Source organism: Symphalangus syndactylus, chromosome 13 (assembly GCF_028878055.3).
Source record: "Symphalangus syndactylus isolate Jambi chromosome 13, NHGRI_mSymSyn1-v2.1_pri, whole genome shotgun sequence".
In the NCBI taxonomy this organism is placed as follows: Eukaryota; Metazoa; Chordata; class Mammalia; order Primates; family Hylobatidae; genus Symphalangus; species Symphalangus syndactylus.
In genome coordinates this window covers 45,397,566-45,536,247 of record NC_072435.2, presented here as the reverse complement: position 1 = coordinate 45,536,247, position 138,682 = coordinate 45,397,566, and the positions used below count along the sequence as shown (strand labels likewise).

The following is a 138,682-nucleotide window of genomic DNA, read 5'->3' as shown; positions in this document are numbered from 1 at the left end:
CCATCGTCTGTGTTATGGGGCAGTTAGAGAACACAGAAGAGGAAAACCAGCCACCCCAATCCTACCCTCAGAACATGTCGGGTTTTGGTCCATTTTCCGCTGTCTCTCAGGACTGAGACCTGGTGGACCCTTACTCCAGGCCACAGCCAGCAACCCGTGGGACCCAGGTGTCCACTGCCATCAAGGCACATGCTGGTCCTAGGTGGGGGTCACTCTTCATAGGGGGAAGTCGGGAAGAGGGGAGCTGTTGTCCCACAGGGGGCCAGCACAGGCCCCGCTCGACGTAGGTGATGCTGTGTAAGAGGCCAGAAATGCTGCTGATGACAGGTGGTGGATGGGCCACGGTCCCCGGCTCTTCTTGGGAAATGAGATCATCAAGAGAGGGACCAATCTATGTAGCTCAAGCCCTGCCCAGACCCTGGTTCCCAGTGGGGCTGGGCAAGAGGTGGAGTGAGCCCAGGAAGCAGAGACCCCACCTGCACAGATCCCCTCCTGGCACACACCCAGGAGGCCCAGAGGATCTTCTGAATCAAGCACAGATGCTCTGAGACGCAGCAAGGTGGGGGATGTTTGTTTCAGGGCCACAGGAGGCGCGTGTTTTTGGGGTTAGGGGGGTTGGGGTTGCATCCTGGCTCCATCACTCCTGGGTGGGCCATGAAAAAGAGGCTTTCGGCCTCGGGGTGAGGACTCCTTAGGGTACATGGCCTTGGGAACTTTGACGCGGAACCAAACCAGTAATAGCAACCACTTGTGGAGAGTGAGACGGAGATGGAGATGGCAGGATGGCAGGGCCACGAGGAGGGTCCTGGCCCTGGTGCAGAGTGAGCCAGGGTCCTGGGAGCGAGGTGAGGAGGTGGAGCAGTGGGTGCTGGGTCGGCCCTTCCCTCCCAAGCATGCTGTCTGCACGTCAGGGCTCCTGTGCATCTCTGAGGACAGTGGCGGGGGTGGCAGCACCTACAGGCCTGTGGGGTGCCGTGGAGGGGAACCCTGTCCAACAGTCAGGGTGCACAAGGACTCCCCGGTGACCTTGCCCGAGTGGCAGACACAGCAGCCTCTGCTCCCTGACACCGCTCCTCAGGGCCCTTCCTGGCACCACCGGGAAAAAGGTGTCCACAGCCTCCATTTCCTGTGAGGAGGTTGAAGCTGAGGTGGGGACACGATGGTCCAGGCCTGGGCTGGGGCGCTCCGTGAGGATGTGGCACCAGCCTTCTTCCAGGGCCTGGCAGGGCCCCCGTATGAGGCCAGGAGCCTGGGGTGCTGCTTCACCCTCCCCGGCCCAGCAGGACCAAGAGTCCTCCTCTGCCCAAAGAGCACCTGGGAGATGGCCCAGCTCCACCACTCCCCATGGAAGCCCTGAACCCAGGATGGCTCTGAGTCGTCAGCTGACACTTGAGCCAATCCAGCCTTGGGGGTGGGTGCCGCAAAAGCTCCCACTCAGGCATGAAAATGGTGTCCCTGGACACATCGCACCTGTCCCTCACGTCTGCCCTTGGGGTCAGCTTAGGAAGCCCCTGGCCCCATAGCTGTCCCTTATCCAGACAAACAGTGCATCACTGCCAAGGCTGGCATGGGCTGACTACTGTGCATCGCCTCTGGGGCTGCAGCTTTGCATAGCTGACCTAGCGCGACTGCTGTCCTCATCACAGACCACGCCCGACTCCTTACTCAGAAGTGTGGCCCGCCCCGAGCAGCAAGGAGGGCCGGCACCTTACCCGCAGGGCTGTGGTGAACTGGGCTTCCGCGTTGTCCATGCAGTTGACAGAAACACAGTACAGGCCCTGGAAGAAAGTGGTGTTGTCATCAGGGCCGGCCCCTGGGGAAGGGGCTGAGATCAGACACATGCGGTGCGCCCGGGGCCTACACAGCTGCCCTGGAGGAGTATGACAATGGCTCTACCAAGCCAGCTGCAAGGCAGGTAATATGCTCACTGTCCCCACCTTTCAGACCCAAGCCAATGTGGGGTGGGACAAGATGCTCACTGGAAGCATTCCGGATCTTGCCTGGGAAGGTTATATGATTACCTATGGGAACATTCCGGATACTGATTAGGGTGCCGTCAGGGGGTTCTTCACTGGGAATGTTTTGGATCTGGTTAGGTACTTACTTACTGAGAACATTCTGGATTCTCCTGGGGTGCTGTCACAGGGTTACTCACCAGCAATGTATGCAACTGTGCTGCGTGGTTGGAGAAGAGCCGGGGGGACTGCTGGCACAGCTGGCAGACCTGGGAGATCTGCCGGGAAAGAGTATACCGCCATCACAGGACTGCAACCTGGGACCTGGCGTCTGAGCAGCAATGGAGAGACTCCATAGCTGGTGGGTGAGCCCATGTCCTGTCTGCCCAAACTGGGGTACAAAGCCCCAGCAGACACGTCCACCATGAGGGCAAACGGCAGCCCAGATCCCATCGTGGACAGGGACCCTTGTCTGTTACTCGCCTCTTCCACCCTGTCCAACAGGTGTCTCGGTCCTAAAGGACCTCTAGCCTACTGAGGGCCCCCATGCCCTCTCAGGAGGGTGAGTACTGGGGGTAGAGTGTTCCTAATGGCAGGGTGGGGTATAACAATCACCGTCAAGGGACCCCCCCAAATCCCCAGAGACCATGTGTGCTATCCCCTTGGTGTGCATGCTTTTGGGCCACGGCCCATTAGTTTTTTGGGGGTTTTTTTTTGAGATGGAGTCTTACTCTGTTGCCCAGGTTGGAGTGCAGTAGTGCGATCTCGGCTCACTGCAACCTCTGCCTCCCGGGTTCAAGTGATTCTCCTGCCTCAGCCTCTCAAGTAACTGGGATTACAGGTGTCTGCCACCATGCCTGGCTAATTTTTGTATTTTTAGTAGAGGCGGGGTTTTGCCATGTTGGCCAGGCTGGTCTCAAACTCCTAGCCTCAAGTGATCCACCTGCCTCGGCCTCCCAAAGTGCTGGGATGACAGGCGTGAGCCACTGTGCCCGGCCTCCACTGGTTTTTGTATGAGATTCTCTGATCAGTGGTGCCCATGCAGGGCTGTAAAACGCTGGCCGACAGCGAGACAGCAGGATGGGCTGGCCTGCCAGTATGCACTTGGCGAATTCAGTCTCTTGTCTGACACTGCTGAGACCCAACAAACTCCTGGGCCTTCCGGCCCCTCCTGTTTCCAGCCTTACCTCCTGCAGCGCCGTGGCCTTGTGACCCGTGACGAGGCGGCACATGATGATGTGCTCCAGCAGGATCACTTGGAAGGATGACAGGATGGGGCTGCAGTCCAGCACTATGAGTGAGAGTCAGGGGTAAGCATGCAGGGGAGGCCAGAGGAGGCGCCACCCCCAGCCCACCGTGCCCCCTCCTCGTTCCTGTCTCCTGCCACACTGGCCAGGCACCCACCCCGTCATCTCCTCCAGTCCCTACTGCGCCCTCTGAGTGAAGGAGTGTGTCTTGCTGTCCAGGTGGGGAGATGGAGCTGGAGCCAGAGGTTGGTTCCCACAGTGCTCCAAGAGGGGTTAGCTCTCACCCTCATCCTCACCCTGCGTGCTCAAGAGCTTGTGGACATGGCAGGTTCTAGAAATGTGGAAATGTGGAAACCACCTTGGATCATGAGACCATGCAGCAGAGCCTCAGGCAGTCGGGTAGGAGGACCTGGGCTGGGCCCCACCTCCCAACAGCCCGAAGCAGCCATCCTCACATAGGAACAAGAGAAGCACAGGGCCTGTCTGGCTTTGGGCTGCCTTGGCTCTGATGCCTTCTCCCCCAGCAGCACTCACGACGGAGCAGACAGACAGACTAATGGGCACACTGCACCAGCCAGGGACATCTGCTCTGGGTTTGTGCTAGTCAAAGGTCCCTGGATGGATTAGACACTTGAGCATCTGGAAAGAACTCATAACCTCCAAAGGACATGCTGGTGGTCAGTGAGGGCTGAGTTCTGATCCTGGCCTCATCCCAAGTGTCCCTGTCACAACACTGATAATAATTGGGAAAAGCAGCTACCACCTGTTTCAACTGAGCACGATTGGGCACAAGGGACCTGACCAGTCAGGGAGGTACCCCCGACCCCAGGCCGGTCTGCCCTGCTCTGACGTTGGTCACCAGCATTTACCAACTAGGGGTGACAAGACCCACCAAGCAGGGCGGCTGGGCGCTGCGGTCACACAGGGTCACTGGGCCCTGGTACAGCCAGCATCTGGCCAGGCCGTCCGCCAGGGGGCGCTGTGGCCATGTGGCCAGCCGAGCTCCTGACTTACTCTTGAGCTTCTCCAGCTGCATGAGGGCCTTGTCCGTGTACTTCTGCGCCTTCTCCAGGTAGCCAGCCTGCATGGAGTGCATCACAGTCACCTAGCGACAAGACCAGACAGCAGGGGTTACCAGGGTCCTCTCCCTCTCCCTGCCCCCGCCCCCAGCCCTGGCCTGGGACCTGGTGGGGACGCACCAGGTAGACAAGCACACACATGTGCTCCTTGGGCAGCCAGTGGAAGAGGTCAGCGGGGTTGCTGGGCAGGATCTCATCATCGTGCAGTGTGGAGATGGTCTGGATGCACTGCTGCAGTTGCTTCAGACACGGCTTCACGCTCTTCACCTGTGCAGCATCCACACCTGAGCACCCACCTGAGCCTGGCCTCTCAGGAAGCCACGCCCAGCCCAGCCACCCCTGCTCCTTCCTCTAGGGAGCACCTGCCTTCCCCTTCTGACAGGGCCACCTCCTGCAAGATGGACCCGCCCCTGCCGCACTCCCATGAATCAGCCAGGCTATTGGGGCATGGGGCACAGCCAGGCGGGCAGCTGTGGGACTGAGGCTTGTCCACTGCCCAGTGTTGGGTCCAACACCAAGGCCCAGGAGAGGCCTATCCAGACCCTGCTGAAGCTGCACTTGGTCTTCCTGCAGCCAGACCTGAGAGAGCAGGGGGAGGCTGTGCTCTGCAGGGGTGGGAGGTGGCTTCCTGGCCCAGGAATCGGGCAGGCGCCGTGGTCCATCTCGCCCTGAGGCCCCGAGGGATGTCTCTGCGGCCCTTGCACCCTGAGGGAAGTGTGGCTGCAGTCTGCTCTGTGTCTCTATGCGCCGAGTGCAGTGCTTCATCCAATGGGCAACGATGGGTATGGATGGATGAACTGGGCAACCCTCTTACCAAGCCCTGTGGAGACTCGCCTGTGGCCCACTGCGACAGGGGTGGGTCTGAGGGGCACAGGGCAGTCCCCAGCCCCTGAAGGGCCGAGACTGTCATACAAGCACAGAGAAAAAGAGCTCAAACACCGCCATTCCCCACTCACGGCAGGGTCATGAGTCCAGTCTCGGACACGGCTGAGCACATCAGTCCCTACTCAACCCCACAGCAGGGGGGCCAGACAGACACCACCTGGGCATCTGCTGTGTGCAGGCGCTGCCCCAGCACCTCTGTGGTTTATTCTCATGATTCCCTGAACTGCCGTTGGAATCTCTGAGCGTCCACACACTGAGCGAGTGTATGCAATGTCACACATAGTACTCCCAAAGGGAGGTGGAGTGGCCAGGACAGACCCTGCTCCCAGGTGCCAGCACTCGTGGCAGAGCAGGACAGGAGTGTGTGTATCCGGGACTCGAATGACAGCCCTGCTGTGTGGCAAGGTAAGGTGACGACACAGCTGACCTCACAGCCCAAGACCCATTGGTCTGGGTGCCACCCTTACCCACCGGTCACATCCAACAGCCCACCTGAGAGGCACCACAAACCTGCCCGGCATCCAGATAGTGGGTGACCTGGAGCACCAGGAAGAAGACACGCAGCGACTCCTTCTGGATGGGGTTCCCCTGCCAGTTCTCCACGATCTGCCCGCAGAGGGTCAGCAGCGGGTGCACCTCCTGCAGCTTTCGCTCCATCAGCAGCAGCTGGGGAGGGAGAGGCGCATGTGTAGTGTACAGGGCTTGCAGGGGCCCTCCCGGGACCAGGAGCACAGGGTCACCTGCCCACCTGCCCTGGGACTGCTGCCACCAACCCAGAGGGCAAGGCCAGCCTGAAACACCAGCCCAGGCAGCTCCTAACCAGGCTCTTGCCTCAGCATGAATCCCATAGGGTGGAGCCTGAGTTTCCCTCCTGAACCCAGCAGGGCCCGGGCCTCACATTCCAGGCTGCTCACTGTGCCTAAGGGTCTGGGCACCTAAGGGGCCATGCCATGGAGAGTGGGTGGGGTCTGAGCAGACTCTGTGGGGGCCCTGCCTCACCTCCACAACACCAGTTGCATCCAGCCATGCCCAGCCTCAACTTACCATCCCCTTGCTGAGGAGGAACAGCGCCCTGCAAAACGAGAGGCAGGGGTCAGGTCCCAGCAGGCCCAGGAGCCTCCTGGGATGACTGTGACTACCCCAAGGCTCACAGGACCTAATATGCCACCTCACGGGACAGTTCAGTGGACAACAGAGAACAGTCCCCATATAAGACTGCTCTGTTTTATCCTATTGTGTCTGTGTTTATTTTTATTTTTATTTATTTGTTTTGAAACGGAGTCTCACTCTGTCGCCTAGGCTGGAGTGCAGTGGTGCGGTCTCGGCTCACTGCAAACTGAGCCTCCCAGGTTCACGCCATTCTCCTGCCTCAGCCTCCCGAGTAGCTGGGACTACAGGCGCCTGCCACCACGCCCAGCTAATTTTTTGTATTTTTAGTAGAGACGGGGTTTCACCATTCATAGGATGGTCTCGATCTCCTGACCTTGTGATCTGCCCACCTTGGCCTCCCAAAGTGCTGGGATTACAGGTGTGAGCCACCGTGCCCGGCCATGCCCGGCTAATTTTTGTATTTTTAGTAGAGACGGGGTTTCACCATGTTGGCCAGGCTGGTCTCAAACTCCTGACCTCAAGTGATCCACCTGCCTCAGCCTCCCAAAGTGCTGGGATTACAGGCGTGAGCCACTGTGCCTGGCCTGTATTTATTTTTCTTACATGGCTTAGATGCACTCATGTGAAAAGCCCAGAAGGTGGCCGGGTGCAATGGCTCATGACTATAATCCCAGCATTTTGGGAGACCAAGGTGGGCAGATCACTTGAGGTCAGAAATTTGAGACCAGCCTAGGCAACATGTAGAGACCCTATCTCTACAAAAAAAAAAAAAACGCAGCAGTGGACACACAGCGTGGGGGCCAGTGGGCAGGCTTGGGTGCCTGAACTTCAGGCTCAAACCTGCGCCTCATGGTGACTAATTTTCTTTTTTTTTTTTTTTTGAGATGGAGTCTCACTCTGTCACCAGGCTGGAGTACAGTGGCACGATCTTGGCTCACTGCAACCTCTGCCCCCCTGGGTTCAAGCTATTCTCCTGCCTCAGCCTCCCAAGTACCTGGGATTACAGGCACCCACCACCATGCCCAGCTAATTTTTGTATTTTTAGTAGAAACAGGTTTTACCATGTTGGCCAGGATGGGCTCAATCTCTCGACCTCATCATCCTCCCACTTTAGCCTCTCAAAGTGCTGGGATTACAGGCGTGAGCCACTGCACCCGGACCCAATTTTTGTATTTTTTGTGAAGATGGGGTTTCACTATGTTCCCCAGGCTGGTCTTGAACTCCTGGGCTCAAATGATCCTCCCACCTTGGCCTTCCAAAGTGCTGGGAATATACTGTGAGCTACCATACTTGGTCTGAAATGCCATTTCTGTTATTTGTCCTGGACCAAGATGGCCAAGCCCGTTCTGTTAACAGAGCGGGAGGGAAGGAGGGGAGTGGGTGCCTACCGTGTGTACTCAGATCCCACCACCCGGGCGTACTCGGCCCCCACACCCAGGAGATCACAGGCCGACACCAGGTCCTTCTCAAGCGTGTGCAGTTGCTAAAAAGGAGAGAGAGCAGTGACCTTTGCTGCCAAACCCATCAGTTTTACGGTACCTGGTCTTTGTGCTTTGTTAGCAAACTCAACCAAACCTCCCCACGTCAATGAAACTGCCTGTGTCAGTTTTGAGCTAAATTAACCAAATTATCTCATCAACGCTAATTGCTTTGGGTACAGAGCTCCAGTTGGCCTGTGGTATATATGTCATCTAAACTGAATGGTGCCTGCAGTGGACACTGTCTAAACTTAATGGAGCATAGAACCAGCAGCCAAGGCTCACGGCACAGATCCCCAAGGCTGTGTGAGCACCTAAGGCTGTTCTGAGTGCTTTGTGGGGTCTGTCTTTAGTGGGGTGTCCCTAGTGTGTTCCAGGGCCGACAAGGAGGGACTCCCTCAGAGGCAAGTGTCAAAGCCTGAACAGGCTGAAAGGGAGGCACATGCCTGGCTTGACCCTGCAAGGAAATACCAGTGGGGCCGTGGTGGAGAGCTCGGCCCTTGGGTGTGCGTGCACATGGTGCCTGCCAACTCTGTGGCCCGGGGGAGGTGACTCACGGCCTGGCCTGCTCCTTTGTCTGCTAATGGGCACAAGTGTGTGTGGGGAGATGGAAGGACACATCGTGTGTATGCGGCTTCTCATCAGGCCTGGGTGAGGAGGGCCTCAGGAACTCCTGGCTGCTGGGGGAGCTCTTCCCTGTGGGTGCTTTTCTCAGCCAGACCCTCCTGGGGTGAGGGACTCAGCTGGAGGAACTCCCAACCCAGGGTCCACATACTGCGTGGGTGTCATGGGAGGTGGCTAAGTGGTGGCCCAGAGGGCAGGCTGGGTCATGGAAGAGAGAGGCTAGGGGCCGGCCACCCGCCTGAGGGTCCCCAGTGCAGAAGTGTGGGTGGAGCCCAGGACAGGAGAGGTGCCCCACATGGTGGAGCCTGCCGGCCCCTCCACTGCAGCCGGGAAGGCCGAGTTCAGAGTCCCCCAACAACCGAGCACTGTGGAGCTCAGAGACCAGGGCATCACCTATATCTTGGGGGGCCAACGGGAGCATGAGGAGGAATTGTGCGGATCCCAGGATGAGAGTCCCCATGTGGGAAACAACACTTGACATGGACATTTGTGGCCTGATAGGCAGCCCCTTGGAGTCTCAGTGTAGCTCCTAAAAAAAAACCCACAGCGGGTCTCTGGTAGGAAATGTTCCTGGGATTTTAATGAGTGCAGGCCAAAGATGAGATGAGAATGGCTGAGAGAGAGGGGAACCCAAAGACACCCAACAAGCAGCAGGCCCGCTGTCAGTGTCGGCCCCAGGGAAGCCCCGCACTCCCACCACTCACCCCTGGGCGTTGCTGTCAAGGACGGAGGCTGGAAGGGGCTTGTGCACAGGTTAAGGAAATGTTCCCATGTCCCCACCCACTCTGTGGGCCAGCCCGAGAGGGTCTGCACATCGTAGACTCTGCTGTTCTTTGCACACGGGGCAGGTGTGACCCAGGGTCATGGTCCCTGCCAGGCACCTTTGTGCCCAGGCTGCAGTACTCACAGCGAGCTGGAAGAGCAGGCGGCAGTGCCAATATGGGGTCTGCTGTGAGATCTGGATCGCCTTCCGCAGCAGCGGCTTTGCTGCATCGACGGAATTCTGAAAGGAAATAGTCACGTTTGGGAATGTAAGAAAGAAAAAAAAAAACAAGGCGGCAATCAAGCTGGATTCCTTAGCAGCAGCTGTGGTGCCAGAAGGCAGTTCCTGTTCATGCTTACCAAAGGATTTTTTGGGGTTGCCAATTTACTTTATTAAAAGCAAAAAAAGATATTTTATTAGACTCACTGGCTGGGAAGTTTCTGCATCACTCTTAAAATAACTTCTCATTCAACTGGACTGAAAGTAGTTTCAGTTCAAAATTCTAAACAGTCAAATCAGATGCCAGTTCCCATCTTTCATGTTCTCAGACCAGAGAGAGGCATCGGGGTGTGAAGCACACACATTCCCTGCCACCAAGGCCACCTTACCTGTCATCATTCTGAGGTGGGAGGAAGGCAAATTTCAGCTACAACTGAAATTAGGAACCAGATTAAGAAGAGAAACTGTACAGACTTGTCAGGTGAGGAACAGGCTGATGTTTCCAACAGTCTTATGTAGAAAAGGAAGCTGCTGGCCCTCCTTAGCAGGTGGCTACCCACCAAAGCCCTGGGGCTGGGGCATAAGAGGCAGGAAAGTAATCTGAGTGTTAAAAGCCACCGGGCTGGGCACAGTGGTTCCTGTGTATAATTTTGGCACTTTGGGAAGTCGAGGCAGGATTGCTTGAGGCCAGGAGCTTGAGACCAGCCCGGGCGAGACCATCTCTACAACAAATAACAAAATCAGCCAGGCATGGTGGTGCACGCCTATAGTCCCAGCTGCTCGGGAGGCTGAGGTGGGAGGATCACTTGAGCTCAGGAGTTTCAGGCTGCGGTGAGCCGTGACTGTGCCATGCACTCCAGCCTGGGTGACAGAGTGAGACCCTGTCCTCCCACCCCGACCAAAAAACCAAAAAAAGCCAGAGGGATTCCAACTCCCGGAGCCCCAATTTACCAATGTGCCGTCATGTCTTAGCGACATGGAGAGACACTTTGCTTTCAGAAACCTTAATATGTTCTTACCTCTTGACAGTACAATTCAGACAACAGACTTGCTGCTTCAAATTTAACATCTTCGAACTGCGGGATCTAGTGACGTCCAGTTAAGGAAGTACAGACACTGCGAAAAAGGTCGGTTTGAAAGGGCCACAGCTTGGGGCTCCTACTCTGCCAAGGTCTGCAGGGCACACACGTCCCTGCCTGCCCTGAAATTCCAAGTTTTCCTGTTCCTCCAGTGAACCTTGGGCTTGCTGCAGGGCAGGGCTTGGAGCTGGATGCGAGGTACGAAGAGAAGCACAAAGAGGAGCACAGTGCCTAAGGGCAGCAGAAGGCCAGGTGGGGGACGCTCCAGGTGCTCTGTGGGCAGAGCCTCAACTCACAGGGCATGTCGGGAGGTGGGATTCAAGCTTTGACACATTCTTTTTATTTAAGTGGAGAATTCCTTAAAGGGAACCATACCAACACGGAAAGGATACTTGCTGTGATATCAACCACTGAAAGAGAAAGAAAACAAAGATTAATTCTCAGGCAAACACCTGGCATCTGGTTACTGGCTCGCTTCGGGGTTTCCATAGGTTGTCCTGAGAACAGAGGCTGCCAGGTATCCAGGTAACAAGGCGACCTGCTTGGCCTGAGAGCGTGGGCTTACTCCCCTCCAATCCAGCCAGGGGAATGGAAGCTATAGAGCCCCAGTGGGTGGCTAGGCAGGAGGGGACATGCCCTTCTGACATCAGAGGAGGGGCTGGCGCTTGGAGTCAGACCCCACAGGCCCCTGGGTAGAAGCTGCTTCAGAAAGGAACAGAGCTCAGAGGTGACCTGGCCCCAGCAAGGCCCCCATGTGTCACACGGAAGTAGGACTGGCAGTCAGAGGTCAGGCAGAGAGGAAGGACATTCAGCAAAGCATAACACGAGAAATCAGTTTCAACTGGAGAATGGGTCTTGGGGGGTAAGGTCAGTCCTTCTGAGCAAGAGGCATTTGAAAGATGCTTGGCTATAAACAAAGTCAGTCTCTCAGAGGGGAGGGAGGGGGCTCCAGGAAGGGCCGACACAGGCAGAACTGCGGGATGGCACTGAAGACGCACACCAGGAAGGCAGTTCAGACAACAGGCTCCAACTCAAGGACCGCTGTGCCCTAAAGTTCCATGTTCCAACAGGTTCCCAGGCTAGTCCAGGCCACTGACCACAGCCCATCAGACCACCCAGGGTCCCAAGCACACAAGCCTAATGCTGTCCCCGGTGACCCGCATGTGCCATACACATTCAGAGCAACCTGCGCCTAACAAGAGCCTTGGTGGTTGCTGGAAGGTGGAACTGGAGCACAGCAGGAGACCCTCACTCATCGCACTCTGTGGGAGGACCGCATGGGGCAGAGCAGCATGTGTGCCAAAATATGGGAAGTGAGGGGCCAGTTCTCCAGGAAAAGGGTGAGCAGGAGGTGCTCCAGGCACTGAAGAGCCCATAAAAAAGGCACAGAGGGCAAGGGAGGTGAGGCTGAAGCCCAATGGTCTCTGCCACTCATGCGGCAACAGCGGCCACTCCTAGCTGAGGGTCAGAATGCCCTGGTGTCACCCCCGGAGGCTGACTCAGTCAGGGGTGGAAAATGAAAGCACCTGCCCAGATGGGAGTTTTCAGACCATCCTGGATGCAGCAGAGAGTATTCACGAAGGGAGCGCGGAGGAGCCAGTGAGGCCTGGAGATCCATGGCTGGGGGCAGCCTTGGGTCTGGAGATCTCTAGGGCAAGGGTGAGCAGCAGCTGGGAATGTCACAGGCACTGGGAGAGCACAGAGCTGCATCGAGAGCAGCTACTGCCAAGACACAGGGGGCCAGGAGGACAGCTGTGGGAGACAGCCCAAGCCTCTCACACACACGCACCCACACGCAGGAGCCCAGACCACAGGCCCTCTGCCAGCCCAAGCGTCTGCCTCCTGTGGTCCCCTCTTGTGGCAGGGACAGGAGAGGCTCGGGGTCCTCAGAGTGGCGGGGCCAGCACCTGCCGTCAGAAGTGTGGCCCCAGAGGCGAGGCTCCTCAGCCAGAAGCTGTGTGTGGGGACAGTGGGAACGTGTGTGATGTAACAGAGGAGCAGAAGTTAGGGGCTTTTTTCCACAGAAGCTGCTGCATCCCACTGAGAAGCCGGGTCCAACACGAGAAGCTCTGGAAGGCCACCAACTGGAAGGGATGCCCAATCACACAGGAGAGAGGGGACTGTGACAGAGGAGCCATACTAGAGCTGGGCTGAGGTATCCTCGAACCCTGAGATTTGGTGGTTCTGATTTGGGCACCATGGGGCTGGCAAGGGGGAGCTCTTCAGACATAGTCCAGGGTGGACAGAGAGCACCACCACGCACAAGCAGCAGCCCTAGCCTGGGCGAGCAAGGTGCAAACCTGGCACCTGCAGCTAAGCCTGGCACCTGTGACAAAGCTGGCCCCACTTCTGTCACTGCATCCCAGCAGAGGTAAGCAAGGCGACCAGTCAACAGGTGAATTCCCCCACCTCCCTTTAGGCGGAGAAGCTTTCCTTTCCAGTCTGTGGCCATGGGATGCTCTCCCTAGAGCTGACGACAGCCCACACGTGCACGTCTGTGGCAGGCGGACTTCAAGAGGACATGTCCAGTCACTTCATGCCTCAAGAATTACACCCCCTTCTACAAAGCTTTGGCCTATGCCACCGAGCTTAGGCCTGTGTGGGTCCAACAATGTCTCCTCATAGCAACAGCTTTTTTTTTTTTGAGACAGTCTCACTGTGTTGTCCAGGCTGGAGTGCAGCAGTACGATCAGAGCTCACTGCAGCCTTGACCTCCTGGGCTCAAGTGATCCTCCCACCTCAGCCTCCTGAGTAGATGGGACTACTGGTGTGCACCACCACGTCTGGCTAATTTTTTTTATTTTTTGTAGAGATGGGGTCTGGCTACACTGCCCAGACTGGTCTCGAGTTCCTAGGCTTGAGTGATTCTCCTGTCTTGGCCTTCAAAGGTGCTAGGATTACAGGCATTGGACATCGTGCTTGGCCAGCAACAGCTTTGTGTCCGTTCTCCATTTGGGGCCATGATGTGGCTAACATCAATCTATTCAGCACACAGTTGGACTGGACCTCATTTCTCCTGACCCCATGGACATCTCTTGTCCTTTTTTTTTTTTTGAGATGGAGTTTCGCTCTTGTTGCCCAGGCTGGAGTGCAATGGGATGATCTCAGCTTACCGCAACCTCCACTTCGCAGGTTCAAGTGATTCTCCTGCCTTAGCCTCCCGAGTAGCTGGGATTACAGGCATGCGCCACCATGCCTGGCTAATTTTTGTATTTTCAGTAGAGACGGGGTTTCTCCATGTTGGTCAGGCTGGTCTCAAACTCCTGACCTCAGGTGATCTGCTCACCTTGGCCTCCCAACGTGCTGGGATTGCAGGTGTGAGCCGCAGCGGCTGGCCAAGACATCTCTTCTTTACAAGCCAGATATGCCTGCTGCTAACGGGCTCGCCTCTCTGCCGGCTCTGTCTATCCACGGGTGGGCTAGACAGAGAGGATCCCATCTCCCCTGAGGAAGGGGAGGCTCTCAGTGAGCACTGGTGAGCTGGGAAGTAATGTGCCCAAAGGCTCCAAATACAAGCCTTCTCTTGTGGAAGGCCTTGTCCACTAGCGTCAGTGGGTGTCAGGAGCACTGACTGGGAGCCAGAGGATTGGGTTCAAGGCGTGGATCCACTGTGAGTTAGCAACGCTCTAAGGCACTGGAGAAATTACATCCTAGTGCTTTTTAACATCCATTTCCCATGTATCTTTATCGCCCACTTTAAATACATACAAACAGAGGACATTAGATAAAGCCCCTCTTTTTGTGACCGGCCTGGGCAACATAGCGAGACCCTGTCTCTCTAAAAAAAAAAAAAAAAAAATCAGCCAGGCATGGTGGTGCATGCTGTAATGCCAGTTACTTGGGAGGCTGAGGCGGGAGGATCACTTGAGCCCAGGAGTTTGGGGCTGCAATGAGCTATGATCGTGCTGTTGCACTCCAGCCTGGGCAACAGGGCAAGACCCTGACTCTTAGGAAAAAAAGCCCCATGATGTTTGACCTTAAAGTTGTGGCTGCAATGCCTGCAGCAGGTTGACATCCAGTAGGTGCTCGGGAAACATCTGCTGAACGAACGATGGCTTTTATCCACTGGACAATGAGTAGAATTCATTAGAGGAAAGTGAGGGCTTCTGTGTAAGTGCAAATGGCCACAGAACAGAGGCGTATGCCTTTTAGACACAAAGCCCTAAATGGCATGGGATTTCTCCCTGTCTTTAAATGCCACTGCTTCTTCACTAGGACATCAATGACACCTGGATTTCTCTGTATGAGGACATACATTCTTGAAGGGCAGGATGGGCCTGGTGTCAGGGTGAGCCAGTCAATTCCCCAGGGCTATCAATCTGACACCTACTAAATGACTTGACTTTTGTATCTTTGTTAGACTTTTTTTTTTTTTTTTTTTTTGTAGAGACAGGGAAGGTCTTGCTATGCTGTACAGGCTGGTCTTGAACTCCTGGGCTCAAGTGATCATCCCATCTCAGCCTTCCAAAGCACTGGGATTACAGTTGTGAGCCACCTCACCCAGTCCTCTGTATGACTTTTAGCATATATTTGGAAATCAGAAAAATATATCCATCTCACAAATAAAGGATGTAGAATGCCTTACCCAAGGTTGCTACCTCATCTACGTGATTATTATTATTATTTTTTAAGACGGAGTCTTGCTCTGTCGCCCAGACTGGAGTGCAGTGGCGCAATCCCGGCTCACTGCAAGCTCCACCTCCCAGGTTCACGCCATTCTCCTGCCTCAGCCTCCTGAGTAGCTGGGACTACAGGCGCCCGCCACCACGCCTGGCTAATTTTTTTTGTATTTTCAGTAGAGATGGGGTTTCACCATTTTAGCCAGGATGGTCTTGGTCTCCTGACCTTGTGATCCACCCGCCTCAGCCTCCCAAAGTGCTGGGATTACAGGCGTGAGCCACTGTGCCCAGGTGTTTTTTTTTTTTTTTTTTAACTTTGTAATGCTAAAAAGTAGCTTTTATGTTTCATTCCTTAGGATGGCAAAGCAGCCAAAGTGAGAGGCTGCAGGGAGCAGGGCAAGGAGGTGACTGTCTCCATCAGCAGCCCCTGGGGTCACCTTAGGGTTCTCAGGGAAAGCAAGAGAGAGTTGCTACAGGGCCAACAGGTTTCAAATGGGGTGGAAGGGTCCAGACCAGCACAGCTCTGGTGCCTGGAGGATTCAGTCCAGGGCTGAGTGTTTCAAGGCTTCTTATTCCTTAAAACCAAAGTAACTTTAAAAAAAAAGGTTTTTTTTGGTAGTAGTTTTTAGACAAGGTCTCCCTCTGTCACCCATGGGGAGTGCAGTGGTCCTCACTGTAACCTCAAACTCCTGGGCTCAAGAGATCCTCCTGGCTCAGTCTCCCAAGTAGCTGGGACTACAGGTGCATCTCACCAGGTCCTACTAATTTTTTTTTTTTGAGATGGATTTTCGCTCTTGCTGCCCAGGCTGGAGTGTAATGGCGCGATCTTGGCTCACGGCAACCTCCGGCTCCTGGGTTGAAGCGATTCCCCTGCCTCAGCCTCCCAAGTAGCTGGGATTACAGGCATGCGCCATCACGCCTGGCTAATTTTGTATTTTCAGTAGAGATGGGGTTTCTCTATGTTGGTCTTGAACTCCTGACCTCAGGTGATGCACCCGCCTTGGCCTCCCAAAGTGCTGGGATTACAAGCATGAGCCACGGCGCTCGGCAGGCCCAACTATTGTTTTACTTTTTTGTAGAGATGGGGGTCTCGCTATCTTGTCCAGGCTGATCTCAAACTCCTGGGCTCAGGAGATACTACCGCCTCAGCCTCCCAAAGTGCTGGGATTACAGGCGTGAGCCACCATGCCTGGCCTGTTGTTGTTTTGTTTTTATAAGAGACAGGGTTGGCTGGGAGCAGTGGCTCACACCTGTAATCCTGGCACTTTGGGAGGCCAAGACAGGTGGACTGCTTGAGCTCAGGAGTTTGAGACCAACCTGGGCAACATGGCAAAACCCCATCTCTAGAAAATATACAAAAATTAGCTGGGCATGGTGGTGTGTGCCTGTCACATCAGCTACTCCGGAAGCTGAGGCAAAAGAACCACATGAGCACAGGAGGCGGAAGTGGCAGGGAGCTGAGATCGCGCCACTGCACTCCAGCCTGGGTGACAGAGTGAGACTTTATCTCAAAAAAATAAATAAATAAATAAATAAATAAGAAATAAAAAATACAGGGTTTTTGTCACCCAGGCTGGAATGCGGTGGTGCAATGGCTCACTGTAACCTTGAACTCTCAGGCTCAAGCACTCTTCCTGCTTCAGCCTCCCAAGTAGCTGGGACTATAGGCATGTGTGACTAATTTTTTTGTTGTTGTTGTTGAGACGGAGTCTCGCTCTGTCGCCCAGGCTGGAGTGCAGTGGCGCGATCTCGGCTCACTGCAAGCTCCGCGTCTCGGGTTCCCGCCATTCTCCTGCCTCAGCCTCTCCGAGTAGCTGGGACTACAGGCGCCCGCCACAATGCCCGGCTAATTTTTTTGTATTTTTAGTAGAGACGGGGTTTCACCGTGGTCTCGATCTGCTGACCTCGTGATCCGCCCACCTCCGCCTCCCAAAGTGCTGGGATTACAAGTGTGAGCCACCGCACCCAGCCATGTGTGGCTAATTTTTTATTTATTTATTTTTTTAAGAGACAGGGTCTTGCTATGTTGCCCAGGCTGGTCTCAAACTCCTGGGATCAAGTGATCCTCCTGCCTTAGCCTCCCAAAGTGCTAGGATAACAGGCATGAGCCACCATGCCTGGCCCAAAATCATTTTTTTTAAAACTACCCTATTGCTTGCAATACCTCTGGGATGGAAGCACAGCATTTAGCATCTTCCCTGGCCTCTTGCTGCTGTGTGACTGTGGCTAAGCACATTCTCCTGCAGTGGCTGGGTGTCATCACAGGTGAGTCTGAGGTGGGCGTTACCCTGTTAATTTGTTGAAGATCCAGGGAGACCTTGCTCTGTGAAGCACCAATGCAGGGCCTGGCATGTAGAAGGTGCCAATGATGCTACAATAACTGGCAATCAGGAAGTAGAAGAACTGGGGTGGGAGAGGAAGGGACCAGCTGGCACAGACCCCCAAGGAAGGGACCAGCTGGCACAGAACTGTGAGGTGATGGTTCCTAAACAGATTTCACATCCTGAAGTCAGAGGTGACTCAGAGTGAGAGGGAAGGAAATAGAAACAAAAACAGGAGGAAGCACAGATCACTTCGTGAAACTGCATAACGGCCAGCTCTGTACAAGTCTCTGCTCCCTGCAGATGGGACATGGAATTTAGCAGGACACTGTTGTGATCCTGAAGAATGAAAGAACTGCTCACGCTGGGCCTGATGAGGAGAGGCTCAGAACCGAGCCCTGTTGGGTCTTAAGAGAAAAGGAAGCATTTAATCACTTGCTGAGAAAGTGAACCATAGATGCTCAGCCTAAACCTGGATGCAGAATTAAGTATCTGACCAGCACAGTCTGGAGCTGCTTTCTAAGTCAGATGAGCAAAACCACCATTAAAAAGCAGCCCTGTTCCAACCAGAGAAAGCACGCATGGCACTGACACAGAGAACGCATGCATGGCATACGCAGTCAGAAAACACCACTGTTCAAAGAATGACTGCCTGGATTACAGAAAATAGTAAGTTCTTCCAGAGAGGCGGCATTTAGTCCTGGGTGGCTTTCAAATCAGGAAAACTTAAGAATGATGGTGCACTTCCCAGGCCAAGGGATAAAAGGGACTGTGATCAAAAGTAAGAAAGTTAAAGGGGAGGCTGGGCGCAGTGGCTTACGCCTGTAATCCCAGCACTTTGGGAGGCCGAGGCGGGCGGATCACGAGGTCAGCAGATCGAGACCACGGTGAAACCCCGTCTCTACTAAAAATACAAAAACTTAGCCGGGCGTGGTGGCAGGCGCCTGTAGTCCCACCTACTCGGAGAGGCTGAGGCAGGAGAATGGCGTGAACCCGGGAGGCGGAGCTTGCAGTGAGCCGAGATTGCGCCACTGCACTCCAGCCTGGGCGACAGAGCGAGCCTCCGCCTCAAAAAAAAAAAAAAAAAAAAAAAAAAGAATTGTCTTGGCTTAGCCTCCTGAGTAGCTGAGACCAGAGTCATGTGCCACCATGCCTGGTTAATTTTTGTATATATATATATTTTTTTCTGGTAGAGACAGGGTTTTGCTATGTTGCCCAGGCTGGTCTTGAAACTCCGTTAAGCAATCTGCCCACTTTGGCCTCACAAAGTCTTGGGATTGCAGGTGTGAGCCACCACACCTGGCTTGATGGGGACATTTAATGGATGATTCTTTCAAAGTTAGTTGACTTGATGAAGCAGATGAGTAAGTATGTTATATATCTTTCTAGACGACTTAAAATGCAGTTGAGGGCCAGGCGTGGTGACACACACCTATAGTCCCAGCTACTCAGGAGGCTGAGGTGGGAGGATCGCTTAAACCCGGAGGGCAGAGGTTACAATGATTTGAGATTGCGCCATTGCACTCCAGCCTGGGCAACAAAGTGAGACTCTGTCTCAAAAAAAAAAAAAAAAAAAATGCATTTGAGGAGACCATTAGAAACTGACATAAGCAGATAAAAGAGAAATAACCTTAAATAAAAATGTGATGACCAAGGAGGCTGGGGTCTCTTAGAGAGAAAGCAAAAGACAGTGAAAACAATAGGAAAGCTGGATGTAGCACTGAGTTCAGGGGCCAATAATAGGTTTTACCTAAGCACTATGTTAGAGAAAATTAGTTCAGTCAAGAAGAGCAGAGAGATGCCGGGTGTGGTGGCATGCCTGTAAGCCCGGCACTTTGGGAGGCCAAAGAGGGTGGATCACTTCAGGTCACTTTGAGACCAGCCTGGCCAACATGGTGAAACCCTGTCTCTACTGAAAATCCAAAAAATTAGCTGGCCATGGTGGCTCATGCCTGTAATCCCAGCTACTTCAGAGGCTGAGGCACAAGAATCGCTTGAACCTGGGTGGTGGAGGTTGCAGTGAGCGGAGGCTGCACCAACTATACTCTAGCCTGGGTGACAGAGCGAGACTCTGTCTCAAAAAAATAAAAATAAGGCTGGGCGCAGTGGCTCATGCCTGTAATCCCAGCACTTTGGGAGGCTGAGGTGGGCAGATCACCTGAGGTCAGGAGTTCAAGACCAGCCTGACTAACATGATGAAACCTTGCCTCTGCTAAAAATACAAAATTAGCCGGGCATGGTGGCGCATGCCTGTAATCCTAGCTACTCAGGAGGTTGTGGTAGGAGAATCGTTTGAACCCAGGAGGTGGAGTATGCAGTGAGGCAAAATCGCACCACTGCACTCCAGCCTAGGTAATAGGAGTGAAACTTCATCTCAAAAAAATAAAAAATAAAATAGGCTGGGCATGGTGGCTCACACCTGTAATCCCAGCACTTTGGGAGGCCAAGGCAGGTGGATCACCTGATGTCAGGAGTTCGAGGCCAGCCTGACCAACATGGTGAAACCCTGTCTTTACTAAAAATACAAAAATTAGCTGGGTGTGTTGGTGGGCGCCTGTAATCCCAGCTGCTTGGGAGGCTGAGGGAGGAGACTCGCTTGAATCCGGGAGGCAGTGGTTGCAGTGAGCCAAGATTGTGCCACTGCATTCCAGAGACTGGGCGGCGGAGCAAGACTACATCTCAAAAAATAAATAAATAAAATAAAAGTAACAATAAAAATAAAAAGAACAGCAGAGAGAATGAGCAAGGAGAAAAGTCACAAAATATTGCAAAATACTGTTATACTGGGTTGGCTCTCCGAGAAGATGCTGGAATCTCTTCAGCCATTTGCTTTTCAGAACTAGAAACCAGCAAACCACTTCTAGGCAGAGAACGTATGATTCTTTATTAAGTAGCTCTGGGGAAGGAAAGAATAAAAGTTGATAGCTCCCTGATTGGGAAAAAATGCACAATTAATAAAGAATGAAGATGAAAGAAAGCACGCTTACGTTGTAACACAAAAAGAATTCACAAACGTTGGTGGAAGGAAAACAGTATAGAAAACATCACTTTAACTAAAAGCTGGAAAAATGTTCAGCTGGGATGCGACTGACAAAAAGAACGGGATTTCCAGGCATAAAGTTGGTGTGAGCTACAGAGGGCATCATGTGGCTCAGCGGAAGACCCTTCAAGATTCAAAGTTCCATTTACAGATCAAAGGCACTTCACAAGGAGAAGGGTTTAAATTATGGGTCCAAAAGCCAAGCGGTAAAGCGAGCAATTTGCAGCATGACTGCTTCTCCTAGACAGGGCTGAGTGGGCGAAATACGACGGTACACACAGTGACTATTAGCCACTGCCAGAAACAAGCGGAACAGCCCTGGGAGACAAGGGAAGGCAGGTGGTGGGAGTTGTTCATGGAGAGAAAGGAGAGTTTCAGAACCAGGACGTCCACTGGAGATGCTGGGCCACCAGACCCCTCCCAGTCAATAAAGTCTGGTGCCTCATTTCATCTCAGCCTCATCATGACCCTGGAGAGACCCTGATACCATCTGCCAGTCTCCGACAGCTTAGGCACTCCTTGCCTTCAACCTGACCCCCTGAGTGGTTCTCCAGGCTCCCTGCCCCACCCATTCAGGCCTCTGCTCAAATGTCACTCCCATAAATAGAGACTCTCTCACTATCTCTGCCAAAAATAGCTCCAAGTCAACTCCATCCCTTCTCCCTGGTCCAGTTCTCAAGGTTCTTCCATCACTGCCTAACCTCTTACTATATGCTTATCATTTGTCTTCCTCACGAAAACCTAGGCTTATGTGGGCAGAAACTGTTTTAGCCATTGCTGATCCCCCAGCACCAAAAATAGGGCTTGGCATCCTGCATGAGCTGAACAAATATCTGTTGAATGAATCAAAGAAAAAAAAAACTTCAAAACAATAATGATGTATCATCTTGGCATGTAACCTGGTTATCACTGAGCTGGAGTTTGAGTCCAGTTTCGTCAATAACTTGTTGTGCAGCCTTGGGCAAATCACTTTACCTCTCTGGGCCCATAATGCCTCCCTTTTGAAACAAGGCAGTTGATCAAGTGAGGACTAAAGTCGCCTTCCACGCTTGGCACAATGGCTCAAGCCTGTAGTTCCAGCACTTTGGGAGGCTGAGGCAGGTGGATGGCTTGAGCTCAGGAGTTCAAGACCTTGTCTTTACAAAAAAACACAAAAATTAGCTGGGTGTGGTGGTGCGTACCTGTGGTCCCAACTACTCAGGAGGCTGAGATGGGAGGACTGCTTGAGCCCAGGAGGTCAAGGCTGCAGTGAGCTGAGATCATGCCAGTGCACCCCAGCCTGGGTGATGAAGCGAAACTCTGTCTCAAAATAAATAAATAAATAAATAAATAAATAAAAAAAACTGGCCAGATGTGGTGACTCACACCTGTAATCCTAGCACTTTGGGAGGACAAGATGGGCGGCTCACTTGAGGTCAGGAGTCCAAAACCAGCCTGACCAAATGGTGAAACCCTGTCTCTACTAAAAATACAAAAATTAGCCAGATGAGGTGGTGCACGCCTGTAATCCCAGCTACTCGGGAGGCTGAGGCAAGAGAATTGCTTGAACCCATGAGACGGAAGTTGCAGTGAGCCAAGACCACGCCACTGCACTCCAGCCTGGTGACAGAGCGAGACTCCGTCTCAAAAAAAAAAGAAAAAAAAATTATCTGGGGTTAGGGCAGTGGCTCACGCCTGTAATCTCAGCACTTTGGGAGGCCGAGGGGAGTGGATCACAAGGTCAGGAGTTCAAGACCAGCCTGGCCAATATTGTGAAACCCTGTCTCTACTAAAAATACAAAAATTAGCTGGGTGTGGTGGTGCACACCTGTAGTCCCAGCTACTCGGGAGGCTGAGGCAGAAGAATCACTTGAAACCGGGAGACAGAGGTTGCAGTGGGCTGAGATCCTGCCATTGCACTACAGCCCGGGCAACAAGAGTGAAACTCCCTCTCAAAATAAACAAATAAATAAAATAAAATAAAGTCTCCTTCCAACTTTTCAGTCTGCGAAACAAAGATTTGATCTATTCCTCAAGGCAACTTGTTAATAGCTGAGGGTGGGCTTGGATTTACCTCAGATTAATGAGTTTTTAAAATCTGAGTTGATTCTTCTCAATAATTCTCTATTCCAGCAGGACAGAGCTGGGTAAAAGGCAAAAGGGAGGCAGGGGTCTGACGGGATCACAGCGCTGCTGTGAGAAAAAAAAAACGACTCCACAGCCTGAAATTTTATTGTTTTTTCCTTACTACTATCTTTTTTTTCTGAGACAGGGTTTCACTGTCACTCGGGCTGGGAGTGAAGTGGCGTGAACACTGCTCACTGCAGCCATGACCTCTCCCTGGGCTTAGCTGATCCTCCCACCTCAGCCTCTGGAGTAGATGGGACTACAGGCCCGCGTCACCATGCCCAGCTAGTTTTTGTATTTTTTGTAGAGACGGGGTCTCACTGTGTTGCCCAGGCTGGTCTCAAACTCCTGGGGTCTAGTGATCTGCCCGCCTCCGCCTCCCAAAATGCTGGGATTACAGGCATAAGCCACTGAGCCTGGCCCTAGAAAGTTTATTAAAGGGGCCAGGCACGGTGGCTCAAGCCTGTAATCCCAGCACTTTGGGAGGCCGAGGTGGGCAGATCACGAGGTCAGGAGATGGAGACCATCCTGGCTAACACGGTGAAACCCTATCTCTACTAAAAAATACAAAAAATTAGGCGGGCGTGGTGGCGGGCACCTGTAGTCTCAGCTACTCGGGAGGCTGAGGCAGAAGAATGGCGTAAACCCGGGAGGCGGAACTTGCAGTGAGCCGAGATCGCACGACTGCACTCTAGCCTGGGGACAGAGCAAGACTCCATCTCAAAAAAAAAAAAAAAAGAAAGTTTATTAAAGGGCAGAATGACAGCCAGTCTCCCGCATTCTTTGAGGCACCAAGATGACACAAGTCAAGTTGGGTCAGGGGAGGGACTCACTCGGAAGAGGATGGACTAATGGATGGTAGAAGTCACCAGTGGATGGAGAAAAAGCAGGAGCTGCGAAATTCCCTAATACTGAAACTGAACAGCGGGGCCTGGCATCCAGAACCCGTTTCTCCTCCTCATAGGCCTCAAATGACCAGCTCCAGACTCTGGGTATCAGCTTCCCTCGTACGACACCAGGCATTATTGATGGGGGCACAAGACCCTCCAGAAACCACGAGTACCAAACTTCCGTGTCCAAGGAGAAGCATGCCCTTCCAGGTTCCTGAGAGACCAGACTTCAGACTCCCGGGGGGAATGCCAGGGGTCTCGCCTCCGCCAACCCCTACCCCAAGTCACTTTAGGTGGAAGCGTTTGGGGCTGATGCTCCCGAAGCTGAACCAGGAGGATCTAGTAGCTTCACGACCCTGTGATGTCCCCATCGCCACCAACAGGTGGGATCCTCCTGAAAACCAGACGATTTGCGGATCCTGTTGCTCCCAAGAACAGGCAACTTTCAGAGTACGGTGACGGGGCTCCTGGAGCCCTGTCACCAGAGACGGGAAATAAGGCGTGGGGGGCGAGGCCTTCGTGTCCCCTCAGAGGCTGGTGGCTTTGGGGTCCGGCAGAGGCGGGCGGGGGGGTCCAGCGGCTTTGACGGAGGTCGCGCCCCCAGGTCGCCGAGGAGCGGCCCCCGCCCGCCGCGGTCGCGACCCGTCAGCCCAGGTCTTGCAAGGAGCCCGCGACTCCTCCCTCGCGGCCCGGCCCGCGCTCACCGCCTTCTCCAGGTGGCTGCGCGCCTGCTCGCTGTTCTTGGTGTGGTGATAGAGAACGGAGCCCAGCTGCAGGTGTGTACGGGCCTCGATGCGCTGCGGCGGCTTGAAGGGGAACACGGCCTGCAGGCAGTGCACGCACAGGCGGATTTTGGGTGGGCTGGAAGTGCGGAAGTGCTCAGCGAAGCCCAGAAGCGCCAGGTACCACGAGTCAGCCGCCTCGGCCTGCGCAGCCTGCGCCGCCGCCGCCTGGGCCGCTGCCGCCGCCTGAGCCGCCATTTTGGCCTCCACAACAACAAGCCGCCGCCACAGGGAGGCGGAAGCAGGCGCGCGAGACGGGGCCGGGCTCTCCTCGCGTCTTCCGCGAGATCTGCCGCCCAAAGCATCCTGGAACATGTAGTTTGTATTTGGGATTACCGCCGCTCCGGGAAGGTGTAGAAAGGGCAACGCCGTCTGGTTATCGTGACTGGGACTTAGGCATCGCCGATAGGCTGAGGCTTTCGTTTCTGGAGGTGAAAAAAAACCCAGTCGTTCACGCAGTAATAGGGCGAGTCTGACCGACGCGGACTACATCTCCCATCAGGCGATGCACACTATAACAGGGCCCCTTAAGTGGCGCCGGAGCATTGTGGGATTGGATGAGTCTCAAGATGGACAACCGGGATGTTGCAGGTAACAGCCCCCGCCTCCCCTCAGGCGCCCGTCTGGGTCGCTGGGGCTAGGTGTCTCCCCTTACTCCTCGGGTCAGTCTTGCTGCGACCCGTGGATCCCTCGCTTCAGCCCAGGGGCAGCCCACAGCGTCGGCTTCTGCACCTCTTGGTTTCTCGAGACCCCAGACCCAGGTTGCTGGCCGCCCCCGCCTGGTTTGCTGAGGACGCACGGATCTCCGTAGAGGCCGCCACCCGGCTCGGCCCTGCGTCCCATTTCCGAAACAACCGCCTTCAGGGCTGCTCCAACCTCCGTTCCCCAATACAGCGGCAACCTTGGGCTGTCCCTGCACCCCTCTTTTCGTAGCAGCTGCCCTCTGGCCTGTGTCCCGCTTTTTGGAAAAGCTGCTTTTCCGAAGTGCTTTGAGGCTCCCTTGACACACTTTCCCGCGTCTTTTGATCCTCACTTTGCTGCAAGCCTTGGCCTTTCTACTTCCCCAGAATAGAATGCATTTGCCCATCAGCAAATACTTAGAGCGTGCTCACTGTGTGCCAGGCACTGTGCTAGGCGCTACGCATGCAGCGGTGACCGAAACAGGGCCCTGCCTTCCTGGAGGTTGCTTTCTACTGGGGTGTCAGTGCATTAATGAGAAAATATTTACAAAGACTTATGTATGAAGTGAGGTGGAGAGTGGAGGCTGCTGATACTGGGTAGTCAGGAAAGACCTTTTCTTTTCTTTTTTTTTTTTTTTGAGACAAGGTCTCACTTTGTCGCCCAGGCTGTAGTGCAGTGACACAATCACGGCTCACTGTGGCTCACTGGGTTCAGGTGATCCTCCCACCTCAGCCTCCCAAGTAGCTGGGACCACAGGTGAGCGCCACCACACAGCGAATTTGTGTATTTTTTGTGTTGCCACGTTTCCCATGCAGGTCTGGAACTCCTAGGCGCAAGGGATCCTCCCATCTCAGCCTCTTTTTGTTGTTGTTGTTGTTGTTGTTTTATTGAGACAGAGTCTCGCTCTGTCGCCCAGGCTGGAGCCCTGTGGCGCGATCTTGGCTCACTGCAAGCTCCGCCTCCCGGGTTCACGCTATTCTCCTGCCTCAGCCGCCTGAGTAGCTGGAACTACAGGCGCCTGCCACCACGCCCGGCTAAATTTTTGTATTTTTAGTAGAGACGGAGTTTCACCGTGTTAGCCAGGATGGTCTCGATCTCCTGACCTCGTGATCCGCCCGCCTCGGCCTCCCAAAGTGCTGGGATTACAGGCGTGAGCCACCGCGCCCAGCCCCATCTCAGCCTCTTAAAGTGCTGGGACTACGTAAAGGTGTGAGCCACCACACCTGGCCCGAGGAAATGCCTTTTTAAGCAGAAGACATTTGAGTTAAGACAATGAATGCCAGCTATGGGAATCCGTGGAGGGTGGAGCCTTCCACACAGAGCGGAGCCAGTAAATGCAGAGGCCGTGGTAGGATGGGCTTGTCCTTTTGAAGAATGTCAAGGATGAAGCAGAAGGGAGGGGAACCATCTGGCAGGGCCTTGAAAATGGCCTTTTAGAATTCTTTTTTTCGTTTTGTTGAAGCGGAGTTAGGCTCTGTCGCCCAGGCTGGAGTGCAGTGGCGCGATGTCGGCTCATTGCAACCTCTACCTCCCGGGTTCAAGCCATTCTTCTGCCTCAGCCTCTTGAGTAGCTGGGATTACAGGCGCCGGCCACTGCACCTGGCCAGTTTTTTTTTGTATTTTTAGTAGAGGCGAAGTTTCACCATGTTGGCCAGGCTGGTCTCGAACTCCTGACCTCAAGTGATCTGCCTGCTTCAGCCTCCCAAAGTGCTGGGATTACAGGTGTGAGTCACTATGCCCGGCTCAGACTTTTAAAATTTGGATTTTATTCTGAGTCCCATGGGGAACCTCTGAGGTGTCTTCCCTGTCTCCATGCTATCACTCTAGTCTGAAGACATCGTTTTCTGTTGCTTGGAGCCAGTGAGCCTCCCTGATCTTGTTGCCTATGGATTCTCCGGCCAGAATGATTACCTAGTAGCCAGGATGAAAATAAAAAGACCCTGTGGATATTGGCCAGGTGTGGTGATCCATGCCTAAAATCTCAGCACTTTGGGAGGCTTAAATTGGAGGCTCCCTTGAGGACAAGAGTTGAAGATTAGCCTGGGCAACATAGCAAGAACCTGTCTCTACAAAAAATGAAAGAAAATAGCTATGCCTGGTGGAGTGTGCCTGTAGTCTATCCACTCAGGTGGCTGAGGTGAGAGAATCTCTAGAGCCCAGGAGTTTGAGGGTGCAGTGAGCTATGATCATGCAACTGCACTCTGGCCTGGGCAACTCAGCGAGACCCTGTCTCAAACAAACAAACAAAAAAAAAGCGGCTGGGCGCGGTGGCTCACGCCTGTAATCCTAGCACTTTGGGAGGCCGAGTTGGGTGGATCACTTGAGGTCAGGAATTCGAGACCAGCCTGGCCAACATGGTGAAGCCCCATCTCTAGTAAAAATACGAAAAAATTAGCCAGGCGTGGGGGCAGATGCCCATAGTCCCAGCTACTCGGGAGGCTGAGGCTGGAGAATCGCTGGCACTCTGGAGGTGGAGGTTGCAGTGAGCCAAGATCGTGCCATTGCACTCCAGCCTGGGGGAAAAGAGCAATACTTCATCTCAAAAAAAAAAAAAAAAAAGGCTGGGTTCGGTGGCTCATGCCTGTAATCCCAGCATTTTGAGAGGCTTAAATGGGAGGCTCCCTTGAGGACAGGAGTTCGAGACCAGCCTGGACAACATGGCGAAACCCTAACTCTACTAAAAATATAAAAATTAGCCAGGTGTGGTGGCTCACGCCTGTAATCCCAGCTACTCAGGAGGCTGAGGCAGGAGAATCGCTTGAACCTGGGAGGTGGAGGTTGCAGTGAGCCGAGATGGTGCCACTGCATTCCATCTTGGCTGACAGAGTAAGAGTCTGCCTCAAAAAAAAAAAAAAAAAAAAAAGCCAGTGGGGCATGGTGGCTCATGCCTATAAATCCCAGTACTTTGGGAGGCCAAGGTGGAAAGAATGTTTGAGACCAGCCTGGGCACTATAGCAAGACCTCATCTCTATGAAAAAATTTAAAAATTAGCCAAGTGAGGTGGTGCATGCCTGTAATCCCGGCTATTCAGGAGGCTGAGGTGGGAGGATCGCTTGAGCTGGGGTGGCGGAGGCTGCAGTGAGCTGAGATCACACCACTGCACTCCAGCCTGGGAAACAGAGCCAGACCCTGTCTCAAAAAAAAAAAAAGACCCAATGGATCTTGTCATTCTTCATCTTAGCGCTTCTCCATCACTCCCCAAAGCCCTTATAATAAAGCACAGATGCTCTGACATGCCCCACCTCTGCCTTTCCCTGGAGCAGGCCCCTCTGACCATGCTGGGCACTTGCTGCTCCTTGGATGTACCAGGCTTCTTCCTGCCTTGAGCTTTCACACCTGCTCCTTCCTCTGCCCAGATCATCTCCCATTTGGCTTTTCATGACGCTGGCTTCTTATTTGATTTTTCTGGTTTAAATGTCTCCTCTAGTGTTTATTTTCTGGCTGCCCTACCTGTATATGTACTCTCCTGTTACTATTTTTCACCCTTTTTGGGTTTTCAGCAGAGCTCTTACCACATTGTGCAGTTACTTTTTTTTTTTGAGACAGAGTCTTGCTCTGTTGCCAGGCTGGAGTGCAGTGGCACCCTGGTTCAAGCAATTCTCCTGCCTCGGCCTCCCTAGTAGCTGGGGTTACAGGCACATGCCACCATGCCCAGCTAATTTTTGTATTTTTAGTAGAGATGGGGTTTCACCATGTTGGCCAGGCTGGTCTCAATCTCATGACCTCAGGTGATCTGCCTGCCCCTGCCTCCCAAAGTGCTGGGATTGCAGGCACAAGCCTCCACATCGGCCCAAAAGTTACTTTTTTATTATGGGTCTATTGTTTTCCCAGCCCGAAGCGAGTCCCACATGGGTAGAGACCTGCGCTGTCTTGCATAGCACCTAGTAAGTACAGGGTATAGTATGCAGCAGGCACTCTGTAAGTGTTGGATGCTGAATAAATGAACTAATAGACATATAAATTAATCTGAACAGCAGTTGCTCTCTGGCCTGTCACAGCTTCTTGGGGTGTTTGTGGAATGAAGGTGATTTCTGACGTACTCCTTTTCCCTCCCCAGGAAAGGCTAACCGGTGGTTTGGGGTTGCTCCCCCTAAATCTGGAAAAATGAACATGAACATCCTTCACCAGGAAGAGCTCATCGCTCAGAAGAAACGGGAAATTGAAGCCAAAATGGAACAGAAAGCCAAGCAGAATCAGGTGGCCAGCCCTCAGCCCCCACATCCTGGCGAGTAAGTGCCTGCTGGGGCCTGGATGGGAGTCTTTGAGGGTCACCAGCACAGGGTTTGGCTTGTGAAGGCAGTCAGCATGTGCTTGCACCCAGCCATAGCCTGATGATCCAAGGAATGACCCAGATGCCCTTGGGAGGCTCACTGTGGCAAGAGAGAAATGAGGGGTATGTGGGAGCCCAGAGGACAGCCTGCCAACTCATCCACTCAGCAGTTATTTACTGCCAGACAGCTGTGGTGCAGAGGGAAGGGGTATAACAGTAAAAATCTCTGCCTTGAGTCCAGGTGTGCTGCCTCACACCTGTAATCTCAGCACTTTGGGAGGCTGAGGCAGAGAATCACTAGAGGCCGGGAGTTTGAGACCAGCTTTGCCAACGTAGTGAAACCCCATGTCTACTAAAAAATACAAAAAATTAGCTGGGCATTGTGGCACGTGCCTGTAGTCCCAGCTGCTCAGGAGGCTGAGGCACGAGAATCTCGGATCTGGGAGGCAAAGGTTGCAGTGAGTTGAGATCATGCCACTGTACACCACCTTGGGCCATAGAGTGAGACTCTGTCCCAAAAAAAAAAAAAAAAAAAAACCTCTGCTCTTATGGGGTCACAAACTACTAGCAAAGGGATGCAGGTGCCGCCTCAGAGCTCCTGGAAGATAACACGAGGCAGTGTGTTCCCAGGCCCCGTGGCCACAGTAAGGCCACAGAGAAGCTTTGCATCCTGAAAGCCCAGATGGAACCGGCCCACTGAGGAAGCAGAGAAAGGCCTGCCCAGCAGAGGGCAGGAAGGGGAGAGAGCCCATATGTGGAGGGCCAGCCTAAGCTGCTGTACCAAAGGGGCTGTCCCTTAGTGAGTGGCAGGTGGATGATAGCTTAGCAAGGGTTTCCACTTGCCTGTCCTGAGAAACACTGAGGGCACCAAGGGTTTTGATCAAGGGGTGATGTGATGAGGGTGACCAGATCCAAGCTTTTCAGGCTGAAGGTTGATAATCTGAGAGGCAGGCCCCTTCGTCTGGGGTCTGGAGTGTAGAGTGTGTTAACCTTCCCCAAGGCCTTGTCCCAGCTCCAGCTTTTCCTTTTTTTTTTTTTTCTTTGAGACTGGGTTTTGCTCTGTCACCCAGGCCGGAGTGCAGTGGTGGGATCATGGCTCACTAAAGCCTTGAGCTCTTGGGCTTTAGCAGTTCTCCTGCCTCAGCCTCCCAAGTAGCTGGGACCACAGGCATGTGCCACCATGCCTGGCTAATTTTTTTCTATTTTTAGTAGAGATGAGGTCTTGTTATGTTGCCCAGGTTGGTCCCAAATTCCTAGACTCAAGTGATCCTCCCACCTTGGCCTCCCAAAGGGATTACAGGTGTGAGCCACTGCACCCAGCAGCTCTTGCCTTTTCTTTTTTCTTTTTCTTTTTTTTTTTGAGACAGAGTCTCACTCTGTCGCCCAGGCTGGAGTGCAGTGGCGCAGTCTCGGCTCACTGCAAGCTCCGCCTCCCAGGTTCACGCCATTCTCCTGCCTCAGCCTCTCCGAGTAGCTGGGACCACAGGCGCCCGCCACCACGCCCGGCTAATTTTTTGTATTCTTAGTAGAGACGGGGTTTCACCGTGGTCTTGATCTCCTGACCTCGTGATCCGCCCGCCTTGGCCTCCCAAAGTGCTGGGATTACAAGCGTGAGCCACCGCGCCTGGCCCTTCTTTTTCTTTTTCTTTTTTTTTTTTGTTGCCCAGGCTAGAGTGCAGTGGCGCGATCTCAGCTCACCACAACCTCTGCCTCCCAGGTTCAAACGATTCTCCTGCCTCAGCCTCCCGAGTAGCTGGGATTACAGGCATGCGCCACCACGCCTAGTCAATTTTGTATTTTTAGTAGAGACAGGGTTTCTCCTTGTTCATCAGGCCGGTCTCAAACTCCTGACCTCAGGTGATCCGCCCCTCTCGGTCTCCCAAAGTGCTGGGATTACAGGTGTGAGCCACTGCACTCGGCCAAGAACCAGCATTTTTATCTCCCAGCATTTGTTACCAGTGATTTTCAGGTGGGAGCCGTTTGCTGTACTCTGCAGCCCAAATGTGATTTCTTGTCTTTCCTTGTCCCTACGTCTTACTGATCCCTCCTGAGTGAAGTGCTCAGGATGTGAGTATGGGGGCAGGCCCGGGAACTGAGGGGTGCCGAGAATGTCCTGGTTGTTTGTGTCAACATTGAACCTTCTCTTTCATATCAAATTACTTCTACTCCTTCTTTTTTAAAACTTTAAAGGTAATTCGTGTACATGGTAGGAAATCCAGGAAGTAGAAGAGAGGTAAACAAAAAACCAAAGTCACTCATAACTCTGCAACTCAGAGACAAGCACTGGTTGAGTGTTGAGGTGTTTTTCTATTTTATTTAATTAATTAAGTTATTTATTTATTTATTTTTGAGACAAGTCTTGCTCTGTCACACAGGCTGGAGTGTAGTGGTGCCATCTGGGCTCACTACAACCTCTGCCTGTTGGGTTCAAGCAATTCTCCTGCTCAGCCTCTCGAGTAGCTGAGATTACCAGTGTGCACCACCATGCCCGGCTATTTATTTATTTATTTATTTAATTTTTTGAGACAGAGTCTCACTCAGCCGCCCAGGCTGGAGTGCAGTGGTGTGATCTCGGCTCACTGCGACCTCCGCCTCTTGGGCTCAAGCGATTCTCCTGCTCAGCCTCCCGAGTAGCTGGGATTACAGGAACCCACCATCGTGCCCGGCTAATTTTTGTATTTTAGTAGAGATGGGTTTTCACCATGTTGGCCAGGCTGGTCTTGAACTCCTGGCCTCAGGTTGATCCTCCCACCTCAGCCTCCCAAAGTGCTAGGATTACAGGCATAAGCCTCTGAGCCCAGCCATTTTTTTGTATTTTAGTAGAGACGGGGTTTCACTATGTTGACCAGACTGGTCTTGAACTCCTGGCCACAGGTGATCTACCCGCCTCTGCCTCCCAAAGTGCTGGGATTACAGCCTTGAGCCACCGCCCTGGGCCTGTTTTATTTCAGAGGCAGGATCTCACTCTGTCACCCAGGCTGCAGTGCAGTGGCACTATCATAGCTCACTGCAGCCTGGAATTCCTAGACTCAAGCTGTCCTCCCACCTCAGCCCCTTGAGTAGCTGGGACTACAGGTGTCCACTGCCATGCCCAGCTAATTTTTAAATTTTGTGTAGAGATGGGGTCTCACTATGTTGCCCAGGCTGGTTTCAAACTTCTGGGTTCAAGTGATCCTCCTACCTTGGCCTCCCAAAGCATTAGGATTACAGGTGTGAGCCACTGCTCCTGGCCCGATGTGTTTGTCTGACAGTTTTTTTTTTTTATATTTGAGATGAAGTCTAACTCTGTTGTCCAGGCTAGAGTGCAATGGCGTGATCTTGGCCCATGGCAACATTCGCTTCCTGGGTTCAAGTGATTATCCTGTCTCAGCCTTCCAAGTGACTGGGATTACAGGTGCCCACTACCACGCCTGGCTAATTTTTTGTATTTTTAGTAGAGACGGGGGTTTCATCATGTTGGCCAGGCTGGTCTTGAACTCCTGACCTCAGGTGATCCACCTGCTTTGGCCTACCGAAGTGCTGGGATTACAGGTGTGAGGTACCACGCCCGGCCTTTGTAACAAATTTTTTTTTTTTTTTTTTTTTTTTTTGAGAAGGAGTCTCTGTCACCCAGGCTGGAGTGCAGTGGTGCGATCTTGGCTCACTGCAAGCTCCGCCTCCTGGGTTCACGCCATTCTCCTGCCTCAGCCTCCTGAGTAGCTGGGACTACAGGCGCCCGCCACCACACCCGGCTAATTTTTTTTTGTATTTTTTAGTAGAGACGGGATTTCACCATGTTAGCCAGGATGGTCTCGATCTCCTGACTTCGTGATCCGCCCGCCTCGGCCTCCCAAAGTGCTGAGATTACAGGCATGAGCCACTGCGCCAGGCCTTTTTTTTTTTTTTTTTTTTTTTTTGAGACGGAGTCTCGCTCTGTTGCCCAGGCTGGAGTGCAGTGGCGCTATCTCAGCTCACTGCAAGCTCTGCCTCCCAGGCTCACGCCATTCTCCTGCCTCAGCCTCCCGAGTAGCTGGGACTACAGGTGCCCACCACCACACCCGGCTAATTTTTTTGTATTTTTAGTAGAGATGGGGTTTCACCGTGTTAGCCAGGATGGTCTCCATTTCCTGACCTCGTGATCCGCCCACCTCGGCCTCCCAAAGTGCTGGGATTACAGGCGTGAGCCACTGCGCCTGGCCAACAATTTTTTAATTCAAATGTATTTTGATGTAAGTAGAACCACACTGTAGATGCTGTTTTATATCCTGCCCTTTTGTTTTTCCTTTATTTATTTATTTTGAGACAGAGTCTCGCCCTTTCGCCCAGGCTGGAGTGCAGTGGCGTGATCTAGGCTCACTGCAGGCTCTGCCTCCTGGGTTCACACCATTCTCCTGCCTCAGCCTCCTGAGTAGCTGGGACTACAGGCGCCCCCCACCACGCCCGGCTAATTTTTTTTTTAATTTTTAGTAGAAACGGGGTTTCACTGTGTTAGCCAGGATGGTCTCGATCTCTTGACCTCGTGATCCACCCGCCTCGGCCTCCCAAAGTGCTGGGATTACAGGCGTGAGCCACCGCGCCCGGCCTTCCTTTTCCTTTAACATTGTATTTGATTGCTTGTCTAAAATTTCAACTTTTCAGGGCTGCCCCATCTTCACTGTGGATGGCCCATAATTTATTTAACCAGTGCCCCTTGTTGATGTATTTAGGTTATTTTAGTTCTGATGAACTAAAAATTATTCCTTTTTCCTATTTAAAGGAAAAAGGCTAGCCCTGTGGACTCCGTGAGCCTTTAGCACCATTGGGTACATCCATATGGTGGAACGTCATGCGGATTTAAAAAGCAGTGTATGTGAGGAATTTGAGATTGGAGCAGGATGGTGTGCTATAGTAGGAAATGGAAGAAGTAGAGTGTGTGCTGTGATCACAGCCTTATTTCCTCTGACTTCTAATTTAGAGAGCAAAATAAAGATATATACCAGTGTTAATAGTGGCTGTTGCAAAGTAGGGAGACATTGTTGGGTTTTCCCATTCCTTTCTGTTTCAGTTTTTCTTTTCTTTTTATTTTTTTTTTTAAATGATCTTACTCTGTCACCCAGGCTAAAGTGCAGTGGCATGATTGCGGCCCACTTCTGCCTTGACCTCCTGGGCTCCGGTGATCCTCTGGAATGCTGGGATTACAGGCACACGCCACCACACCCAGCTAATTTTTTGTTCTGTTCATAGAGATGGGGTTTTCTCCATATTGCCTAGGTTTATTTCAGTTTTTCTACATTTCCATTTGTTCCATAATGAGCCTCTATTCCTTTTTTTTTTTTTTTTTAAAGAAACATGATCTCACCCTGTTGCCGAGGCCGAAGTGCAGTGGCATAATCATATGTCACCGCAGCCTCAAACTCCTGGGCTCAAGTGATTCTCCTACCTCAGTCTCCCAAGTAGCTGGGTTTACAGGGATGAGCCACCATGCTTAGCCAAAGCCTGTGTTTCTTTACCCATGTGGGCCTGCAGTTCAGAGCTGGGGTCTGCAAGCATTTCTTTGGGCATCATACATTTCTTTTTTTTTTTTTTTGAGACAGAGTCTCGCTCTGTCGCCCAGGCTGGAGTGCAGTGGCGCAATCTCAGCTCACTGCAAGCTCTGCCTCCCAGGTTCATGCCATTCTCCTGCCTCAGCCTCCTGAGTAGCTGGGACTACAGGCGCCTGCTACCATGCCAGGCTAATTTTTTGTATTTTTAGTAGAGACGGGGTTTCACTGTGTTAGCCAGGATGGTCTCGATCTCCTGACCTCATGATCCGCCCACCTCGGCCTCCCAAAGTGCTGGGATTACAGGCATGAGCCACCACGTCCGGCCTGGGCATCAGTTCTAAGAAAACAGCCAAAGCAATCTTGCTGGAAGAATCATAGGGCATTTTATATTTTATCTTCACTCTCTCCCCCTTTTTTTTTTTTTTTTTGCAAAGTATATGTTTTACTGTGTAAAAAATATGTTTTTAACAAGTTAACACAAAGGCAAACCCAGGGGCCTAAATATATTTAAATCACAGTTGGGCACAGCTGATATACTGTTGTCAGAGCTGCCCTTCATGCCTGTCAAAAAAATGGCATTGGCCAGGAACAGTGTCACATGCCTTTAGTCCTAGCGACGTGGGAGGCTGAGGTGGGACCATTGCTTGAGGACAGGAGTTCAAGACTAGCCTGGGCAACATAGTGAGATCTTACCTCTACCAAAAAAAAAAAAAAATTTAAAAATTAGCCAGGCAGGGTGGCACATGCCTGTAGTCCCTGTTATCACACCATTGCACTCTGCACTTTAGCCAGGGCAGCAGAGCAAGACCCTGTCTCTTAAAAATAAATAAATAGGTCAGGCGTGGTGGCTCACACCTGTAATCCCAGCACTTTGGGAGGACGAGGTGGGAGGATGGCTTGAGGTTAGAAGTTTGAGACCAGCCCAGCCAACATAGCAAAACCCCGTCTCTACTAAAAATACAAAAATTAGCCAGATGTGGTGGCACATGCTTGTAATCCTAGCTGCTCAGGAGGCTGAGGCATGACAATCTCTTGAGCCTGGGTGGAGGAGGTTGCAGTGAGCCAAGATTGCCCCACTGCACTCAAGCCTGGGAGACAGAGTGAAACTCCGTTTCGTATAAATAGATAGAGAGACAGAGAGAGAGAGAGACATGTAGGCCCTGCCTTGGAGAACTCCAAGGTCTAGCAGGAGGACAGACATGAGTCAGTAACAACCCAGATAATTAACTAGCAAGGGAGGACAGGTGCTGTGCAGAGAGAGCAGGAGCCATCTTGTTGGAGAGCCATTTGGACCTGGAGGGTTAATATTCAGGCAGAGATAATACATGGAGTATTGCTTTTATCAGAACAAGATTGTTCCCAGCTTACCATACTGAAGCCTGCTGTGCGCACTTCGCAGTAGTCTCCCGAAATCTCTGGGGGCCAGTTTGGGGTCCCAGTAGGTGAGAGTGCTGGGGTGAGTTAGGGGCCGTGATGAGCGAGGTGATGGCCTCGTCCTCATCCTCATCCTCGTCCTCTGGTGCCCTCACTGCTTCTCTAGCCACCTCACCCTCTCTGTCCTCTGTGTTGGTTCTAGAATCACAAATGCACACAACTCTTCCTGCGTTTCCAACAAGTTTGCCAACGATGGTAGCTTCTTGCAGCAGTTTCTGAAGTTGCAGAAGGCACAGACCAGCACAGGTGAGTGTAGGCCTCCCCTTTCCTGGTGCTGTCCTTGCATCTCCCCCTGGGGTTGCTGGGCACGTGGGAAGTGACGGGTCCCACCTCAGACTCCTTCTGCTCACCCGTAATCATAGATCGCCCTCATTCCACCCATGCATGCACCAAAGGCATAAATAAATAAATAATACATAAATAATTTTTTTTTTTTTTTTGAGACGGAGTCTTGATCTGTCGCCCAGGCTGGAGTGCAGTGGTGCGATCTCGGCTCACTGCAACCTCCGCCTCCCGGGTTCACGCCATTCTCCTGCCTCAGCCTCCTGAGTACCTGGGACTACAGATGCCCGCCACCACACCCAGCTAATTTTTAAAATATTTTTAGTAGAGACGGGGCTTCACTGTGTTAGCCAGGATGGTCTTGATCTCCCGACCTTGTGATTTGCCCGCCTCAGCCTCCCGAAGTGCTGGGATTACAAGCATGAGCCACTGCGCCCAGCCTTTTGTATCTTTTTAGTAGGGATGGGGTTTCACTGTGTTACGAGAATGATCTTCTGACCTCGTGATCTGCCTGCCCATCCAAAGTGCTGGGGTAATAGGTGTGAGCCACTCCGCCCAGCCAGTAATTTTTGTTTTTTTGAGACAGGGCCTCACTCTTGCTCAGGCTAGAATGCAGTAGTGCAATCATAGTGCACTGCAGCCTCAACCTCTGGGTCTCAAGCAAACCTTCCACCTCAGCCTCCCTGTAGCTGGGGCTACAGCGGCATGCCACCACACCTGGCTAATTTTTGTATTTTTTGTAGAGTTGTGATTTCGCTATGTTGGTCACGCTGGTCTTGGACTCCTAACCTCAAGCAATCCACCTGTCTCAGCCTCCCAAAGTGTTGAGATTACAGGCGGGAGCCACTGTACCCAGCCCAAGTAATAAATATGTAAATTAATACCAAGGGGGCAGGCTGGGCGCAGTGGCTCACACCTGTAATCCCAGCACTTTGGGAGGCCAAGACAGGTGGATCACCTGAGGTCAGGAGTTCAAGATCAGCCTGACTAACATGGTGAAACCCTGTATCTACTAAAAATACAAAAATTAGCCGGGCTTGGTGGCAGACGCCTGTAATCCCAGCTACTCGGGAGGCTGAGGCAGGAGAATCGGTTGAACCCAGGAGGTGGAGGTTGCGGTGAGCCGAGATCGTGCCATTGCACTCCAGCCTGGCTCGTCTCAAAAAAACAAAATTACCAAGGGAGCAAATGTATACCCTGCACTCAATGTGCTTACTCTGTAGGAGCAGAGACAGATAGGTCAGATTTCAGTCTGAGGCAGGTGGAGCCATGATGAAGCCCTCCTCACACTTGTGGGACCACTTTGGGAGATGGGAGGCATTCCCAGGCTGGGTCAGCTTGAACCCACCTGCAGGGGTGAGCAGGTCTTCTGCAGACAGGGTTTTCAGGGATACCGGGCTGGCCTGAGACACCTGAGCTGCATCAGACAACAGCACGTTCTGGGGCCTGCTGCGGCTGAGGTGCTGGGTGGGCAGGCAGCTGGGGGCACCCAACAATGACCACCGGGGCACTGGTGTTCATTGGGTACCACCCCGTGTGCCAGGGAATGTGGACTCAGTGCCTGCCATGTCCCTTGCTCCGTGCAGGCAGACCATGCCTGTGCTATCACTGAATCCTCTGGAGGGACACCTCTCTCTACCTCTGTTTCCCTTTGGTAGACGTCTGATAACACACTTCGTATTCTCTTCACTCAGAAATAGATGTCAGCCGGGTGTGGTGGCTCATGCCTGTAATCCCAGCACTTTGGGAGGCCGAAGGGGACAGGATCGCTTGAGCTCGGGAATTCAAGACCAGCTTGGGCAACATGGCTAAATCTCCTCTCTACAAAAAAAATACAAATAATTAGCCAGGCATGGTGGTGCATGTCTTTAGCCCCAGCTAATGGGGAGGCTAAGATGGGTGGATCACTTTTGGGCCTGGGAGGCGGAGGTAGCAGTGAGTCGAGATTGTGTCACTGTACTCTAGCCTGGGCGACAGAGCAAGACTCCATCTCAAAAAAGAAAACAAAGCCGGGCGCGGTGGCTCACGCCTGTAATCCCAGCACTTTGGGAGGCTGAGGCGGGTGGATCACGAGGTCAGGAGATCGAGACCACGGTGAAACCCCGTCTCTACTAAAAATACAAAAAAATTAGCCGGGCGTGGTGGCGGGCGCCTGTAGTCCCAGCTACTCGGAGAGGCTGAGGCAGGAGAATGGCGTGAACCCGGGAGGCGGAGCTTGCAGTGAGCCGAGATTGCGCCACTGCACTCCAGCCTGGGTGACAGAGCAAGACTCCGTCTCAAAAAAAAAAAAAAAAAAAAAAAAAAAAGAAAACAAAAAAGAATTCATAGATGTAACATTTTGCCTTTGATACTTCTGATCTTTTTTAATCATGAAAAATACTCACTGGGCACAGTGGCTCACGCCTGTAATTCTAGCACTTTGGGAGGCCGAGGCGGGTGGATCTCCTGAACTTAGGAGTTCGAGACCAGCCTGGCCAACGTGGTAAAACGCCGTCTCTTCTAAAAATACAAAAATCAGCCGGGCTTGGTGGCACACCCCTGTAATCCCAGCTACTTGGGAGGCTGAGGTGGGAGAATTGCATGAACCTGGGAGGCAACCAGCTCGCCTCACGTGAGCCGAGCTCACGCCACTGCACTCCAGCCTGGGCAACAGAGCGAGACTAAGTCTCAAAAAGAAAAAGAAAAAAAGAAAAATACCAGAAGTTGAAGTCCTCCCATGCCCCTTTCTTATAGGAAGTAACTGTCGAGAAATTGTGTGTCTGACAACTCCTGTTGTCCTCTCAGTCAAGCAGTGTGTGCCGTAGTTTCAGATGTTTGATCCTTTACACAGATGACAACATAGTGTGCGTTTTGTTCCAAGCTTTTTTCTCTTACTTGACGTTATTTTTTTTAGGTCTAGATGGTCCGTCTAAATCTCACTGGGTTCTGTAAGCAGCTGGTTGCCTCCATTTCCACACTTTCCATTTAGGAAGCTAAGGCTTAAAAAGATGAAGCCCCTGCCAGGCATGGTGGCTCGTGTCTGTAATCCCTTTGAGAGGCTGAGGGGGGAGGATCGCTTGAATCTAAGAGTGTGAGACCAGCCTGGACAGCCTAGCAAGAACCCATCTCTGCAAAAAATAAAAATAAAATTAGCCAGACATGGTGGCGTGCACCTGTAGTCCCAGCTGCTCTGGAGGCTGAGCCGGGAGGATTGCTTGAGCCCAGGAGTTCAGGAGGTCGAGGCTGCAGTGAACCATGATTGCACCACTGCACTTCAGCCTGGGTGACAGAGCAAGATCCTGCCACTAAAAAAAAAGATGAGGCCCCCCAAGTACAGAGCCAGCCTCTTTCATGATCTGGGGGCCCTAGTCCTGCTCTCAGGGTGGTGAGCTGGCCAATTTTATGATGCTGCTCCCCACCAGACTCACGGCTCTTCCTGAAGCTGTCACACACCAGCCTTGCCCCATCCCCTGCCTTGCTGTGGGTGCTTCTGTACTGTAGGTCCTCTGGACACCAAGGTGTGGGCTAGAATAGCTGGTCTCCAGGTCTTCACCCGGCCCCCTTGTCAGCCCCCCAGGGGATTCCCAGCCTTCCCCAGTGGGCAGCAATGCCTGTGCAAAGAATGGGACCCCTGTCTGTAGGTTGGTCGCCTACAGGTGTGCAGTGTGACATGCCAGGTGGGTAAGTCGTCACCCACGGAGCTTCTGCCCATGTCTCTGATTTTGGGGTTTACCGACCAGAGCCCGTTGTTGCTAGTGATACAGCTGGTCTTCGACCCCTGTCAGGTTTCCTAGGGAACAGCTAAGAAAAGTTAACCCAAGGCCAAATTCATCCTAGAATGAGGAAGGCTGGTTTGAGTCCCTTCTCCATCAGGTCTCAGGCTGAGAACACCCAGTAGGCTGGCCCCGGCCAGTCAGCCTGGCCACAGACCTCCAAGGGAATGGTTATAAACTGGGATTCAGCGACTCTGGTCTTACCCAGCAGAACTGACGTTCTGTCCCCAGAACTGTCCCGTCTGTGGGTGTAGCGCGACTGAGATGCCTCCAGCCAGAGCGGCCCCCTGCAGAGCCCCAGGCTTCTTCTCTTCTGGCTGGGGGACCACAACGAGTCTTTTTGCTCTCTGCCTCACTGTCCCCATCTGTAAAATCAGGGTGGCTTTCTCTGAGCCTCTGAGTTCTGGAAGTCAAGGACCCAGCTCCCCCGGGGCCCACAGCACCTTGGTTAGGTCAGAAGCCGGGAGAGGTGCCCTGCAGATCCCGAATGCACATATCCTTCCTTCTATACCAGACGCCCCAACCAGTGCGCCCAGCGCCCCTCCCAGCACACCCACCCCCAGCGCCGGGAAGAGGTCCCTGCTCATCAGCAGGCGGACAGGCCTGGGGCTGGCCAGCCTGCCGGGCCCCGTGAAGAGCTACTCCCATGCCAAGCAGCTGCCCGTGGCACACCGCCCAAGTGTCTTCCAGTCCCCTGACGAGGACGAGGAGGAGGACTATGAGCAGTGGCTGGAGATCAAAGGTAAGTTGTGGGAGCTGCTGCTCCCCCACCACCAGTGCCCGTGCTCTAGCAGGTGGGATCTGTGGTGGGCAGGGCAAGTGCTACCAGGGGCGTGGGTGCTTTGGGCTGAGTTGCAGCCACCAGACCTCCGAGCTGAGCCTCGGGTCCTCTGGGGTGAGGAGAGCAAAGGAGGGTGAGGGGCGGGGCTGGGGTGTAGCTGGGCATCAGCGCGTGGGCTTCATCTTGGGAGCAGTGGGATCCATCTTCCACTCATGCAGTGGCTCATCCCAGCCAGGGCAGGGGCGCATGCCGTTCTCGCATTTGCTCCAAAAGGGCATCTTCACATGCCTTCTAGGAGGAGCTTCTAAGGCTCTTCAGCTGAGCCCTTGAGGCCCCAAAGCACTGCCCCTCACCATGGGTTACCTGTCCCCTGAGTTTAGGCCAGATGTATGAGCCACAGGTTGGTGGGTGCTCTCTCAACCCTGGGAAAGGACGGTCACTGGTCATGGGTGAGCTTGTCCAGACCCCTCAGTGTAGGAGGGCAAAGGGGGGTGGCTGTGGTGACAGCATTGCCAGCAAGTCCCGCCCCGTCCACATTCAGGACGAGTCCCTGTGACACCTGAACTGTGTGGAGGGCTGGCCGGTGAGGTCACATCACCCTGACAGCACAGACTGAAGTGACTGTGGAGTTGTGCCATGACAGCTTTGAGATCCCTTGCTTCTGGCTGTGTGTCCAAGCGGATCAGAGGCCAGCCTGGCCCCCGGGCCATTAGAATGGAGCTGGCGTGTGTCCTTTCCTTAGAGGGGTGCCCCAGCAGCTCCAAGGGTACCCTGTTGGGAACTGCTGCATTTCAAGGGGTATTGAGTGTCTCGGGGCCCTCGAAGCCCATTATGACCCACTGTCTGCATGGCCTCAGAAACGCACCTGTTCCCGTAAACAGCGACCAGGTCAGGATTGTTGCTGGGCCCGTGGCAGGAGGGCGACCTAGGGTGAAAGATGGTCACGGAATGCTCTCGGGACCTCACAGGGGCCCTCGTTGGGTCACACACTCCCCACCTCTCCCCCATTCCCAGCAGCCCAAGCAACAAGGGGAATAAGATTAGCCACAGGTCTGGCATGTTGCCCAGTTGCCAGGCACTTGCTGGCAGCGAGAAATTTCTCTTGTGCATCTCCTACAAGGGCTGCAATCTGTGTAGTAGCTGACAAACTCACAGCCTCAGAAACAGGCCAGGGGAAAAATGCAAAAGCAAGTTCCACATGGCTCAGTGGGGAGGCTAATCCATATATAAAAATGTATCTTTATAGCTCTGTTCACTGAAAAGGCCCCGAAATAATGATTAAGCCCGTGGCATTGAGCATCCCTAGCGCCCAGATGCTGGTCTGGAGATGCAGTTTCTCATGGAAACCGACTTCTTGGAGAAGTGGCTGGCTCTGGGTCTGGGCAGGAAGTGTATGAGATGATCTTGGAGCGCCCTGTCCCGGCAGATGGCAAGGAGGCCATCAGAGACTCCTGGGGCCATGTCCAGAGCCCTCAGGAGCCAGCTTGAAGAGGCTCCACCGGCCGCAGAGCTTCTATGATGACACTAATTGCCATGGATCGAAACCCACCCAGTGTGTTTAAATCAGAGCTCATAATGGTATTTTTAAAAAAAGAATGTGTCATCTTTGAAGGATGAAAGGGAACCGATGTATTATGCTGAAAACTGGTAAAGAAAGAAAAGAATTAAGCATTTCCCCCCCAAAACCAGGGGAAGCTGGATATATTTTCTGCTAGCTTCCAGCCTGAAGCTCACCACAGCCTCACACACTTCTCTCCCACCCAGTGTGTCTCACCAAGACAGTGAGACCAACTCCCCCCTCGTCATGGTGTTTTGTGCCTGGACTCGGGACGCCCGACAGCCTCCTGCATCTCACACTCTTCTCCCCCCACCCCCTCTGTCGTTGTGGTCCATAGAGAGAGTGTGCCTATTGACTGTGGGGTGTGTGAGTTGAACCCCAGTACTGACAGCCTCCTTAAAGTTTCACCCCCAGAGGGAGCCGAGACTCGGAAAGTGATAGAGAAATTGGCCCGCTTTGTGGCAGAAGGAGGCCCCGAGTTAGAAAAAGTAGCTATGGAGGACTACAAGGATAACCCAGCATTTGCGTGAGTATCTCTGGGGAAGGGAAGGCTGTGCTGTTGAATGCGTTTGCTGCACAGTCGCATGTGCGGGGCTGGGTGCTTGCTAATGCGGGCCGGATGCTGTTCCAAGCATTTTCTGATTCTCACCAACAGTGACAAGTGGTTCCCATGTGGCACAGAGACTTGCTCTCGGGTCCCTGCTTGCCAGCCTGCCTTTTTTTGCACGATAGAAGCTGCAGGGATATGCCTGTCACAGATACTCATTTTCCCTTCTCTTCTGCAAACTTCCTCCTCTCCAGATTTTTGCACGATAAGAATAGCAGGGAATTCCTCTACTACAGGAAGAAAGTGGCTGAGATAAGAAAGGAAGCACAGAAGTCGCAGGCAGCATCTCAGAAAGGTAGGTGGACGGAGCGGGTGGGAGATTCTGGGGAGGCCTGTGGACGTTCCCCAGTGCGGAATCAGGGTTCTTGGAGGTGCTGGAGTAGCACTGTGTGGCACCAGTGGTTGAGGCCTGTATTCTCCCAGGCATCTGGGGTCACTCTGGAAATGGGTCTGACACCACCTTCCCCCTCAGTGCTCCAAGGACCTGGTGAAGCCTGAGCATCAAGCCACATTGTGGGATAGACAGAAGCTCATGGAGGTCGAGGTCGCTCCTGGGAGATCGGTTCAGGGCAGTACCCTAGGTAGAGGGGGCTTTTGCTTGTTGGTTCTTTGTTACGTTAACAAGTGTTAATGAGCCCCAGCTTCCTCCTGGGCACTGAGGACAGGGCAAGGCAAGTGTAGTGTAGGGCTGAAGTCCTGGGGGACAGACACTGTCAGCTGGTGCAATTCTGATGGGATGAATTTCAGGGGAAGGGGAAATACTGGCTGGTCTTCGACTGCAATGACATAAAATCCCAGCCAAGTGCTGATGGGTTAGAGGGGTGGAATTGATGTTCAGACCAAGCACAGGCTGCAGAGGTTTGTTCCTTGTGTTCCCTGTGGCCCTGTGCCCTGAGCCTCTCCCCAAGAGAGGAGGCCCAACAGCACCCCCCAACCATGTTACCTGGGGCGCTCCCATCTGCCTTCCTGCCCCATCCAGACCTGCAGTCACATTTGGATCCTTTGTCCTGGCTCATGTCCCAGGCCCTCTTGACCTCCCTTGTGGGACGGGGCGGGGGTCGGGGCGGGGGCTTGAGGTGTGTTGTGTATTCTGGCATCTGGTCCCAGTGTAGTAATCTGATTCCCATTTGCCTGTTTCTCTTTGCATCATTTCTAAAACAAACCCCACTCGTTGCCCTTGGGGTTCTTAGCAGAAATTAGGCTGTTGGGTGTGGTGAGTTGAGCCCAGTACTGACAGCCTGCTTAAAGTTTCACCCCCAGAGGACGAAGAGGTCAAGAACCTTGCAGAAAAGTTGGCCAGGTTCATAGCGGACGGGGGTCCCGAGGTGGAAACCATTGCCCTCCAGAACAACCGTGAGAACCAGGCATTCAGGTAAGGGGGGCCCTGCCAGGGAGGTGACCGTCACCCTGGCCACAGCCCCCCCTGCAGGGGAGGACACTGGATCAGCATAGTCCAGACACCTGCTGGGGTCCCACTGTGAGAAGCTGGCGGGTCCAAGAGTCTCTGACCCCAGAGCCCAGCTCTGCCACCCCACAGGCATGTCCCACACACACACCAGCACCCCTGGGTGGTCTCTGAGGCAGGTGCACGGGGCCTTTGGGGCCTTTGTGTCTTTCAGGCGCCTCATGGAGAAAATCTCTAGCACTTGCCCAGTTGCCTTTGGGACACACAGCAGCCCTTGGCCGGGGGCAAGTCAGGCTCTCAAGTGGAAATTCACAGTACTGTTCAGTTTATGTTGCGTATGTTCTCAGGGTCTCCCCTTTATCATGAGGGAAATGGCAGGGAATGGGGAACTTTAGGATCTGTGGAGGGGGAACACCCAGTTTGTGTGCGAGTTCCACAGAAGGGTGGGTGTGTGACAAGTAGCCTAGCCTCCCTGCCATCCCCGGCCATGCCGTCGTACCCTAGCCCCAGTGGCTGGGTCTGTGTTCACTGGCTCATCCACTCATTGGGTGGGTTTGGCACTTACTCTGTGCCTGGGGAGGCAGGTGGGTGCCTGGGGGATGTGAAGGTGACATGCCCGTTAGCACATGCCTGGCCTCAGGTTACACAAGCCCCGACTCAGTCAGTGAGGAGGTGTGACAGCGCATGACAAAGTCCTGGAGCAGCAGCTCTCTGGGCTGGTTGATTCAGCACCCCTAGACTTCATCACAGATGGGGCAACTGTGCTTCTGTGGTCACTGGCCAAGGTCGTGGAGGGTGGGCAGACATGGCCAGGCCAGGTCCAGACGGATGAGGGCAGTGGGCCACCACTGGGAGGTGGGACTGAGGGAACATAGGGGCTGGGAACAGAGAGGGTCAAGGCTCAGCTGACCCAGTGGATAGGGACAGGGAGAGGGGCTGCTTGGGATTCAGGTGTGCCCCAGTCTGGTACCTGTGTGTCCAGGAGCCTGTGTTGGGGCCGTGGATTGTTTAGGCCTGGAGTTCAGGAGATGGATCTACCTGGGACTGGAGGCCCCCGCTAGGTGTCCTGAATGTCAGACTTGCCCTGGGGATCGTTGAGTTGTTGACCACACCTCAGGGTGGGATCACTAGTCTACTCCAAGTCGTCATGTCTTTCCTTCATTTGCCTGATTAAGGCTATATAAATAAGAAACCTAGTTTGCTGTCATTGTAGGTAGACACTGACTGTGGAGCCCTTTCAAAGGACAAGCAGGCAAGGATATGGAATTCTGTCCAAGGCCCAGAGCCCAGTGGCTCTGCCCGGTCAGAGGGGTCCAGGGCCCAGCCGCTGCAGCTCAGCCTCTCCCCTGATGTCAGAACTGAGAGATGCTATTGGTGCAGGTGGTCCCGGCCCTCCTGTGTGTCCTTTCTGTTCTGGGGTGTTGCTGACAGGCACCCAGCTTGTCAGGTGTGGCTGTCGGGGAGGCCAGGCTGGTTGAGGTTGCCTGGGGTGGGTACCCTGGGCAGCCAGAGGAGACGAGGCTGAAGGGAGCTCGTTCCCACACTCACTGCAGAGCCAGAGCCAGACCAGGAAAGAACTGGGTGGGTCAGGGGGGACGACCAGGTATTCAGGCCCCTGCAGGGCGTGCAGGTTTGCGCCTGTGTTTAATCTCCATGCGGGGTCAGCTGTGAGGCAGCCCCAAAGCACAGAAATGCTGGTTAGACCCACGTGGTTGGCAGACCTCCCCTCACCCCCAAATCTAACAGCCACCTCATGTGGCCACTCTTGGCCCTTTCCTGTCACGCCTGTGGGCCAGGCACACCTCAGCCACTTTGGGAAACAATTCGTAACCAACTGCATGGCTATAAAGAAGCTGCAGGCCTGGTGTGGTGGCTCATGCCTGTAATCCCAGCACTTTGGGAGGCCGAGGCAGGTGGATCACCTGAGGTCAGGAGTTCGAGAACAGCCTGGCCAACATGGCGAAACCCCATCTCTACTAAAAATATAAAAATTAACTGGGCATGGTGGCATGCGCCTATAATCCCAGCTACTGGGGAGGCTAAGGCAGGAAAATCACTTGAACCCAGGAGGCAGAGGTTGCAGTGAGCCGAGATCATGCCATTGCACTCCAGCCTGGGTGACAGGGTAAAACTCCATCTCAAAAAATAAAAAATGAGACTGGGTGTGGTGGCTCACACCTGTAATCCCAGTACTTTGGGAGGCCGAGGCAGGTGGATCACCTGAGGTCGAGAGTTCGAGACCAGCTTGACCAATGTGGAGAAATCCCGTCTCTACTAAAAATACAAAATTAACACATGCCTGTAATCTCAGCTACTTGGGAGGCTGAGGCAGGAGAATGGCTTGAACCCCGGAGGCAGAGGTTGTGGTGAGCTGAGATCGCGCCACTGCATTCCAGCCTGGGCAACAAGAGTGAAACTCCATCTTGAAAAACAAACAACAAAAAAAAATGAAAAGCTGGAAACACCCATCCCTTGGACTAGTCATTCTCCCATTTCTGAGATATATCCTGGAAATCATGTAAATAGAGCATCAGCTGTAGTAATGAAAAGTCAACAGGCCGGGTGCGGTGGCTCATGCCTGTAATCCCAGTGCTTTGGGAGGCTGAGCAGGGTGGATCACGAGATCAGGAGATCAAGACCATCCTGGCTAACATGGTGAAACCCCGTCTCTACTAAAAAATAAAATAAAATAAAAAATTAGCCGGGCGTGGTGGCGGGCGTCTGTAGTCCCAGCTAGTCAGGAGGCTGAGGCAGGAGAATTGCCTGAACCTGGGAGGCGAAGCTTGCAGTGAGCTGAGATCGTGCCACTGCACTCCACCCTGGGAGACAGAGCAAGACTCCGTCTCAGGAAAAACAAGGAAGAAAAAAGAGAAAAGTCAGTGACACAGTCAGTGTCCAACCTCCGTGGGCTAAATCATCAGCACATCTCCCCAGTGGAGTACGCCGCCTTCAGAAGTCACCCATGTGAGCCGGCAGCCCAGTGTGAGGGAACTGAGGCAAGGTGGGTCAGTGAACATGCTTCCACTATTCTAACAGGAAAGGCTTATGGCATCAGCTTCAGGTAGAAATTTTTTTTAAAACTGGGATATGCATACGATCACAGCTCTATTAAGGTAAATCTTTGCGGCCGGGCGCGGTGGCTCACGCTTGTAATCCCAGCACTTCGGGAGGCCGAGGCGGGTGGATCACGAGGTCAAGAGATCGAGACCACGGTGAAACCCCGTCTCTACTAAAAAATACAAAAAATTAGCCGGGCGTGGTGGCAGGCGCCTGTAGTCCCAGCTGCTCAGAGAGGCTGAGGCAGGAGAATGGCGTGAACCCGGGAGGCGGAGCTTGCAGTGAGCGGAGATTGCGCCACTGCCCTCCAGCCTGGGCGACAGAGCGAGACTCCGTCTCAAAAAAAAAAAAAAGATAAATCTTTGCTGAAACTGGCAGGAAACACCTTAACAGTGGTTATCCCTGGGTTCAGGGTGGGATTAGTTCCACCAGAGGGGAGCCTTGGTGGTACACCCAGCCGTGTTCTAGATGGGGTGTGGGGGGCTCCACTTTCTCCCCCTCATGGGGGTCTACCATTGGGTGCCATTGTAACTCCCTCCGTGAGATGGGCAGACCCTCCAGGGGCCTGTGATGCATCCTTGGGCCATCCTGGAGGACACTAAGGGTGAAGCACCAGCTGAGACCAGGAAGGGGCCCCCACACCCCCATGCCTGCTTACCCTGGCAAGTGAGCCTCCCCAGCTTGGCCTCAAATCCATGTCTGAACTCACCCGGCTGTCAAGTGTCTTTTCCAAATCTGACCAACTGTTCCCTTCCCTCCTGAACGGTTGTTGCTTTTACCTCTTAATCTTTACAAATGTCCCTCACTGGGTCACACTTGTGCCATGACCCAGGATTACAGAGAAGATGCTGCCATCTCCTGTCCTTCCGTCCCACCCTCCTGAGGTACTGGATGTTAGCAGGGCCATAGACACACAGGCTCACGTAGAAACTATCTAAGGGATCTCTTGCTGCTCGTTCACTATCTTATTTTTTTTGAAATGGAGTCTCACTCTGTGGTCCAGGCTGGAGTGCAGTGGCCCAATCTTGGCTCACTGCAACCTCCGCCTCCCAGGTTCGAGCGATTCTCCTGCCTCAGCCTCCCGAGCAGTTGGGACTACAGGCGCATGCCACCACGCCCACTAGTTTTTTTATTTTTAGTACAGACGTGATTTCACTACATTGGCCAGGCTGGTCTTGAACTCCTGACCTCAGGTGATCCACCCACCTCGGCCTCCCAAAGAGCTGGGATTACAGGCGTGAGCCACTGCGCCCGGCCTTTCTCTTATACAAAAGGACTTCACAGCATCCTTGACCCTTTAATTCACATTAGTTGCACGCCTTGGTGTGCTATGACTATCCTTCCAGATTCACAAGTGCAGGTCCAGCCCCATCTTGTTCAGCACTGTAACATGCTTTCAGGGCTGTACACGTATTTAGTTCTCTCCCAGTGTTCTGCCATGTGGAGCTGGGCCAAGACTCTCCCTTTTGGCATAGACCCCAAGGACAGTCCTGTGGACTGGGGATGTGTACGGTCCGAGAGGCGCCAGTAGGTGTGTAACACGGCTCTGAACGCAGCGCCACCTGCTCTGCTCCTCAGGCTGGGTAGGGACCGAGAAGACCTGTGCTCCCAGCCTCACTGGAAGCCACACTGCCCTGAGGCTGCCTGCCCCCACATGGGGTAGAAATCAGCTCCTTGGTCCATTCTGATGTTCAGTGTCTCGAAGATGCATTTGAGAAGCCCTTGGGATCAAGACAAGTCCCTCTGCCCTGTCTCGTGTCTGGTGTCTCCCCACAATCTGAGATTTTTTGGTGTGAATGTCTCACTTTTCCCAGGCCCTTTTCCCTGCCCTTTCCCTTTGTAGCACGGTGAACAATGACAGTGTGATGGGTGCCTGATAAAGACAGGGTGAGGATTGGAGTGACTCACAGTTCAAAGGAAGGGCATCGGGCCACCAGAACCAGCAGCCACTGCCAGGAGGCCTGGCAGGGCAGGAGGTCGTGGTGGAGACCGTGACTATGACATGACCACGAAGTGACCCTGGCCAATGTGGGCACACAAGGCCAGAACTACTCCTGCCCAGAATCAGGGACAGGGCCTCGGGCCCAGCTGACACTGCACCCCCCAACTCTCCTTTGCAGCTTTCTGTACGAGCCCAATAGCCAAGGGTACAAGTACTACCGACAGAAGCTGGAGGAGTTCCGGAAAGCCAAGGCCAGCTCCACAGGCAGCCTTACAGCACCCGACCCCAGCCTGAAGCGCAAGTCCCCTCCTGAGGCCCTGTCAGGGTCCTTACCCCCAGCCGCCACCTGCCCCGCCTCGTCCACGCCTGCGCCCACTGTCATCCCTGCTCCAGCTGCCCCCGGGAAGCCAGCCCCCGCAGCCACCGTGAAGAGGAAGCGGAAGAGCCGGTGGGGGCCTGAAGAGGATAAGGTAGAGCTCCCACCTGCTGAGCTGGTGCAGAGGGACGTGGACGCCTCTCCCTCGCCTCTGTCAGGTGGGCAGACCCCCCTCCCTGTGTTGGAAGTGTCTGGCTTCTTTCACTGAGCATAATGCCTTCAAGGTTCATCCACCGTGTAGCTTGTATTAGAATTTCATTCCTTCTGTGGCCATATCTTCCACTGTGTGTACGTACCACATTTGGCTTATCCACTCATCTGTGAATGAACTCTTAGGTTGTTTACACTGCCTGGCTCTTGTGAATATTACTGCTGTGACTATCTGAATCGTTTTCAGTTCTCTTGTCGGTATGCCTATTGCAGTTCTGCCTTTTTTTTCTTTTTTGTTTTTCTTTTTTTTTTTTTTTTTTTTTGAGACAGAGTCTCGCTCTGTTGCCCAGGCTGTAGTGCAGTGGTGCGATTTCGGCTCACCGTAAGCTCCGCCTCCTGGGTTCACACCATTCTCCTGCCTCAGCCTCCCGAGTAGCTGGGACTACAGGTGCCTGCCTAGTTTTTGGTATTTTTTTTTTTTTTTTTTTTTTTTTTTTTTTGAGACGGAGTCTCGCTCTGTCGCCCAGGCTGGAGTGCAGTGGCGCGATCTCGGCTCACTGCAAGCTTCGCCTCCTGGGTTCACGCCATTCTCCTGCCTCAGCCTCTCCGAGTAGCTGGGACTACAGGCGCCTGCCACCACGCCCGGCTAATTTTTTGTATTTTTTAGTAGAGACGGGGTTTCACGGTGGTCTCGATCTCCTGACCTCGTGATCCGCCCGCCTCGGCCTCCCAAAGTGCTGGGATTACAAGCGTGAGCCACCGCGCCCGGCCAGTTTTTGGTATTTTTTAGTAGAGATAGGGTTTCACTGTGTTAGCCAGGATGGTCTCTATCTCCTGACCTCATGATCTGCCCGCCTCAGCCTCCCAAAGTGCTGGGATTACAGGCGAGAGCCACCGCACCCGGCCTTTTTTTCTTTTTTTAAAAGACATAGTCTCACTCTGTCACCCAGGCTGGAGTGCAGTGGTGCGTTCTTGGCTCACTGCAACCTCCGCATCCCGAGTTCAAATGATTCTGCCTCAGCCTTCTGAGTAGCTGGGATTACAGGTTCCCACCACCATGCTAATTTTTGTATTTTTTGTAGAGGTGGGGTTTCACCATGTTGGCCAGGCTGGTTTCGAACTCCTGACCTCAGGTGATCCACCCGCCTCAGCCTCCCAAAGTGCTGTGATTACAGGTATGAGCCACCACACCTGGCCTGTAATTCTGCTTTTAACTTTGAGGAACCTGCAGCTGCACCATTTTACATTCCCACCAGCAGTGCACAAGGGTTCCACTTTTTCTGTATCCTCACCTTTTTTTTAAATAAAAGTTTTATAGAGATGGGGGTCTCACTATGTTGCTGAGGCTGGTCTTGAACTCCTGTCTTCAAGTGATCCTCCTGCCTCGGCCTCCCAAAGTGCTGGGATTATAGGTAAGAGCCATACTCTCATCTTTTTATTATAACCATCCTAGGAGGCATGAAGTGATATCTCGTTGTCTGGGTTGACATTTCCCTAATGACCAGTGCTGTTGAGCATATTTTCATATTCTTATTGACCATGTGTATAGCTTCTTTGGAGAAATGTCTATTTTAGTCCTTTTCTCCCCACCTTTTATTTTTTTGACATGAGGTCTCTGTCGCCCATGTTCGAGTACACTGGCACAATCATAGCTCACTGAAACCTCTACCACCCTGGCTTAAGGAATCCTCCTACCTCAGCCTCCTGAGTAGCTGAGACCACAGACTTGCCCCACCATGCCCAGTTTTTGTTTGTTTTGAGACAGAGTTTCGCTGTGTTGCCCAGGCTGCAGTGCAAGTGGCACAATCTCGGCTCACTGCAACCTCTGCCATCCGGGTTCTTTTTTTTTTTTTTTTTTTTTTTTTTTTTTTTTTTGAGAAGGAGTCTCACTGTGTTGCCCAGGCTGGAGTACAGTGGCACAATCTCAGCTCACTGCAACCTCTGCCTCCGAGGTTCAAGCGATTCTCCTGCCTCAGCCTCCCAAGTAGCTGGGACTACAGGCGTGTGCCACCATGCTTGGCTAATTTTTTGTATTTTTAATAGAGAGGGGGTTTCACCACGTTAGCCAGGGTGGTCTCGATCTCCTGACCTCGTGATCTGCCTGCCTTGGCCTCCCAGAGTGCTGGGATTATAGGTGTGAGCCACTGCTCCCAGCCCACCTCCCAGGTTCAAGCGATTCTCCTGCCTCAGCCTCCTATCTGGGACTACAGGCAGACACCACCATGCTCAGCTAATTTTTGTGTTTTTTGTTTGTTTGTTTGTTTTTTTATAGTAGAGACAGGATTTCACCATGTTGACCAGGCTGGTCTTGAACTCCTGACCTCAGGTGAGCCACCAGGCCCAGCCTTGCCCAGTTGTTATATAAACAAGGTCTCAGTATGTTACCCAGGCTGATCTCGAACTCCTGGGCTCAAGCCATCTTCCTGCCTCAGCCTCTCAGGTTCCTGGGTTTACAGGCATGAGCCACTGCACCCAGCCACCTTTTCCCATTTTAAAGTTGGTTTGTTTGTGTTGTTGAGTTGTACGAGTTCTCTTTTGTAGATTCTGGATATTAACCCCCTCGTCAGCTATGTGATTTGCAAATACTTCCTCTCATTCTATGGGTTGTCTTTTCACTTTAGGAATAGCGTCTTTTAATGCATACAACTTTGACATTTTCTTTCTTTTTTTAATGTGGCCGGAAAGTATCATTTTTTTTTCTTCTGAGCTGAAGGCAGACCCTCCAGGGGTGGCAGTGCCAAGGAGGGGGCAGGTAGTTGTGCGATTTCCCAGTGCCTGCTGTAATCCAGCCCTCCCTAGAAATGGAATTTTAATGAAGTCAAATTTATCTATTTTTTCTCCTGTGGTTTATGCTTTTGGTGTCATTTTTAAGGAACCATTGCCAAATCCGGGCATGAAAATTTGCCCCTGTGTTTCCTACCGAGGGTTTTGTACCCTTTAGTTCTTAAATTTAGGTCTTTTTTTTTTTTTTTTGAGACAGAGTCTCGCTCTATCGCCCAGGCTGGAGTGCAGTGGCGCAATCTTGGCTCACTGCAAGCTCTGCCTCCCGGATTCACGCCATTCTCCTGCCTCAGCCTCTCTGAGTAGCTGGGACTACAGGCGCCCGCCACTACACCCGGCTAATTTTTTTGTATTTTTAGTAGAGACGGGGTTTCACCGTGGTCTCGATCTCCTGACCTCATGATCCGCCCGCCTCGGCCTCCCAAAGTGCTGGGATTACAAGCATGAGCCACCGCGCCCGGCCAAATTTAGGTCTTTAGCCTATTTTGGGTTTTTTTTTTTTTTTTTTTGAGTCTCACTCTGTCACCCAGGCTGGAGTGCAGTGTCTACTCAACTGCAGCCTCGACCTCCCCAAGCTCAAAGCTCAAGTGATCTTCCCACCTCAGCCTCCCAAGTAGGTGGGACTACAAGTGCATGCCAGCACACCTGGCTAACTTTTGTACTTTTTGTAGAGATGGTGTTTCACCATGTTGCCCAGGCTGGTCTTGAACTCATGAGTTCAAGCAATCCTCCTGCTTTGGCCTCCCAAAGTGTTGGAATTATAGGCATCAGCCATTGCACCCAGGGTCTTTGGTCCATTTTGAGTTAATTTTTCCAACTTTATTCTTTCTTTCTTTTTTTTTTTTCTTTTGAGACAGGGTCTCACTCTGTCACGCAGGCTGGAGTGCAGTGGCATGATGACAGCTCACTGCAGCCTTGACCTCCCGGGCTATATTGATTCTCCTGCCCCAGTCTCCCAAGTAGCTGGGACTACAGACATGCTCTTCCATGCCTGGCTAATTTTTGCATTTTTTGTGTTGATACGAGGTCCCACTATGTTGCCCAGGCTGGTCTCAAACTCCTGGCCTCAAACAATCTTGCCACCTTGGCCTCCCAAAGTGCTGGGATTACAGGCGTGAGCTACTGCACCCGGTCTGTTTGTGGATTCTTCAGGGTTTTCTACATTTAAGTTTGTGTTATCTGCAAACAGAAATAGTTTTACAGGTTCTCTTCCAACTTGGATACTTCTTATTTCTTTTTCTGCCTAATTCCTCTGGCTAGGACTTCTAGTACCGTATTGAATGGAAATGGTGGAAGTCTGCATCCTTGTCTTGTTGCTGATCTTAGGGGGAAAGCTTTCAGCCTTTTACCAGTCTGTGAAATGTATGATGTGTGGGTGTATGATGTTACCTATGTGTTTTTTATATATGGACTTTATTGTGTTGAGGAACTTCACTTCTTTTTGTTCTTTTCTTTGAGACAGAGTCTTTCTCTGATGCGCAGGCTGGAGTGGTGTGATCTCAGGTCACTGCAACCTCTGCCTCCCGGGTTCAAGCAATTCTCCTGCCTCAGCCTCCCTAGTACCTGGGACTACAGGCGCCCACCACCACGACTGGCCAATTTTTGTGTTTTTGGTAGAGACAGGGTTTCACCATGTTGGCCAGGCTGGTCTCGAACTCCTGACCTCAGGTGATCCGCCTGTCTTGGCCTCCCAAAGTGCTGGGATTACAGGCGTGAGCCACCAGGCCTGGTTGGAAGTTCACTTCTGTTCCTAGTTTATTGAGTGTTTTTATCGTGAAAATGTTCTAGTTTTTGTCAGATGCTTTTTCTGCATCAATTAAAACAGGCCAGGCGCAGTGACTCACGCCTGTAATCCCAGCACTTTGGGAGACTGAGGTGGGCAGATTACTTGAGGCCAGGAGTTCAAGACCAGCCTGGCCAACATGGTGAAACCCTGTCTCTACCAAAAAAAATTCAAAAACCAGCTGGGTGTGGTGGCACACGCCTGTAATCCCAGCTACTTGGGAGGCTGAGGCAGGAGAATCTCTTGAACCTGGGAGGCAGAGGTTGCAGTGAGCCGAGATTGAGCAACTGCACTCCAGCCTGGGCAACAGAGTGAGACTGAGTCTCAAAAACAAAAAAAGTAAATAAATACATAAAATCATTGTGTGGTTACTTTCCTTCATTCTATTATTTGGTGTATTACATGGATTGATTTTCAAATGTTGAGCCATCCTTGCATTGCGGGGATAAATCCCCCTTGGTCGTGGTGTATAATCCTCTCATAAGCTGCTGAATTTGGTTTCCTAGTATTTTATTGAGGATTTCTGCATCTGTATTGATAGGAATATTCAATTGTATTTTTCTTTCTTTTTCTTTTTTTTTGAGATGGAGTTTTGCTCTTTGTTGCCCAGGCTGGAGTGCAGTAGCGCGATCTCAGCTCACTGCAACCTCCACCTCCTGGGTTCAGGCGATTGTTCCACCACCACACCTGGCTAATTTTTGTATTTTTAGTAGAGATAGGGTTTCACTATGTTGGCCAGGCTGGTCTTGAACTCCTGGCCTCAAGTGATTTGCCCACGTTGGCCTCCTAAAGTTCTGGGATTACAGGCGTGAGCCACCACACCTGGCCTGTTTTTTTTTTTTTTTTTTTTTTTTTTTTTGAGACAGAGTCTCGCTCTGTCGCGCGGGCTGGAGTGCAGTGGCGCAATCTCGGCTCACTGCAAGCTCCGCCTCCCGGGTTCACGCCATTCTCCTGCCTCAGCCTCCGAGTAGCTGGGATGGCCTGTTTTTCTTTCTTTGTAGTATCTTTGTTTGCCTTGGGTATCAGGCTAATCGTAGCCCCATAGAGTAAGTTTAGAAATGTTCTCTCTTTTGTTTTTTTGGAAGAGTTTGAGGAGAATTGGTATTATTTCTTTCTTTCTTTCTTTTTTTTTTTTTTTTTTTTTTGAGACAGAGTCTCACTCTGTCACCCTGGCTGGAGTGCAGTCGTGCAATCTCGGCTCCCTGCAACCTCCACCTCCCAGGTTCAAGCAATTCTCCTATGTCAGCCTCCTGAGTAGCTGGGATTATAGGCACCTGCCACCATGCCCGGCTAATTTTTGTATTATTAGTAGAGATGGGGTTTTGCCATGTTGACCAGGCTGGTCTTGAATGCTTGACCTCAAGTGATCCGCTCACCTCAGCCTCCCAAAGCACTGGGATTACAGGCATGAATCACTGCACCCGGCTTATTTCTTCTTTTAAATGTTTGCTTTACCAGTGAAGGTATCTGATTCTTGGCCCTTTTTTTTTGGTGACAGAGTCTCGCTCTGTCGCCCAGGCTAGAGTGCAGTGGCGTGATCTCGGCTCACTGCAAGCTCCACCTCCCAGGTTCACGCCATTCTTCTGCCTCAGCCCAGGTGCCGCCACCACGCCTGGCTAATTTTTTGTTTTGTTTTGTTTTGTTTTTTAGTAGAGATGAGGTTTCACCATGGTAGCCAGGATGGTCTTGAACTCCTGACCTCATGATCCACCCGCCTCGGCCTCCCAAAGTGCTGGGATTACAGGCGTGAGCTACCGTGCCCAGCCTCTTGGCCTTTTTTTGTTGGAAGGTTTTTTCAAATCCTGATTTGATTTACTTGTCTATTCAGATTTTCTATTTCTTCTTGTGTTTTGATAGTTTGTGTTTCTAGGAATTTGTTCACTTCATCTATCTAATTTGTTGGGGCACAGTTTATTGTATTTTCTTATGGTCCTTTTAACTTATGTCTTATTTTCAGTCATTAGTTACAGCCCCTCCTTCATTTCTGATTTTAGTAATTGAGTCTTCTCTCATTTTTTTCTTAGTTTAACTAAAAGGTTTGTCACTTTTGTTGATCTTTTCAAAGAACCAACTTTTGGTTTCATAGGTTTTTCTCCATTGTATTTATAGTCCTCATTTTCTTATCTCCACTCTAAACTTTACTATTTTCTTCTTTCTGTTAGCTTTGGATTTAGTTTGATCTTCTTTTTCTAGCTCACTAAGGTGTACGCTTAGGTTATTGGTTTTAGATCTATCTTTCTTTCTTTCTTTCTTTCTTTCTTTCTTTCTTTCTTTGTTTCTGAGATGGAGTCTCGCACTGTCACTCTGGCTGGAGTGCAGTGGCGTGATCTTGTCTCACTGCAACCTCTACCTCCCGGGTTCAAGCGGTTCTCCTGCCCCAGCCTCCTGAGTAGCTGGGATTACAGGTGGGCGCCCCCACGCCCAGCTAATTTTTGTATTTTTAGTAGAGACGGGGTTTCACCATGTTGGCCAGGCTGGTCTCGAGCTGCTGACCTTGTGATCCGCCCACCTCAGCCTCCCAAAGTGCTGGGATTACAGACGTGAGCCACCACACCAGCCTCTTTCTTTTTTAAAAAAATAAATAAATAAATGATTGTTATATATATTAACTGATAGATTGGCTTTGTCAGTAATCTATAATAAACTTCTCTTCAAACCCTACTTTCAGAAATACAGTTTCCTTAAAAATAAAAATAACAAAACTGTGTATAGCAAAGAGTTTTTTTTGTTTTTTGTTTTTTCCCTTTGAGACAGAGTCTTGCTCTTTTGTCCAGGCTGGAGTGCAGTGGCACAATCTGGGCTTACTGCAACCTCTGCCTACCAGGTTCAAGTGAGTCTCCTGCCTCAGCCTCCCGAGTAGCTGAGATTATAGGTGCCCACCACCATGCCTGGCTAATTTTTATATTTTTAGTAGAGATGGGGTTTTGCCATGTTGGCCAGGCTCATCTCGCACTCCTGGCCTCAGATGATCCACTTGTCTCTGCCTCCCAGAGTGCTGGGATTACAGGTGTGAGCCACCGTTACTGACGTAGCAAGAATGTTTGTACATTGATTATCTAAACATTAAAAATAATAACACAAGCACACCCAGTTCTCCTTGTATAGATTTATGTACCATAACAGTTTCTGCTCCTTCCCTCTCTCCTTGCCCACAAGAACTTTCAGCCTTCCTCCATCACTTGGGAGCCACGGGAAACTGAAGGGTAATTTCCTAGGGGTCTCCACCTAGTCTCAGTGTGCCACCATCTCTTCCATTCTTCTTGTGTGATGGCGGGTCACATCTGCCAGTCTACCACCTTCTTAAAATTCTAGAAGAGAAGCAGAGCAGAAGTTCATGTTGCTCTTAGATCTCCAGACATAAAGTTCCTATCACCCACACCCACCGAGATTAGGGGTTGGGGGCCGAGTACATGGCCCTTATATTCTTCCTAACTCCCTCTCACTTCCTTGTATTCTTCTTGACTTGAAGGATTTTTTCAGATGAAGAGTTGCATAGGGCGAGGTATGGGGGAAGGGGCATGGAGCTTCCATGCCTTCCTTGGGCACACCACCCTCCAGGAACCTCCATGAGTTCCGCTGTCTGGAACCTCTTTCTTCATTCATTCTTTTTTTTTTTTTTTTTTTGAGGCAGAGTCTCCCTCTGTCGCCCAGGCTGGAGTGCTGTGGCACTATCTCGGCTCATTGCAACCTCCACCTCCCGGGTTCAAGTGATTCTCCTGCCTCAGTCTCCCGAGTAGCTGAGACTACAGGCGCCTGCCACCATGCCCTGCTAATTTTTTTGGTTTTAGTAGAGACGAGGTTTCACCAAGTTGGCCAGACTGATCTTGAACTCCTGACCTCAGATGATCCACCTGCCTCAGCCTCCCAAAGTGCTAGGATTACAGGCGTGAGCCACCATGCCCACCCCATGCCCAGCTAATTTTTGTATTTTTAGTAGAGATGGGATTTCACCATGCTGGCTAGGCTGGTCTCAAACTCCTGACCTCAACTAATCTCCCCACCTCGGCCTCCCAAAGTGCTGGGATTACAGGTGTGTGCCACCACGCCTAGCCCTGTATGACAACATTTTGGTCAGTGATGGACTGCATATATGACAGTGGTCATTATTAAAATTGTTATAAGATTATAGTACAATATTTTTACTGTACCTTTTATATGTTTAGATACATAAATACTTACTGTGTTACTTTACAGGTTTATAGCCTGGGAGCAACGGGGTATACAGTTGTCCCTTGAACAACATGGGGGTTGGGACACCAAGCCCTGTGCAGTTGAAAATCTGAATATAGGCTGGGTATGGTGGCTCACACCTGTAATCCCAGCACTTTGGGAGGCTGAGGTGGGCTGATCACAAGGTCAGGAGTCCGAGACCAGCCTGACCAACATGGTGAAACTCTGTCTCTACTAAAAATACAAAAATTAGCCGGGCATGGTGGCACATGCCTATAATCCCAGCTACTCCGGAGGCTGAGGCAGGAGAATCGCTTGAACTCGGGTGGTGGAGGTTGCAGTGAGCCGAGATCGCGCCACTGCACTCCAGCCCGGGTAACAGAGCAAGACTCCGTCTCAAAAAAAAAAAAAAAAGAAAATCAATATAAATTTTTTTTTTTGAGGCAGGATCTCACTCTGTTTCCCAGGCTGGAGTGCAGTGGTATAATCACAGCTCACTGCAGCCTCAACCTCTTGAGCTCAAGCTATCCTTCCACCTTAGCCTCCCAAGTAGCTGGGACTATAGCCCCGTACCAGCACGCCCGGCTAATTCTTTAATTTTTTGTAGAGACAGGGTTTCACCACATTGCCCAGGTTGGGCAAAATTCCTGAGCTCAAGTGGTCTGCCCACCTCAGCCTCTGCATGTAACTTTTGACTCCCCAAAAACTTAACTACTAATAGCCTGCTGTTGACTGGAAGCCTTATTGGTAACATAAACAGTTGATTAACATGCTTTTTGTATGTTATATGTATTATGTACTATATTCTTATAATGAAATAAGCTAGAAGAAAGAAAATATTACTAAGAAAATCATAGAGAAAATTAGCCAGGCTGTGTTGTGTGCACCTATAGCTCTAGCTACTCAGGAGGCTGAGGCAGGAGGAACATTTGAGTCCAGGAATTTGAGGCTGCAGTGAGCTGTGATCGTGCCACTGCACTCCAGCCTGGATGACAGAGGGTCCAAACAGAGCATCCAGACAGACCCTGCCTATTTATTTATTTATTTATTTATTTATTTATTTATTTATTTTTGAGACGGAGTTTCACTCTATTGCCCAGGCTATAGTGCAATGGCATGATCTCGGCTCACTGTAATCTCCGCCTCCTGAGACCCTGCCTCTTTTAAAAAAAAAAGAAGGGAGGAAGAGAAAATATATTGACTATTTATGAAGCGGACATGGATCATCACAAAGGTCGTCTTCATCAATGTCGTGTTGAACAGCTAAGGAGGAAGAAGAGTAGGGGTTGGTCTTGCTGCTGAAGAGGTGGAAGGAGAGACAGGCACTCTGTGTAACTTTATGGGAATATCTCATGATTTCTGCCTGATGACTTTTTCATTTCCCTAAAAATGTTTATGTACAGTATTATTCCTTCTCCTACCATTTACACTTAGTTTCAGGGCCCATGTCTCGGGTCCATGTCATAAAAGAAGTCAAAAACAGTCTCGAATAATGAGAATCCTCCTACCAGATTGTCATTTTCTTTTCTGGTGCTGCTGCCGCTTCTCTGGCTTCTTCCTCATCATCTGGCACTCATTCGGAAGCACTCCTTTCCATCCGGCTGTCTTCGGTTAACTTCTCCAGTGTGGTATCTGTTAGCTCTTCTATTTTTAATTAATTAATTATTTTTCGATTTGGAGTCTTGGTCTGTTGCTCAGGCTGGAGTCCAGTGGTGCAATCTCAGCTCACTGCAGCCTCTGCCCCTCTGGTTCAAACGATTCTCATGCCTCAGCCTCCCGAGTAGCTGGGATTACAGGCATGCATCACCATGCCCGGCTAATTTTTTGTATTTTTTGTAGAGATCGGGTTTCACCATGTTGCCCAGGCTGATCTCAAACTCCTGAGTTCAAGTGATCCGCCCACCTCAGCTTCCCAATGTGCTGGGATTACAGGTGTGAGCCACCTCGTCTCACCTATGTTTTGAGACACGGTATCACGCTGTCACCCAGGCTGGAGTGAATTGGCACGATCTTGGCTCACTGCAGCCTCTGCGCCCTGGGGTCAAGGGATCCTCCCATCTCAGTCTCCCGAGCAGCTTGGATTACAAGTGTGTGCCATCATGCCTGGCTAATTTTTGTATTTGGTAGAGACAGGGTTTCACCATGTTGCTCAGGCTGGTTTCTTACTCCTGACCTCAAATGATCCATCTGCTTCAGTCTTCCAAAGTACTGGGATTACAGGCGTGAGCCACTTCGCCCAGCCTATTTTTTGTTTTGTTTTGTTTTGCTTTTTTTTTTTTGGAGACAGAGTCTCGCACTGTCGCCCGGGTATGTGCCACCACAGCCAGCTAGTTTTGTATTTTTAGTAGACATGCGGTTTCGCCATGTTAGCCAGGCTGCTCTCGAACTCCTGACTTCAGGTGATCCACCTGCCTTGGGCTTCCGAAGTGCTGGGATTATAGGCGTGACTCACTGTGCCCAGCCAGACCTGTTTTTCTTTATTTTTTATTTTATTTTTTATAGAGACGAGATTTGTTATGTTGCCCAGGCTGGACTCAAACTCCTGGGCTCAAGTGATCTCCCCGCCTCAGCCTCCCAAGCAGTTGGGACCACAGACATGAGCCACCCACGTCCAGCTTGTTAGTTCTTAAATTTCTCCAAGATCTATCTTTTGAAATCCCTTACCCTCTACCCTTTTTTGCTGTCTCTACAATCTCTTTCGTGATTTCCTTCATGGGCTCTATTATGAATCCCATGAAGTCATGCACATCTGAAGACAGTTTTCTCTAGCAGGAATTTATTGTTTCAGGCTTCATGGCCTCTTCTGTAGTGTAACCCTTCCAGACTTTCATAATGTTTGCTCTGCTGAGGTTCTTTTCCGTAGCTTTGATAATCCTTTCCATAGAGTACGTGTGTAATGAGCCTTGAGGGTTTTTACGACCCCCCGATCTAGAGGCTGAAGTAGAGACCTTGTTTGGAGGCAGTAGACCACTTTGATGCCTTCGGTGTTAAACTCATGAAGTTCTGGGTGGCCAGGGGCATTGTCCAATATCAAAAGAACTTTAACAAGCAGTCACTAGCAAGGTACTTCCTGATTTCAAGGGCAAACCAATCTAGAAAAAGAATTTTTGTTGTCCAGGCCTTTTTACCTCCTGCCTTGGCCTCTCAAAGTGTTAGGATTACAGGCGTGAGCCACCATGGCTGTCCTGCCCTGGCCTTCTTGTTGTATAACCAGAAGACGGGCAGCTGGTGTTTATCTTTTCCCTTCAAGACTCAGGGGTTAGCAGCTTCATAGATAAGGGCAGCCCTGATCATAAACCCAACTGCATTTGCACAAAACAGTAGCGTTATCCTGCCTTAAATTCTGGTGCTCGGCTGGGTACGGTGGCTCATGCCTGTAATCCCAGCACTTTGGGAGGCCAAGGTGGGCGGATCGCTTGAGGCCTGGATTGAGACCAGCCTGGGCAACATGAGAAAACCCCGTCTCTACAAAAAAAACACAAAAATTAGCCGGGTATGGTGGTGGTCACTTGTAGTCCCAGCTACTTGGAAGGCTGAGGCGAGAGGTTCACTTGAGCCTGGGAGATTGAGGCTGCAGTGAGCCATGTTCACGCCACTGCACTCCAGCCTGGACAAAAAAATGAGAACCTGTCTCCAAACAAACAGAAATAAATAAATGAATTCTGGTGTTTGCTCCTCTTCCTTACTAATGTCTTTTTTGGCTCCTCCACCCCAATAGGGCACTTATGTTTGCATTAAAAAACCTGTTTGAAGCCGGGTACAGTGGCTCATGCCTGTGATCCTAGCACTTTGGGAGGCCAGTGTGGGTGGATCACTTGAGGTCAGGAGTTTGAAACCAGCCTGGCCAACATGGTGAAACCCCATATCTACTAAAAATAAAAAAAATTAGCCATGTGTAGTGGCAGGCTCGTGTAATCCCAGATACGTGGGAGGCTGAGGCAGGAGAATTGCTTTAACCCAGGAGGCGGAGGTTGCAGAGAGCCAGGATTGCTCCACTGCACTCCATCCTGGGCGACAGAGCAAGACTCCATCTCAGAACAAACCTGTTTGAGGCCGGGTGCAGTGGCTCACGCCTGTAATCCCAGCACTTTGGGAGGCCGAGGCGGGTGGATCACAAGGTCAGGAGATCGAGACCATCCTGGCTAACACGGTGAAACCCCGTCTCTACTAAAAATACAAAAAGTGAGCCAGGCACGGTGGCAGGCGCCTGTAGTCCCAGCTACTCAGAAGGCTGAGGCAGGAGAATAGCGTGAACCCGGGAGGCAGAGGTAGCAGTGAGCCAAGATCGTACCACTGCAGTCCGGCCTGGACAAAAGAGCAAGACTCCATCTCAAAAAAACAAACAAACAAACCAACTTGTTTGAGCACATGCATATCTTTCCTTCTCAATGATTTTCTTAATGGCATCTGGGAACTCATCTGCCACCTCTAGGTGGGCAGAAGCTGTTGTTCCTGTTACCTTGACATCTTTTTAAAGCCAAACCTCTTTCTAAACCTACCAAACCATCCTTTGCTGCCATTACTTTCTCCAGCTTTCACTCCTTCACCTTGCTTTTGTTCTAAGTTGTCATATAGTGACTTTGCTTTTTTCTTAAATCATATTAAACCCTGTAGGTGTGTCATTCTGATAGCAGTCCTATAGACATAAAAACTGCATTTTCAAAATGAGATAAGAAGTTACTTCACAGAAAGTGCAAGGTTTTCACGCCTGTTGACATAGCTGCAATAACAGCTTCATGAATTTCCTCCCCCTCTTCTTTTTTTTTTTTTTAACAATGGTCCTTATGCTGGATTCATTGATCTTGAAATGGTAGGCAACTGCAGTTGCAGACCTCAATCTATGGTACATATCAAACAATTCAGCTTTTTCTTGTAATGTCTTGACTTTTCTCTGCTTCTTGGGGGCACTTCCGCCATCACTAGTGGCACTTTTTTTTTGAGATGGAGTCTTGCTCTGTCGCCCAGGTTGGAGTGCAATGGCACACTCTAGGCTCACTGCAACCTCCATTTCCGGGGTTCAAGTGATTCTCATGCCTCAGCCTCCTGAGTAACTGGGACTGCGGGCACTTGACTAGTGGCATTTTTTATGGGACCCATGATATTCAAGGTTTACTATATTGCACTAAGCCTGAAAAATTCTTGAGAACCCTGAGAGATGTCTCTTTACCACAATATACAATTTATTAAAGGGACAAATAGCTAGTGCAGAGATGATTAGCGTCACGTGATGTTTTAAGCAGATGTTCTCAACACTTGAGCTCATTACAATAGCAACAGGAGGTTACAAAATGATTGCAGTAGTACAGTGTGCACTACAGCTAATGTTATGCAGTTAAGATTTAATCTGCTGGGTGCAGTGGCTCTCGCCTGTAATCCCAGCACTTTGGGAGGCCGAGGCGGGCAGATCACAAGGTTGGAGTTCGAGACCAGCCTGGCCAATATGGTGAAACCCTGTCTCTACAAAAATACAAAATTGGCCGGACGTGGTGGCTCACGCCTGTAATCCCAACACTTTGGGAGGCCGAGGTGGGCGGATCAATGAAGTCAGGAGTTCGAGACCAGCCTGGCCAGTATGGTGAAACCCGTCTCTACTGAAAATACAAAAATTAGCTGGGTGTGGTGGTGTGCGCCTGTAGTCCCAGCTACTCGGGAGGCTGAGGCAGGAGAATCTCTTGAACCCAGGAGGCGGAGGTTGCAGTGAGCCAAAGTCGCACCACTGCATTCTAGCCTGGATGACAGAGTGAGACTCTGTCTCAAAAAAGGAAAAAAAAACAAAAAAACTAGCTGGGCGTGGTGGCAGGTGCCTGTAGTCCCAACTACTCAGGAGGCTGAGGCAGGAGAATCTCTTGAACCCAGGAGGCGGAGGTTGCAGTGAGCCGAAGTCACACCACTGCATTCTAGCCTGGATGACAGAGTGAGACTCTGTCTCAAAAAAGGAAAAAAAAACAAAAAAACTAGCTGGGCGTGGTGGCAGGTGCCTGTAGTCCCAACTACTCAGGAGGCTGAGGCAGGAGAATTTGTTTGAACCCGGGAGGCGGAGGTTGCAGTGAGCTGAGATTGTGCCATTACACTCCAGCGTGGGTGACAGAACAAGACTCCATATCCAAAAAAAAAAGATTTAATCTACCATCTTTATGTTTGTTTACATTTCTCTTGACTGCAAAACACATTATGTATAGTCTGTGTGCATAAGTTTTGATAAAGTTTAACTTTCTGCAATGTGTATGTGTTTTATGGTAGTAAGTGATAAAATAGACTAGCATCTACATATGTCTTATACATTGATTGACACATCTAACTTTTTTTTTTTTTTTGAGACGGAGTCTCGCTCTGTTGCCCAGGCTGGAGTGCAGTGGCGCAATCTCGGCTCACTGCAAGCTCCTCCTCTCGGGTTCACGCCATTCTCCTGCCTCAGCCTCCCGAGTAGCTGGGACAACAGGTGCCCGCCACCATGCCTGGCTAATTTTTTGTATTTGTAGTAGAGACAGGGTTTCACCGTGTTAGCCAGGATGGTCTCGATCTTCTGACCTCATGATCCACCCACCTTGGCCTCCCAAAGTTCTGGGATTACAGGCGTGAGCCACCGTGCCTGACCACACCTAACTTTTTCTTGATTTTTTTTTTTTTCAGTATTTCTAGGCTACGTGGTTCATCTGACTTTTTTTGAATCGTTGCAAATCTCCAAAAATTTTTTCAATATATTCATTGATAAAAATCAGCATATTAAGTGGACCTGTGTAGTTCAAACCCATGTAGTTCAAGGTCAACTGTAATATCTAGTGTAGGTGTGCAGTAGGCGGTAGCATCTAGGTTTGTGGAGGTACAATCTGTGATGCTCACGCATTGGCAACAGCACCTAATGATGCATTTCCACAATGGTCCCCTCCATGAAGTGATTCCTGACAGTATTTGTGTCTTTGGGTCTGAATTGAGTCTCATTTTTTTTTTTTTTAACATAAATAGAGATGGGGTCCTGTTATGTTGCCTAGGCTAGTCTCAAACTTCTGGGCTCAAGCCATCCTCCCACCTCAGTCTTCCAAAGTGCTGGGATTCCAGGCATGAGCCACCACTCCCGGCCAGTACTTGGATTCTTTCTTGTCATAGAAAGTTCAGGAGGCCGCGCATGGTGGCTCACGCCTGTAATCCCAGCACTTTGGGAGGCCAAGGTGGGCAAATCACCTGAGGTCAGGAGTTCAAGACCAGCCTGACTAATATGGTGAAATTCCGTCTCTACTAAAAATACAAAAATTAGCTGGATATGGTGCCATGTGTCTGTAATCCCAGCTACTTGGGAGGCTGAGGCAGGAGAATTGCCTGATCCTGGGAGGCGGAGGTTGCAGTGAGCCAAGATCGCACCACTGCACTCCAGCCTCAGTGACAGAGCAAGATTCCATCTTGGGAAAAATGAAAGTTCAACAGACAGACAATGATAAGCACTTACCACAGTTTTGCACAATCACCTTTTCTTTTTCTTTTTTTTTTTTTTTTTTGAGACGGAGTCTCACTGTTGCCCAGGCTGGAGTTCAGTGGCGTGATCTCGGCTCACTGCAGGCCCCGCCCCCTGGGGTTCACGCCATTCTCCTCCCTCAGCCTCCCGTGTAGCTGGGATTACAAGCGCCCGCCACCTCGCCCGGCTAGTGTTTTGTATTTTTAGTAGAGACGGGGTTTCACCATGTTAGCCAGGATGGTCTCGATCTCCTGACCTCGTGATCCACCCTCCTCGGCCTCCCAAAGTGTTGGGATTACAGGTGTGAGCCACCGCGCCTGGCCACAGTCACCTTTTCACCTCTCCCTTCTTAGCAGGAATTTCGGGGAGGGCCAGCCTATGGCCTGGTCTCACATTTTCTTACCAAACCTACAAGGGTTGGGGGGTGGTCTCTTGTTATTGCATTCTGCAGATGATAATCAGTGACTGACACCCACTATCTCGTGTCGTATGGCGCCCCACTATGCAGCTATGCAGCCTGCACTGTGAGCAGAAACATCACCCCCTCACTCCACCTTCACCCGTCCTCGACACACAGGTGCATGGAGGAGTCTGACGTGCCCTGTTGTGTGGCGCCATCACCTGTGTTTGCAAGATGAGGGACAGGACCCCAAAAGGGAAGGCAGCAGCCTTCCCAGGTCAGGTGGCCAGCCTCTTGGACCTGCTCGTTCAACTCAGGGACGGTTGCTTTCTCGGTGCCTCCCTGGCCCCAAGGGCCTCAGAGATTCTGGGTCAAGGAGAAAAGCTACTGAATGAAGATTCTTATGCTTAGCAGGGCTGTAGCCAGCAACGGCAGCCAGGATGGAGGGTACCTAGGATTGGTTTGTCACTCAAGTGCCAAACCCTAGTGCTTAGATCTGAGTGCTTCAACGCTCACACACCCCAGCTCTGAGATACCCAGCGGGTGAAGAAGCCGCCCTGTGGCTTAGTTGGACAGAACAGGCTCCAAAGTCTGAGGCCCAGGTTCAAGTCCCACTGATCCATGTCCTCAGGGAGCATGGCAGCCCTCACCCGCCCGCTCATGTGGTGGAGTGGGCCTGGGGGAAAGGGACTGTGGGCATGCTCTAAGGCAATCAACCAGATGCTCAGACTTCAGCTCCTGCGTCTCCCCCACAAGGCTCCCCCATGTCCCTCAGTGCCCTGTAAACCAAGGAAGGACTAAGAGTGCAAATGTGGGCCATTCTTAGCAGCAAAGCCCGAGTGTTGATGAGCTGGAAGGACCCAAGTCTTTTCCCTTCCCAGAGGGCCCGCTGCACCCCTCTGCTCACCTTCTCCCCCGGGAAGCACCGCACTGCCCGAGGGGTGGTGGTTTCTGCTGCCCGGATGGGGCTGTTGCAGCATCTTTCTATGTGTCAGTGTTACTGGAGCCTGCCAAGTTCCACAGCTGATGCCAAATTAAATGTCAGCTGCTCTGAGGATGGTTGGCTGCCTCCCCTGAAGGAGCTAAGGGAGTCGCACAGCTGAGTCTTACGCCAGACTCTGAATCTGTGCGCGCTTACACATGGTGTCTGTTAGCAACGGGGCTGCCTTCTGAGAGCCTGTTTGTGAGTGCGCCCATGCATGCTGCCCACATGCCGTCTCAGCTCTCATGTCTCCGGCTCTGCAAACTCCTGCCCTGTCACTCATTAGCCGTGTGACCCTGAGTGAGTCCCAGAACCTCTGATTCTTGGTGTCCACATGTGCAATGTGGTGGTGCGTAGAGCCTGGCTGGAGAGGTCACAAGGACGTAAGATGTGGGGGTGCACATGGCAGCACACAGCGGGGACCCAAGGCCCTCACATACCTTGTGGCACTGACAGTCGTGATGTGAGGGCCCTGTGTGCCTGGAGTGTCATGAAGGCGTGAGACTCAGCACACCCCAGCACAAGAGCGAGATCGGGGTGCACCTGTCAGGCTCTGACTACCCTGTGTCTTTGGTTTCCAGTTCAGGACCTCAAGGGGCTCGGCTATGAGAAGGGGAAGCCTGTGGGTCTAGTGGGCGTCACAGAGCTGTCGGACGCCCAGAAGAAGCAGCTGAAGGAGCAGCAGGAGGTAAGACTGCGGGGACAAGGGGATGGGGACATGGTCGGTGCCCATAAAGTGTCATCCTCTACCCCCGGGTGCAGCAGTCACAGGGGTTCATGTGCTTCGCCAAGCTCCTGCGTTCAGGTGGAACCCATGGCCAGCGGGGAGGCTTCCAGGCAGGCAGGTCCCCCTGCCCCAGTAGGTGGCATGCCACCCCCCCACTGCACCTGAGTGGCCTCTCAGGCTGCCTGGGAGACCACTGGCCCTTGGGGCGGCCCCAGTGGTCTGTGATCCTGGCCTGAGCTTTGTGGCTGCTTCTCACCGTGCTCCAGGGCTGGTTCCCATGGGATAGTCTACGCTGATGTTCTCTGTCCGCAGTCCTCTGTCATGTCTGTTGAGGCCTCCCAGTTGAGTTGGGCAGTGTCAAGTGTTGGCACCCCTGAGGAGCTGCAGGCGCCTGCCTGTCATTCCCCGGGGTCAGCTCACTCTGACCCCTCCTCCAGGCCCGCAGCCCCGTCACATCACCCTCGACCCTCCCAGGGGTCAGGACCCTGAGTTATCCTCATTCAGTGGCCAAGAGGTCCTCCGTGCTCCACACCAGGATTTAGAGAACCCAGGGCAGTACTCAGTACTTGCTAGAGTCCTTGCTCCAGTCCTGCCCAGGGGTCCAGATGAGCCGGGGTCTAGATGAGCCAGGTTCCAGTGGGGGCACGCCCAGCACTGGAGGTGGGGAGCAGGGGCGTGGCTCCGGCAGGCCACGGCGCAGTGCCCTGGCTCACTGGCGAGTGCGCCCCACAGATGCAGCAGATGTACGACATGATCATGCAGCACAAGCGGGCCATGCAGGACATGCAGCTGCTGTGGGAAAAGGCGGTGCAGCAGCACCAGCACGGCTATGACAGCGACGAGGAGGTGGACAGCGAGCTGGGCACCTGGGAGCACCAGCTGCGGCGCATGGAGATGGATAAGACCAGGGGTACGCGGGGCAGTGGGTTGGGCCGGGCTGGGCTGGGCGTGGCCCTCCTCACCTGCCCTGGAAGGTTACCTGGATGCGCCACATGTGGTCTTGAGCTGCCATCCTGGTTCAGCCCCCAGCCTGCCTCCTGTGGCTGTGAGGCCTGGAGTGAGAGGCTCAGTCTCTCTGGGGCCTAGTTTTCTCTGTGGTGAAAAGGAGCGGTCCTGACATCGTGAGGGTGGATAGTTGCACAGGGTTCACTGAATGCTGGGCTGCCTCGCCGGGCAGGGGCTCGGGCTGGGGTCATGGCCCAGCCACCTCCTTCCCTGGGGGCCCCAGGCTCCCACTGAGCCTCATGCCTGTGCCCTGGGAGCCACCAGGCCTGCTCCCCTCCTTCCTGCTTCTCCCTCTTCTCACGTTTCTGCTTCTCTGAGCAGAATGGGCCGAGCAGCTGACAAAGATGGGCCGGGGCAAGCACTTCATCGGAGACTTCCTGCCTCCAGACGAGCTGGAAAAGTTTATGGAGACCTTCAAGGCCCTGAAGGTGAGCCAGGAGGGGCCCCGGCTCCAGCCTCTGCCACGTGCCAGCCCCTCCTGTAGCCGCCTCACCCTGCAAGCGCCCAAAGTAGCCTGGCTACCCTCTCGATCACAGCAGGAGCCAGGCCCTTTCACTGCAGGAGGCATTTGTTAATGACAGGCACCGTCTGTATAGGGAATTAGCAAACAGCAGCTCAGCTGCTGCCTCAGAAACATTTCCTGGGGCTGTGGGGGAAATTCTGCTTCCAGTGGAGCCGATTAAGTGCAGTTTACAGGCAAAGTGTTTCTCAGGCAGAAGTCCCCACGGACTGGCCTCTCCAGAACCAGAGTTTAACATTCTGCCTCTGCTGCTGTTGGGCTCCTGAGGGGAGAGAGCTGACATGGCACGTCCCCCATTATCTTTTTGAGGTTTTTTTTATAAAACTCTTCAGGGCCTGATAACCTCATTAGCGAGGTGGTAACCTTGTCGTCCATCTCTTATTAGTACCTTGTACAACAAATTGCTCTCAGGACATGAACACAGGGCTTCTCTTTGCCAGTGAACCATTGCTTTATCTCAGATGGATAAGGCCTGTGTAACTCATCCTCTTGCCCTTTTGACTTGGCCACCAGGGGTGCACACTTTGGCACTAAGGCCCCGGGGACCCTGAGAAGCAAGAGGAGCTTGGTCTGTTTGTTCTCAAGGAGTCTGATCTGGTGCGAGGGAGGCAGATGGGCCGCTGGTCCCAGCACTGATTGAAACCAAAGGCAGAAGGTTGGATTTGGGGGCCACCACAGCCCCAGCCCTGGTGGGTGACAGCTGCCTCCTCACCTTGCAGGAGGGCCGCGAGCCTGACTACTCAGAGTACAAGGAGTTCAAGCTGACTGTGGAGAACATTGGCTACCAGATGCTCATGAAGATGGGCTGGAAGGAGGGCGAGGGTCTGGGCTCAGAGGGCCAGGGCATCAAGAACCCGGTGAACAAGTGAGTGTGGCCCTGTGGGAGGGCATGGCCGTGAACTTGGGGTCTGTGGCTCCCCTGCCACCTCCCCATTACCACCCCTTTATGTCATCACTTTTCCCTTGTGGCAAAATGATCACAGCACCCCACTGCATACCCCTTGTCAGGCACAGGCCTGCAGTGCAGGAGGCCATATGGGCTGGGTCCTCCCCAGTCCCAGGACCTCCATCTATCCCCTCGTGAGTATCTCCAGGCCAGGTGGGGTGGGTGAGAGGGTACAGATGGGTCAAGCCCTGTCTGCCTTGTGAAGGACCTTATTTGAATTCCCCATGAGTGCAAAACCAGTCCCAGAGATGGGCAGGAGCTCTCCCAGGTGTGACCCTGGCCCCGAGTGCCCCCTTCAAGGCTGTCCTTGAGTAACCATCCTGCCATCCCAAGAGCTGCGACAACCTGCACTGTGGGCTCCTCCTTCCTGTGTGGGACCCTAGGGCCTAGGTCCCCCCGGGGTCTCCCCTCCTTGACCATTCAGGTTCAAGCTTCTCTCTGTGCAGATATGTCTCAGCCCAGCCCTGCACTCCCGGGAGGTGCTGCTGAGAGCCCAGCTGTGCCCGGCCCCCCTGCCCAGAGTTCTGGCCCCAGGCCCCTTCTCACTGGCACTGGCCCAGCCCCCTGCTCACATCCTCTTCTCCCTGTAGGGGCACCACCACAGTGGACGGCGCGGGCTTCGGCATTGACCGGCCGGCTGAGCTCTCCAAGGAGGACGACGAGTACGAGGCGTTCCGCAAGAGGATGATGCTGGCCTACCGCTTCCGGCCCAACCCCCTGGTATGCATGCACGGCTGGGCCGCCTTTGCTCAGTCGACAGGAGAGGGTGGTGGTAGGAACAGAAGGCTCCCTTCCTTCCTCAGTCCAGCCAGGCTGGGTCTCACCAGCGAGCCCCCTACCACCCCCCTGCATTCAAGCCCCCACCCGTCCCCCAAGCCTGCCCTGCCACCTTGAGGGTGCGGGCTCAGCTGCCTCCGGAAGGTTCCAGACAGGAGGAACTGCTGTCTTTAGCACTAATCCCCTCCTCCTGTTACCTGTTTTGCCTTCCACAGAACAACCCCAGACGGCCTTACTACTGAGTGTTCTGGAAATACATACTTTCTGAAAGACCAACCGTCCCTGGACTGTGGAATGTTCCGGCCTGCATTTCTGCCCACCCCTCCCGTTGTCACGAGTGCTGTGCCGTGTAATAAAGTCCCAGTGCTCATCTACCAGATGCCTGGTCCTGTTGCAGGAAGCCCCTCCTGTTAGCAGCGGGACCAGGCCAGGCACCGGGTGCAAGATGCTGTCTTGGGGCTCTCCTTATTGGTCTGTGGAGTCTCCGTCCCCGCTCAGCCTGGGTTGCACTGGAGGGGAGGAAGAAAGCTGTTCTCAGCATAATAAAGCTGGAAGGCCAGGTGCGGTGTCTCACGCCTGTAATCCCAGCACTTTGGGAGGCCAAGGCGGTTGGATCACTGGAGGTCAGGAGTTTAAGACCAGCCTGGCCAACATGGTGAAATCCTGTCTCTACTAAAAATATAAAATTAGCTGGGCATGGTGGTACATACCTGTAGTCTCAGCTACTTGGGAGGCGGAGGCAGGAGAATCGCTTGAACCTGGGAAGCGGTTGCAGTGAGCCGAGATTGCGCCTTTGCACTCCAGCCTGGGCGAGAGAGCAGGACTCTGTCTCAAGTAATAATAATAATAAAGCTGGAGACTTGGCCACACCTGGGCTAAAGGAATGTCAGGAACCTCCCAGCCTAGCACTGTGCTGCAGAGGGAGGTTGGGGAGGGGTCTCCAGGCAGGGCCCCGCCTTCTCTCAGACCTGTGGGAACAGGTGGCTTCTGGGCACACCCGTGTGCTCTCCTCCTGGCAGGTGGTGCTGGCGGGGCCCAGCACACAGGTGTTGGCTGTGGCCCTTCAGGTCCCACCAGTGTGGCAGGCACATGAATCCCTGGGGCTTGTGTTGTTAGGCGACAGCCGCATGGATGGATGTGCCATGCCAACATGTCGGGCAGCTCCTAGAAGGAAGGGCCTCAGAGCCAGAGATTTTGAGGCAGGAGGATAGCCCAGGCCACAGTGTGTGCCAAGACCCCCACATCTGCCCCAGGGCCAGAGCCCCACATTTGTGCCTAAGGCACCCTGGGAATCTTGTTAAGCTTGTCAGCTGGTTGGGCGGGGCCCTGGGAATCTGCATTTCCATCTGCCCCCCCCCCCCCCCAACACACACACCCAGTGGGTGCTGCCCAGCTCCTACAGGCACCAGGGGCTCCCTATTCACATGCTTGGCATGGAGTCGGGCTCCTGGGCCAGCTTGTGTTCACACAGCCATTCAGCAAACACTGGGTGCCAAGTGTGGGGACCAGGTGGACAAGATCTGCCCCAGTCAGCCAGGCTGCTGGGGACGAGGTCTGAGGCTGCTACTGAGAGGAACCAGGGAGCCGTGGTGGGGCGGTCTGCAGAGTGTCTTAGTGGGGTCTGAGACCAGGGAGGTGCCAGAGGCAGTGGCAGAGCCAAGGCTGGGGTGATGCCACCCTTTGTCCCTTCCTGACGCTGTGGCTGAGGCAGAGCAAAGAGTAACACTGGTGAGCTTGGCCTGAGTGCCCATGCATGAGGGCTGCCCAGAAGGCAGTGGGCCAGGACCCTGAGCACAGCGGGGTAGTTCTCTGCAGCCAGTGGTTCAGGGAATCCTGGGGCTTGGTCCCAGGCATTCAGCCATCCAAGTCACTTCTCAGTTCTCAGCAACCTGGAGGCTCACCAGGCTCATGGCATGGACTTTACCCCTTGGCAGGGGACGAGGCCTCCAAGTGCTGTGTGCGTGTGCAGGTGCATCCTGTACACGGGATAAGGCCAAGCCCCTAGGCTGAGCTGGGCACAGACACCCTGACCTTGTGTGGAGAAGGTGGGTGGGGGGGGACAGGCAGGGCTGCCTGGAGGAGGGGATGCTGGGGCCCGCTTACAAGAAGGCTCATTTTGCAGACAGAAAGCAGGCCTGGGGGGTGTTGACCCTGCTAGAGTTGGGGAAAGTCCAGGGGAACCTGAACTTCACCCATGGGCAGTGGACACCTGGGGAAGGAGGCTGAGTCAGACCTGTGGCCAGAAGACCCTCTCGCTGCCCAGTTCAGGAAGACCTGTGACCCAGTTGGCATCAAGCTAAGAGGCTGCGTGCAGAATGGGGCCTGAGGTAGGGGTAGTGGTTAGAATTTGTGCCAGCTGCAGACTGGGGTCCTGCGGGGCAGGCGTTAGGTGGGCATGGTTCACCTTGCTGTCTGCAGCATCCACAAGTACTCCACATGGGCCAGAGTCTGGTTGGAGGGGGTAACGAAGACAGATGGTCTCCTCCTCATTCTCCCCCCCAATACTGCGGCCCCCTCCCAGCTGTTCAAAACCGCCCACAGCCTCTCACAGCTGTCTCCCTTCTCATCACATCCCAGCAGAACCGCCCTCCTTTCCACTGCTCACTTCCAAGCCTGAGCCATTTTCCTGCCTGCCAGGAACACTGTTCCCAAACTCTTCAGCAAACTGGCTCCATCCCGATATTCTAACTTCAGTCCCCACCCCCTAGGACCCCTTCTATCCTCTCCCCGAAATGAAGAACCCTCAACCTGGGACTAGCCTGCAAAGGGACAGCCCCGGAGTCAAAGTCTCACACTTAAAGACCCCTCGCAGTGGCTCACGCCTGTAATCCCAGCTCCTTGGTAGGCTGACGTGGGAGGATCCCTTGAGTTTGAAACCAGCCTGGGCAACAAAGTGAGACCCCTGTCTTTACAAAAAATAATTAGCTGCGCGTAGTGGTGCATACCTGTAGTCCCAGCTACTTGGGAGGCTGAGGTGGGAGGATCGCTTGAGGCTGGGAGTTCAAGGCAGGCCACTGCACTCCAGTCTGGGCGACAGAGTGAGACCTCTCAAAAAAAAAAAAACTTCACACCTGCCTGGAAACACGTTTACATTTGTGGCCACCTTGTGAAAACCCAAATCTAAGCCCACTGAAAGGCATTTTGCACCCAAGAGCTGGAGGTTGCTCTATCAGTGCGCACAGGGAATGCCCACCTGATCTTTGGGTGGGGACGGGAAACTGGGGAATGCAGAGGTTTAGAAGCGCAGAGTCCAGGAGAACGAATTTCCTTAGAACGAAGTTGTGGAGGCAGGGGAAAGAGGGGGCACCCCTTGGCCTAAGAACAGAAGCATCCCGAGGTGTTGTGTCCCAGCCTTTGACAGAGAGGGAAACTGAGGCTGAGCGGCGGGACGGCCACTGGAGACGAGGGTGTCGATGGTGAGGGGTGAAGGGGCGGGGCAGCTGCCAGGGGGAGGGCCGGGGAGGGGCCTTGGAGGCGCCCTGGGAACACGCAGGGCGGTCACGGCGGCCTGCCCAGGGCGCAGCTTGGGGCGACCTTTGTGCGGGGCGGGTCCCTGGCAGCCTCGGCCCGGACGCCCCGCCAACAAGGAGCCGAGCGCCCTGGAGAACGCGCCGGGGCTGAGCCGGGGTCCAGCCGCCGCCGCTATGGACATCCCGCCGCTGGCCGGCAAGATTGCGGCGCTGTCGCTGAGCGCCCTCCCGGTGTCCTACGCGCTCAACCACGTCTCGGCGCTCTCGCAGTGCGTGCGGGGAGGGGCCAGGGCGGCCTTCGGGGACAGTGGAGGCGGGCGGGGGCGGGGAGGACTGGAGGTGGGCTGGAGGGAGGATGTGCGGTCCGCGGACCTGGCTCCTGCGAGCCCTGCGCCCCAGCTCAGCTCCGACCTGGCAGGACTGGGGCTGGGCCAGAAGAACGCCCCCCTCTAACCGGAAGTCCCCTTCCTGCCGGGCTGGAGGCTGGGATGTGGCCGCTCCTGAGATGTTTGTGGCCTGGGAAGAAGGAATGATGAGAGCTTCTGGGGTTTTCCCAGGGATGCGCCCTGCATAGGCTCCAAAGTCGCCAAGGGTAAAAGTATTGTTCCAGATAAGGCCCCGGGTACCTGGCTCCTGCTGACACACACACACACACACACACGCACACACACACACACGCACCCTGCTCCATTGCCTGTCTCAGGCCTGTGACTTTCCTCTTGTTCAGGGCTGGCTAACTGTGTCCCTAGACTCAGTTCCCCCTACTGGTTCCCTTTCCTGGTCCCTGTCTCTTAACCCTAGATCCTAGCCCTGTGGGTCCAGCCACCAGATAGTGGGCATCTGCAAGCCCCTCACACTTCTAAACGCAGCTCAACCCAAGCCATGGGGTGGAGAGAGTCTTAACCATGAGCCTGGCTCCCTGGGTGGGAATACCCATCTCCATCTCCTGGGATCCTGGGTGAGCCAAGTTCCTCTGGGAGCCTCATTTCCCTCATCAGTGTAATGGGCACGATCCTAGATCTCATCACATAGTTAGGATTAAGGATTATAAACTGTGTACAAAGATTTGTCTTGGTCTCATCTGAGTACTATAATGTCATTGTTAGATGGGGTCAGGATGGAGATCTTGGGTTCTGAGGGGATCATGAGAAAATAGGAACCTGGAGAGTGATCGACAGAGTGTTGTGTGTGACCCTGGATAACTGGACAGTACTCCCATCCTCTCTGGGCCTGGATTTGCCCACCTGGGTTGAGGGCTGCTCAGAGACCTGGCTTCTGTTATCTATGCAACTGGTTGACCAGTCTTATCAGGTGGTGGGTGCAGATCAGGGCAGGGGTAGGGTGGAGTTAATAGAGGCATTTGGACTTTAGCTGGGAGGAGCTGGGAGCATCAGACAGTGAAGTCTACAGAACTGAGCACTCGAGACCCTGTGGCTTGGGAGCTGGGCCTGGCCACAGAGGGACTTGACATTGTCGAATGACTGAACAGACTGAGTCAAACACGTAACAAATGATGGGATAAATGGTAAAGTCAGAAGGGGCAGGCCAGGCGTGGTGGCTCCTGCCTGTAATCCTAGCACTTTGGAAGGCCGAGGTGGGCAAATCACCTGAAGTCAGGAGTTCCAGACCAGCCTGGCCAACATGGTGAAACCCTGTCTCTACTAAAAATACAAAAATTAGCCAGATGTGGTGGTGGGCACCTGTAATCCCAGCTACTTGGGAGGCTGAGGCAGGAGAATCGCTTGAACCCAGGAGGCAGAGAGCCAAGATTGCACCACTGCACTCCAGCCTGGGTGTCAGTGCTCCGTCTCAAAAAGAAAGAAAGAGAGAGAAAGAAGAAAGAAAAAGAAAGAAAGAAAGAAATGAAAGAAAAGAGAAAAAGAGTCTGATGAATGTCCCCTCTGTAGCTAGCCCAAGTTAAACAGTGATCCTTTCTGGGGAGTCAAGGAGGGCTTCATGGAGGAAGAAAAATGTGGATGGGCCATGAAGGATGAGTAGGAGTTTGCCAAGTGGAAAAGGCTTCTGGAAGCGGTTTCCAGAAGGAAGAAACAGCCTGAGCAAGGGCCTGGCACAGGGTGAGAGCAGTTTCAGGGAACAGCATTGATGGATGAATAGACACTTAGTCTCTACCCCTGGGACTTCCAGGAGTCTGCCCCTTCCCCCACCAGGGAGGGTGGGGCGATGCCTCAGCACTGGGCCTGGCCTCCCTGACTTGGCTTCCCTCTCCACAGCCCCCTGTGGGTAGCATTGATGAGCGCCCTAATCCTGGGTCTGCTCTTCGTGGTGGTCTACAGCTTGTCCCATGGTGAGATCTCCTATGACCCACTCTATGCTGGTGAGTCAGTGGGAAGCTGTGGGGAGGAAGACGGTCCAGGCAAGGGCCTCCACGCCCAGACTTGGGGGTCATTAAAGGGCCTCCTCCATCAGACTGGGGGCCCTTGAAGAGCTCCCATCAGACTGGAGACCTCAAAGAGATTTGAACACTCCCATTAAACTGGGGAACCTCAAAGAGCCTCCCCCTTCAGAGCTGGGGCTCCTGAGAACAGGGACTGCATCTCCCCCATCAGATTAGAAGCTCCTGAAAAAGAGTGTACTGCCTCATCACTTTGAGATCTCCTGAGGGCAGGGATGGTGCCTCTCCCATGAGACTGGGGACTCCCAAAGGCAGGCACTGTGCCTCCCAATCAAACCAGGGACTTCTGAGAGCCAGGCTGTGTCTCCTCCATCAGACATGCAGAATGACGCAGGACTGTGGTCATGCAACCTTTGGGGTTGGGGCAGGGACTGGGCCTGGAGTCCTTGCCTGGAATAATCTCGTCTCTGACCTTAACTTCAAGCCCCGCCCACACTGAGCCCTAGCCCCACCCACACGTGTCCCCTCTCACACCTGACCCGGCCCGCCCACTCACTGCAGTCTTCGGGGTCTTCGCCTTCACCTCGGTTGTGGACCTCATCATCGCTCTTCAGGAAGACAGCTATGTGGTGGGCTTCATGGAGTTCTACACCAAGGAGGTACTTGGGGGACGGCCAGGGATCCCCCTGCTGCACTGCCCGTCTGAGTCTCCCACCTGCCCCCACAGGGAGAGCCATACCTGCGCACAGCACACGGAGTCTTCATTTGCTACTGGGATGGCACTGTTCACTACCTCCTCTACCTGGCCATGGCCGGCGCTATCTGCAGGAGGTGCAGGAGACAGGGAGAGGGTGGCCCCTGACCCTGGGAGAGAAGTTGCATCCTCAGATGGGGTCCCAGGGCAGGGTGGAGCCAGAAGTGTCTGCAGGAGAAATCAGGACGCCTCTCTAGGGCTCCAGCCAGGGGTGGCCAGGAGAAGGTTCCAGGGAACATCTCAGGTGTAGGTGGTGGCCTAGCATTGCTTACATCCACCCTGTGCCTGGGCAGCCACTTCTGTTCTTGGACAGAGGGTCTCACTGTTATTCCCCCATTCAACTCCCTATTGTCCCTTCCATCCTGGGCAAAACTGAAAGGGACCCGGAGCTGGGAAACCCACGGTGGTCTCTGGGTCCTGGCTGGGGCTCTGAGATTACGGAGTGACTACCTGCTGGTCACCCCTCCATCCCCTGCTCAGGAAGAGATACCGGAACTTTGGACTTTACTGGCTGGGTTCCTTCGCCATGAGCATCCTGGTGTTCCTTACAGGAAACATTCTTGGTAAGGACAAGGCTTTGGGAAATCCAGGTTCTCTTGGGCTTGGTCACTGCCCTGCACCTAGAAGCACCCCCACTGGATCCTCCACCCCTTCCCTGATGTCTGCAGAGGCCCCACCTCTCTCTTTGCCTGTCCACAGCCTCAGTCAGCAGCCCACCGCTTTCCGGTCCCCATTTCCTCTTGGAAGGTGGGGGAACCCAAACTCTGCTTCCTCCCCAGGCAATGGTTCCCAGCCCCAGGGGTTTGACCCAGAATTCTGTTGACACAGGAAGGGAATTTTAGGGTGAATCTTGGGGACAGGGTGAAAGCTTCAGGAGTAGGTCTTGGGAGGTAGAGCAGTGAAGGCAGTCTGGGAGGTTGGCATGGCAAAACCTCAGCAAAGGGAACACCCAAGATGTATTCGTAGGAAGCAAAGAACCCACTGGAAGGTAGGATCCATATTCAGAAGGTAAATTGAGGCAGGCTAGGCTGAGGAGCATGGACATCATCCTGTGGGCACTAGGGAGCCATGGAGGGTGGTGGAGCTTGAATGAGGATGGTATTTCTGAATCAAGATGTCCAGCCAGAGAGGCCAGGTGCAGTGGCTCACACCTGTAATCCTTATGTTGCTCAGGCTGGTCTCCAACTCCTCGGTTCAAGCGATCTGCCTGCCTCATCAATCACTTGAGCCGTGGAGATCAAGATCAGTCTGGGCAGCATGGTGAAACCCTGCCTATACTAAAAATACAAAAATTAGCCAGGCATAATAGCGCATGCCTGTAATCCCAGCTACTCAGGAGGCTGAGACAAGAGAATTGCTTGAACCTGGGAGGCAGAGGTTGCAGTGAGCCAAGATTGCACCACTGCACTCCAGCCTGGGTGACAGAGCAAGACTCTGTCTCAGAACAAACAAACAAATGGACGTCCAGCAGGGTTCTGGCATGGCTGATGCCCTCTCTTCTGCACCATGGCAGGCAAATACAGCTCCGAGATCAGGCCTGCCTTCTTCCTCACCATCCCCTACCTGCTGGTGCCATGCTGGGCGGGCATGAGGGTCTTCAGCCAGCCCCGGGCGCCAACCTGCTGCACCGCCAACATGGTGAGTGCCTTACCCCTCTTAGGCCTTGCCCCAACATGCCTGAACTTTCCTCGTGTGAGTTGCTTTTGGTCAAAGACTTAGTTTCCGTGGAAAGATCTCCTTTGTCGTAAGAAAGAAGGGAGGGCTGGGTGCGATGGCTCATGCCTGTAATCCCAACATTTTGGGAGGCCAAGGCAAGAGGATCACTTGAGCCCAGGAATTGGAGACCAGCCTGGGCAACACAGTCAGATTTTTTAACTCTACAAAAAGTTTAAAAAATTAGCCAGATGTGGTGGTGCATGCCTGTGGTCCCAGCTATTCAGGAGGCTGAGGTGGGAGGATCACTTGAGCCCAGGAGATTGAGGCTGCAGTGAGCTGAGATTGTTCCACTTCACTGAAGCCTAGGCAACAGAATGAGACCCTGTCTCAAAGAAAAAAAAAAAAAAAAGAAAAGAAAAAAAGAAAGAAGGGAGGAGCCTTAGGAGTGCCTTTATTGAGTACCTACTGAACACTTCTCATTGCCTACCTCTCATGCTGTCTGTTTTTCTCCCCTGGGCCAGGTGCAAGAGGAACAAAGAAAGGGACTCCTGCAGCGTCCGGCTGACCTGGCCCTTGTCATATACCTCATCCTTGCTGGCTTCTTCACTCTGTTCCGGGGCCTGGTGAGTCTGCCCTGGTTGGTCTCCCCCTCCCCTGCCACCGGTCTCCCTTCCCTGACCCACCTCTCCCACACTGCCCTTCCTGTTTGATCATCCAAGGAAGTTCTTCATCAAGTCTAACCTGAGTGTTCCATGACAAAGCCCCATTTCTCCCAGCCAGCCCAACTTGAGCTGGGCTGGGAGAGGCCAGAGCAAGGGGTGTGGGCCTGGGAGGGTGGGGGAGGCTTCCTGTGGGAGGGATGTCTGAGGGTTCTTGGTATGTCTGTCTGCTCCAGGTGGTGCTCGATTGCCCCACAGATGCCTGCTTTGTCTATATCTACCAGTATGAGCCATACCTGCGGGACCCTGTGGCCTACCCTAAGGTGCAGGTGAGAGGGGAGCAGGGAGAAGGCCATGCCCCTGCCTTGGGTAGGGGTCCACTGGGCCTCTTTGAAGCAGGTGCCAGAAGCACAACTCAAATAGGCAGAAGCCCATATGGAATTTACTGTCCTACCAAAAAAGGACAGATGTGGTCTTCAAGTATGGCTGGATCCAGGTGCTCAAGGTGCAGACTCTGGGCTCTTCTTTTCTTTTCTTTTCCTTTCTCTTCTTTTCTTTTCCTTTCTTTCTTTTTTTTTTTTTTTTTTTGAGACGGAGTCTCGCTCTTTCACCCAGGCTGGAGTGCAGTGGCGCGATCTCGGCTCACTGCAGCCTCCGCCCCCCGGGGTTCACGCCATTCTCCTGCCTCAGCCTCCCGCGTAGCTGGGACTACAGGCGCCTGCCACCTCGCCCGGCTAATTTTTTGTATTTTTAGTAGAGACGGGGTTTCACCGTGTTAGCCAGGATGGTCTCGATCTCCTGACCTCGTGATCCGCCCGCCTCGGCCTCCCAAAGTCCTGGGATTACAGGCGTGAGCCACCGCGCCCGGCCCTTTCTTTCTTTCTTTCTTTTTTTTTTTTTTTGAAACAGTTTTGTTCTTGTCACCCAGGCTGCAGTGCAATGGCGTGATCTCGGCTCACTGCAATCTCCACCTCCTGGGCTCAAGTGATTCTCCTGCCTCAGCCTCCCAAGTAGCTGGGATTACAGGCGTGTACCACCATACTCAGCTAATTTTGTATTTTTAGTAGATACGGGGTTTCACCATGTTGGTCAGGCTGATGTCGAACTCCTGACCTCAAGTGATCCACCCACCTCGGCCTCCCAAAGTGCTGGGATTACAGGCGTGAGCCACCATGCCCGGCCTCTGGGCTCTGCTTTCTTTGCATGGCTCCGCTCTCAGGCAGTCCCTTTATGGGGTGGCAGAGACAGCCTGTGGCAGCTTCAGGCTTCCATGCACCCCACTCAGCCACCCCAGAGCAATGTGAGCCCTTATTACCCCTGAGCTTAAGCACAAGTCTTAGGCAGGCTCAGATTGGCCCAGCCTGAATCACTTGCCCATCCCTTACTGAGCATCATGGACAGGGGGCTGGAATGGTCTGACTGGCTAGGCCAGGGTCGCATGCCACTTCCAGAGAAAGGTTAGTAGGTTTGGCGTATGTGTTCGGGGGGTGGGGGCAAGGATCCCCAAGGGAAATAGAGGAGCACTTTGCAGAGAGCCTGAGTGGGGTCTGAGGCCATCCAGATCCTTCCTCAGGGCCTCCACCTCAGGGGTCTCAGGAGACCCACCTGGGGTAGCTGCTCATCTCACAGGCTGGTGCCCCTCTCCTCCCACCCCTGCAGATGCTGATGTACATGTTTTATGTCCTGCCTTTCTGCGGCCTGGCTGCCTATGCTCTCACCTTCCCTGGTTGCTCCTGGCTGCCAGACTGGGCCTTGGTGTTTGCTGGAGCCATCGGCCAGGTGAGGTGGCTGGTGGGTGGGTGAGCAGGCATATGGGAGGGAATTTCTGTCTACTCATGAATGCCTTTGGTGTCCTCCCTGGGCACTGTAATGATGGGACCCCAAGAGGCCCCAGCCCCAGGCCCAGTATCCCAGGATTCCCTAGTCTAGGGGAGACGAAGCCAGATACAGACACTCCAAGCCCCATGAAAAGAGGGACAGGGGCTGTGAAGGATTCCAGAGGGGAAAGGTTTCCTAGAAGCAGGGCGTAGGAGCTGGGCTTTGATGTACGAGGATGAGTTCTCCAGGCAGGGAAGGACATTCCAGGAATGGGAACAGCCTAAGGAAAAGCACAGAGGGAGAGAGTGATTTAGCAGGGCCATAACACCGGTAAAGGCAGAGATAAGAGAAATTGGCAGCTGGATGCTGAAGGCTTTGAACTCTGGGACTAGGGGCTTGTACTGAGGGTGATGGGGCGTTTGAGGAGGTGTTTGAGCAGTGAGGGGCCCAGTCAGAGCGAGGAGCCTTTTTCTGGGTTCCTGATGAAAAGTGCTAAAGCCTGGGCTCCGGCCAGGGAAGTAGGGACAAGGAAAACATCTAGAATCCACAGGATTTGTGCCAAGACCTCTGGGGTGGGGAAGACTGGGAGGAGGATCTGGAGCCAGGTCAGAGAGAGACGGGGTGCAGGGCCCAGGAGATGGGGTTAGGCAAGTTGGGGGGAACTCACAGACAAGTGGACAAGCACAGGGAGGGACAGACAGGACATGTAAGGGCAGGAATCTTTACAGACAGAAGGCCGGGCAAGGTGGCTCACACCTGTAATCCCAGCACTTTGGGAGGCCGAGGTGGGAGGGCTGCTTGAGCCCAGGAGTCTGAGACCAGCCTAGGCAACATGGCAAAAACCTGTCTCTACAAAAAGTACAAAAATTAGCTGGGCATGGTAGCATGTGCCTGCTGTGCTAGCTACTCGGGAGGCTGAGATGGGAGGATCGCTTGAGCCCAAGAGGTTGAGGCTGCAGTGAGCCATGATTGTGCCACTGCACTCCAGCCTGGCCAACAGAGCAAGACCCTATCTCTAAATAGATAGATGGATGGATGGATGGATAGATAGATAGATAGATAGATAGATAGATAGATAGATAGATAGATAGAAATTTTAAAAATAGGCCAGGCACGGTGGCTCATGCCTGTAATCCTAGCACTTTGGGAGGCCAAGGTGGATGGATTGCCTGACCTCAGGAGTTCGAGACCAGCCTGGGCAACATGATGAAACCCCATCTGTACTAAAAATACAAAAAACTAACTGGGCGTAGAGGTGCACACCTGTAGTCCCAGCTACTCAGAGGAGGCTGAAGCACGAGAATCGCGTGAACCCAGGATCAGGAAGCAGCAGAGGTTGCAGTGACCCGAGATTGCACCACTGCACTCCAGCATGGGCAACAGAGTGAGATTGTGTCTCAAAAAAAAAAAACAAAAAAAAAGACAGATAGATGGACTGGAGATGGGAAACAGATAAGCAAAGCCCGAGAGGTGGGGATGGGCATCCCCTGGGTTCTGCCTGACCTACGTGGGGGGCCGTCGGTGATGCTGGGATTTCAGTTCCTTCCTGGCCCCTGACACCCATCTTCCCTGTCCGGCTACCAGGCACAGTTCTCGCACATGGGGGCTTCCATGCACCTGCGCACGCCCTTCACCTACCGTGTGCCTGAGGACACCTGGGGCTGCTTCTTCGTGTGCAACCTGCTGTATGCGCTGGGCCCCCACCTGCTGGCCTACCGTTGCCTTCGGTGGCCCGCATTCTTCCACCAGCCACCACCCTCCGATCCCCTAGCCCTCCACAAGAAGCAGCATTGAGAGGGCTGTGGACTCAGGACCCAGGACTTTGTTTATGTGCCCAGCCAGCCCTACCTGGGGAAGTGGGGGTCGGGTGTTGTGGAGACAGGAGGGACATCTCCGGGTGTCTTTAGTCTTGGCTATGGTGGTTTCAGTCCAGTGGGTGGGATGGAGACCAACGACCAAGTGTTCCTGCAAGGAGAGCCTCCCACAGCTGTCACCATGCTCCAACTCCCACACGAACGCTTCACCCCTTCCAGAACTTAACCCATCATCCCCCCCATCGATCCTTTTAGTAAAAGCCCTTTCAATTTCCAAAATATCACTGCCTAAGTGTTTCAGGGTGCAGGGGAGAGGGATCCTCTTCTTGGCCCCCATGAGGGCCCACCTATCACTGCCATCGTGGTTGCCAGGAGCGAGAGGTGCCGGGATAGCAGAAGGCGGCCTCTGGTTGGTATGCACGGCTCATCTTCCAGATGGGAAAACCGAGACTCATTATGGACAAGAGACCTGCCCAAGGTCACAGCCAGAGAGAAAAGTTCCTGCTCTACCAATAAATCATAACTAATAGTATGATACATTATTAAGCACCTACTGTATACCTTGACTGCTACATGCTGGATCTCACTCCGTATTCCAGATGGGGAAACCAAGGCTGCAGGAGGTGAAGGTCCTGGTCCGAGATCATTCCCCCCATCAGCCCCCGAGGCATGGCTGAGCTAAGAGATGGAGCCCCAGCCTGTTGGACCACAGAAACCACAACCCTGCCTCTGCTATCTGGTCGGGTTGGGCTCATTTTAGGGGAAACTGAGTCCTGGAAGGAAGCCAAGGTGTTAGGAGAAAGACTCACTGTTTCCTATTGTTTGATTTTTTGAAATTGGGTGAAAGGCCAGGTTTAGGGGTGACTTGGGCCTTGACCAGATATCCCTTTTTCTTTTCTTTTTCTTTTCTTTTTTTTTTTTTTGAGATGGAATTTTCGCTCTTGTTGCCCAGGCTGGTATGCAATGGCACGATCTCAGCTCACTGCAACCTCCACCTCCCGAGTTCAAGCAATTCTCCTGCCTCAGCCCCCTGAGTAGCTGGGATAACAGGCATGTGCCACCACACCTGGCTAATTTTGTATTTTTAGTAGAGACAGAGTTTCTCCATGTTGGTCAGGTTGGCCTCGAACTCCTGACCTCAGGTGATCCTACCGTCTTGGCCTCACAAAGTGCTGGGATTACAGACGTGAGCCACCGCGCCCGGCCTAGATGTCCCTTTTTCTTGCCCCTCCCAACCCCTCCAGAGATCTACTGTATGTCTAGCTATTGGATCTTCACCAGAGTCAGCAGCAGACTCAGAAAGGCCAACTGTCTCCTCCAAGGTCTCACAGCCAGTGAGGGGGAGACTCGGATTAGGGCCTGTGGCTCCAGGCCACAGCAGCGTGTGATTATCCTGAGGCCCCCACCCTTCACAGTGAGCACCTTTGGGGTGCTGGAGACCAGGACCCCAGTATGACTACCCAATGGACAGATGGGTAAACTGAGGCCTGCAGGCCAAATGATCTCTTTCACCAGATCCCCCAGGTCCCCTGCCAAAGCACAGTAACTAAGATAGAAGACTCAGCCCCCTCCTCCATTTCAAAGATGGTTAAACTGAGGCTCAGAGAGGTTCTTCCCTGGTCTAAGTTCAGCTAGCAGGGTGCGGGAACTAGCTCTGCACTCCAAGTCCAGAGCTCTTCTTTCTCCGCCCGCGCTCCAGCCACTGCTCCAGGGGAGCGTGGGCCGCGGCGGCCCCTTTAACACACCCCGCCTCTCCCGCCTTCCTCCTCCCCTTGCAGGCAGACGCCGGGATTGCGCCGCCTGCAGGGACCTGCCCAGTCTTAACCGGGTGTGCGGGGAGCGCAGTCCGGGTGCGTAGGGGCCGCTCGGCGGGGGCCGCGCGGGCAAGATGGTAAGTGGGGCTGCGGGCGCGGGTGGTGCGTGCCCCGTCTCCCCAGTCTTGGATTCTATATCTCTCTGTCTCTGAATCTATATCCCTCTGAGTTTCTTCTGTCTCTTCCTTTTCTCTGTCTCTCACCCTCTTTGATCTCTCTTTTTGGCACTCTAGGTTCTCTCCCTCTCCATTTCTCCCTGCCTCTCTCCATCTCTGTCATCCTCTCTGCCTCTTTCCTCTCCTCTCCGTTTCTGTCTTTCCCTGCCCCTATCTCTCCCTCCTCTTCTCTGAGTCTCTCTGCCTCTCGCACTCTCCTGTCTCTCCCTCTCCCTCTCTGTCTCTCCCTCTGCCTCTCTGTCTCTCTCTCTGCCTCTCTGTCTCTCCCTCTCCCTCTCCTCTCTCCCTCTGCCTCTCTCTCTCTCCCTCTGCTTCTCTGTCTCTTCTTCTCTGTCTCTCCCTTTCCATCTCTCTTTCCCTCTCCATCTCTGTATCTTCCTCTGCCCCTCTGTCTCTCCCTCTGCCTCTGTCTCTCCCTCTCCATCTCTGTCTCTCCCTCTACATCTGTCTCTTCTTTTCCATCTGTCTCTCCCTCTCCATCTCTGCGTCTCTCTCTTCCCTTCCCCTTTTTCTGTGTCGCGCACTCTCTTCTCTGCCTCTCTCTGCCTTTCTCTCTGTCCCTGTTCTCTCCCCACGTCTCTCCCTCTGTCTCTCCAGCTCTCCCCCCTCCCTGCCCGCCCCGGCCCGGTTTGCTGCAGTCTCCTGGCGCACGGATAACCTTGCTGCCGCCGCTCCTCCAGCTCTTCCCCAACCCCCTATCCCCGGCCCGGGCCAGGGCCAGAAGGGGGCGGGGCAGCGAGCCTCGGGTTTTGGGGTCGGGGAAGGGGGGTTGGAATGAGGCGGGATCTGGGGCAGGACTAAGGGCAGGGGGAGTCTAGGGGCGTGGATTCTTGCAGAAGCTAGGATGTGAGGTCCCAGGAGGAGGAGGGGGAGTTCTCCGGGACCCCGGAAAGGGTGGGGGCATGGGCGTGAGAGAGGTCCTCGCTGTGGGGAAGGCAGGCCCGGGTGGGAGCCAGGCCTCCGAAAAGCCAAGGCTGGGAGGCTGGACTGAGCGCCCTGTGTCCGCCCCCCAGGTGTGCGCTCGGGCGGCCCTCGGTCCCGGCGCGCTCTGGGCCGCGGCCTGGGGCGTCCTGCTGCTCACAGCCCCCGCGGGGGCGCAGCGTGGCCGGAAGAAGGTCGTGCACGTGCTGGGTGAGTCCGGGCCGCTAAAAGTGGTCTTCTCCGCGAAAAGCAGAAGTGGCCAAGTGCGGAGAGGGGTAGGGGGTAGGGCGTTCCTGACGTCCACGGTTCCCCCAACCACTCCCCATCTGAGCCCCTCGCCCTCTCTCTGAGCCCCTGGACCCTTCTGATTCCCCGACCCCCACCCGAGTCTTCCCACATTCCCCTCCCCAGAGACACCTTCCCCAGGGGCCCCCTTCTGCCCCTAGGTCCCTTCTCTGAACCCTGCTTGGTTGTCCGCAGAGGGTGAGTCGGGCTCGGTAGTGGTACAGACAGCGCCTGGGCAGGTGGTAAGCCACCGGGGTGGCACCATCGTCTTGCCCTGCCGCTACCACTATGAGGCAGCCGCCCACGGTCACGACGGCGTCCGGCTCAAGTGGACAAAGGTGGTGGACCCGCTGGCCTTCACTGACGTCTTCGTGGCACTAGGCCCCCAGCACCGGGCATTCGGCAGCTACCGTGGGCGTGCTGAGCTGCAGGGCGACGGGCCTGGGGATGCCTCCCTGGTCCTCCGCAACGTCACGCTGCAAGACTACGGGCGCTATGAGTGCGAAGTCACCAATGAGCTGGAAGACGACGCTGGCATGGTCAAGCTGGACCTGGAAGGTGATCAGCCGGTGGGGAGGATAAACCTTGCTTCTGAGGAAGGAGGGGGGCGGGGATGGCAAGGGACATAAACCAAATCAAGTTGGCCTGCAGGCATTTAGAGGGTTGGTTGGGGTAGAGCCCCCATATCTGATTCTGGGTGATTTTCCTCCCCAGGGACATTGGCGATGTCTGGAGATATTTTAGGTTGCCACATCTGGAGAAGGCAGTTGCTACTAGCCTCTAGTGGGTAGAGGCCAGGGATGCAGCTAAACATCCTACAAGGCACAGAATAGTCCCCCACAAAGAGTGATCCAGGCCGGGCATGGTGGCTCACGACTGTAATCCCAGCACTTTGGGAGGTTGAGGCAGGCGGATCACCTGAGGTCAGGAGTTCAAGATCAGCCTGGCCAACATGCCGAAACCCTATCTCTAGTAAAAATACAAAAATTAGCCAGGCATGGTGGTGCATTCCTGTAATTCCAGCTACTTGGGAGGCTGAGGCAGGAAAATCTCTTGAACCTGGGAGGCGGAGGTTGCAGAGAGCGGAGATCATGCCACTGCACTCCAACCTGGGCGACAGAGGAGACTCCATCTCAAAAAATAATAATAATAAATAAAATAAAATAACATAAAATAAAATAAAAGTGATCCAGTCCAAAATGTCCACAATGAGGACACTGAGAAGTCCTGGGATAGGATTCAGGCACAGTGAGATCCAGGCACTCACACCATGTCAGGAACCACCCTTCTGCTCTGCTTCCCAGGTAGGCTTTCTTCCCACAGGTTTCTCTTTCTGGAACCAAGACCACAGTGCCTAGGCTTTCACTTCCCTGCTTAGCAACTGATTTCCTAGGAGCAGTAGCTAGAGTCCCAGAGTTGTCTCTCACTGGCTCAGCTTGAGTCATGTGCCCAACTGTGAGCCAATCACTGTAGCTGGAAGATGGGATGCTCTGATTGACTCACCCTGGAGCTGGGAGGTGGGGTTTCTATTTGAAGAATTCCCTCCCATTTGGTTGGCCTTTTCTAGTTCACTTTAGAAGATTCTAGGTGAGATTTCAGGGCCCTGGCTTGCTGACCTTCCTAACAATAACAAATAACAACAATAATAGCAGCAGCTCTCCTTTACTGGACATTTTCTATGTGACAGGTGCTTAGTTGAAGAGTACTCAGGAGTCTCTAATTTCCTAAAAACCCCAAGGGAGACAGCTATTACCAGCAGATGGACAACAGGCTCAGAGAGATTAGAGCCTTGCCCAGAACAGTGCTAGTTAGTGGCAGAGACAGGATTCAATCCCCAGTCTGTCAGCTCCAGGTCTTCTCCCTGGCCCCGTCTGCCTCTTTCCTGGGTACCCCACTCACCCCCAACCCACGTCCCTCAAACACAGACGCACAAAATACTTGAGCTGAACGGACTGTGAGTCCAATGAGGGACAAGTTCCAAAGTCATCAGAACTGAAGGTAGAAGGGAACCCAGTGGGTACAGCCTTGGACGATGCTGGGGGAATCAAAGGGGTCTTCACCTAGGGCCAATCTTCCAGGGGGTCCTAGTCTAAGAGAGTCAGCACTGAACGCAGGCTCCGTGGGCTCAGGGCTGGACCAGAGGGAGGGACCCAGTACTGGGGGAATGTCAGAGGCACACAGGACTGAATGGCAGAGGGTTTGGGAGTTGGATTTTGAAGGATGAGTAGGAGTTCAACAAGTAGAATAAGGTGGAAAGAGCATGAGCAAAGGCCTCCAGCAGTGGAAGGGGATGGACACAATTAGTATGTTAAGGGGGAGGGTCAAGTGAATCCCAAGCTTAAAGTGAAGGGAGCCAGCTATATGGGGTGTGAACTGGGGATTATCGTGGTCAGGTCTGAGGCCAGAGTGAGGAGGAATGGACTAGAAGGTCCCGGTTGAAGACTCACAGGTGCATGAGGGTGGGCTGGGGTGTACCGGCTGATCCCGTGCGCCCCCCGCCAGGCGTGGTCTTTCCCTACCACCCCCGTGGAGGCCGATACAAGCTGACCTTCGCGGAGGCGCAGCGCGCGTGCGCCGAGCAGGACGGCATCCTGGCATCTGCAGAACAGCTGCACGCGGCCTGGCGCGATGGCCTGGACTGGTGCAACGCGGGCTGGTTGCGCGACGGCTCAGTGCAATACCCCGTAAACCGGCCCCGGGAGCCCTGCGGCGGCCTGGGAGGGACCGGGAGCGCAGGGGGCGGCGGTGATGCCAACGGGGGCGTGCGCAACTACGGGTATCGACATAACGCGGAGGAACGCTACGACGCCTTCTGCTTCACGTCCAACCTGCCGGGTGCGTAGGCCTCCCCCCAAGACTGGCCTCTGCTGCAACACTACCCCAACCCCGGGGCCTTCTTCCCCACCCAGCTCTTAGCGATCAGAAACAGGAGACCCCTCTCCCAAGAGTGCCTAGGCGCAGCACACACCGCCTGGTACCAACACTGGTTGGGCCTAGGCTGGGGTCCCAGGCTGCATAGGAGGAACTGTTCCTGAATCCCGGGGCCGAGGCCAGAGTCCTGGGCTGCATGCAGGGGGCAGTCCTGAATCCCGCTGAGGCAAGGTCCCAGGAGCCGCACTAATAACCCATCCCCACCCCACCCCCGCAGGGCGCGTGTTCTTCCTGAAGCCGCTGCGGCCTGTACCCTTCTCCGGAGCTGCGCGCGCGTGTGCTGCGCGTGGCGCGGCCGTGGCCAAGGTGGGGCAGCTGTTCGCCGCGTGGAAGCTGCAGCTGCTGGACCGCTGCACCGCCGGTTGGCTGGCCGATGGCAGCGCGCGCTACCCCATCGTGAACCCGCGCGCGCGCTGCGGAGGCCGCAGGCCTGGTGTGCGCAGCCTCGGCTTCCCGGACGCCACCCGACGGCTCTTCGGCGTCTACTGCTACCGCGCTCCAGGAGCACCGGACCCGGCACCCGGCGGCTGGGGCTGGGGCTGGGCGGGCGGCGGCGGCTGGGCAGGGGGCGCACGCGATCCTGCTGCCTGGACCCCTCTGCGCGTCTAGGCTGGGAGCAGGCGGACAGCCAGGGCGCTTGACCACTGGTCTAGAGCCCTGTGGTCCCCTGGAGGCTGGCCACGCCCTTGAAGCCCTGGACACTGGCCACATTCCCTGTGGTCCCTTACAAACTAACTGTGCCCCTGGGGTCCCTGAAGACTGGCTAGTCCTGGCAGAACAGTACTTTGGAGTTCCCTGGAGCCTGGCCAGCCCTCACCTCTTCTGGACAGAGGATTCCCCCAACTCCTCAACTTTCTCCATGAGGGCCACGCCCCCTGAGGACCTCAGGAGGCCAGCAGAACCCGCAGGCTCCTGAAGACTGGCCACGCCTCCTGAGACCACTTGGAAACAGACCAACTGCCCCCGTGGTCGCCTGGTGGCTGGACCCCCGGGATTGACTAGAGACTGGCCGTACACCTTCTGCATCTCACTGGAGACTGAACACTAGTCCCTTGCGGTCACGTGGACACTGGGCGCCTCCTCCTCCTCCTCCTCACCTGGAGAGACTACAGGAACTTCAGGGTCACTCCCCGTGGTCACATGGAGGTTGTGGGCCGAGGCGCTTATTTTCCCTTATGGTGACCTGAGTACTGGAGACTCCCATTCTCCCCCTCTCCCTGAGAGTCCCCTGAAGTTTCCGGGTAACAGGGCACACTCCTCTAGTTTCATGGGCAAGCACCCCCATCTGCCACCTCAGACTGACACACAGCCAGCTGGCTCACTTACTGGGGGCCACATCCCACCCCTCAGATATTTCTTTGAAGGGAGAGCAAACCCACCCTGTCCTCTGATGTCCCTTTCCCAACTGTCACCAAAGAGACCATCTTCCCAGACCTGGGGACCCGTAAGATCCATGTCACTAGTTATGGAGAGCAGCTGCCCTGGGTCCCACTGTCACCAAGGCAACCAGTCCTGCTGCTACCTGTCACCTAGAGTCACACACCCCTTCCCTCATCAGGCACACCCCTGAAGACGGTGCCTCCCTCCTCCAGCTGTAACCATGGATACCACACATTTCTCATCTCATTGGCCCCCACCCCAGGGACCTCCACCTCAACTTCTGGCTGTCCCTACCCTGACCCACCGCCATGGAGATCACCCTCCCCGAAGCTGTCCCCAGGGTGACCCAACATCCAGTTCTCTGGCTCTCACCATGGAAACAAACTGTCCCTGTCCCCAGGCCCACTCCAGTTCCAGGCCACCCTCCAAGCTCTGCCCCCAAGTGGTTTGGACACCACCACTGTTGCCATGGTGACCAAACTCTGGTGTCCTAGGTAACAGAACACCTGTTCCCCTAGGCGTTTCCTTGTGGACAACGGGGCCCTGTTCACCAAACTGTTGCCATAGAGACTGTCAACGTTGTCCTCATGACAACCAAACATCCAGCTCTCAGGAACTTCTCATTGTGGGCCAGAAGTCCTGGGTGCCTCCTACTGGGGCTATCCTACTGCACCCCATCAGGGGCCTGATGGCTGCCCCTTCCCCAGACAGGGCTGGACTTCTGGAGCTGCTAAGCCAACCTCCGTTTGCACGTTAACTCTCTGCCGGATAGCAGCTGTGCACGAGACAATCTTGCAACACCCGGGCATGTTTGTCGTCGTCCTGCAAATGAGGAAACCAAGGCTATGGCGTGCCCTGACCTTTTAAGATACGCAAGCATTGAGCTCCTCTTTTATCCTCTGAGACCCCATCTCCATTCTCACCCACATTTCCCTCCTTAGAGATCCAGGAGGGATGGAATGTTCTTTAAAATTCAACACCCACCAGGCTCTAAGCGGCGATCTGTGCTAAGAGGTCAGGACCCAGCCAAAGTCCTCGGCGTTGACAGGCAGCTGGGGGCACATGATCCATGGACAAGGCCATCCTGGCCATGGGAGACCCCAGTCCTGAAGTCTTGCCTGCAGGAGTACTGGGGTCCCCCCGGGGCCCTCTTTACTGTCACGTCATCTCTAGGAAACCTATCTCTGAGTTTTGGGACCAGGTCGGTTTGGGTTTGAATTCTGCCTCTTCTTGCTCACTGTGTGACCAAATGACAAACTCCTTCTGAATCTGTGTTCTCCCGCTGTACCAGAGCTGTTCTGTGGTCCCCGTGAGTGCCAAGCATACAGTAGGGGCTCAATAAATCCTTGTTTCTTTTGATGAATGAGAAAATGAGGCAGCCAGTGGGTAATTCCTGTATAAATGCACACTTTGGTAGATAAGATGTTTTTTTTTTTTTTTTTTTTTTTTTTTTGAGACGGAGTCTCGCTCTGTCACCCAGGCTGGAGTGCAGTGGCGCGATCTCGGCTCACTGCAAGCTCTGCCTCCTGGGTTCACGCCATTCTCCTGCCTCAGCCTCTCCGAGTAGCTGGGACTACAGGCGCCCGCCACCACGCCTGGCTAATTTTTTTTTTTTTTTTTTTGTATTTTTAGTAGAGACGGGGTTTCACCGTGGTCTCGATCTCCTGACCTCGTGATCCGCCCGCCTCGGCCTCCCAAAGTACTGGGATTACAAGCGTGAGCCACCGCGCCCGGCCTAGATAAGATGTTACAAGCTTGGGGGGCTTGGGTTTTTTTGTTTTGTTTTGTTTTGTTTGAGATGGAGTCTCACCCTGTCGTCCAGGCTGGAGTGCAGTGGTGCAATCTTGGCTCACTGCAACCTCTGCCTCCCAGGTTCACGCCATTCTCCTGCCTCAGCCTCCCAAGTAGCTGGGATTACAGGTGCCTGCCACCACACCCTGCTAATTTTTGTATTTTTAGTAGAGACAGGGTTTCACCATGTTGGCCAGGCTGGTCTTGAACTCCTGACCTCAGGTGATCCACCCACCTCGGCCTCCCAAAGTGTTGGGATTACAGGCGTGAGCCACTGCACGTGGCCAGGCTTGATTTTTATTCTCTTTGGAAGTGGTGTCCTTCATTCCTCCTCCACCTCCCCAATCTCTCGCTCCTCTTTCTTCCCCCATCCTGTGCCCACTCTCTCCCTTTAGCCACCCACCATGAGTCTGTTCCTTGTCAACTCTGTCCTGACTGGGTCATTGACAAGATCCAGGGCATGAAATTTGGGAAACTGGGTGGGGAGTTCCTGTACCAGGAAGGGAGAGACGTTGCAAACTTTCCCTGACATGAATATGTGGGCTGAGGGCGGGGGCTGAGGAAGCACTGGAAGTTTCTAGGATACAACAAAGCATGAAGAGAAAAAATAGTGTAAGGTCCTGACCGTGCACAGTGGCTCATGCCTATAATCCCAGCACTTTAAGAGACCAAGGTGGGAGGATTGCTCGAGCCAGGAGGTCGAGGCTGCAGTGAGCCATGATTGTACCACTGCACTCCAGCTTGGGCGACAGAGTGAGACCCTGTCTCAAAAAATAAAAAAAAGCAAATCTCCTCTTCCCCATTCTTTTGACAGTCTGAAGAGGATCAATGGTTTGGATTGAATGCATCATAATTTTGTAGTCAGATTCCTAATAGTGGACATTTATATTGTTCTCAATATTTTTCTGTTAGAAGTGAGTATCCACATCATCACTCACAAGTTCAAGTATAACTGGAGAATGATTTCAGAAGTTGTTTGTTCAGGCCGGAAGCGGTGGTTCACGCCTGTAATCCCAGCACTTTGGGAGGCTTAGGCGGGCGGATCACGAGGTCAGGAGATCGAGACCATCCTGGCTAACACGGTGAAACCCTGTCTCTACTAAAAATACAAAAAATTAGCCAGGTGTGGTGGTGGGCGCCTGTAGTCCCAGCTACTTGGGAGGCTGAGGCAGGAGAATGGCGTGAACCCGGGAAGCAGAGGTTGTGGTGAGCCGAGATTGCGCCACTGCACTCCAGCCTGGGTGACAGAGCAAGACTCCATCTCAAAAAAAAAAAAAAAAAAAAAAAGAAGAAGAAGTTGTTTGTTCAAAGGGTCAAAACTCCCCATTTCCTTTTTTTTTTTTTCTTTCCTTTTTTTTTGAGACAGAGTTTCGCTCTTGTTGCCCAGGCTGGAGTGCAATGGCACGATCTCGGCTCACCTCAACCTCTGCTTCCCGGGTTCAAGCAATTCTCCTGCCTCAGCCTCCAAAGTAGATGGGATTACAGGTGCCTGCCACTACGTCCAACTAATTTTTGTATTTTTAGCAGAGACGGGGTTTTACCATGTTGGCCAGGTTAGTCTCGAACCCCTGACCTCAGGTGATCCACCTGCCTCAGCCTCCTACAGTGCTGGTATTACAGGCATGAGCCACTGCACCCAGCCTAAAACTTGCCATTTTCATAGTGATTTCCACATTTTCTTAGAGATGGGGCCAATTTGTACTCCACAGGTAATAGATATACTCACTGGGCTGGGCATGGTGGCTCACAGCTGTAATCCCAACACTTTGGGAGGTCGAGGCGGGTGGATCACCTGAGATCAGGAGTTCGAGACTAGCCTGGCCAACATGGCAATACCCCATCTCTACCAAAAATACAAAAATTAGTCCAGCATGGTGGCAGGCACCTGTAATCCCAACTACTCGGGAGGTTGAGGCAGGAGAATCACTTGAACCAAGGAGGCGGAGGTTACAGTGAGGTGAGATCGCACCACTGCACTCCAGCCTGGGCAACAGAGCGAGACTCCTCAAAAAAAAAAAAAAGTACTCACTTGTTCCACACATCCTCAGCAGCCTCATGTCTTGTCACTTTTTATTTTTGTCAATCTGATAGGTGAAAAATGGTATCTTGATGTGGTTGTTGCTTGCAATTCTATTTGTGAGGTTGAACATCTCCAACCGCCACCACCAACTTTGACCTTAGGTGCAGGCAGTCGAGCAAATCGTAAATCATTCACAGTTCAAGCACATTATCATCTTTGATGTATGCAAGGATCTCTTTTTTTTTTTTTTTTTTTTTTAGATGGAGATCACTCTATCACTCAGGCTGGAGTGCAATGGCGTGATCTTGGCTCACTGCAACCTCTACCTCCTGGGTTCAAGCGATTCTCCTGCTTCAGCCTCCTGAGTAGCTGGGATTACAGGTGTGCATCACCATACCCGGCTAATTTTTGCATGTTTAGTAGAGACAGGGTTTCTATATATTGGCCAGGCTGGTCTTGAACTCCTGGCCTCATGTGATCTGCTCACCTTAGCCTCCCAAATTGCTGGGATTACAGGCGTGAGCCACCCCGCCTGGCCATCTTTTGTTACATTTGTTTATTCTCTTATATTTTTGTGCCCTTCCTTGTGACTCTAGATGTTCTTGCAAAATACATATTATTTTATTGAGTCTATGTTGTAGTTTTAGAGCTGCTATTTCCTTTTTTGTAAAATTTTTCTTTATATCTTTTGCCTGCTTGGCTACTGGATTTGTCTTTTTCCTATTGATTTGTGTGAGCCCTTCCCTTTTTTTTTTTTTTTTTTTTTGAGACGGAGTCTCTCTCTGTTGCCAGGCTAGAGTGCAGTGGCACGATCTCAGCTCACTGCAACTTCTGCCTCCTGGGTTCAAGTGATTCTCCTGCTTCAGCCTCCTGAGTAGCTGGGCCTACAGGCGCATGCCACCATGCCCAGCTAATTTTTGTATTTTTAATAGAGACAGAGTTTCACCATGTTGGCCAAGACGGTCTCGATCCCTTGACCCTGTGATCCGCCTGGCTCGGCCTCCCATCATGCTGGGATGACAGGCATGAGCCACTGCACCCGCTCTCTTCTGCAAGAGGACTTTTGCTTTCACTCTTTCCTCTCAGTGGAATGCCCTTCCTTTCTTTCTCTCCTCATCTAGTTAATGCGACTTCTCCTCTAGATTCTATTCCCCTCCTCTGGGAAGCTTTCTGTGACCACCCACTAAAGATCAAACCTTCTCTGTTCACCACTATCTCCCCAGCACCCAGTACAGTACATGGATCACAATAGCTGCTCAGGTAAATACTTGCTGAATGAATGAATGAATGAATGAATGAATGAATGAATGAAGGTATCAGGTGGTGACAAGCAGGTTGAACTGTTAAAAAATTTATTAAAATGTCCAAGAAGTACATTAATGTCCACAGTGTCAGATACCACAGACCCACAGAACACTGTAGCTCACAGCAAAACCAGCAGGACCCAAAGCCGTTCACACGCACACACACTCATATGCGTGCCACGCACATGGCACACGCAGACACACACGCACATCCAAAAGGGAAAGATCAAAAGACAAACCACCCACTTTAGAAAAGACCAGAGCCCCCTCCCACCGTGGAGCCGAGGTGGGGTCAGGGCAAATGGCTGAGGGGCTCAAGGGCAGGGAGCATAAACCAAGACCCCCCAAAAAACACTGCATCCCCAGCCCCCCGCAAACAAAGGAAAATTTTTGTGTGACATAGATGACCAAAGATGTGTTATTATTATTATTTTAAACTAAGAAGAGTTATCAAAGTAAGAAGACAAACCTGTATCCCTGGGTTTTCTGAATAATAACCATAATAAGATAGATGTCTACAGGGAGGAAGATTGAAGACAAGGATAAGGGTTCAGTTCACACTTCTTAACCATTTCCTAAATGTGTATGAGGGTGCAATTATGTTTCAGTCTCCTCTCCAGAGTCCAGAGCAGGATTTGGGTCAGAACCAAGATAGGAGTTGGCTCTGACTTCTGGATTTGGAGTAAGGATTTGGTGATGGAGAGAAAGTGTAAGGAGAGCCAGAGTAAGGATTCGGTCCAGAAAACAGGACCAAATCCTTATTCTAAATCCTTACTCCTGTCGCGGTTGTGACTTCAAGCCAGTACCTTTCCTTTATATCTGAGCCTCAGTTTCACTGTGTGTAAAACGGGAAAGTAACAGTTTCTAAGTCAATGGGCTATTGAGAAGATTCAAGGACATTGTATGTAAGTCCTTAGCATGGTGTCTGCTTCTTAGTTGTCAATGGTCATTATTACTTCCCAGAAGGGATTCAGGCTCACTTAACACACTTCTTTCTTTACTGAAGCCCTAGGTGGACCATGTATTTGCTTATTTTTCTTTCCTGAAGAGGGCCATTCTCCATGCTGTTTTTTAACCCTGATCCACAAATTTTACCCAGACTGCTGAAAGTGGGTAACAGATATGGAGGAAAAGCTGTGGATCTTTCCTGCCAGAGATGAGGGAACTGGATCCTGGCCTCTGGTGTGGAGAGACCTTCTACAGGTTGCACATTTGGGGGAGGAAGGCAGGTGAGTTCTTTCCCACTTAAAAAATTAAAATCTATAAGAGAAAAATGTGTGTGTGTGTGTGTGTTTCAGTTTTAACACTGAGCATCTCTCTACAATATGACCGCAGGTAGGTGTCACTACTTCAAGTTTTAAGTGTTTCTAGACCACCAAGCAATGGCCAGGGACAAGGGTGGGGTGGGGCAGGGGTGGGACCCAGGGCAGGGGCACTACCAATGTCTGCTTAAGGACTGGGTACAGGCACTGGGCTAGAAAACTTGGCAGCACCTCCTTGGTCCAGGAAGGAGGTTCTTTGTCTCCCTGAGAGATGGAGGGGGAAGAAATCTGGGCTCATCTAGCCCTAAATATCCTCTCGTCTATTTGTGTGAAAGAGATTCATCACACATGCAGAACCACCAAATCTCAGCACTGGACTAGACCTGGAAGGGTTAGCAATACACTCTCCCTCCATCACCTACATATTGCTTTGATTATTCTCACTCCTAACTCTGAAGGCATGGAGGGAGGTTGTCCTAAAAACATCCCTAAAATGCAGTACATGGGGTCTCCACACTATGTATGTTTATCCACCAAGACCAAAGATGGAACTTGGGCTGAAGTCCAGGGTAAAGGGAGAGCTGTTGTCAAGTTCAAAAACAGTGTGCTTCTGTGTAGCCTTCTATTCCCAAAGCTAATGACCCTACGTCCAGGCTTCTTCCTGGATTTAGGAATTCAGCCAACACTGACTAAGTCTGAATTTCTGGTGTGAAAAGCAATTCCTTCGTGTGAATGCAAACATACACTCATGCACCCTCATCAAGGCCTGCTTCAAACAGCCTGGCAAACAAGAGACCAGACCAATGAGCTTTGCTACTTGTGCTTCCCTCAGCTGGGAGACGCTCCCAGAGTTCAGCCAGACGAGAATGGACTTTTCAGACACCTGGCTCCACCTGCCAGGAGGATCTTGTGCATGTAAAAAAAGGGAAAAGAGGAGCTTTGTACAAAGGATTATGTGTGTGGGGGATGTGGTTTGGGGTTCAGGGACTTCTGGACTCTCTTGTTTCTCTCTGGGTTCTGTCTCCCCAGGCGAAGGCTCCAGAGGAGGCGTGGGAAAGGTGTTGTGCTTTCTTTTTTTCTGGTTCTTCAGCAGAAATTCCCTTCGTCCTTCTCCCAGTCCTCCATTGGGTGTTTCTTGTGTTTTCTGCGCTCCTTGCGGGATTTGTGGTGGTGATGCTGGTGGTGGTGTTGGTGGTGGTGGTGGTGTCGCCGCATCCGATGTGAACGTCTGGCTGTAGGGAAGTGAGGGAGGACAGGGAAGGGACAAAAGGTGGTGAGAGGCAGGTGGCCTGATGCAGCAGGTGTCCTCAGGAGAGAAAGTAGAGGAAAGAGGCCAGACACGAGGGCTCATCCCTGTCATCCCAGCACTTTGGGAGGCCAAAGTGGGAGGATCTCTTGAAGCCAGGAGTTTGAGACCAGCCTGGGCAACATAGAGAGAACCTATCTCTACAAAAATAAAAAAATTAGCCAGGCATGGTGGCACATGCTTGTAGTCCCAGCTATTTGGGAGGCTGAGTTGGGAGGATCCCTTGAGCCTGGGAGGATGAGGCTATAGTGAGCTGTGATTGAGCCTCGCACTCCAGCCTGGGCAACAGAGTGAGTCTCTGTTTCAAAAAAAACAAAACCAGGCCGGGTGTGGTGGCTCACGCCTGTAATCCCAGCACTTTGGGAGGCTGAGGCGAGAGGATCACATGAAGTCAGGAGTTCGAGATCAGTCTGGCCAACGTAGCGAAACCCTGTCTCTACTAAAAATACAAAAATTAGCCGGGCATGGCAGCGGACACCTGTGATCCCAGCTACTCAGGAGGCTGAGACACAAGAATCACTTGAACCCGGGAGGTTGCAGTGAGCCGAGATTGTGCCACTGCACTCCAGCCTGGGCAACAGAGCACAACTCCATCTCTCTCTCTCTCTCTCTCTCTCTCTCACACACACACACACACACACACACACATGCACACACACAAATGAAGGAAACATCAGACAGGCTGGTAAGTTCTCACTTATCTGCAGGGCTGTATTATCAGGCAGACATTAAGGCAGAACAATGTGTGGAGAAATAGGATGTCTTACTTGGAAACTAGAAATACCAAAAACCTACGTTGAGATCTCTGGGAGAAGCTACTTACGTTTGGTGCAGACAATTTGGGGCCTGTCCCACTTGCCATTGCTCCGGCATCGAATGGTGGCCACGTGGTGCTGGGCAAACCCTTCATTGCACTGGTACCTTACAGTGGCGTGGACATTGTACTTGGCCTTGCGGGCACCGATGAGTGAGGCATTCTCCACTGCCGGAGGGGGACCACAGAGTACTGGGACAGAGGAATCTCTGGTGAGAGAGGTGCTCACATCTGGGGCTAAACTAGTTGTCGTTGTTGTTGCTTGAGACAGTTTCGCTCTGTCACCCAGACTGGAGTGCAGTGGCGCGCTCTTGCCTCACTGCAACCTCCGCCTCTCTGGTTCAAGTGATTCTCCTGCCTCAGCCTCCCAAGTAGCTGGGATTACAGGCACCTGCCTGTAATCCACACCTGGCTAATTTTAGTATTTTTTTTTTTTTAATTTTTTTGAGGCAGGGTCTCACTCTGTCTCCCAGACTGGAGTGCAGTGGCGTGATCTCGGCTCACTGCAACCCCCGCCTCCCAGGCTCAAGTGATTCTCCTGCCTCAACCTCCTGAGGAGCTGGGATTACAGAAATGCACCACCATGCCTAGCTAATTTTGGGTTTCGTCGCATCGGCCAGGCTGGTCTTGAACTCCTGATCTCAGACGATCTGCCCACCTTGCCCTCCCAAAGTGCTGGGATTACAGGCATGAGCCACCGTGACTGGCTCTTACTGTTGTTTTTAAAAGAGGGTCTTCCTCCGTCGCCCAGGCTGGAGTGCAGTGGCACAATCACAACTCACTGCACCCTCAACCTCCCAGGCTCAAGGGATCTTCCCACCTCAGCCTCTCAAGTAGCTGAGACTACAGGTGCGCACCACCAAGCCTAGCTAATTTTTTGACTTTTTGTAAAGACGGGGTCCCACTATGTTGCCTGGGCTGGTTTTGAACTCATGGGCTCAAGTGATCCTCCCTCCTCGGCCTCCCAAAGTGCTGGGATGACAGGCATGAGCCACTATGCCTGGCAGCCGTAAACTAGTTTTGAGTTTTATTGGGAATGATACCCACCTCAGCACATCAACAGGTCCCTGCCTCTGCCCAGTTCTGATCTCACAGGGCTGGAAGTGACTGTGTCTGTCTGTCTCTTCTACCCAAATCAGCAGCTCCTTAGGGACAGCAACCTCCTGGACACACCTCACTTTCTAATTCTTACACCAAACATAGGGCACAATGGGAATGAAGGAGACAGAAGGCAAGAATAATTATCTGAGCAAATAAAAGGCTGGTGCGGCAGCTCAGGCCTGTAATGCCAGCACTTTGGGAGGCTGAGGCGGAAGGATTGCTTCAGTCCAGGAGTTTGAGACCAGCCTGGGCAACACAGCAAGACCCTGTCTCTACAAAAAAATTTTAAAATAAGGGCTGGCCGCGGTGGCTCACGCCTGTAATCCCAGCACTTTGGGAGGCCGAGGCAGGCAGATCACAAGGTCAGGAGATTGACACCACCCTGGCTAACACGGTGAAACATCGTCTATACTAAAAATGCATAAAATTAGCTAGGTGTGGCGGTGGGCACCTGTAGTCCCAGCTGCTGAGGAGGCAGTTGAACCTTGAACTGCCTGAGGAGGCACTTGAAGAATGGCGTGAACCCAGGAGGCAGAGCTTGCAGTGAGCCGAGATCGCGCCACTGCGCTCCAGCCTGGGCGACAGAGCAAGACTCCATCTCAAAATAAATAAATAAATAAATAAATAAATAAATAAATAAGCCAGGCATGGTGGTGTGCACCCGTAGTCCCAGCTACTGGTAAGACTGAGGTAAGAGGATCACTTGAGTCCTGGAGTTCAAGTGATCTGCAGTGAGCCGTGATAATGCCACTGTACTCCAGCCTGGGCAACATCACAAGACCCTGTTTCAAAAATAAATAAATACACGAATAAATGGCGGGGGGAGGATGTGAAAATTGACAAACAAATGGAAACAAAAATGAACCAAAGTATAAGAGAAAGGTGGATGTACAAATGTATGCAAATGATTTCTTTCATAGATAAAGATCTCTTAAAAATCAGTAAGATCAACAAGTCAATAGAAAACTGGGCAAAAGAGATGAACTGACAGTTCACAGAGAAAGAAATACATGCCAACAGCCTGTCAACATATAAACAGTTGGTTAGGCCAGGCACGGTGGCTCACACCTGTAACCCCAGAACTTTGGGAGGCTGAGGTGGGCAGACTACTTAAGGTTAGAAATTTGAGACCAGCTTGGTCAACACGGTGAAACCCCGTCTCCACTAAAAATACAAAAAAAAAAAAAAAAAAAAAAATTAGCCAGGCGTGGTGCGTGCCTGTAATCCCAGCTACTCGGGAGGCTGAGGCAGTAGAATCGCTTGAACCTCGGAAGCGGAGTTATCGTGAGCCGAGACTGCAATACTGCACTCCAGCTTGGATGACAGAGTGAGACTCCATCTCAAAAAAACAAACAAACAAAAAACAATTGGTTATTCTCATCCTTAAAGGCACGCAAACTAAGATAACAATGAGATACTATTTTTCCCCACTTAGATGAACAAAGAACAAAAGTTCGAGAATGCGCAGAGTTGGCAAGGGTGGGAGGAAACAAGCACTCTCATATGCTGATGGAAAGTGAGAACTGGCTGGGCTGACATTTAGCAACTTTTTTTTTTGAGACGGAGTCTCGCTCTGTTGCCCAGGCTGTAGTGCAGTGGCGCAATCTCAGCTCACTGCAAGCTCCGCCTCCCGGGTTCACGCCATTCTCCTGCCTCAGCCTCTCCGAGTAGCTGGGACTACAGGCGCCCGCCACCACACCCGGCTAATTTTTTTGTATTTTTAGTAGAGACAGGGTTTCACCATGGTCTCGATCTCCTGACCTCGTGATCCGCCCGCCTCGGCCTCCCAAAGTGCTGGGATTACAAGCGTGAGCCACCGCACCTGGCTGACATTTACCAACTTAAAGAGATGAAGGCTGGGTGCAGCGGCTCATGCTTGTAATCCCTGCCCTTTGGGAGGCCGAGGCGGGTGGATCACCTGAGGTCAGGAGTTCGAGACCAGCCTGGCCAAGATGGTGAAACCCCGTCTCTACTAATAATATAAAAACCAGCTGGGCGTGGTGGCATACTCCTGTAATCCCAGCTACTCGGGAGGCTGAGGCAGGAGAATCACTTGAACATGGGAGGCAGAGGTTGAAGTGAGCCGAGATCGTGCCATTGCACTCCAGCCTGGGCATCAAGAGCGAAGCTATCTCCAAAAACATAAATAAATAAGTAAAAATAAAATAAGAATAAATTTAAAAAATAAAATATAATCCCACCCACCTTGGCCTCCCAAAGTGTTGGGATTACAGGCGTGAGCCACCCCGAGAGGCCTATTTCCAGAACTTTTTCATCACGACACACCAAAATTCTGTACCCATTGAGCACTAGTGACTCCCCCTTCTCCCGACCCCTAGCCCCCGGCAAACACTAATCTACTTCCTGTCTCTAAATTTGCCTACTCTGAATGTTTCACGAAAAAAAAATGAATCAAGGCTGGGCACAATGGCTTATGCATATAATCCCAGCAATTCAAGAGGCTGAGGCGGGCAGATCGCTTGAGCCCAGGAGTTCGGGACCAGCCTGGGCACCAAGGCAAGACACCATCTCTACAAAAAACACAAAAATTAGCTGGGCATGTTGGTGCATGCCTATAGTCCCAGATACTCGGGAGGCTGAGGCAGGAGGATCACTTAAGCCCAGGAGGTGGAGGCTGTGATGAGCCATGATTATGCCACTGCACTCCAGCCTGGGCAACAGAGAACCAGTGAGCAAAAGTGACAGAGAGGAAAAGAAGCAGGGGGCACAGCATACCTGTGCCCTTCTTGCAGACATAGGGTAGGTTGTAGTTGCAGGGGACATCATTCCAGCGCCCGCTTTCATGCGCCACCATCACCACACAGTCCTCGCCACCCGCGAAGAAATTGTCCGGCTGGTTCTCTCGCCAGTTCTCAAATTGCTGCAGGAATAGGGGGCAGGGATTTGTTCAGGGGACCTCTGTTCCAGCCCAGGTTCTGGCAGTTCCTGCTGTGGGACTCCCCGGCCAGACCCCTCAAACTCACAGGGATTCAGTGTTCCCATCTCTACAATGGTCACTGTCCTGCCCATCCTGAGGGGGGCCACCACTGTAATCCAAGCCACCACTCCTCTGGCTCGGAGGCTCCAGCATCCCCCTCCCTGGTCCTCCTGCCTCCCTGGGTGCCTGGCCGCACCCAGTTCATTTTCAACATGAATCAGTGTTAGATAAATGGTGGGACAAGGCCAGGGCTGGTGGCTCATGCCTGTAATCCCAGAACTTTGGGAGGCCGAGGTGAGCAGATCACCTGAGGTCAGGAGTTCGAGACCAGCCTGGTCAATATGGTGAAACCCCGTCACCACTAAAAATACAAAAAAATTAGCCAGGCATGGTAGTGGGCGCCTGTAATCCCAGCAGGAGAATTGCTTGAACCCGGGAGGCAGGAGTTGCAGTGAGCCAAGATTGCGCTATTGGACTCCAGCCTGGGTGACAAGACCGAGACTCTGCCTCAAAAAAAAAAAAAAAAAAAAAAAAAAAAAAAGAAAAGAAAAGAAAGAAAGAAAAGAAAAAGAAAAAAAAGATACATGGTGGGACAAATGGTGATCTCAGCCCGAAGCCCAGGAGGACTTCCCTGAGGAGGCAATGTGAGAGTTAAAGAATCAAAGATAGTAAAGATTCAAGGCTGGGCTCAGTGGCTCACGTCTGTAATTCCAGCACTTTGAGAGGCCAAGGGGGGCAGATCACTTGAGGTCAGGAGTTTGGGACCACCTTGGACAACAAGGTGAAACCCTGTCTCTCATAAAAATACAAAAATTAGCCGGGCATGATAGTGCGCGCCTGTTGTCCTAAGATACTCGGGATGCTGAAGCAGGAGAATCGCTTGAGCCTAGGAGGCAGAGGTTGCAGTGAGCTGGGTTGCACCACTGAACTCCAGCCCGGGTGATGGAGTGAGATTCTGTCTCAAAAAAAAAAAAAAAAAAAAAAAAAAAAAGATAGTAAGGGTTCAGACAGGGAACAGCATTCCTAGCAAAGGGAACCACCAGTGTGAAGGCTCAGAGGCAGGACTGAACTTGTTCTGCTTGAGGAACAGACAAAGCCCAGTGGGGCTGGAGCTGTGTGATAGGGCTGGGGTGTGCTCAGAGAGTAGAGAGGGACCAGATCTTGCATTAGAAGAAAGGAGGTGAATTTTTAAAAATTGTGGCAAAATATATATAGCACAAAATTCCTAATTTTAACCATTTTTGTTTTGTTTTGTTTTGTTTTATTTGAGACAGAGCCCAGGCTGGAGTGTAGTGGTGCGATCTCACTCACTGCTACCTCTGCCTCCCAGGTCCCGGTTCAAGCAATTCTCCTGCCCCAGCCTCCTGAGTAGCTGGGATTACAGGCATGCGCCACCACGCCCAGCTAATTTTTGTATTTTTAGTAGAGATGGCGTTTCACCATGTTGGCCAGGCTGGTCTTGAACTCCTGACCTCGCGATCCACCCACCTTGGCCTCCCAAAGTGCTGGGATTACAGGCGTGAGCCATCACACCCGGCCAATTTTAACCATTTTTACGTGTTCAGTTTATTTTTAGTTTTATGTTGTTGAGACAGAATCTCTATTATCCAGGCTGGATTGCAGTGGTGCTACCTTGGCTCACTGCAACCTCCGCCTCCCAGGTTCAAGAGGCAGTGTGCAGTTTAATGCACTAATTACATTCACAATGTTGCATAACCATCACTGTTATTTCCAGAACTTTTTCTTTTTTTTTTGAGATGGAGTCTCTCTCTGTCGCCCAGGCTGGAGTGCAGTGGCATGATCTTGGCTCACTGCAACCTCCGCCTCCTAGGTTCAAGCGATTCTCCTGCCCCAACCTCCCGAGTAGCTGGGATTACAGGTGCACACCACCACGCCCAGCTAATTTTTGTATTTTTAGTAGACACAGGGTTTCACCATATTGGTCAGGCTGGTCTTGAACTCCTGGCCTCGTGATCCATCCACCTCGGCCTCCCAAAGTGTTGGGATTACAGGCCTAAGCCACCCCACGTGGCCTATTTCCAGAACTTTTTTATCACGACACACCAAAATTCTGCACTCATTGAGCACTAGTGACTCCCCCTTCTCCCGACCCCAGCCCCTGGCAAACACTAATCTACTTCCTGTCTCTAAATTTGCCTACTTTGAATGCTTCATGAAAAAAAAATCATACAACAGCTGGCCTTCTATGCCTGGCTCATTCCACATTTTGTTTATTATTTTATTTTATTTTATTTTTGAGCCAGAGTCTCACTCTGTCTGCATTTTTGAATTTTTTGTAGAGATGGGGTTTCGCCATGTTGCCCAGGCTGGTCTCAAACTCCACGACTCAAGCGATCCACCCACCTTGGCCTCCGAAAGTGCTGGGATTACAGGCATGAACCACCGCACCTGGCCAACTTCTCCTTTATGGCTGAACAATATTCCATTGCATGGATGGACCACATTTTGTCTCTTCCTTCATCTGTTGATGGGTATTTTGGTTGTTGCCACCTTGGCTATTGTGAATAGTGGGGCTGTGAACATTCATGTACAAGTTTTTGTTTGTTTGTTTGTTTATTTGTTTGTTTTCTGAGACAGAGTCTCACTCTGTTGCCCAGGCTGGAGTGCAGTGACACGATCTCAGCTCACTGCAACCTCTGCCTCCCAGATTCAAGCAATTCTCCTGCCTCAGCCTCGCAAGTAGCTGGGACTATAGGCATGCGCCATCACACCCAGCTATTTTTTTATTTTTAGTAGAGACAGGGTTTCACCACTTTGGCCAGGCTCGTCTCGATCTCCCGACCTCAGGTGATCCACTCGTCTCGGCCTCCCAAAGTGCTGGGATTATAGGCGTGAGTCACCCACCACGCCTGGCCTGTTTTGTTTTGTTTGAGACAGGGTCTTTCTCTGTCACCCAGGCTGGAGTGCAGTGGTGCAATCATAGCTCACTGGAGCCTCAACCTCCTGTGCTCCAGCGATCCTCCTACTTTGGCCTCCCCAAAGTGCTGGGATTACAGGTGTGAGCCACCACACCGAGCCTCTTTTTCTTTCTTAGTATAATTTTTTGTTTGTTTGTGTTGTTTTGGAGATGGAGTCCTGCTCTGTTGCCCAGACTGGAGTGCAATGGTGTGATCTTGGCTCGCTGCAACCTCTGCCTCCCGGGTTCAAGTGATTCTCCTGCCTCAGCCTCCCAAGTAGCTGGGATTACAGGTACACGCCACCATGCTCAGCTAATTTTTGTATTTTTAGTAGAGATGGGGTTTCACCACGTTGGCCAGGCCGTTCTGGAACTCCTGTCCTCAAGTGATCTCTGCCTGCCTCGGCCTTCCAAAGTGCTGGGATCACAGGCGTGAGCCACTGTGCCCGGCCTCTTTGTATAAATTTAAAGGGTACAAGTGCAATTTTATTATATGCATATGCATATAATAAAATATATATCGTCTAGTGGCAAAGTCTTGGCTTTTAGTGTATGCATGACCCGAATAATGTACATTTTTGTACCACTTTGAATCTCTGTTTTCAATTCTTCTGGGTATGTATCTAGTAGTAGAATCGCCAGGTCATGTGGTAACTCTATGTTTAACTTTTTATTTTTATTTTTATATTTTTAGAGACGGGGTCTCACTGTGTTGCCCAGGCTGGATTCCAATTCCTAGGCTTAAGTGATCCTCCCGCCTCAGCTTCCCGAGTAGCTGAGACTACAGGCATGTACCACTGTGCCCAGCTTCTATGTTTAACCGTGTGAGGAACCGCCAGATTTTTACACAGCGGGAGAAGGGGAATTTTTATCTTGAGAACAATGGAGAGTCTGGGAGGGCTTGAAGCAGGGAGGATGCTGAGCTAATATGTTTTTAGAGACAGGGTCTTGCTCTGTCACCCAGGCTGGAGTGCAATGACGTGATCACAGGTCGCTGCAGCCTTGAACTCCTAGGCTCAAGTGATCCTCCTCACTCAGTCTCCCAAAGTGCTGGGATTACAAGCATGGGCCACCAGCCTGGCCTAGAAATTATATATATATATATATATATTTTTTTTTTTTTTTTTAGATGGAGTCTCGCTCTGTCACCCAGGCTGGAGTGCAGTGGTGTGATCTCAGCTCACCGCAAGCTCCGCCTCCTGGGTTCACGCCATTCTCCTGCTTCAGCCTCTCCGAGTAGCTGGGATTACAGGCGCCCGCCACCACGCCCGGCTAATTTTTTATATTTTTAGTAGAGATGGGGTTTCACCGTGGTCTTGATCTCCTGATCTTGTGATCCGCCCGCCTCGGCCTCCCAAAGTGCTGGGATTACAAGCGTGAGCCACCGCGCCCAGCCTTTTTGTTTGTTTGTTTGTTTTTTGAGACAGGATCTCGTTCTATCATCACCCAGGCTGAAGTGCAGTGGCACGATCTCGGCTCACTGCAACCTCTGCCTCGCAGGTTCAAGCAATTCTCACGACTCAGCCTCCTGAGTAGCTGGGATTAGAGGCGTGGGCCACCACACTCAGCTAATTTTTATATTTTAGTAGAGACGGGGTTTCACCATGTTGGCCAGGCTAGTCTCAAGTGATTTGCCCACCTTGGCCTCCCAAAGTGCTGGGATTACAGGCATGAGCCATCCTGCCCAGCCTAGAAATGAGACTATTTGAGAGACCACGGCTGGGGAACCAGGCAGAGTGAGTAGGGGAGGCGTCAGACCCTAGTCTCAGGTTTGTAACCTCTGCAGCTGGGTAGGCGCAGTCTGTTTACCTGGGCTGGGGAAGTCAGGGGAGAAGGTTTAGCCTTCACTTGAAGCTCCTTTGCCAACTCCAGCATCTTGGAGCCACTAGAGATCTTTGACACTCAATTGCGATAACTTTGCACAAAAGGGTAAACTGAGGCCAGATGGCAGGGCTGATGCGGCTCAGCAGCCTAGGCCCACAGCCCCTGCCACTCACCAGCCCGGTGTTGTCCGTCCACTGGAAATCTCTCTCCACGATCCTGTCGTTCAGGCCGATCCACGTGTTTTCATGCCCAAAGCCTGCAGGGTCGGGGGTTGTGGGTCTGGGTGTTCACCCATGCCTCTCCCGGTCCAGGGCGGAGGCTGCAGGTGAGGTGGGGTAGGGTGTGGGAGGAAAGAATTCCTCACCTTCCCCAGCCTGGAGGTGGGCTGGGTGGGGGGAAAGATCTAGAAGGTGGAAATGAAGGGGAAAGAAGCGGGTACAGGGATGGAGGAGGACCCAGAGACCCTCCCTCAGCCTCTCTGTGGGCTGGGGGCCGGGTGAGGTATGCATGGGAGGGGAAAAGCCAGCCCCTTCCCCAGCCTGGAGGTGGGCTGGAGGTTGAGGTGGAGAGGGAAGGAGATAAAAGTGAAGTTTATAGAGGTGAGGGAGTACACAGATGCCCTCTTCCAACCTCTGTAAGAGCTGGAGAAGGGAAGGGGGGAGGAAGGGAGAAGGAGAGAGAGGAGGGGGAGGAAAAAGGAGGAGGAGTGAAAGGGAGGAGGGGCAGGAGTGGGAAGAAGGATGGGGAGGAGGGAGGAGGAATGGAAGGGAGGATGAGGAGCAGGAGGGAGGAGGAGGAGGAATGGGAGGAGGAGGGGGAGGAGAAAGGAGGAGAAAGATCAGTGGAAGAAGGAGGGGGAGGAGTGGGAGGGAGGATGGGGAAGAGAAAGGAGGAGGAAGATGAGTGGAAGGAGGAGGCAGAGGAATGGGAGGGAGGAGGGAGAGAAGAGGGAGGAGGAAGGGAAGGAGAAAGGAGGAGAAAGATGAATGGAAGGAGGAGGGGAGGAGTTGGAGGGAGGAGGGAGATGAGTGGGAGGAGAATGGGGAGGAGAAAAGAGGAGGAGTGGAAAGGAGGAGGAAGAGCAAGAGGGAGGGGGGAGGAAGGAGAAGGAAGAGGAGTAGAAAGGAGGAGGCCTGGGGAGGAGCAGGAGGGAGGAGGGGACAAATGGGAGGAGGGGGAAGCAGGATGAGAAGAAGAAAGGAAGAAGATGAGTGGAAGGAGGAGGAGGGATGGGAGAGGAGAGGAGAGAGGAGGAGGAATGGGAGGAGGAGAGGGAGGAGGGGAGGGAGGATGGAGAGGAGAGGGGAGGGAGGATGGAGAGGAGAAAGGAGGTAGAAGATGAGTGAAAGGAGGAGGGAGGGGAGAGAAGGGAGAAGGGGAGGAGTAGGAGAAAGAATGGAAGGAGGAGGGAGAGGAGGGGGAGGGAGGATGAGGAAGAGGGAGGAAGAGGAGTGGAAGGAGGAGGGGGAGGGGTGGGAGGGAAGATGGGAAGGTAGGAGGGAAAGGAAGGAGAAGGGTAGGGGGGCAGGCATGAACCCCTCTCCCAGCCTCAGTGTAGGCTGGAGGTGCATCCTCACCCCACTCTCCACAAGTGGGGACTCTGGCTACCCTCTTTTAGGGGGGCGAGGCATGGGAAGAACCGGAATTAGACCCAGGCTATGCCAGGGTTTGTGGCCAGGAAAAGCAGGAGTAAACCCAGGCCCTGTCACATCTTTGCAGAAATGAGAAGTAGGGGACAGGAGACACCAGTGGGCGCTAGACAGGCAGACAGGTGAGAAGGCGCGAGCCAGTCGCTCAGGAGGGAGAGGCCCGGTGGGATACATCAAGGAAAAAGAAGCAAATCAGGGAAAGAAGAAAGGAAGGAGTCACGAGGGATGGGATGGCGGCAAACGGAATAAACAGAATAAATGGATGGATGAGCAAAAGGCAGAGGGATAATGAATAAATCAGTAAGTCCCGATTACATGAATGCAACACTTGTCTCTCTCCTAGGTCTTTGCAAGGCTCATTTCTTATTTCATCCAACACATTACAGGTGCTTCCCCCATCACCCTCCATCTCTTGGCCCTGTTTTGTTATCAGCACACATAGGATCCGTTGAATTACAGTATAGACTTATTTACTTAGATATTTACTTGTTTGTCTATATCCTCCCCAAGAAATGGTCACTCCCTGAGGACAGAGCAAAGTCAGCCTTGATCGCTGCTGTGCTGTGTCAATATCCCTGGAATGGTGCCTGGCACATAGCAGGTGCTCAGTAAATATTTGGCGAATGAATGAATGAATGAATGAATGAAGTGAATGTATAAATTAACAAGTGAATTGACAGATTTCATGCATTAAGAAGCAGTCAGGGCTTGCGTTAATGAACATAGCTTTGGAAAGGTGACGTCCTGAAAACCAGGGGAGGGATGTGATGCCCTGGCAAAAGGGCTACAAGTGCCACCCCTGCCCACCCTCCAGGCAGGTGGCCCCCTCCCCAGAGCCCCTACTATTAATGAAGCTGTGTTCCTCCGGTGAGTGGACACTGGTCAGGTGGCCGGAGCGGCGGCGGCAGTCCCTCTCTGCATCTTCCCATGCCCTCCGGTGGGCAAAATAGCGGTAACAGTGGCCCTGGAACTTGTGCCAGCTGCGGTCACAGCCCTCGGTGTCTGGCAGATGGGATAGGAGTGTGAGGGGGGGCTGGCCTTGGCCCAAGGCCTACCAGCCATGAGCACAGCCAGTCCACCAGAGAGAGGGCCCAATCCAAGGTCACTGCGGGGCGAGATCATCCCTCTCCCCATGTCTGGCCCCTCCTCCTGAGGAGGCTCTCCCGACCTTTTCACCTCCCATATTGACTTCTTTTTTTTTGGACAGGGTCTCACTCTGTTGCCCAGGCTGGAGTGCAATGGTGCAATCTCGGCTCACTGCTACCTCTGCCTTCCACACTCAAGCAATCCTCCCACCTCAGCCTCCTGAGTAGTTGGGATTACAGGCGTGCACCACCACGCCCAGCTAATTTTGTATTTTTAGTAGAGATAGGGTTTCACCATGTTGGTCAGGTTGGTCTCAAACTCCTGGCCTCAAGTGATCTGCCCGCCTCAGCCTCCCAAAATGCTGGAATTACAGACGTGAGCCACCACACTGGCCAAATCTTAATGTCTTTTCTTTGTTTCTGGAAGATTTAACTGGGAGATCATTCCCTGACACCCCCTCTCGTTCCAATGCTGAAGGCTCCTTCTCTGATGTCGGGGCCACACCCTTTGTATGGACATGGAAGCTCAGGCATTTCTCCACAGAAGACATACAAATGGCCAAAAAGCACATGAAAAGATGCTCATTGTCAATGTCAAAACCACCATGAGATATCACTTCACACCCACTAGGATGGATATATATCTATATATATATATATAGATATTTTTTTTTTTTTTTGAGATGGAGTCTGGCTCTGTCGCCCAGGCTGGAGTGCAATGGCGCGATCTTGGCTCACTGTAGCCACCACCTCCCAGGTTCAAGCAATTCTCCTGTCTCAGCCTCCCAAGTACCTGGGATTACAAGCATGTGTCACCACGCCTGGCTAATTTTTGTTATTTTTAGTAGAGACGGGGTTTCTCCATGTTGGCCAGGATGGTCTTGATTTCCCGACCTCATGATCATCCCGCCTTGGCCTCCCAAAGTGCTGGGATTACATATAATTTTTTTTTTTTTTAAAGGAAAAGTAGGCTGAGGATGGTGGCTTACGCCTGTAATCCCAGTATTTTGGGAGGTCGAGGCTGGCGGATCACTTGAGGCCAGGAGTTCAAGACCAGCCTGGCCCCGTCTCTACTAAAAATTCAAAAAAAAATTGAGTCACGTGTAGTGATAGGTGCCTATAGTCCCAGATACTGGGGAGGTTGAGGCACAAGAATCACTTGAACCGGAAGGTGGAGGCTGTAGTGAGCCGTGATCATACCACTGCACTCCAGCCTAGGTGACAGAGTTAGACCCTGTCTCAAAAAATAAAAATAAAAATAAATTAAAAAAATAAAAATTAGCCAGGCATGGTGGCACGAATCTGTAGTTCCAGCTACTGGGTAGGCTGAAGCAAGAGAATCGCTTGAGCCTGGGAGTTCAAGGTGACAGTGAACTATGATTGTACCACTGTACTTTCCAGCCCGGGCACAGAGTGAGAACCTGTTTCAAAAAAAAAAAAAAGGCCAAGCACAGTGGCTCATGTCTGTACTCCCAGCACTTTGGGAGGCTGAGGCAGGAGAATCACATGAACCCAGGAGTTTGAGAGCAGCCTGGGCAACATGGCAAAACCCCATCTCTACAAAAACAACAAAAAAATTAAACCTAGAGTTACCATATGACCCAGCAATTCCACTCCTGAGAGTATACACCAAAAAGAGTAGAGGGATAAAAAAGAATGGCAAATAGTTATTCAAACAAAAGCATGTACAAGAATATGTTCACAGCAGCAGCACTATTGACCATAGCCTCTGGAGGAAACAACCCAAATATCCATCAAACCATGAATGGATAAACAAAATGTGATATAGCCATACAATGGAATACTACTCAGCCATGAACAGGAATGAAACACTGATTCATATTACAATACAGATGAACCTTGAAAACATGTCAAGTGAAAGAAGCCAGACACAAAAGACACATATTTTGAGATTCCATTCATATGAAATGTCTAGAACAGGCAAATCCACAGAGACAGAAAGCAGATTAGTGGTTGCCAGGGACTGGGGAATGGGAATAGGGAGTGACTGCCTACTGGGCACAGAGTTTCCTTCTGGGGTGTTGAAAAAGTTCTGGAACTAGACAGAGGTGATGGCTGTACAACACTGCGATTGTACAGAATGCCACTGAAATGTACACTTTAAAATGGTTAATTTGGCTGGGCTCAGTGGCTGTAATCCCAGTAGTTTGGGAGGCTGATGTGGACAGATTGCTTGAGCTCAGGAGTACAAGACCAGTCTGGGCAACATGGTGAAACCTTGTCTCTACAAAAAATACAAAAATGAGCCAGGCATGGTGGCTTGTGCCTGTAGTCCCAGCCTACCGGGGAGGCTGAGGAGGGAGGATCACTTGAGCCTGGGAGGTCAAAGCTGCAACGAGCCAAGATCACACCACTGCACTCCAGCCTGGGTGCCAGGGTGAGACTCTGTCTCAAAAAATAAAATAAATTTAGCTAGGCGTGGTGGCGCGCGCCTGTAGTCCCAGCTACTCGGGAGGCTGAGGTAGGAGAATCGCTTGGACCAGGGAGTTGGAGGTTGCAGTGAGCCGAGATCGCGCCACTGCACTCCAGCCTGGTGACAGAGCAAGATTCTGTCTCAAAAAAATAAAATAAAATAGGGCAGGCGCAGTGGCACATGCCTGTAATTCCAGCACTTTGGGATGCTGAGGTGGGTGGATCACCTGAGGTCAGGAGTCCAAGACCAGCCTGGCCAACATGGCAAAACCCCATCTCTACTAAAAAATACAAAAATTAGGCCAGGCACGGTGGCTCACGCTTGTAACCCCAGCACTTTGGGAGGCCGAGGCGGGTGGATCACGAGGTGGAGATCGAGACCATGGTGAAACCCCGTCTCTACTAAAAATATAAAAAATTAGCCAGGTGTTGTGGTGGGTGCCTGTAGTCCCAGCTACTCGGAGAGGCTGAGGCAGGAGAATGGCGTGAACCCGGGAGGTGGAGCTTGCAGTGAGCCGAGATTGCACCACTGCACTCCAGCCTGGGCAACAGAGTGAGACTCCGTCTCAAGAAAAAAAAAAAAAAATACAAAAATTAGCCAGGCGTGGTGGCGGGCGCCTGTAATCCCAGCTACTTGGGAGGCTGAGGCAGGGAAAATTGCTTGAAACTGGGAGGTGGGGGTTGCAGTGAGTTGAGACGGTGCCGCTGCACTCCAGCCTGAGTGACAGAGCAAGATTCCATCTCAAAAAAATAATAAAATAAAATAAAATGGTTAATTCTATGTTATGCGCAGTTTGTCTAAAAGAATAATTTATCTTGTGTCAGGCTCACAGCCATGGAACTGGAGGCAGGGACCTGGAGTATGTGGGGAAGCCTGTGGCTGGGCACCCAACCCCACTCTTGGTACTGTTTCTGGGGTTGCAATAGAAACTCACCTTTCTCGCAAAGGCTGCCCCCGTAGCTGGGGAGGCAAAGGCAGACAAAGCCGTTGACCTCATCAATACAGGTGCCTCCATTCTCGCAGGGGCTGCAGAGGCAGTCATCAATGTCTGGCAGAGAGGGGAAGAGACTGAGTTAGAGGTCGGCTTCCGCTTGGCTCTGAGCCCCCACAGGAAACTAAGCAGAAGATGGGGTCATGGTCCTACCAACCATCCTGGACCTAAGTGAGGCAGTCACAGTCTGCACAGATGGCCCAATGACTCTGCAGGCAAGGGGTGGAACCTCATACAATTAACATAAATTAGCATTAATGAGAGCAGATGCCACTGGGGCAGCTGAGAGCCAGGATGTGCAGACTGTTCTACCTGACTCTAGAGAAGTGAAGGTTATACTCTCAAAAACAGGCTCACAGAATGCTGAAGCTGGAGTCTGTTTTAGGCATTTGCAAAGACTTGCACAGAGTCACAAAGCTGTTTGTGGGTAAAGCTAGATATTCACTGAGCTCCTCTTCTACTGGTCCATGTGTAGATAGTGCTTGAGGCATGTATGGCACTGGGCAAGTCACTTTCCCTCCTTGAAACTCAGCTTATTTTTTTGAAAATGGTAATAATAATGGGCTCCTACTCAAGGATGATTGTGAGTAGGGAAGCAATAGAAGAGCTCAATAAATTATATCATTTATATTTATTGTTATAATTCTGTAATCAGTCATGTGGTTGTGAAGGTTGTGAAGTCAAGATGACGCATAGAGCTAAAAAAATTATGTCATTTATATTTGTTGTTGTAATTGCATAATTAGTAGTATTTCTTGTGTTGGGCTTTGAAGCTAGCACCCAACAGTTCTGGTGGCAGTGCTTATACCTCCCACCCACCCAGGAAAGGGCAGGATCCCCAAAGGGCCTTTGCAGGGAGGAGTCTCAGACATATAATTCCTTTGTCTTTCCCTTCCCACCTCTGACTGGTAGTAATGGGAGACAGCACACCAGAGATGAAAGCTCAGCTCTTTGATTCTGGTTCCACTAACTGGGCTGATTTAGCTGAATGCAAGGAGTGGGAATGGAGTATCTGAAACCAGCTTTTTGTGATCTCTGAATTCTGAGGGCATGGCTGCTGGGGTACATCCCAAGGCTCTGGAGTCAAACAAATTCAGATTCAGATCCTGAGTCTGGGGTACTCACCAATCTCACAGTTCTCCCCGGCAAAGCCCTGATCACAGCTACAGCCATACATGGTGCCATTGGCATTACATGTCCCTCCATGAAGACAAGGGTTGTTCTCACAGGGATCTGAGTGCGCTGCAGGATGGATGGGTAGTGTGGGGAAGAGTCAGGCCACAGATCTTTTGCCTTCCTGGAATCAAGACCCCAGGCCCCCAAACCGCTCTAATCAAACCCTCTCTATGGAGCCCTCTTTATAACTTCCCCAACCAGCAGTCACCAACTCCCTCTCATATGACCCCTGTTACGAGGAGTTTACCGCTTCCAGAAACTGCCCCAAAGCATCTGGGGACTTCCCTGCCTGTAGCAAAGTCCTTCCTCAGACTGAACTGGAATGGGGCTCCCAGAGACCAGGGCTGCCTGAAGGACCTTGTAGAATGTCTTCTCCCAGAACATGGGCTTCAGTGTCCTCCCTGACTTAAGTGTCCTCCCCCTCTTTTGGGCACACCCTGCTCATCACTGTGCTTCTCATGAATTGGGGCACACGAGCGGACATAGGTTCTAGCCTGGGCGACAGACTGAAAAAAAAAATCTTCATCCTGCTCCAGCCAACCCAGATCCTGTCAGGGCAGCATCTGACCATTCCACTGCCCAGTGGAATTAAAGTTAAAAAAAAATTAAATTAAAAAAAAAAAGAGGCCAGGTGCCATGGCTCATGCCTGTAATCCTAGCACTTTGGGAGGCCAAGGCAGGTGGATCACCTGAGGTCAGGAGTTCGAGACCAGCCTGGCCAACATGGTGAAACCCCATCTCTATTAAAAATACAAAAAATTAGCTGGGCATGGTGGCAGGAGCCTGTAATCCCAGCTACACGGGAGGCTGAGGCAGGAGAATCCCTTGAATGCCAAAGGCGGAGGTTGCAGTGAGCCGAGATCGCGCCACTGCACTCCAGCCTGGGTGACAGAGTGAGACTCCATCTCAAAAAAAAAAAAAAAAAAAGAATGAAATGCTTCATTTTTTGCACAGGAGCCCTGCTAATCTTCTCTGTATTGTTCTAATTATAGCATATGTGCTATAAAGTGGTGCTGAAGCGAGCACCACTTTACTTTTTTTATTAGAACAATCGTTTCTTGTCTGTATCTTTCCCTAGAGTGCTGGTATTCCATATGGCAGCCACATATAGATATTCACACTTAAATCAATTAAAGTGAAATAAAAGTAAAAACGTCGTCCCTCAGTTGTCCTAGCCATTTTTCAAATTAGCGTGGATAGAGAACATTTCCATCCCTGGGAAAGTTCTAGAATGTTGCTCTAGGACGTCAGTTTTCAGAGGACACGGGATTTGGTTTCAACATACGGTCTGGGACAGAGCAGGCGCTCAGTAATTGCTTGCTAACGGAATGAAGGTAGCAGCTGGCCCTCCCGCGGTAGCTGAGGCCTGTCCCTGGGGTGGCCCCATGGATGGCAAAGGGGCTTGTGGATGGCAGGGCCTGTGGCTGGATGATGGCCCTGCACGTGTGTGCACACGCACAAGGCTGCCAGGCGGCGGGACACATGAGCCCCACCAGGTGCCCCGCGCTGCTGACACCTGCCCACGGACTGGCGGTGACTCAGTCACTCGCTGGTACTGCGTTTATTTTTGGCTTCATTAGCATTTCTTCTGCAAGCGGCGGGTGGGTAGGTGCCTGGGTCTCCCCGGTACTGCCCGCCAATCTCCATCCTGCTGTGGTTGGCTTCATTGTGGAGCCCAGGATCCAGAAAAGTCCAAGACAGACCCAGCCTCAGCCCAGGTGCAGCTCCAACCCCCGTTTCCTTAGTGTTCCTATGTGGTTGCCCTCCCACCTCTCTGACTGCCCCTTCTCTATTTCTTTGGGCATTGAGCTTCTTCCCCTCTGATCATCTTTCCAGGGTTGATCCCCACATAGCCCATCTCTTCTCTCCTCACCACCACCCTAAGATTAATTTTTTTTTTTTTTTTTTTTTTTTTTTTTGAGACGGAGTCTTGCTCTGTCACCCAGGCTGGAGTGCAGTTGCATGATCATAGCTCACTGCAGCCACAACCTCCCAGGGCCAAGCGGTCCTCCCACCTCAGCACCCCTGAGAAGCTGGGACCACAGGTACGCACCATGTCCGGCTAATTTTTTTTTTTTTTTTTTTGAGACAGAGTCTCGCTCTGTCGCCCAGGCTGGAGTGCAGTGGCACGATCTCGGCTCACTGCAAGCTCCGCCTCCCGGGTTCACGCCATTCTCCTGCCTCAGCCTCTCCGAGTAGCTGGGACTACAGGCGCCCGCCACCACGCCCGGCTAATTTTTTTGTATTTTTAGTAGAGACGGGGTTTCACCGTGGTCTCGATCTCCTGACCTCGTGATCCGCCCGCCTCGGCCTCCCAAAGTGCTGGGATTACAAGCATGAGCCACCGTGCCCGGCCGACTCCCGGCTAATTTTAAAATTTGTTTTGTAGAGACGGGGTCTCACTATGTTGCCGAGGCTGGTCTCCAATTCCTGGGCTCAAGTGATCCTCCGCCTTAGCCTCCCAAAGTGCTGGAATTACAGGTGTGAGCTATCACGCCCGGCCTCATGTACTTTTTTATGCCAATGAGCTAAGCATTTCGCAGTGGCTGAGACAGAAACTCTGTTTTCCAGCCAGGTGCGGTGGCTCACGCCTGTAATCCCAGCACTTCGGGAGGCTGAGGCGGGCAGATCACTTGAGTCAGGAGCTCGAGACCAACCTGGTCAACATGGTGAAACCCCATCTCTACTAAAAGTATAAAAATTAGCCAGGCATGGTGGTGCATGCCTACAATCCTAGCTACTCAGGAGGCTGAGGCAGGAAAATCACTTGAACCTGGAAGGCAGAGATTGCAGTGACCTGAGATCACCACTGTACTCCAGCCTGGGCCACAGAGAAAGACTGTCTCAAAAAAAAAAGAAAAAGAAACCCTGTGTTCAGACGACCTGGATTCAAACCCCAGCCTTGACACTCCCTTAGTTGCATGGCTGCACAAGGCACTTGACCTCTCTGTGTCTGTCTCCCTATCTGCAAAGTAAGGATCACACCGGAGCTTTTCCCATAAGGACATTAAAAGGATTAACCAAGATAACTCCAGTAAAGTGCTTTGAATAAGCCAAGCACACTGGCAGTAACCCATAAATGCCAGCCTTTATCGATACAGGCGGCCCTGCCCCCGGGTCAGCCTGCCTCCCGGACATCTAAGAAAAGAAGATCTGCCAGGCGCTACGGCTCACGTCTGTAATCCCAACACTTTGGGAGGCCAAGGCAAGAGGATCACTTGAGCCCAGGAGTTTGAGACCAGCCTGGATAACATATGGAGACCCCATCTCTACACACACACACACACACACACACACACACACACACCATCTCTACACACACACACACACACACACACACACACACACACACAGCCGGGTGTGGTGGTTGCATGCCTATAGTCCAAGCTACTGGAGAGGCTGATGTGGGAGGATCACTTGAGCCTGGGTGCAGTGAGCTATGATTGCACCACTGCACTCTAGCCTGAGCAACAGACCAAGACCCTGCCTGGAAAAAAAAAAAAAGAAAAAAAAAAAAGATCCCACCCCAACACAGCCCAGAAGTGACACGCTGGATGATGAAACCTGCATCAGCTATTTCCATCATCATGACACTTTGCCTTCAAAAAAACGGGCACCAGTTTGGGCAACATGGCAAAACCCTGTCTCTATAAAAAATACAAAAATTAGCCAGGCCTGTTGGTGCACACCTGGTCCCAGCTGCTTGGGAGCCTGAGGCAGAAGGATCACCTGAGCCTGGGGAGGTCAAGGCTGCAGTGAGCCATGATCCTGCCGCTGCACTCAAGCCTAGGTGACAGAATGAGACCCTTTCTAAAAAAAAAAAAAAAAAAAAAAAAAAAGGTGGGGGTGGGGAGTGCAGTAATTAAACATCAATGGTGTTAATAAAAGTGTGCAACTCGACTGGGTGCTATGGCTCACAGCTGTAATCCCAGCACTTTGGGAGGCCAAGGCAGGTGGATCACCTGAGGTCAGGAGTTTGAGACCAGCCTGGCCAACATGGTGAAACCCCGTCTCTACTAAAAATACAAAAATTAGCCAGGCGTGGTGGCGGGAGCCTGTAATCCCATCTACTCAGAAGGCTGAGGCAGGAGAATCACTTGAACCTGGGACGCGGAGGTTGCAGTGCGCCGAGATCACACCACTGCACTCCAGGCTGGATGACAGAGTGAGACTCAGTCTCAAAAAACAAAAAAAAAAAGTGTGCAACTCAGAAAAAAAGACTTATTAATTAGCTGCTTGTTTTGTTTTGTTAGTTTGATTTCATGCAGGGTCTCGCGGTGGAACTATCATAGCTCACTGCAGCCTGGCTAATTTCTTTTTATTTTTAGTAGAGATGGGGTCTTGCTGTGTTGGCCAGCCTGGTCTTAACTCTTAAGCTCAAGTGATTCTCCCACCTCAGCCTCCCAAAGGGCTAGGATGACAGGCATGAGCCATCGCATGCAGCCTCTTTTTTGTTTGCTTGTTTCTAAATTTCATTTGGTCAAAAAAACTCAGCTTAATTTGGCAGAACCTAAGAAGGGCTGGAATTTGCAGGCTGAGCTGAGGCTGACCTGGCCCCAGGGAGAACAGGGCAGCCGATTTCTATGGATGCTGCTGGCCACAGAGTAGCTAAGACTCAAGCTGATTTGGGCTCCAATTGAGGTTTGACCACTGATTAGCCAAGTGGTGTTTTACCTCCCCGAGCTTCGGTTTGCTATCTGTAGAATGGGGGTGATCCTCGCCCCTTGCATGCCTCCCCAGCACCCACTTTCCCTGTGACTCGAGGTCCCCCACGAGTCAAATCACTGAATTCTAGCTCCCACTCACATTTGTCCAGGAAACCCTCCCTGCCACACCTCCTCCCTCTGGTCTTGCCTGGGAGGCGTCTGTGTCCTGCTCTGTCTTCCCCAGACTCAGGGAATCCTGGAAAGCCAGTCCCTGGGCATCACACCACTGTCCAGCTTAAAGCAGATGTACACACGGCTTGTAACTGAACTCATTCCCCAAATCAGACTCTACTCAATGCCTCGCCACTCCCACATTTTGTTTTTGTTTTTGACAGAGTCTCACTCTGTCACCCAGGCTGGAGTGCAGTGGTAAGATCTCAGCTCACTGCAACCTCCGCCTCCTGGGTTCAAGCGATTCTCATGCCTCAGCTTCCCCAGTAGCTGGGATTACAGGTGTGTGCCACCACACCCGGCTAATTTTTATATTTCTAGCAGAGACGGAGTTTTGCCATGTTGGCCAGGCAGGTCTTGAACTCCTGACCTCAAGTGATCTGCCCGCCTCGGCCTCCCAAAGTGCTGGGATTACAGGCGTGAGGCACCACGCCCGGCCACTCACCACTCTCACATTTTGTTCATTGGGATGTATGCTCTATGCCCAAAATTGATCAAACGCTACTTCATCTCCTGGCCTTTGCCAGTGCTCGTTCTTCTGCCAGGAATGTCCTTTCTGAAATTCAACTCCACCTGATAAGCTCCTACCTCCAGCGTCATGCCCCACTAGAAAGCTTCCAGATCCCCAGGGACAACCATTCCTCCCTGCTCTGGGCTCCCCCAGCCCCTGCTCCCCAAGCCCTGACCATGGAGAGCTGGACAGAGCCCTGGGACTTTGTACTCACCCTCCTCCGCACCTGCATTCATAGGGGTCCCTGGCAGGGCTGGCTCCTCTCCACTTGCCACCTCCTCCCAGAAGCTCTCTACACCTGGGCTCCCTGCCAGGACCTCCAGTTCGAAGTCCTCTATGCCCAGGGTGACAGGCAGCAGGGTGCTGGAAGGGTCCCACGGTACTGTAGGCTCCCCTGAGGAAACTGAGGCAGACTTGCCCACACTGGCTGCAGCCGGTGTCCCAGGAGGAACAGCCGGTTTCCCCAGGGGACTGCCCTGATGCGGAGGTGCTGAAGCTCCTGATGTTCCCTGGGTCTCCACCTGATCCTCTGGCTCTGGGTGCGGTTGGGAGCTTGAGGGGCCCAGTGTAGACATGGCTGGAACTCCAACCTTGTCCCCCTGCTCCAGGGTCGTGAGGGGCGTCACAATGCTTGTAACCAGGGCCACTTGAGGGCTCAAGGTGGTGCTTTCGGCTTCTTCAAACACCTGGGATCCAGGTTCCCAAATTCCACTAGCATCACTGGGGGCCGGCGTGACTGTGGAATCCATGGGATTCACAGTGGGTCCTTCATCTGTAGCAACCCAAGGCTCCAAACTTGGTGTGACTTTGGGTACCAAGAAGACTCTGGGGCTCCCCAGGGGGGCAGATGGGGAGCTTGCATCCAGCCCTTTGCTGTACACTGAGGGCCAGGGGTCCTGCACCTCATCTACAGTGGCCTGCAAGCCAGAAGTGGGGCTTTCTGCTGTGTCGAAGGCCCCAGACTCAGACCCCGAGATACCCCTGAGGCCCGTTGGCTCAGTGGCAGTCTCGGTGGCAGTCTCAGTGGAGACAAAACCTACAGCCACATTCCTGTTTGCAGAAGGCCATGGGCTGGAGCTGGAGTGCTCAGCTTTGTTGACCCAAGAAGGGCTGGTCTCCCCAGTTTCTCTGAAGTCTGCCCTGGGGGACTCAGGTGTTGTGGGCATGGCCTCTCCACCCTGTCCTGTCGGGGTCGAAGAGGGAGGCAGGGAATACACCTTGGTCTCTGCAGCAGGGGAGGGTGGAGCCGTGGCCGTGGCCTCACCATGTGCCTCAACTCTATTGGCCTCGGTGGAGATGGGGGTGGGGTGTGGTAGCATCCACTGTTTGGGACCACGCAGCATGGCCATCATAGGGAGATCTGGGGAAGTGGCCACGGGGAATGCTTCCCAGGGGGCAGGGCTGGGAGCTGAGCCAGCGGCCTCCAAGGGGGACCAAAACAGGTCTGGGGTGGCTGGCCTGGCACTGGGGCCCTCGGCTTTCTCTAGCTCCAGGACAGGGGCCCTGCTGTGGCCTGAGATGCTGGGTGGGACCATGGTTGGGGGCCACAGCCAGGGCTCTGGGGAGCTCTTGCCACCAGCGGAACCTGCAACAACATCAAGGCAATCATTACAATGATCTCTCAGCAGCCCCTTTGGTTGGACTCCAGGCCCAAGGGAGAGGGGGCTTCTGGGGCCAGAGGACCTAGCTGGGATTTGGAGCTTCCTCCCTCATCCTGAGTGTAGCCATGGCTACCTCTCCACCCTCACCTCCAGATCCCCAGGTAGGTCCCGCCTCCCCCAGAGCAACTCACCAGCTCCAGGCATATCCACCTCATTGGTCAGATCAGCCCAGGGGCTCTGGCTCTGGCCACTGCCCAACATCTCTGTGACTGCCATGGCCAACGGAGGCTCCATTTGGTTCCCTGCAGCCTCTGAGGTGGGGGGCTGGGCGCCGGCCTCCATCCCCCCTTGCAGCCCCGGCTCGGGTTCCTGCTGCTGGAAGTAGCGCCCATTCAACCCTTTGAAGCGCCCCCTTCTCCTAGGCGTAGGGTCAGTTGGGGCCACCTCCGTGTGTGAACTTGCTGCAGTGCCTGCCCCCATGTCGCTAGGGCTGGGGGCCACCGTGCTTAGCCACACTTCCCCAGTGGGCCATGAGGCCAGCATGGGGTCCCCAGGGGTAGGGCTGACGGTCTGTTGAGACTCCTGCTTCTCCTCCAAGATCAGGGGTTCTTCTTCCCCACTGGACACCAGAGGCTCCTGGAAGTCAGGGGTGACCACCTCTTCCTCCTCCAGGGTGGGCTCCAGTTCTCTAACTGGGGGCCCCTCTGCTGACAGAATCTCCCCCTCATCCCCAGAGGATGGGGTCTCTAGGTCTCCATGTTGTGATGTGGGGTGATGAGCTGTGGGAGAAAGCAGAAGAGGTTGTGTTAGGCTGAGGGGTTGCCTGGGAAGTTCTGCTTGAAGTCTACCCACTTTCCAGCATGCTGCAGCACAAGCCTTCTGTGCACCTCTGTCTCTCCTAAGTGGTTTCTGAGATTCCCCCAGCCTGGGAGACGGAAATGCAAAGTTTTCACCTCCACTGTTCAGGCTGGGGACCACCTGAGCCACTGTCAGGGTCACAGTCAACTGGCTGCAGTGAGGACTCCAGAGAATTTGGGCCAGGTGCGGTGGCTCACGTCCGTAATCCCAGCACTTTGGGAGGCCAAGGCGAGTGGATCACTTGAGGTCAGGAGTTCAAGATCAGCCTGGCCAACATGGTGAAACTCCGTCTCTACTAAAAATACAAAAATTAGCTGGGCGTGGTGGCGCATTCCTGTAGTCCCAGCTACTCCGAAGGCTGAGGCAAGAGAATCGCTTGAACACGGGAGGTGGAGGTTGCAGTGAGCCGAGATCACACCGCTGCACTCCAGCCTGGGTGACAGAGTGAGACTCTGTCTCAAAAGAAAAAAAAAAGACAATTTGGCTCATGGGTAAACCTCAGGCAGTGTCCAACTCTCATGAACTTGGGTCTGCCTGTTGAGGGGTTCAACTCAACCTTGGTGACGGATCCTCCCCTGGTACAAGTGGTGCCCCGTGGGCATTGTATGCCCATGCCAGGACTGGGGCAGCTTACTTAGAGGACTTGACTCCTCGGGGTTGATGCTTGCAGCTTCCAAAGCTGTCCCCACTGCCCCCCAACAAGGGCGAGTGTCATCCCTGCTCCCACATCCGGTGTGGAGCCCAGAGGTGGCCAATTGAGGCATTATCTCTTCCACGGGCGTGTGTCTGCGTATGGGCGTGGCTCTGGGTAGAGTATTCCCCACCCAGGGGCTTGTCTTTCAAGGTTACGGGGCCTCGGGACCTCAGGAGATACAGCCCACCCAGCAAAGGTAACTCCCCACCAGAGTGGCCTCCTCTGGAGCCCTGTTCTTTCCCCAGGACGGGGATCCTAGGGAAAGACTTGTCGTAAGGGGTGTGGCCTTCACCCGGGGGCGTGGCCCTCACCCAGGGACGTGGCTTATCACAAAGCGAGCTTCCGCGTCTCTCCCTTGGCTTGGCAAGGCTTTCAGGGACGTGGCCTTCGCCAAAGTGAAAGCCCTGGAGGCGCGGCCACCAGGGGACGCACGCACCTCGGAAGCAGTAGGCGTCGAAGCGCTCGGCGGGTGAAGGGAAGCCGGTCCGGTTAGCGAAGCGGTAGACGGTGCGCACGCCCGGGGCTGGGCCCCCGCAGCGCCGGCGCGGCGTCTGGATCGGGTAGCGCACGCTGCCGTCGGCCAGCCAGCCCGGGTCGCACTGGTCCAGGCCCTCATGCCAGGCCAGGTGCAGCTGTCCCACCGAGGCCAGCGCGGCACCCTGGCGGCGGCACTGTGCACGCGCGCCGGCCAGTGTCAGGCGGCGGGCCGGGCCCACGTAGAAGACCTCGCCTGCGGGAGGGGCGGGTGGAGGTCAGGGGGGCTGGGGAAGCCTCCCCTGGAGCCCAGGAAGTGGGTCCAACTCCAAATAGTTCCGACCTGGACGTGTTAGGGTGGTGGTTAGAAGAGGCAGTGACAACCACAGCTGTGCGTTCAGCTCCGGGACCATCCTTGTCCTTACCTCTCATGCAGATCTGAGCCTCTTTTTACAAATGGAATAACTCAGGCCCATGGGCAAGTCGGGCTTCAGAGAGAGGGAGGGGCTCGGTGAAGGGGGTTCACAGAGGAGGAAGGGGGTAGGGACAGGGAGGCAGGCAGGGGACAGGGGATTAGAGAGGGAAAGAGGATCAGAGAGAGGAAGGGGGCAAAGGGAGGGAGGGGGACTCAGGGAGGCATGGAAAGCTCAGAAAACGGGTGGAATCATGTCTTGGTTGCAGGTTTAAGGAGGTATAAGACAGGGGAGTTGCATAAGGACCCCAGAGGATGGGAGTTGGGGAGAATAATAGAGGGTCAAAGAGGGGCAGAGGGGCCGGGTCCTGCCAGTCCCAGACTTACCCTCCAGCTCCCGGGAAAAGCAATACACATCGTAGAGTTCCTGTGGGTTGCGCCTCCCATAGCTCCGAACCCCTGGAAGGCTGCTACGGTCACCATAGCAACCAGGACGGGACTGGGTGATAGGATACCTGACAACACAAGGGGAGGGTCCCTCTCAGATGTGTGCTCCTGGAGCCCCCAAGGAACCTCCTTCCCCATGGGCTCGTCTTCATCTCCCTATCTTGTGTATCCCTCTCACCGAACAGTGCGGTCAGAGAGCCAGCCAGCATCACAGTTGTCAAAGCCATCCTCGAAGGCAGCCTGTAGATGCCGAGGGGCTGCAATGATGGCTGAGCTGAGACGGCAGGCCTCCTGGGCCTCAGCGAAGGTCAGTGCATAGCGGTCCCGGGCTGCCCGGTAGTGGAACACAACACCTGTGGGGGAACATCCAGGATGGGGGGACAGTTGACTTACGCTGGAATCTTCAAGAACAGACCTACCTCTTGCAGAATGACTCCCCACCCCTGTCTGATAATAATAGACCTAGCGCCAGGCACAGTGTCAGTCGAGGGTGGGGAGCAAGATCCATATGCCCCCATTTTACAGATGAGGAAACTGATAACAATGGCCATAAAGGGTTACAAGTTAGCAAATATTTACAATGTGAAAAGCATTTACGGCCGGCCAGCCATGGTGGCTCACTTCTGCAATCCCAGCACTTTAGGAGGCCAAGGTGGGCGGATCACTTTAGGTCAGGAGTTCGAGACCAGCCTGGCTAACATGGTGAAACCCTGTCTCTACTAAAAATACAAAAAATAGCTGGGCGTGGTGGCACGCCTCTGTAATCCCAGCTACTCGGGTGGCTGAGGCAGGAGAATCGCTTGAACCCAGGAGGCAGAGGTTGTGGTGAGCTGGGATTGAGCCACTGCACTCCAGCCTGGGAGACAGAACAAGACTCCATCTCAAAAAAAACTAAAACATTAAAAAAAAAGGAAAAGCATTTATAAGCATTATCTTATTGAACTCTTACAACAAATCTGCTTGTTCCAGAGGAGGAAGCTTAGGGTCAGAAAGGTTGAGGGACAGGTCCAGGCCCACGCAGCAAATAAGAAACAGAACCAGAATTCAAATTCAGAGAGATCTGACTCCAAAGATAGCACTCTTCATGCCCAGGGTTAGGCCCTGGAGGTGGCAGGAGGTGTGGAGAAGGCTGACAGAGAGATTCTGCCTTTTAGGAATTAAGTGCAAGCGCTGCTAGGGAAGCACAGGCAGCAATGGGAGACCAAATGTGGTTCCTTTTTATTTATTTATTTATTTTTATTTTATTTATTTCATTTTATTTATTTTTTGAGACAGAATCTCACTCTGTCGCCAGGCTGGAGTGCAGTGGCGCGATCTCAGCTCACTGCAAGCTCCGCTTCCCAGGTTCACGCCATTCTCCTGCCTCAGCCTCCCGAGTAGCTGGGACTACAGGCGCCCGCCACTGCACCCAGCTAATTTTTTTGTATTTTTAGTAGAGACGGGGCTTCACCGTGTTAGCCAGGATGGTCTTGATCTCCTGACCTCGTAATCCACCCACCTCGGCCTCCCAAAGTGCTGGGATTACAGGCGTGAGCCACCGCGCCCGGCCCAAATGTGGTTCTTGCCTGGCCTGGAAATGTGGTCCTGGAAGGCTTCCTGGAGGAGGTGACATGTAAGCCAGGATGTGAAGCACGGGTAACAGGCTCACTGTGATTCAAATTCTGATTTAGGGGTGAAAGAAATGGCTGAACAAGACAATGAAATGAAACACTTTGCTCTGTCTTATCCAAATGGGAGCCCTGTGTCCTCAGCATTGAACCAGTACAGTGTAGGTGCTCAATAAATGTTTGGCTGAATGTCTGGGCATAGCAGCTCACGCCTGTAATCCTAGCACTTTCGAAGACCGAGGCAGGCAGATCGCTTGAGGCTAGGAGTTGGAGACCAGCCTGGCCAATGTGGTGAAACCCTGTCTCTACTAAAAATACAAAAATTAGCCAGGTGTGGTTGTGTGCACCTGTAATCCCAGCCACTCCAGAGGCTGAAGCAGGAGAATCGCTTGAACCCACGAGGCAGAGGTTGTAGTGAGCCAAGATCGCACCACTGAACTCTAACCTGGGTGACAGTGAGAATCTGTCTCAAACAACAACAAAAAGAGTTTGGCTGAATGAATAAAATTGAAGTTACCTAGGTGTGGAATTCACTTGCCTCACCACCAATCAGTTTTTTGTTGTTGTTTTTGTTGTTGTTGTTGTTGTTGTTGTTAGCTTTTATCAATTTTCAGAAATGAGGCCTCTGAAAGGGGATGACTGGTTGACTCCATAAACTATGTGGTGACACACTGTGTCCCCAGTTCACAGTTTGGGGGCATGCAGGTTAAGCCCCAAGTCAGGAATCAGGGACTTGCCCAAGGTCAATGTAACTTAAGGGAAACAGGTTTCCCAGCAGGAGTCCACGGGATGTTTGCTGTACAACAATCCACTCACTGAGTCATTTATTGAGCATCTACTGTGTGCCAAACCCTGTTCTTTATTTTTAGTTTTTGACTATTTATTTATTTATTTAAGTCAGGGTCTCCCTCTGTCACCCAGGCTGAAGCGCAGTGGTGCGATCTCAGCTCACTGCAGCTTCCAACCTTCCAGGCTCAAGCGATCCTCCCACCTCAGCCTCCTGACAAGCTGAGACTACAGGCGCACACTAGCATGCCCTGCTAATATCGTTTTTTAAATTTTGTAGAGATGGGGTCTCACCATCTTGCTCAGGCTCGTCCTGAACTCCTGGGCTCAAGCAATCCTCCTGCCTTAGTCTTTCAAAATGCTGAGATTAGAGGTATGAGCCACCACATCTGGCTTATTTAGTTGTATTATTATTATTACTATTATTTTTAAGACGGAGTTTCTTTCGCTCTTGTTACCCAGGCTGGAGTGCAATGGTGCGATCTCGGCTCACCTCAACCTCCACCTCCTGGGTTCAAGCGATTCTCCTGCCTCAGCCTCCCAAGTAGCTGGGGTTACAGGAATGTGCCACCATGCCCGGCTAATTTTTGTATTTTTAGTAGAGAAGGGGTTTCACCATCTTGGCCAGGCTGGTCTCGAACTCCTGACCTCATGATCCACCCACCAAGACCTCCCAAAATGCTGGGATTACAGGCGTGAGCCACTGTGGGCAGCCATATTATTATTATTTTTGAGACAGGGTCTTGCTCTGTTGCCCAGGCTGGAGTGCAGTGGCATGATCAGGGCTCGTTGCAGCCTCAATCTCTTGGGACTCAAGCAATCCTCCCACCTCAGCCTCCTGAGTAGCTAAGACTACAGGAACACACCACCATGCCTGGCTAATGTTTTGGAATTTGGAATTTTGTATAGACAAGGTCTCACTATGTTGCTCAGGCTGGTCTCAAACTCCTGAGCTTAAGTGATTCTCCTGCCTTGGTCTCCCAAAGTGCTGGGATTACAGACATGAGCCACTGGGCCCCCATCCCCGTTTTTTTTGTTTTGTTTTGTTTTGTTTTTTAATAGAGACAGGGTCTTGCTATGTTGCCCAGGCTAGTCTTGAATTCCTGGCTCAAGCGACCCTTCCTCTTCAGCCTGCCAAAGTGCTGAAACTACAGGTGTGCACTACCACACGCAGCTGAACAAGAAGAATTTAATAAAGGAATTGGTTGCCGGGTGCGGTGGCTCCCGCCTGGTAATCCCACCACTTTGGGAGGCCAAGGTGGGCGGATCACGAGGTCAGGAGATCGAGACCATCCTGGCTAACACGGTGAAACCCTGTCTCTACTAAAAATACAAAAAATTAGCCAGGCGCTGTGGCGGGCACCTGTAGTCCCAGCTACTTGGGAGGCTGAGGCAGGAGAATGGCTTGAACCCGGGAGGCAGAGCTGGCAATGAGCTGAGATCACGCCACTGCACTCCAGCCTGGGCAACAGAGCGAGACTCCATCTCAAAAAAAAAAAGAATTGGTTAAACAGGTATTTGAGAATTGTTCTTGCTTAATATTTAATATACATTTTTAATTAACTTACTTTTAAAAGATTGCCTCACTTAGAAAAAAACTTGTTTATTTTACAAGGAATTTTTTATTTCTATTTTAAATACAAAGCCAGTATCTCTTGTCTTACATAAAATTGACTCCAAGCAAAATCCTGCCTAGATGGAGGATGCAGTGAGCTTAGATAGCACCACTGCACTCCAGCCTGGGCAACAAGAGTGAGACTCCATCTCAAAACAAACAAAAATCCTGCCTAGATATTGTGGCCCCCAGAAGTCTGAGCTGGAGATGCCTCTCTCATAGCTAAAAAAGAGAGGTGTTAAAGACAAGATAGTACCCATACTGATAAAGACTTTTTTTTCTTTTGAGGCAGAGTCTCGCTGTGTAGCCGAGGCTGAAGTGGCTCGATCTCAGCTCACTGCAACCTCCACCTCCTGGGTTCAAGCAGTTCTCCTGCCTCAGCCTCCCAAGTAGCTGGGATCACAGGCATGCATCACCGTGCCTGGCTATTTTTTTTTTTTTTTTTTTTAAAGACAGGGTTTCACCATGTTTGCCACGCTGGTCTCAAACTCCTGACCTCAATTGATCCACGCGCCTCGGCCTCCCAAAGTGCTCGGATTATAGGCACCATAAAGACTTTATGACTTTATCAGAAGAATTGAAAGGGGATCCCTGTTCAAAGAGTGATTTCTTTCCTTTTTTTTTTTTTTTTTTTTTTTTGTGACAGAGTCTCCCTCTGTCATCCAGGCTGGAGTGGAGTAGCCTCAACCTCCCGGTCTCAAATGATCCTCCCACCTATGCCTCCCAAATAGCTAGACTACAGGCATGTGCCACCATGCCCGGCTAATTTTTGTATTTTCTGTGGAGACGAGGTTTCACCATGTTACCCAGGCTGGTCTCAAACTCCTGTGCTCAAGCAATCCACCCGCCTTGGCCTGCCAAAGTGCTGGGATTACAGGCATGAGACACCAGGCCAGGTCTCAGGGAGTGATTTCTAAGGTGACATTCAGTGGGTGGGCTCCAGGCTCAGCCCTCCCTCTCCCAGGCCCCCGGCCCCTCCTTTGCCCCCAACTGACCTGTCACCTCCAAGGGCACCAGGTCCTGCTCATCCTCGATGCCCCTCACCACCTGGCAGCGGTACAGCCCAGAGTCACTGGCCCTCAGCGGCCCCAGGAGTAGCGTGGCGTTGGCTCGGCGCCGGGGATAGGAAGGCAGTGACACTCGTCCCTGCCAGCTTTTGGCCACCCTCACGACGTTGTCCTTGGCCACCAGGATGGGCAAGTCCTGTCGCTGGCCCGACGTAGTCCGCACCTTGGTCCACTTTATCCGAGGGGCATCTCGGGCTGCACTTGGCCGTGGCTGCAGGGTAAAGAGACAGGGCAGGGCCACCAGCTCCGCCAGCGCAGCCCGCACTGACCCAGACCCCAGCTTCTGCATGTGGAGCCCCCTTTCGCTGGCATCGGCGATATCCTGTGTGCCTGGGTTGGAGAAGGTGGAGAGTGGGCCTGACTCAGAGGTAAGAACCAAGCAGGGACTGCTATTTCCTTCTTTTAAAAATTTTTTTAAAAAGGGCTGAGCCAGAATTTGAACTTAGGGCCACTTGACCTCAGAATCCAAGCAGTGGCTGGACGTGATAGCTCATGCCTGTAATCCCAGCACTTTGAGAGACCGAGGCGGGCAAATCACCTGAGGTCAGGAGTTTGAAACCAGCCTGACCAACATGGAGAAACCCTGTCTTTACTAAAAATACAAAATTAGCCGGGTGTGGTGGCACATGCCTGTAATCCCAGCTACTCAGGAGGCTGAGGCAGGAGAATCGCTTGAACTCGGGAGGCAGAGGTTGCGGTGAGCCAAGGTCACACCATTGCACTCCAGCCTGGGCAACAAGAGGGAAACTCCATCTCAAAAAAAAAAAAAAAGCAAAACTATTTTTAGAGATTGAGTCTCACTCTATCGCCCAGGGTAGAATGCAGTGACACGATCACAATTCACTGCAGCCTCAAGCTCCTAGGCTCAAGCAATCCTCCCACCTCAGCCTCCCGAAAGTGCTGGGATTATAGGTATGAGCCACTGTGCCCAGCCCCTTATTATTATTCTTCTTTTATTTATTTATACTTTTGAGATGGAGTCTCACTCTGTCTCCCCTGCTGGAGTGTAGTGGCATGATCTCAGCTCACTGCAACCTCTGCCTCCTAAGTTCAAACAATTCTCCTGCCTCAGCCTCCCCAGTAGCTGGGTTTACAGGTGCACGCCACCACACCTGGCTAATTTTTGCATTTTTAGTAGAGATGGGTTTCACCATGTTGGCCAGGCTGGTCTCCAATTCCTGACCTTAACTGATCCGCCTACCTTGGCCTCCCACAGTTCTGGGATTATAGGGGTGAGCCACCACACCCAGCCTTATTATTATTTTTTTGAGTCTGACTCTGTCACCCAGGCTGGAGTGGAGTGGCATGATTTTGGCTCACTGCAACCTTTGCCTCCCAGGTTCAAGAGATTCTCATGCCTCAGCCTCCCGAGAAGATGGGATTACAGGCATGTGCCACCAAACCTGGCTAATTTTTGTATTTTCTGTGGAGACAGTTTCACCATGTTAGGCAGCCTAGCCTGGAACCCCTGACCTCAAGCAATCTGCCTGCCTCAGCCTCCCAAAGTGCTAGAATTATAGGCATAAACCACTGTGCCTAGCCCCTCACTTTATTTTTATAAGGACAGGGATTTCATTCCAGTGCCACTGACTCACTCTATGGCCCCAGGAGAGGCATTTTCCTTCTCTGAGCCCCAGTTTTTCCGAAAGGTAAAGCAAGAGACAGCTAATGAAAAGGAAATGGTGTTTGCGGAGTACCGTCTTTATAACAGGCACTTTATAGCAATCAGCTCATTTGATTTTCATAACCATCTGCAGAGTAGCAATGTGTCATTCTCTTTGGGGGGAGTTGAGGAAACTGAAGTTCAGAGAGATAATTATACTTGCCTAAGGTCACAGACCAAATCTGTGAGGGATTTCTAAAACCTGGGCTCTTGACGACCAGTAGAGGGACACAGACCTTTATTTCCATTGCTCCACCCTTGGCAGACATCACTAATCAATCTCTGCACTATTCTCATTTCTTTCTTTCTTTCTCTCCAGTTCATCTGAGCAAAACGATGAGAGGCGGGAATCTCCAGCTTCTGCTGACAATGACTAAAAATAACCTCTTAGGTATCTTGTTCGCTTTTGACTGTTCAAAGACCTTTTAAAATCTATTCTCATTTTATTCTTTAGCCCATGCCAGGAGACCAGCAGGAGAAGGCTGTGGAATTCAAAAGCTGCCCCATCTTGTCCATCCCCCAGACCCCAATCTCTCCCTCCCCACAAACCAACTCACCCTGTTCCCCAGCCACAAAGAGCAGCATCTGCAGCATCAAAAGGCCCAAGGCCCAGACAAACGTGGCCCCCATCCTGGATCTGGAACAAAATGGAGAGGGAGGGAGGAGTGAGCCACAGCCCAACCCTCCCAGATATTCAGCATTGCAGGACCAAACTCCCCCACTCTACAGATCAGGAAACCAGGGCTCAGAGAGACCAGTGTGTTATTCTAGGTCACAGAAGGAGCCGGCAAAGGGCTGAAACAGAATTCGAACCCAGGGCCACTTGACCTCAGAATCCAAACAGTGGCTGGACGCGGTGGCTCACACCTATAATCCCAGCACTTTGGGAGGCTGAGGCGGGAGGATTGCTTGAGGCCAGAAGCTTGAGACCAGCCTGGGCAACATAGTGAGATCTTACCTCTATTAAAAAAAATTAGCAGCCAGGCGCGGTGGCTCATGCCTGTAATCCTAGCACTTTGGGAGGCCAAGGCGGGTGGATCACGAGGTCAGGGGTTCGAGACCAGCCTGACCAACATGGTGAAACTCCGTCTCTACTAAAAATACAAAAATTAGCTGGGCGTGGTGGTGGGCGCCTGTAATCCCAGCTACTCAGGAGGCTGAGGCAGGAGAATTACTTGAACCCGGGAGGTGGAGGTTGCAGTGAGCCGAGATCGCGCCACTGCACTCCAGCCTGGGTGACAGAGTGAGACTCCATCTCAAAAAAAAAAAAAAAAAATTAGCTGGGCTTGGTGGCACAACACCTGTGGTCCCAGCTACTCAGGAGGCTGAGGTGGGAGGATTGCCTGAGCCCAGGAGTTCAAGGCTGTAGTGAGCTATGATTCCACCACCACACTCCAGCCTGGGTGACAGCGTGAGACTGAAAACAAAACAAAACAAAACACAACAACAAAAACCAATCCAAGCAATGAAGTCTGTGGTCAGAAGCCTGGGTGCTGTAGTGAATCAAATCTGGAATTGGCTCACTGTTCCTTTTGTGTGATCTTGGGCAAGTTGCTTACCTTCTCTGTGCCTTACTTTCTTTGTGGGTCAGATGGGGATAACATCAGGTGGTTGAAAGGAATGGATGAGTCAATATATATAAAATGCTTAGAACTGCCTCATGCAGTAAGGGGTACATTTTAGCTGCTGCTATTATTATTACTGACCTTAACACAGCCAAGACTGAAATACCATTTTTCAAGTCAGCCTCCTCCATCAGACTGGCGGCTCCTAGAGGGCAGCAGTCTGTCCCAGTCCTCCCAGCATCCCCAGTCCAGGCAGCAGGCTGGCCTCTAAGCCATCCTTTAATCTGGGTTTGCTGGCTGACACGATTCGCAGCTTCAATTCCAGGATTTGGTTGTCACCAAGATTCTATTCTTGGTTTCTGGGATTTTGGAGGAGCCGCCAACTCCCAGCTGGAGGAAGGGGCTCACCCCTGCCCACCCATCCTCCTCCTGACTTCACACAGCCCAACAAAGATGCTTCTTAGGCCCACAGAGAAACTTCAGTTGTGGGTCCATTTCCCTATAGGGGCTAGGACCCATAGGGATAAAGTGGACAATTATTAAGCTCCTACTGTGAGCAAAGCCCATGCCAGTCGTTGGGACACAGCAGTGCATTTCCTGACTTCACATTCTTCCAGAGACTAGGAATCCTGGGGAGGTGGTCCCTCCCCAAAACCTCCCACCCCTGCGAAACCCCGTCACCAGCGCTCAGGAGGTGGGCGCAGATGGAAAATTAGAACATCATCTGCAAACCCAATCCTTGCTCCCCGCCCCCATAAGAAATTATCCCTGAGGAAGGGGTGTGAATGGAGTCCAGAAGAGGAGGTTGTAGAGGACAGCTGTCCCTTTCCCCAGTTCTCCTTCCCAGCTCCCAGAGTCCCCTGCTGGGAGGCCGGCCTGGGACCTGTCCGTGGTGCTGAACTCTGAGGCGGCAACGCATCGGCAAAGCGCACCTAGTCCGCCCCTGCCTCCTGCCTGCTAACACGATGCCTCAGGGACTAGAGAGGGCTAGAGGTTTGCCTCAGGCTGCACAGCAGGGTAGAGGTCAAGGCCAGACCCTGGACCAGTGCTCCCAACTACCAACTTGTAAACCTCAGCAATCTCTGCCTTCATTTCAGGCTGTTCTCATTTCTTCCCCTTGGAACCCTGAGCAAGTGTGGGGTCGCCTCATGGCTGTTCCAGGCCTGGCCAGGTATTAGAGAGAGACAGGACTCCGGGTTGCACCTGCCCCCAGCAGGGCCTTAGGAGGGGACGAGGCCAGAGAATTCTCTCTCTCTCTCTCACACACACACACACACACACACACACACACACTCACTCACACACACACACTGTTAAGAGGTCAGGCAACATCCAGATAGCCCTGCTTCTAACCCGGGACAAGCTGCTTCAATCTCTCTGTGCCTCAGTTTCCCCACCTGTAAAATGGAAATTATCCAGCAAGTACCGCCTACAGCTAGAGATGAGGATGAAATGACCCAAGACTTGCAAAGTCCTAGAAATGTTAAATTTAAAAACAGCTCTTTAGACACAAAGCCTCATGTATACACTAAAAATATACTGAGGTTGCCCAATATGGTGACAGACACAGTTTCAGGTGCACACCCCCCCCACACACCCTCCCACTCCCTTCCACTCGCACCCTCACACACCCACACCCTTCTCTTAAAATACCTCCTCCCCAGGGCGGCCAGAGATGAGCATTTACACAGCTGTCTGGGGCCCGTGCCCTCATGAATAATGTACAAGCCTCATGCATATGCAAGCAGGGGCCTGCGGGGTGCTGGAGGAGGGGCAGCTCGGATCCATGTGAATGTGTGTGTGTGTGTAAGTGTGTGTGTGTCCCCTCCTTCACTTCACCCCCACCTCAAGTCTCCGTTAGCACTGAGTGAAGGTGAGTTTGCCAATGGGCATTTGTGAGTGTTTGTGACTGAGTGTGTGTCCGGGGTGTTGTGTCCTGGCAAGGGTGTGCAGGCGGTTGTGCCATGTGGTGTGTGCATGTTGTGTGTGTGAGCCTGCAGCAGCTCCGTGCACTGGGTGGAGCACATGGGACCTAGTGTGATCTGTGGATGTGTGTGAGTCTGAGTGACCCTCAGCAGGGGGCTGTGCGCACATGTGTGTGTTTCTGACCTGAGAGTCAGGGTGTATTAGTGTGCATGGGTGTGAATGTGGAACTCCGTGGAGGAGAAAGGGAGATGGGCTCAGTCATCATCCCAGGCTTCCCCTTGGGGATTTCAACCCCTGCTCAAGCTTTCCCTGTTAGCACCCCAACTCTGAACACAGACCACGTCCCACACCCCCATGCCCAGGGTGCACACTGCCAACCGCATGGAAAGAACCCTTGGCCCCTCCAGATACACAAGCGGGACACACACAGCCACGCACCCCAGACACAGACCCCGGGGAAACACACACTCACACAGATTCACAGTGACATTAACAAAGAGAGACAATATGGGCACTTACAAGACAGGCGGCATGTCTTCTGCACAAAGACACACACCCACAGTCTCGGCCCCCCCCCCCACATAAACCCCTTGATGAACGGAACAGCATCAGACATAGCTCCTCACTCACTCACATGGCGATGCCAGCCCCTGGCACAAACCGAGACAGTTAAATGTGGCCTCGGTGACTGATGGGCACCCATCATTTTGCCACATGGTGATGTGGCCCTCGGCACAAGTTTTCTGACAAAGACACAACCACAGTCACATCAGACTCACAGGGGACCCTAGAACCCCTGGGCATACTCCCCCTCCCCGCCTGTCTGGGGCGGACACACACACAAAACCCCCATATCCTTGAGGGGGAACTTTGATTTCAGAATGTCCATCAGCCATCGTGACAGCTGGGTTCTGGGGTCCCACAGTGCACCCACCCCTCCCTGCCTGCCCTGCCCCCACGTCCCCCGCTGGGGCCCAGAGCCAACCCTCCCCCTGGCCTGGCTGTTTCTCATTGATGCTGCCTGAGAGGAACAAAGCCCGCGCGGAGGGGTGGGGGTCGCTCCTGCCCAGACAGGGCCTGGGGTCCCAGCCCCTTACGTCCCAGCCCCTGTGCCCCCAAACCAAGCCAGGGCTTCCACATGTGTCCATATGGACAGGTGGAACTAAAGGGGGTGGGGGTAGGGGTCTGTGTCATGCTGTAAGGACGTGGGAGGCTGTGAAGGTGCTGGGGGGACAGCCCCCCTCTGAGCTGGTATCCCTCACAGGTCCTGGGGATCCATAGCTGAGGGGTCTAGGGGACCCCGACCTAACGTTCACCTGGGACACCCAGTGTGTTCCCTGGGATAAGGGACAACACCTCAACCCAAGGTCTAAGGGAATAACGGGAACCAGGTTGGGATGGGGACCCCAGGACCTCCTCCCGGAGTCAGAACGTGGTGACCGGACCTGACCCAAAAGGACAGGGAGACGGCAGGGCGCCCCTTCCCCATGGCCGTTCGCTCTCAGCGCAGATACCCTTCCAGTGGGCACAGGGTGATCTGGGGGCCCCCTCCCCACTGCAGTCCGACCCGGAATCCTCCATTCATCCGCAAATAGGGAATCCCCACTTAAAATCCTGGGGTGTCTCGGCTGAGATACGGGGGTGCCCTGTTCCAGAGTCCCCCATTCGGCATCTGGGTGTCCTCTTCTTCTCTCCAAACTCGGGGGGCCCCTCCCCTAGCCCCGTTTCCCATTGCTCCCTCCCCAACCCTGAGACCCACCCCCAGCCCGGCCCCCTCCCCACCGGGGGGTTGTCTCCGGATTCCGCGGACAACCTTCCTCCCTAAATGTGTGTCCACCTGACATTCCCAAGCCCCCTCCCAGTTTGCGCTCCCTCCTCAACCCAGGGCTCCCCTCCCCCGCTTCAGCCCCCTCCCCATTCTGGGGGCTTCTCCCTGGTCTCAGGTCCTCTCCCTAATCCCGAGCTCTGTCTCTAATCCCGAAGTCTTCTCCCCCAACACGGCCCCCTCACGGATCCCCCACCTGGCTCCTAGCTCGGACGCATCCCGGGGCGGCCGCCCGGCACAAAGGACGCTGCGCTCCGGCTCAGCCAGCTCCGCGCCGGGTCCAGCCCCTGCGCCCTGCGCTCCGCTCGCCCCAGCGCCGCCTCAGTGCTTATAAAGGGGCCGCGAGGGCCCTCTGCGCATGCGCCCCCGCCAGCCCGAGGCCTCTAGCTGCGCGAGGGAGGGGGCTCCCCTGTCTAAAATCCCCACCCCGCCCATTTTTTGGACACTCACCGCACCCAGGAGAAGACGGCACCGACTCTCCTCCCATTCTCTTTGCCCCAGGAACCGCGTTAAACGTCCCCATTATGCCCCAGGATGAGGCCGTCCCATTTTACAGGTGGGGAAACTGAGCCCCAAGGAG

General features: G+C 52.7%; 5 protein-coding genes and 1 non-coding gene across 10 annotated transcripts in view; 3 read left to right on the top strand and 3 right to left on the bottom strand.

The window, feature by feature from the left end:
* The window catches only part of MAU2 (MAU2 sister chromatid cohesion factor), a 37,232-nt gene extending 12,730 nt beyond the window's left edge, over positions 1–24,502 (bottom strand). The window contains exons 1-12 of one of the 3 annotated variants that reach the window (XR_008650115.2): positions 24,120–24,502; positions 10,832–10,849; positions 10,380–10,445; positions 9,286–9,381; positions 7,665–7,759; positions 6,211–6,238; positions 5,677–5,832; positions 4,402–4,548; positions 4,217–4,307; positions 3,143–3,246; positions 2,156–2,233; positions 1,713–1,778 (exon numbers count right to left, since the gene is read on the bottom strand). Coding sequence is in view for 2 of the 3 variants with exons in the window: in XM_055237398.2 (XP_055093373.1) it covers positions 1,713–1,778; positions 2,156–2,233; positions 3,143–3,246; positions 4,217–4,307; positions 4,402–4,548; positions 5,677–5,832; positions 6,211–6,238; positions 7,665–7,759; positions 9,286–9,381; positions 10,380–10,445; positions 10,832–10,849; positions 24,120–24,395 (1,221 nt within the window). In the remaining variant the exon portion in view is untranslated. The remainder of the gene's footprint in view (positions 1–1,712; positions 1,779–2,155; positions 2,234–3,142; positions 3,247–4,216; positions 4,308–4,401; positions 4,549–5,676; positions 5,833–6,210; positions 6,239–7,664; positions 7,760–9,285; positions 9,382–10,379; positions 10,446–10,831; positions 10,850–24,119) is intronic. The other 2 variants (XM_055237398.2, XM_055237397.2) reach the window with 2 other exon arrangements.
* SUGP1 (SURP and G-patch domain containing 1) lies at positions 24,381–71,980 on the top strand. Its single transcript, XM_055237396.2, has 14 exons — positions 24,381–24,788; positions 28,936–29,107; positions 36,226–36,329; positions 40,632–40,859; positions 42,859–42,982; positions 43,258–43,358; positions 44,312–44,435; positions 49,646–50,001; positions 68,138–68,244; positions 69,016–69,193; positions 69,610–69,716; positions 70,528–70,673; positions 71,345–71,474; positions 71,747–71,980. The coding sequence occupies exons 1-14, from the start codon at positions 24,755–24,757 to the stop codon at positions 71,771–71,773; spliced, it is 1,938 nt and encodes a 645-aa protein (XP_055093371.1). The 5' UTR covers positions 24,381–24,754; the 3' UTR covers positions 71,774–71,980.
* Positions 71,981–75,018: 3,038 nt separating this feature from the next.
* On the top strand, positions 75,019–84,336 carry TM6SF2 (transmembrane 6 superfamily member 2). The gene is made up of 10 exons (XM_055237408.2): positions 75,019–75,270; positions 77,233–77,336; positions 77,916–78,013; positions 78,082–78,185; positions 78,589–78,671; positions 79,622–79,746; positions 80,286–80,387; positions 80,660–80,752; positions 82,083–82,202; positions 83,826–84,336. Exons 1-10 carry the CDS (start codon positions 75,176–75,178, stop codon positions 84,033–84,035), a joined length of 1,134 nt encoding a protein of 377 aa, XP_055093383.1. The 5' UTR covers positions 75,019–75,175; the 3' UTR covers positions 84,036–84,336.
* Positions 84,337–85,867: 1,531 nt separating this feature from the next.
* HAPLN4 (hyaluronan and proteoglycan link protein 4) lies at positions 85,868–92,933 on the top strand. Its single transcript, XM_055237407.1, has 5 exons — positions 85,868–85,946; positions 87,059–87,176; positions 87,447–87,809; positions 89,754–90,086; positions 90,400–92,933. The coding sequence occupies exons 1-5, from the start codon at positions 85,944–85,946 to the stop codon at positions 90,789–90,791; spliced, it is 1,209 nt and encodes a 402-aa protein (XP_055093382.1). The 5' UTR covers positions 85,868–85,943; the 3' UTR covers positions 90,792–92,933.
* A 3,775-nt stretch (positions 92,934–96,708) lies between these two features.
* NCAN (neurocan) lies at positions 96,709–138,405 on the bottom strand. 3 transcript variants are annotated; one of them, XM_055237381.1, is made up of 15 exons: positions 138,299–138,405; positions 133,344–133,423; positions 131,052–131,453; positions 126,227–126,401; positions 125,989–126,116; positions 125,152–125,445; positions 123,355–123,942; positions 121,777–123,147; positions 116,124–116,240; positions 114,942–115,055; positions 111,332–111,490; positions 109,013–109,095; positions 103,897–104,041; positions 100,069–100,251; positions 96,709–99,171 (listed from the first exon to the last, which is right to left on the bottom strand). In XM_055237381.1, the coding sequence occupies exons 2-15, from the start codon at positions 133,414–133,416 to the stop codon at positions 99,026–99,028; spliced, it is 3,978 nt and encodes a 1,325-aa protein (XP_055093356.1). In that variant the 5' UTR covers positions 133,417–133,423; positions 138,299–138,405; the 3' UTR covers positions 96,709–99,025. The 3 variants fall into 3 exon arrangements, with proteins under 3 accessions (XP_055093356.1, XP_055093357.1, XP_063472224.1); XM_055237382.1 differs by having other exon boundaries at positions 121,789–123,147; positions 138,299–138,380; XM_063616154.1 differs by lacking the exon at positions 100,069–100,251 and having other exon boundaries at positions 138,299–138,380.
* Positions 117,083–117,188, bottom strand: LOC129461307 (U6 spliceosomal RNA). The gene has a single exon (XR_008650463.1). It is a non-coding gene; the product is annotated as a U6 spliceosomal RNA (small nuclear RNA).
* Positions 138,406–138,682: the final 277 nt, after the last annotated feature.

Bases quoted from the DNA above. Each gene is read 5' to 3' on its own strand.
- NCAN (XM_055237381.1), bottom strand. From the start codon at position 133,416: ATGGGGGCCACGTTTGTCTGGGCCTTGGGCCTTTTGATGCTGCAGATG. The intron at 116,241-121,776 runs GTGAGTACAAAG...TCCATCCTGCAG, and splicing joins GAATGCAGGTGCGGAGGAGG to CGCACTCAGATCCCTGTGAG. The intron at 99,172-100,068 runs GTAAGTAGCTTC...ACTTCCCTACAG, and splicing joins CCAAATTGTCTGCACCAAAC to CCAGACGTTCACATCGGATG.
- HAPLN4 (XM_055237407.1), top strand. The intron at 87,177-87,446 runs GTGAGTCCGGGC...GGTTGTCCGCAG, and splicing joins GAAGGTCGTGCACGTGCTGG to AGGGTGAGTCGGGCTCGGTA. The intron at 87,810-89,753 runs GTGATCAGCCGG...GCCCCCCGCCAG, and splicing joins GGTCAAGCTGGACCTGGAAG to GCGTGGTCTTTCCCTACCAC.
- SUGP1 (XM_055237396.2), top strand. From the start codon at position 24,755: ATGAGTCTCAAGATGGACAACCGGGATGTTGCAG. The intron at 70,674-71,344 runs GTGAGTGTGGCC...TTCTCCCTGTAG, and splicing joins ATCAAGAACCCGGTGAACAA to GGGCACCACCACAGTGGACG. The intron at 71,475-71,746 runs GTATGCATGCAC...TGCCTTCCACAG, and splicing joins GCTTCCGGCCCAACCCCCTG to AACAACCCCAGACGGCCTTA.
- TM6SF2 (XM_055237408.2), top strand. From the start codon at position 75,176: ATGGACATCCCGCCGCTGGCCGGCAAGATTGCGGCGCTGTCGCTGAGC. The intron at 78,672-79,621 runs GTAAGGACAAGG...GCACCATGGCAG, and splicing joins CCTTACAGGAAACATTCTTG to GCAAATACAGCTCCGAGATC. The intron at 80,388-80,659 runs GTGAGTCTGCCC...TGTCTGCTCCAG, and splicing joins TCACTCTGTTCCGGGGCCTG to GTGGTGCTCGATTGCCCCAC.